Source organism: Talpa europaea (assembly GCF_964194135.1).
Source record: "Talpa europaea genome assembly, chromosome: 11".
Taxonomy (NCBI): Eukaryota; Metazoa; Chordata; class Mammalia; order Eulipotyphla; family Talpidae; genus Talpa; species Talpa europaea.
In genome coordinates, this window is record NC_140078.1 from 20,442,451 (window position 1) to 20,552,159 (window position 109,709).

The 109,709-nt window shown below is 44.6% G+C and overlaps 3 protein-coding genes and 1 pseudogene across 8 annotated transcripts; 1 reads left to right on the forward strand and 3 right to left on the reverse strand.

Moving 5' to 3' along the window:
- Nucleotides 1-655: 655 nt before the first annotated feature.
- Nucleotides 656-23,022, reverse strand: GGT7 (gamma-glutamyltransferase 7; the record flags this gene model as incomplete). Of its 4 annotated transcripts, none has more annotated exons than XM_084247555.1 (15): nt 656-819; nt 3,849-3,948; nt 5,075-5,212; nt 5,971-6,088; nt 6,208-6,357; nt 8,230-8,318; nt 8,484-8,611; nt 10,125-10,212; nt 12,262-12,458; nt 12,776-12,849; nt 13,057-13,124; nt 13,950-14,067; nt 15,565-15,716; nt 16,062-16,297; nt 22,854-23,022. In XM_084247555.1, the coding sequence occupies 15 exons, from the start codon at nt 23,020-23,022 to the stop codon at nt 656-658; spliced, it is 1,989 nt and encodes a 662-aa protein (XP_084103681.1). The 4 variants fall into 4 exon arrangements, with proteins under 4 accessions (XP_084103681.1, XP_084103680.1, XP_084103678.1 ...); XM_084247554.1 differs by having other exon boundaries at nt 13,938-14,067; XM_084247552.1 differs by having other exon boundaries at nt 13,950-14,124.
- Nucleotides 23,023-26,441: 3,419 nt separating this feature from the next.
- ACSS2 (acyl-CoA synthetase short chain family member 2) lies at nt 26,442-66,037 on the forward strand (the record flags this gene model as incomplete). Of its 2 annotated transcripts, XM_084248054.1 has the most annotated exons (19): nt 26,442-26,619; nt 32,097-32,292; nt 52,159-52,250; nt 52,452-52,555; nt 52,800-52,872; nt 53,150-53,225; nt 53,384-53,498; nt 54,243-54,281; nt 59,747-59,884; nt 60,784-60,954; nt 61,262-61,395; nt 61,587-61,719; nt 61,800-61,856; nt 62,041-62,121; nt 63,824-63,932; nt 64,540-64,608; nt 64,928-65,104; nt 65,695-65,769; nt 65,910-66,037. In XM_084248054.1, 19 exons carry the CDS (start codon nt 26,442-26,444, stop codon nt 66,035-66,037), a joined length of 2,145 nt encoding a protein of 714 aa, XP_084104180.1. The 2 variants fall into 2 exon arrangements, with proteins under 2 accessions (XP_084104180.1, XP_084104181.1); XM_084248055.1 differs by lacking the exon at nt 54,243-54,281.
- Nucleotides 55,970-59,693, reverse strand: LOC311179346 (heterogeneous nuclear ribonucleoprotein A1-like; annotated as a pseudogene). Its single transcript has 3 exons — nt 59,688-59,693; nt 56,824-57,056; nt 55,970-56,556 (listed from the first exon to the last, which is right to left on the reverse strand). The product of its transcript is annotated as a heterogeneous nuclear ribonucleoprotein A1-like (transcript).
- Nucleotides 66,038-67,574: 1,537 nt separating the features above from the next.
- On the reverse strand, nt 67,575-91,406 carry GSS (glutathione synthetase; the record flags this gene model as incomplete). The annotated part of the gene is made up of 12 exons (XM_084246666.1): nt 67,575-67,698; nt 68,658-68,847; nt 70,176-70,257; nt 70,679-70,873; nt 74,691-74,757; nt 75,859-75,936; nt 76,037-76,117; nt 80,978-81,094; nt 81,767-81,906; nt 82,209-82,284; nt 85,724-85,869; nt 91,278-91,406. The coding sequence occupies 12 exons, from the start codon at nt 91,404-91,406 to the stop codon at nt 67,575-67,577; spliced, it is 1,425 nt and encodes a 474-aa protein (XP_084102792.1).
- Between the last annotated feature and the right edge of the window lie 18,303 nt (nt 91,407-109,709).

Consider the following 109,709-nt stretch of genomic DNA (forward strand, 5'->3'; position numbering starts at 1 on the left):
CTGCAGGGACAGCCTGAACTGAGGTCTCCTCTCACTCCCATTTCCAATACAATCAAACATAAATGAAGCCAGAGCCATGGTTAAGCAATATTTTCTTTAATTCCCCTTTGCAAATGGAAGCCCCTGAGCTGGTCCCCACCCCCACCCCTACCCCACACCCTGGGGACCCACAGATGCAAGGTCCCGCCTCAACCTGGTGGGAGGAGAGGAGTACCTCCTCCCCAGGATGGTCCATTAAAAAAAAAATCCTAGTGATTTAAGAAATGAGGCAAGGGACAGGAGGAGAGAGCTGGAAGACAAGGCCCAGATGAGGCCAGAATGGAGATGTTGGGGCTGTGAGGACCCTCAAGAAGGGTTTGCAAGCACATCCCAAAGCTCAGGGCTAGCATGGCTGAGGGAAAGGAGACAGACAGACAGTCTGACTCCTCAAGGTCCTGCCTGACTGGTTGTGGACACTGACACTCACCACCACCACTACCACCACAGGCCCCGGATGGAGAATTTTCCAGTTACTCTGGGATAGGATTTGCTAAGCATCCCCTCTGGCCCCACACCTGGAGCATCCCTGGGGTCCCCCTGAGACCAAACCTGGGAGAAGGAGGGACTCTAGGAACATGCAAAGGGGGGAGCATAGCCCCCACCCCACCACGTTGCTCTACAGGATGGTGGCTCCAGCTGCATCTGGGCTCCGGGGGTCCTTCACACCAATGATGAAGTTGTTGGTTCTCCGACTGCCATGGACCCAGGATAAGACATCTACCTTCTCCACGTGGTGACCCCTGGCTTCCAGGAACTCAATCTCTTCCTCTGTGAACTCACCTGAAAACCATTCCATGACATACACACATTCAGAGTCTTCAGAGCACTGGCTCAGGAGTCTTACAGTCAGACCTGAGTCCTGGTCCTAGATTGGAACTTGGGCAAATTGCTTTAACTCTGAGGCTCCGTCTCCTCATGCCTAAAATGGGGATTTTCAAAAAACCTACTACATGAAGTTATTATAGAATTAAAGGAGATAATACAGGAAGCAGAGAGCTCAGTCTTGCATACAGTAAGTGATCAATAATATATAATCATTCTGACTATTGGAAAAGGGCTTTGGGATTTCCATTTCCACCTGCCGAGGCCAAGTTGGCATCATGACGTGCCAGGGTTACTGCACAGCCCACTCATTGGCCTTTCTGCTTCCCACCCTGCTTCCTTACAGTCTAGGCACACAGAGGCCTAAAGGAATTGTTTTAAAGCATTAGCAGACCAAGTCACTTTCCCTGTTCAAAACCCTCCAACAGTTCTGATGACTCTTAAAATAAAATCCAAAGTCCTTACCAAGGCTTCTAAGGTCCAACATCATCTGGGACCTTGCTACCTCTAGATTTCTCTCCTCATTTCTATTCTCACTGGCTTAACTCTGCTCTAGTCTCCTTGCTGTCCCTCAAATAGATTCAACATGCTCCTATGTAAGGCCTTTGCACTACTGTTCTCTCTTTCTTGAATGTTCTCTTCCTAGAAATTCACAAAACTGGCTCCCTTGCTTCATTCCAGTCTCCAAGGAGAAACTTCTTGACTACTATTTAAAATTTCAATAGTAGCATCTATTATTTTACTTACATTGTTTTCTTCCCAAGTACTCACTACTACCAATATTATTTACTGTGTCTCCCTCCACTAGATTATTAGCTTTTTGGAGACTGGGATGCTGTCTGGTTCACTACTGATTCCCAGTATCCAGCACAAGGTGAGGACACAGTAAATGTTGAGCAAGCATTTACTACAGAAACGCACAAATCCCCACACTCTGGTATAAGTTTAGGTCCTCATCTTCTTTTCCTCAGGTGATTATGCCAGCTGCTTCTTCTATCTCCCAGGTTTAATATCTCCCTTCAATCCACCTCCCCTACATAAAACAAATCAGGTCATATCCCTTCCTTACTCAACTGAATAAAATCTTAACATGGACCTCCATGGTAAGCCTCATAATCTTACTTCCCGTTGCTGTTCAACAAAGCTCTGGTCTTCTCCTTTCTCCAAATGGGAGGATTTGGGGTAGTTTTGAGATAAAGACACAACATTGAAGAGCACTGAGTCACTGAGTTGAAGATGTAGTCCCTGTGTGGTTTACTTTCAATCTTTTGAATAATAGCAAGGACTACGTTTCAGTCTGGTCTCTACTCTCCCTGGAAGGTTTCAGAGCCTTCTGTGTTAATACCGAACTAAAACCTAGAAGTATTTGATTTTTTTGGTTGTTGTTATTTATGATCTATTTATAGCAAATGAGGTTTTTCCATTTGTGATTATAATAAAAGATTTTTCAAAAATTTATGTTAAAAAAGGAAGTCCATTCCTAGACCCATTATGTGAAAAATGGTCTGGAGATGATTATGCCAATGTGGCAGAAAGTCATGAAGGTGCTAGATAAATTCTGAAGTTTGGAAAACAATGTCTCTAGTCTAGCTGGTGTTCTGGATGCTCTCTGAGCTATTCTTTTTGATTTTTTCCTAGGCTAGTCCCTGTCCAGAAAGTTCTTTACCTCCAAATGCCAATTTCCTGCTCTCACATCAAGGCCTGGTCAGTTGTCACCTCCTCCAACAAGCCTCCCAGAACTCTCAGGTGCAAGGCCCCACTTCTCATATCCCTGTTTTAGACTCAAGTGAGGGCTGATTGCTCTCTTGCCCTCCAGGTAATTTAGCATAGAGTTTCAAATTCCAAGGGACAAGAAGACACTATTGTAGTTGGGCAAAAATCATTTTCAATGACCTAGCCTCATCATCCATCAGTTGAGATCCAAAGAGTTACCAGCCCACTATAGGGTATGACTGCTAAGGATCTAGTTCTGTGACTTCTAAAAGACTTCAGTCTAGTGGTTAGCAAACACCATGCAGTAAAGAACTGAGTCTTTGTTATCAGCCAGTATATATTCTAGTCTCAATTCTGCCACCTGCTGAATTTATAATCACTTGATGTCAGTTTCTTTATCTGTAAAATGGGGATAATACTGAGCAGGCAAGGACCAAGTCTCATTCAGTCTTTGGACTGGCATAATATATTGTCTGTAGTAATTAAAAAAAAAAAACTCCTCAAAAGTATGCACACCTTCCCATTTACAAATTAAACTGTGTCCAAAATCAAACAGCTATCCCTCTTAGAGCAAAGTCCATCTTACTATAAAGTCCAACATCTGGCCCCTGACTGAATCTCTGATTTCATCTCTCCTTCAATCATCTTAATTTCCTTTCTATGGCTAAAACCTGCCAAGCTCACTCCTGCCCTGAGTTCTTATGTTTGTTCCCTTGGCCTGCTCTGCATGATTCTTTGCATGGTAGGCTCTTCTTGCTCTTCAGAATTCAGTTTAAATGTCACCAAATAGAAGTCTTTCCCAATCATGGAGGTGGTCCTACACATTCATCTTGCTTTAATGGTCTGTAGAGTATTAATTTTGCTCTCTCATATTTCCTTGATTATTTATTTTCTTGCCTACTTATGAATGCAGTATCCCCAGCACCTTCAATGATGCCTGGCATACAGTAGGTGTTCAATACAAACTGGTGGATGAATGGTTTGCAGAATGAACAACTGTATCTTATTTTACCAATGAGGAGACTGTGTGGAGAGGGAACAAGTAAGGCTGAGTGGGAATATGAATTTCTCAAGGTTACTCAGCCAGGAAATGGCAGGACTAGTTCCAATCCCCAAGACATTTCATTGTTCCAATAGGAGTTGGTTGGAAAAAATCCAAACTTTCATTGGCAGGGAGCTGGTGCTGGAAGAGGAGGGGACACCCTCAGAAAGAGCCCCTTTCTCCACCTGGCCCCATGCCCACCCCATGGGGTCTCTCTCTGCTCTGCACTCACTGTCCACCTGCAGGAGGTTGGACTGCAGGTCCGGGTGCAGGCGGCCACGGGCAAGGCTGTCACTCAGGTTCCGGTTCAAGGTCAGGACATTCAGCAGAACCTGCAGACAGCCAAGGGGCAGAAGTCAGGGCTGTCCTAAAAGTGGGGGTTCAGGACTAAACAGCTCTCACCCCAGATCAGTCTCCTTAATCTTTAGAATGCTTACATCAGGAATGTCATTTCAGCCTCAGAAGACAGAGAATTCAGTCTATGATGATCGATCCTTTTCACAGAGGGGAACCCAAGGGCCAGAGAAAGAGTGACTTATTCTAGAGTTTAGAGATTCAGGGAAGAGGCACCAATAACACCCAAGTCAACTTTAATCCAACCCACAGCTCTCTGCCAGGCCAGGCCAGGCCAGGGTTAACAGCTAGAGATGGTCAAGAGGACAATGTGGGTACTTTAGCTTAGTGGTTTGGCATATGGGTAGGTTCTAGAACCAAACTGCCTGCCCACGCTTACCAAATTGGACCTAATTTCTTAACTTTGCTGTATCTCAGTTTCCTCATCTATAAAATAGAAATAAAAATTCCTCCCGAAGTTGGGAAGGTTAATATGCAACACTGTGCCAGGCACTTAGTAAAAACTCCATAAATGTTAGCTATTGTTATCATCTCCATTTACTAAATGAAGAGACTGAGGTAGAGAGCAGTTAAATGAATTCCCCAACATCATATATAAGTAGAAACTGGGGGCACGGGGCTGGGTCCCAGGGATGTCTAATTCCAAAGCTCAGGTTAGTTAACCTACCACCTGCCTATTATGTGCCTAGAACATATACCAGGTGTTCAAGATATTTGTGAACTGCTATGAGGCATTTCAGAAAGTAGCAGGCCCTTTCTTTCACAATTAGACCCCAAAGAGCACTGCTTGTCTATTTCAGATCCTGAGTAGAAGCATGATGGAATTTGAGGGGGACAGAATCTAGGGGCCCAAACCCTGTATCACTTCTCAATTCTGCTGGCCCTGCAAACTGGGAATTCAGGGAACTTCAGGGCTCCATTTTTGCTAAGAACAGCGCAGCCCATGTTTCCAGTGCCCAAGATGGGCCTGACACATAGAAGCCTCAGCCCATCCTGGATGCATGAGTGAGGGATGAGAACAAGCCAGAGACATGGGAAACATCTACAGTCCAGGCCACAGCTTGGGTCAGAGCCACAAAAGGCCCATCACAGCGGAAACCTCACCTGGGTCAGGCCACTTAGACCCCGGGCAGCTCCATTGGCCCCCAGGGCGAGGTAGGTCCCACAGAGCCCCTCTGCTGGCCGGACCACAGTGGGGAGCAGGAAAGACAGTGGCCGCTTTCCCGGCTGCACCGAGTTCTCCTGTTGTTAGAGGATCAAGACCACAAGGGCAGTAAGAGGTGAGATAAGACAGCTCTTTTCCAACCTCTCTCCCTCCTCTGTATTTTACACAAGCCCACTTTTCATGGGAGACTGGTCCCTTTGCAGGCCGTATTTCACTGTCTGAAATGGATGGGGACTCTGGATAACTGCGGGGCAATGGTGGGCCCACTGAGCTTTGGGATTGCTATGGGGCTACCATGGGTGACAGAGGAGGGTACCAAGTCAAGAAAAATGGCTAAGGGGAAGAACAGGAAAATCTCCACCCTGGTTATCTCTCTCTCTTGTCCTGCTAAGGCCCCAGCTGGCAGGATCTTAGAGTGCTGGTCTTCAATGAGACCACTCCAACTAGCTAATTCCTATCTCTTTCCTCCTTGAGTCTTCCTTTGGTGCTCAACTATAGGGCTGAACCCATTAGATCATTATCACACAGTCATAGACCACCAGTCCTGGGAAGTGCCCAAATCAAAAACTGGGGGCCAATATACTCATCATATAAATGATGAAAGTGAAGGAGTAAGACTGTCCAGATCACACAGGAAGACAGTGACAAATATGTTTTTAGATTTCTTTGGATCCAACAGGCTCTAAGCCCCAGGAATGAAGAGGATATCTTGTACAGGCTCCTTTATCTTTATAATAGGAGTTTCTATAGAAAGCAGGGAGGGAGGGGCAACCATACTGCTGCACCTCCTACCTGGTCTCAGGCTCCCCAGAAGAGGAAGGAAGCAAGACCCTACCAGGCTGGGCGCAGAGTGGTTAGCAGTCCTATTGGGCCAGGAGAAGTCCAGCATCTGGCTGTTGAGCAGGATCCCGGAGGGGGTGATGAGGCCACTGCCAAAGGGCCGGTTCAGGGAGCTGGGGGCCGAGGTAGGGGCCAGGTGAGCCCTGAGCCCGTCCTCATCCCCACCCAGCCCCCATCTTCTTCCTGTTCCAAATGATTTCTTCTGCCAGGTTCTGAGTCTGAGCTGGCATACCTGACCATGGCCACAATGAAGTCATCAGGGCCCATGATCAGCACTTGGGCAGCCGTGGGAGCTCCATCTAGCTCATAGACAGGCAGGAGAGGGGCAGGGGCCGCTTGGGAGTCATTGATGTGGCCTCGGAGGTAGGCAGCCTCCACCTTGCTGAAAAGACAAGGGGTAGGAGATGAACACACAACAGGCTCCCATTACACCTGCTACATTTCCATCCTGTCTGTATTTGTGATTATTTGATTAAAATCTGTCTCCCTCACTGGTCAGTAAGGTCTGTGAGAGCAGAAGCTTACTCATTCCTAGCAAATAGGAAATAACCAGGAAATAGTTGTTGAACTGAAAGAATTTATTTATGAAGGTGTGATTCAGATTCTCTTCCAGAAGCAACTTTTAATTTATTTAATGTTTAAGAATCTTTTAGTTGCTTGACTTTACTCTTTCTTTAAAAGTATCCAGGGCATAGTGGATGTTCAAAAAGTCTTTGTCTTGAATGAATTAATTTAACCCAATGTTTGTAGTCTAAACTAAAGTTTTATTATGAGTTTAGTCAGGGGACGGTTTTGTATAGAAAGATCCCTATTTGCTATTAGGACCCTTTTTTTTAAAGGCCTGGGGAGACCTGGCACATAGCCAGCCCTCAAGAACTACTGGATAAATCAGTTGAATGAATTTAATAAGGTACGTATATTTCAGAGTCAGATTTGTATTGATATTGAAGCTGACATGCAATTCTCCAGACTTTTTTACATTCAACTGGGGTTTTCTTAATCACTGTTAGTTCAGTTATTCTAGCTGATTAGAGAATGATAAGTTACCAAGGATTACTGTAGACATTTATTTGGTTTTCAACTATAAAGACTGGTGGCGACACACAGCAGGTAGAGAGGACTTTGTTTCAAGTGGTTTGGGGAAGAGACAGAGGGCTCATCCTGGTGGATGTGAGCTAGTTGTTCTTATTTGCTGTTCTTTTGCTTTTTAGTCATAAGCTATTCATTTAGTTCCATCAGTCCCAATGTAATTCATAGAGGGATGAGTAAGACTGCAAATTTCATTAACTCTAAATGTAATTTACATTCTGTTTTTTCCCTTAGCCTTTAAATCAGTTATAGTAGCACGTAAATAATAACCGTTCTTACCCCTATTACCAAATAATAATATTTATTGAACACTTATGATATGCCAGACAACATGCTAAGTGCTTGGTATGATCTTGGTTAGTCCTCACTAGGACCTCACAAGATTGGTACCATCATTGTCAGCCTTCCTTGGAGAAACTGATGCCTTACAGAGTTTAAATGACTTGTTCAATGCTGCACAGCTAGTGAATGATGAAGCTGGGGTTTGAACTGAAGCAGTGTGACCAGAGTCTAGTCTTTCTACTATGTTATGCTGCTAGTCAAAATCCCCCCCCCAGTTCCAGTATTTGCCTTTGGACTCTTTATATTGTTATTAGGCTTTCTTTTTCCTCTCAAAAGGGGGAACAGGGCCTCCCCAGTGGCACAGTGGGTTGAACACCACACTGTGAAGCTGTCCGCAGCCTCTGCAGCGTTGGTTTGATTCCCGGCCAGCCAGGGAGAAACCCACATGGTGCGGCATACCTCTCCTGTCTCGCCCGCTGCTCCCCTCAGCAGTATCTTTGGTCCATCTGCCTGTTCTGCTCCCTGCTCTGTCTCTGGTGAATTCTCTCACCCTCCCATGCCTCTGACTGTACCCCAGTTCTTGTATAAATAAATAAATCTTTAAAAAAAATTGATAGTTCCTTTAAAAAAAGAAAAAGGGGGAACAGATGGGCCTACACGGCTTTAAAAAAAAGTTTAAGAGCCATACAGTAGACCAACTCATTGTACAGACAAGGAAATAGAGGTGCAGAAACAACCAGTGTCACACTGTAAGTTGGGATTGAATTGAAATTGATTTGGAACCTCAGGTCTTATTGCTCCAGTAGCTGCTTCTCACAGATCTTTTCCCCCAAACCCTTTTCCCCCAAATCTACAATCCCCAGGGTCCTGCCCTGGGACCCACCTGAGCATGTCATCCATGCTCTCAGTGATGGTAGAATCGTAGACAGGATCTCCCAGTCTGCTGGCCAGGGCTAACGCGATCTTTAGGGTCTGAAAACAAAGCAGGGATGTGCAAGAGGTTGCAGGTTCCTCCCATCACCCTTACCCAGGGTGATGTGGGTATGATCCCCATATGTGAGAAAACTTGGTAGTAGCCCATCCTCCCATTCCCAGTGTCCCCAGAACCCAGGGTAGGGAGGAGAGGGTCAGCCTTACCTCTGCCACCCAGTGAAGAGCCTGTTCCCGGGATACCAGGCTGGTGAGATTGAAGCCCTCGAGGATGTTGAGAGCACTGATGAGGGCAGGGCCCGTGTGCGGGGGTGGGGGACTGAGAACCAGGTGGCCTGAAAGGACAGGAAATGACCAGATGGCAGGGGAGGAGGGATCAAGGCATCTCCACATCTCACTATCACATAAACTGTGACTGTTGCATTGAACCCCTATCAGATAGGGAAATTGCATTCAGAGGCAAAGGGACCCACCCATGTTCACATGGCAAGCCAAGGGCAGGGTTAATATTCCAACACAGAATACTGGTCTTCAGTTTCTTCTTCCATATGAGGAAACCTAAACTCTAGAGGACTATGAGTCATACTGCAGGCCATTGGCAGAGCAGGGGCAGATATCCAGATTGTTGGCCTACTATGTGTCTTCTTTCAGCTTCTCCCACAGACCAGAATACTAGTCAGGGCCCTTGATGGTCCCACCCCTAAAACTTCTTGGGAACAGCAACCTCTTCCTATTTGAGGACCCTTTTATTAGATGTTTGGACTTCAAGAAAATAAAATTAATACCTGACATGCAATGCTAACATTTACTAATGAACTTAGTCAAACCTCACAATGGGTACTGTTATCATCCCCAGTTTACAGATGAGGAAACTGAGGCATGGAGAGGCAGTTGGCCCAAGGTTATGAGAGACAAGGGGAACCCAGAGTACTCAAGGTCCTGGCATTGCCAAGAGAACCTGGGCTGGGGAGGGGAAATAGAAAAGTAAACACACACTCAGTGTCCACTCTAATTAGGGCAACTTGCAGCATCATCTCATCAGATCCTCATGGGCACCCTGAGGTAAACGCTCTAATTATCTCCACTTTGGAAGAAAACCAAGGCTGAGTGTGGGAAGTGACTTGTTCAAGGAGAATGGCACAGCTGATCCTCAAACCAGGAAAATTCTGGCTCCAAAGCAATGTTCTTTCCTCTGTTTCATATACCACAACCTCTGGCACAGAAATCAGGTTGGAGATTTAGGTCTGTGAACCTGAATTCAAATACAGGCTTTCCTAGGACTTGGTATTATTTGGGGCCTCCTTATACAGAGGGGAACTTGAAAATCTCCTGAGGGACTCAGGAAACTATCACTTTTAATTCAACAAACATGGAACAAACCCATGTTGTAAACTTGGCTTTCTAGGTTCCTCACTGGCTTTGAGATGGGCCTTTTGGCATAATGAGGGGGAGGTCTATGAAACAAACCTATGTCTTGAAACGTTTGTGCTAGCCTGAAGCTTAGATGGACTTTGGTCATAAATTCTTCTTAGGGAACGCAAGGCTGGGGAGGCAGTAGCCATAAGACAGAGGCCAAATTGAGACATTCTTTGGTCAGAACCCCAATTTCCAGGCCTGTGCTTTGATCGGATCTCTCTCTCCATATCCTAAATACTTGGGGTAACTAATCCCATGACTACTTCAGAGGGTGGATTGGTTCTGGCTTGCTTCAAGAATTGGCTGCCCAGGCAGCTCATTGCATCAGATTCTCTCCTGTGAAATGGGGAGGAGTCTCAAGGTGAGAGGATGTGACCAGGGACTCAGAGGCTTCTCCTGAGTGGGGACCCTAGGAGTTGGGGGAGAGGTCACCTCTGTACACGCCACACACAGGCTTTTCCACAAGGACGCTGTAGTTGCTGAAGTCCTCCTCAGTTATGACACCCCCTGCGTGCTGAGCCTGGATGGGAGAGAATGACCCCCCACCACTATGAGCATGTGGGATTGAAACATTTGAATCATAGACATAGCAGATGTTTACAATTTCAGAGCTTTCTGAAATGCTTATCATGCTCTTTAGGGACCCCATCAGCCCTGGTTACCCCAGGAAAAAGGGGAGGGGAAATTCATTAACATTGAGTACCAAACTTCCTATGATGCTAGATGCATTCCAGGAATGAACTCCTAAGCTTGGTATTCAAGGCCTCTTGTGCTCTGGTCCATGCCTACCTCTTCTACCTCAAGTCTTGCTATTCCCAGCAAGCAATGCAGAGCACCCAAAGTAACCTGCAGTTGTTGAACTCATGACTCCATATCCTTGCGTGTACTACCTTCTCTGTCTATGAAAAGGGAAGATTTTCCACTTATAGCAGCACCTGCTTAGGAGATATCAAAATTGAATTCTACATTTCATTACAACCAACTGAAGCCATTTCAAAATCATTAACTCTGGATCAGCCTGGTGGAAATGACTCTCCCTGGACCAATAATGGACAAACCAATGGGCTTATCCCATTCTATCTAGCATGCTAAGTTTCAATCCTCTCCTTTTTAAGTACTTTTTAATATCTAAAACCTCTCACTTCTAGTCCACCCTCAGTGAACTACACATTGAATGTCTTGGCTGGTGTGTGTTCTTTTGTCTTTAAACTCTATTCTGAGTTTTGTTTTTTTTTAAGCTCCAGGGGTCTTTGCTAGTGTCTCCTTCATCCCTTTTCAACTTGTAAGAGGATACATGATCCCCATCTGGCTAATCAGAATATTTCTTTTCCACTCATAGTGATTGCTTTGAGAACAGCCATGAGGCCCATGATGGGGTGTTGAGACGTAACTTTGAGGGTCAGAACTGCTGGGATGAGAAATGCTCTTTCTCTGGAATGGGTGGCTGGTGAGGAATGGGTGTGGCAAGGGTCAGACAGAGAATGAATTCAAATAGAGGGAAATAGAGCGACAGACCAACACCAACCAACGTGGATAGAGCCCCTGGACCAGTAAAACAAGTCAGTACTCTGCTGGACCTTTTTAAAAAAAAAAACTAAAAAAAAAAAACAAAAAACTAAACTTTAACCAAATTTACTTTGGTTTGCCACTGGCTCTGCTTTAGAAGATCTGACTTTTTGGGTAACTCTGAAATTGCTACACATGCAGTTAAGTCCATTTGGATGGCTTCCTGCCTTTCTTCCTCCCTCCCTTTTTTGAAGGTTATATTTTAAAGGCACAGGTTTATTAGGAAAAGGAGAAAGAAAAAGAGAGGCACCTGCATGGTCACAGGTGGGCAGGAGAGCTGTTGCTCCTGTTTTGCGAAGGAAAAAGATTTGGATGGGTTTCTGTCACCACATCCACACCTCCAATGCCCAACACAAGATGTGGCACAGAGCAGGTACCCAGTGAATGCAGAATCAATGATGGACCTATTTCATTCCCATAACTGTATGGCAGAGATAGGTGTAATCACTGCCGTTGCACAGATAAAAGCAGCACTGAGATGGTCTGTGTAGCCTTAGCTTCAACATAATTTTCCATTAAGAGTTCTGAACTATTGACAACAGTTCCCAGAACCCACTCCTGCCTCAGACAAAGACTCTTTGGGATTGTTTGGGAACCCTTCTTCAAATCCTCCCAGTCATCAGTGCAAGGGTCATTTCAGTACCCAAAAAACCCAAGAGCTGTGTGGAATTGTGGGCTCAGGGAAGCCTGCAAGACTGATCCTTGGTTTCCACCAAGCGTGGGAAGGACAGGATAGGCCCCTGTGGGCACCAACCCAGAAGAGCCCAAAGTTACTTCTCTCAAGACATTTCCATAACTCAGGTTTCTATGTGCCACATCCTAGTCAATCCCTCCAGCACCGAATAATCACAGATATGCTTTCCGTCACCAAATAGTTTTTTCTATTCTAGAATTTCAAGAAAATGGGATTCCCATTAAATATACGCAGAAAGAAAGACAGGAAAAGAAGAGGACATCCCTGCAATCGAGTCCTTTCGTGCAGAGGGGCTCCCCACGTGCTTACCTCGGTCACCATTTCCAGCGTGAGGTTGCCTCCACCATAGAAGGCGGCAGGGCCAGAAGTGCCGAGAACATCTAGCACCGAGGCCAGGTCTGGCCGATGCAGCATTGAACCAGGTAGTGGTGGGCGGCCAGATGGCAGGAATGTCTCACGGAAGCGCTCAGACGCATTGGGTGGCAGCTGTTCAGCCAGGGCTTGAGCTGTGGGCAGGGAGAGGAAGCTGGGTTGGGGGGTGCCAGGACTGTACCAGATGGCTGAGGTGCACAGTAGGTGGTGGGGGGGGTGAGGGCTGAGACGCTAAGCACTTTGGTTCTCAAGGAGGCTGGGTGGGAGGACGGAGAATTAAAGGGTGGTGGTGGTGTATATGAGCCCCGCCTCCCTACCTTGGTGAGGGTGGGGGAGGCTTCAGGAGCAAACTGAAGAGAGGTGCTTTGTGGAATGGGCTCCAAATCTCAGGGGACCCCCTTCCCTCTCCATCAACCTCATGCCATTCCCTCCACCCCCAAGCCCCACTGACCTAGATCATGGGTCACGTTGAAGCCATCTTGGGCCACAGCTGCTGCGAAGGCCAGGACTTGGGACCATGGCAGCCTGGGGGGCCGGAGAGCAGGGGGTGGTGGAGGTCCTGGGGGGAGGAGGAGGGGTCCTGGGGGGAGGGGGGTTCCTGGGAAGGAGAGTCCTGGCAAGGGAAGGGGATATTAGGGGGGAAATTGGGAAGGGGAGAATCCAGGAAAGAAGGAGGCCACCCAAGGAGAGCTACAGGCAGGGGCCCTTGGTCCCCAAGGAGAAGATCTTTACCTGCCATAAAGCTGGTGAGCTTCATAAAGCCCCTTCACCATTCCAGGGACCCCCACCAAGAGCCCAGGCTGGGCGAGGCCGGCAGGCGAGGGAGAGAGGAGACCAGGTCACTGGAAGGGGGGGGCTGGGCTGAACTCCGCAGAGCCCCAAGCCAGGGATGAGGGGCTGGCACAGGGGAGAGACACAGGCCAAGTATCCCAGAGGAGGGACAAGCCCTCTCAGCAGGCATCCCTCCCATTTCCCTGATTTACTACCAGCAGGTGCAAAAAGGCTTCTATATATATCGTAACTGAGGGATTTATAAATTAATCAAACACTTTAAAGGGCCAGGACAAAACCAATTTAGATGGAAATCTGTCTGCATTAGATTATACCTACTCTTGTTGCTTAAAATAGTGGACAAAGTAAATACATTTAATCTTTTCATTATTATACCACCATTACCCTGAGCTGTGATGTCAAGGGTGTGTTTGGCATCTGCAACCATACTAAATATCTATTTTTCCAAGTTAGTCTGTTTCTTCCTTCACTTCTCTGGACATGAACAATGGAGAGTGGAACTTGCCTTCAGCAGTTCCTCTCTAATATTCCAATGTCAGGGGTCAGGAAAGTCCCAGTCAACAGGCTCAGAGTATAGCAACTTTGTGACATCTCAGGCTGCTCAACAGCCTTTTTATTCCTTCCTATATGCCAGATAGTCAAGGTCCCCAGAGATAAAGTGTTGTTGTTTGGCAACCATCAGATATTTTTGTTCATTATTTTATCGGGGGGCTTTCTCCCTCATAGCTTCATAGCTGCTCAACTCATTTCCTCAGCAAAATAATGTTTGGGTTAGCAGGAAGGGTGGTAAAAGGAGATACCCCTGGACCCTCTCTTCTAACCAGGGTCCCCACCTTGGTCTCCCAGGATCTCTGCAGTGCCTCTTCCCTGAGGGCCCCTGGTGCAGACTCTCGGAAATCAATTAGGTGGCTCTCATTTCTTCGAATGTCATGTATCAGCATCACGCCTCCACTGGGAGAGACACAGAAGGGGAAGGGTGACAAGATACCAATCCACTGAACAATGAACCTGCTGCCCCTCAGGCCCCAAAGGTGATGGATGAAGGCTCAGTCTGCCATCAGGAATCAGGTATGTGAGTTCCCGCCCCAGCAGGGATTCAGAGACTCAACCACCCAACAAGAGTAGGAAGTTAAATGGAGGTGGTTGCAGACCCTACAGCCTGTCACCGGAGACTTTAATCCCTGATTAGGGAAAACCCAGAGACTGGGAGAGCAGGATGTTCTGGCCCACCCCAGATCACAAGTGGACCCTTGCCAGCTTCCTGCACCTGCCTCCTTGGTATGTCCCCACTCCCTCTCTCAGGACTGAATTATGTAAGGACAGACTGCACAACCAAAAATGGGAATTTCTTTTTTTTTTTTTTTAATTTATACACGAACTGGGGCACAGGTCAGAGGCAGGGGAGGGTGAAAGAATTCACCAGAGACAGATTGGGGAGCAGAACAGGCAGACTGACCAAAATACACTGTTGAGGGGAGCAGCGGGCAAGACAGGGGAGGTCTGCTGTGCCAAGTAGGTAGCTCCCTGGCCGGTCGGGAATTGAACCCATGCTGCAGAGGCTGCGGACAGCTTCACAGAACTGCTTTCAACCCACTGCGCCACCAGGGAGGCCCCCCCACAAAAAAAGGGGAATTTCTTTGGCTGGTCTTGGGGACTGATCTCACAAGAGTCAGCTTGTCCCATTTTCTGTGACTTGTTTCTATCTGAGATGGGGGATGCATCTGAGATCATTGTCCTGCAGCCAAATTACAAAATGAGGAAAACAGGACAAATAAACAATAGGGAGTAGAAGGAACTATGGACAAGTAGACAGCACAGTCCCCATCATGAGAAGCAGCTTTTATTCAGCTCCTGACATATGCAGCCAATGTGGAAATGTGGGTGCAACGTTACCGAGTCTCCTGATGCTAGAAATCTGGGTGTTTATGAAAATTCTCAACTTTTTAACAACTGTATACACATTTTTAAAAATTTAAGTGTGTAAACTAAATCAGTGTGTGTGCTGGGTCTGACCCATTGGTGGTCAGTTTCAAATCTCTGTTTTAAGAGTTCTTAGCCTGGGGTGTGTTTTTAAGGCTAGAGGATCCATAGCTTTCATCGGACTCACAGGGATTGCCTCAGGGATTTGTAAATCCTAAAAGTTTAAGTATAGCTGTTTTAATGACAGCATATTCCCTGCTGTGCACCTTATTTTATAGTTGACAAAATCCTTTTCCCAGTTAAAAAAAGAAAAAAAAAAGCTTTCAAAAACACCTTCTGACTCCATTTAAGGAGAACAGGGTGAACTTGGGTGAAAAGAACCTGCAGGGAGTTGGGGCCCAGCTGCCCCTCTGTTCAAACTCGGACACTAGCCCCCCCACCCCTAACCCCGTGGCCCATGAAGCCTATTGATCAGGACACAGAATTAGGCCTGGAGGACCCGAATCTCTGCAGCTAGGAACTCCTTACCCGCCCAAACCAGAGCTGTGTGGAGCCACGATCCCCAAACATAGGGCTGCTGCCACAGCGGCGTCCACTGAAGATCCCTGTTTACTGAGCACCTCAATGCCCAGTGATGTGCAGCGGGCAGCATCAGTCACCACAGCACCCTGTTGGAAGATCTGGGTGGGGAATGGGACAAGTCAGGGCAATAGGAGACCTGTGTCCCCAAGGTACCTCCATTAACCCCAGAACCTCCACAGGGGTGAGGATGGGGGCTCTGCCCTCTATCCCCTTGTCTCCTCCATAACTCTTCCCTCACTACCTCAAGAGCCTTCTACTTGATCAGTCCTTGCTCTGTCTTCTTCATAGTCTGGAGCCCCTCCCCTTGGGACAGTCCTCTCTCAGATCACAGCCCTTTCTGTTTTTTTGTCTCCTGGCCCCTTCCCCCAATTCCCAGTCTCCTCAAGCACTGCCTCTCCCCCTTCTCTCCAGTTCCCTCCCTTCACCCTCCCTGCTCCCCTTACCTGGGGGTCCCCAAAGTAGATCTGCATGACTAGCGCCACAGTGACACCTGTGGCAAAGGTGAGGCAGGCTGTGACAATGACCGTGAGCCCGTCCTGGCGGCAGGAGCACTCAGCAGCTGCTGCAGAGAATGGGTCCTTGCGCGTCTCTCTCAAAGGCGACCCGTCCTGGCTGCCCATCTCGGAGGATGAGGAGGGCAGTCGCTGCAGCCGTGCTGACTTCAGGAAGGAGTCTGGGTCTGCGGGGCGGCCAGGGGATCGGTCTGGGTGCCTCCTTCCCAGTCCTGCCCGCCCTCCAGGCGGAGCTATTCTGCCGGTTGCCCATTCCCCGCCCCTGTCCCCAACCCCACTAGACAGCACAGCTCACCTTTCAGCACCTCTCAGATACACTCTAGGGAGAGTGGGGCTGGCTGGGAAGAGACAGGGACCGCCCAGCAAGGCAGCTGGGTTCCCTCCCCAGGGATAAATTACCCGGAACCTCAGGCCAGGGGCTGAGAACACTTCCTGGAGAGGTGGGGGAGTTGGGCCCTCCCAGGAAACAGGATCCTGCTCCAGCTGGGGCCCAGCCATCTGTGCAAGCAGGCTACCGAAACTGAGCAGACAAACCCTGGCTTCCAGTCTTGCTTCAGTTATCCATTCATTCATTCAACAAACATGGAGGGTCTGCTATGTGTCTAGCCTGGTAAGTGCTAGAAGCATGGGGAAAGGCACGGATACAGTTCCTGCCCTCATGGGGTTCACAGAGCAGTGAAAGGAGCAACAAAAACAAAAACAAACAAACAAAAGCAACAAGTAAGGGAGTATATAATGACAAGTTGTGGCAGGTCCTGGGAAGAAAAAGGATGAAATGAGAGGAAAATGGTATGCATAGGAAGCTGCTTAGCTGGAAAACTAGGCAAACCCTTTCAATTGAGAACTAAAGGATGAGAAGGAGCCATCTATATGTAGAGCCAGGCATGGGTGTGTAGAGTGTTCCAGAAAGAAGGAAGAGCAGGTGCAAAGACCCTTAGGTAGAAATGAGCTTCACACATTAGAAGAAAATAACCAAGGCCTGGGTGGCTCAACTACAAGGGGAAAGAGTGGTAGGCTGGAGGCTAGGCCAGAAACACTGGGCCTTGTGGAGGTTGTTCTAAGAGTCTGGGGAGGCCACTGCAGAGTTTTAAAGAAGAAGCCATCTGTTTTTGTGTTTTAATAAGATCCCTCTGGCTGCTATCTGAAAAAGGGGTATGAGGATGATAAGAGTAGAGGCAAGGGAGACCTGAAATGTATTTACTTGCTGGGTGATATGGAGAGGTCATTTCCAATCAAGACCCTCACTTTTCCCATTCTAATACAAGAGCTAGACCCTAGCTGGCAGGATGGTTACAAGGTTCCTTGCAGGTGTTCAAAGTTATTTCCATTCCTTTTCCATGATGGCCTTCTTCCACCCTATAATTCCCACCTGCAAGTAGTAGCCTTGAATTCTGGTCTGTAAATGGCCTAAAGGTCCTGGGTATTGGTGAACAGTGAAGAAATAGACTGGTACCTTGACCTCAATACCTTGCTGTACTTTTTAAAGTTTTTAAAAGTTCATTAATTCAGTAAATATTTTTTGAACACCTGTGGCTATGCATTAGGAGTATAGCCCCTTTAGAAACCTGTAGGATATTAGAAATTGACTACTATATTTTCTTGTTTAAAATACTAGCATGGCTCACTGATGCCAACATGATTTAAAAAAAAAAAATCCAGGCTCCCTGACATGACATGATAGTCAGGCCCTCAATAACCCACACCTCCCTCTTTTAATAAGAAAACACATATGTGCATATATAAGTAAAATTTTGAAGTATGCAAGAAAAATTTTAGAAAGTGTTTATGGTGGTAACTTTTTTTCCTTTTTTTTTTTTTTAGATTTATATATTTATGCATACAAGAGCTGGACTACAGGCCAGGGCGGGGGGTTGGGGGGGTGGGCAGTGAGAGGATTCACCAGAGACAGAGTAGGGAACAGAACAGGCAGATTGACTGAAGTACACTGCTGAGGGGAGCAGCGGGCGAGTCAGGAGAGGTCTGTTGCGCCATGTGGGTTGCTCCCTGGCTGACCAGGGGATCGAACTTGTGTTGTACTGGCTGCGGACAGCTTCATAGGTTGTGTTTTAACCCCTTGTGCCACCAGGGAGGCCCCTGGTGGTAACTTTTGAGAAAAAAATACTGAAGATGGCAATGAAATAAGATGAGAGAATTTTTTATTTGAATTTTTACTACTTACATATTTTTTTAAAAAAGATTTATTTATTTATTTATGCATACAAGAGCTGAGGTGCAGGGGGTGAGAGGATCCACCAAAGACAGAGTAGGAAGCAGAACAGGTGGATCCACTGAAATATACTGCTGAGGGGAGCAGTGGGCGAGACAGGAGAGGTCTGCTGCGCCGTGTGGGTCAGCTCCCCAGCCAGGAATAGAACTGATGCTGATGTGGCTGCGGATAGCTTCATAGTGCTGAAACTTAATCCCTTGAGCTACTAGGGAGGCCCACTACTTATTTATCTTTTTTTTTTTAAAGATTTATTTATTTATGTATACAAGAACTGGGGTACATATATATCTCTTAAAAAAATCAATACACATATTTTTAAATAAAAAGGGAAATTGTAGGGAGATAGGAATGGAGAAGAGACTTTCAAGTTTTCTTCAGTGTTGTTTTTTTTCCCTACCATGAACTGTTTTTTAATTTTTTATTTAATAAACCTGTCTTCTGGAAGCCTCCTTTGGATGATCATATTTTCATGTAACCCTCAGCACCAGCACCACAGAGTCTGTACATAAAACTGGAATTCATTCAATAGATATTAAACACCAACTATGGCCACAGAACTCTTCTTTGTCCCTAGATGTTTCAGAAGAAGTGCAGGAAATGGTCCTGAACTTACATTTATTGATGTTAACTATATATCAGGTACTTTACATGTATTCCCTCATTGAAGTGTTCCCATCATTTTAGGAGCTAGGCCTACTCCATTTTGCAGATGAGGAAATTGGGCTAAGAAAGGTGATACTGACTGATAAATTCATAAAATGAATAAAAGGCAGAATCAAATGTCTATGTATCTCAAAAATCTTTCCATTGCTCCACCTGGCATCAGAAGCCATTTCCACCCTTAAAAACCATTCTTACATTTTAATTCTAGTTGATAGTTCCAGGTATTTGTTCTTAAGTATGTTTTCTTCAATCAGATCTGTGAGGAGCCCAGAGGTGAAGGTGATATGACCCCATCAGAGTTGGCTCTATTCAAAACTTCTTATTCCATCAATCATTAAGTTAATCACTTATTCAACAAAAAAACACAGATCACCTACTGTGTAAGTGCTGGAGCAGTAATACCATTGGCTTTACTAATACATAAGAACAATAGGACACTGGGAAAAGGTTAGTTTGAGGCCAGAAGAAACAAGTCTTTTGGGGGAAAAGTTGATGTGTTGAATTGTGGCTAATCTGAATGGGTGAGATGGGTGGGACACCAAGTTGTCTGGAGGCATCTAGTTTTGATCTGCTCAGTCACCATTCTCCATTCAATTTTCTTTTAGAGAATGCCACTTCCCTTCTCTCATTCCTCAGCCCTCCATCCTGATCAGAGTAAGTATATGACCTAGGCCCAACAGGTCAAAACAAGCACCTCTATATAGCGATCAGTTAAGAGAGAAGCATATGACTGACACTAGGACCTTGAGACTAAACCTTTGGTCTTTTGCTAGAACTATTGGAGAGAAAAAGGCTTTTCTTCTGTCTAGATTGCAAAGGTAGTAAGATGTATGTCTACTGCTGCTGAGGGCATCTTTCCCCCCCAGGTGGGAAATGTTCTGAGGATAAAGTCTATAAAAAGGAAGGCAAAAGCAAAACAGAAGATGGAGAAAAGCAAGTTCCTTTTTGGGCACCGCAATCTAGCTATGCCTGAAGTCCTATACCCTTAAACTTTTCAGTCACATTACCCCCCAAAATTCTCTTTTTACATTAATTCCATTTTAGCTGAGTTTATAACAATGAAACTTGAACAGAGTTGCCTTGGCAAATCTAGAGTTCAAAAAGGAGATCTAACTGGAGACTGAGGTCATCCTGACTAGCTTTACTTCCTTAAGGGAAAAAATCACAAAGGCTTTTTGAATGAGAGAGCAACATGATTAGAAGTATAAGGGGTTGGATGGATTGGGGTTGGTGGGGAAAGAGACAGGAGGGAGGGAGAGTGGCCAGAAGCCTATGGGTAAGAGGGGAGAGTGGCTTAGTCTACAGTGATGATGAAAGGGATGGTGAGATGGAATTTAGAAGATACTTAGGAGCAGGACAGAGCATATGATCACCATTTGGAAATGAAAGAAAGGGAGGAGAATCAAGGGTAGTTCGTGGGCTTCTATCTTGGAGAGTGGAGGAATGACAGCATCAATAATTAAGAATAACAGTGGAGGAAAGAGCAGGCGTATGGGCAAGGAGATAGTGAATTCAGTATAGAACATGCTGAAAGTGAGGAACCTGTAGGACATCCAAAGGAAGCCTGCAGCTCAGAAGAGAGAAAAGAATTTCCTCAACCTTGGAGTGGTCACCATCTAGCATCATTTTCTACAGTACCCGCTGTGAGGTGCCTGACACTTGGTTCTGGAAGGTTAGAAGTTAGCTAGGCAAAACCAAAGCCCTGGATAAGAGGATGGGCAGTGCCACTAGGTGGCACCACCAACTTGAGAGCAGAGGCCATGTTAGCTAGCAGGCTGCTAGCCCTTGAGGCTTGGAAGCAGGGCTGGGAGACATGCATTGCAATGACTGCAGAGATACGATGGCAAGGTCCTCAGAACTTTAGTGCACACCCTTGGCATAAGGTGTAGGTCCCCAGAAGCTCAGAAGTTCAGGGTCTCTGTTGGATTTCTATACAAAGCCTCCCCAGGTTTGAGAATTCCCTTCCTTGAAATTCTTTATCTTAAGATGTTTCATTCATCTTTTTATTTTTTTTAAAGATTTATTTATTTATGCATACAAGAGCTGGGGCACAAGCCAGAGTGCAGGGAGGTGAGAGGATCCACCAGAGACAGAGTGGGGAACAGAACAGGAGGAATGACTGAAATACACTGCTGAGGGGAGCAGCGGGCAAGCCAGGAGAGGTCTGCAGCGCCATGTGAGCAGCTCCCAGGCCGGGGATCGAACCTGCGCTGCAATGGCTGCAGACAGCTCCATAGGTCCCACCCCAACCCTTTGTGCCACCAGGGAGGCCCCTCATTCATCTTTTCATTCAACAATTTTTATTGAGTGCTTATCACTGTGCTGGATGGTGAACAAAACAGGTATGAACCCATCCTCATGGGGCTTACAGACATGGAGTAATCATATGATTGCACAAATAAATATCACAGGTTTTGATAAATGCTAAGACATTTGTGGCGGGAAGGGCAGAAGAAAATATATCAGGGGTTCCCAATCTCTAGGTTGGGAGAGATAGGTATTCTCAATTGAGCCAAAAGAGAAAACTAAGGCACAGATCAGGGTAGGTGCACCCAGTGTCACAGTGAGTTGGGACAGTGCTGGGACCAGAAGCAGCATTCCTGACCCCTAAATAAAGAGACCTGGTTTCAGACTAGCATCCACCACCAGGATACATTTTCCCACTCTTCTCCCTTGACCTCCTGATTCCAGGCCCACTTGCTCTAGAAAATAAGTTTTGATCTGCAACCCTGACATTTAATGCCCATAAACCTTCACTGCCCGCCACCTTTAGGGGGTACAGTATAGTCAAGTTGTCAGGGGTGTTGTCAGGGCCAAATGACCAGAAGATTGTAGAAAGGGAGAGAATTTGGGGCTTTCAGGCTGAGAATAGCTACAGAAGGCCAGGCTAGAAAGGGGTGAACCAAAGAAGCAGGTTCTGCCAGGCTGGTAGGGTAGAGAGCTCAAGTGCTAGCATTGGGAGGAAGAGTGAAACAGAAGGATGCTCTAATGCCAGGAAGTGACGTTGAGGGAAAGGGATGCGGGATGGAGGATGAGGAATGGAGGGGAGGCTAGCTCTCGGCCACATGGATTGGGAGAGAACACTAGGGAAGAAATGCTTAGAGAGCTCTTGGCCCCCGGCATTACTGCAACCCCTGCCCACTTCTTTACTGCACCCACCCCTTGCAGTCCCTGCAGAAGGCTGGGGAGAACACAGTAACATTCTGGAGCCTGCTTGCTAGGGGGCAGGGTACCTAACTAACATCCTGGCCCAATCCATGGCTCTGGTAGGGGTGAGGTAATTCATAGGGCAGCAAAGGAGTGTCTAGTCCCCAAGGACTTTGAGAGGTCATGCAGTCCATCCCCCTGTTTCCTAAAACCCAGCACTTCCAGACATCATATTCTCTGCACCCCTCGCTGGACACGAAGAGATTCTGTTCCTCCCACCCACCGTCTCCTTCTCACAATCCCTGACTGGGGGCAAGTTCTTCTCAAGATCTAGCCTCTATCCATCCTGCTGCAGTCTCTGACTTGGCTTCTCCTATCCTATTCTCCATGACTTCAGAAAGGCCTCTTCTGAGTCAGCATAGCTGTTCCGTAGGCTCCCCTCCAACATTCCTTCTTTATAAATTGGTTTTTCCCAAGTGGTAATCTCAAGCCCTCCTACTGCAGTCCCTGGCTTCATTCTCACTTGTCGCACCCCAAGCCTCCAAGGCGGAGATGCACCCTAACTTTACCACCGAATTAACAGGGGCGAGGGAGAAGGGAGAGGCGCTGGAGGAAGGGGATGAATTAGGGAGACGGAGGAAGCAGGGGACATCCCAGGGGGCAGGGATAGGGACCGCGGGCCTCACCGGTGTCCGGGTCTCCCAAGAAGGCGTCCTCGTCCTTGCGGCCTCTGAGCGGGGCCGCGGGCGCCGGCTCGTCCTCCGGCAGCCGCGGGAAGCTGGTGATGCTCATGTAGTCCACCGGCGAGTAGGCGCCCAGGGCGCTCTCCTGGCTGGCCTCGTTCTCCGCCGCCATCCTCGCCCGCGCCCCCCAGCAGCGCAGCGCCTGCCGGAAATGGTGCGGCGGGGGCGGGGGGAGGGCGGGGCCTGAGCTCCTGGACCGCGGGGAAGGGGCGCCGCACCCCCGCCTTGGCCGGTGTGTGGTGTTGGCTCGCCCCGCTGCTTGCTCGGCGATGGCAGCCCGCGGTGGGCTCGCGGGTCCGTCCGCGAGAGGATGGAGAGCCCGGAGAGCAGGCCCGGGGCGCGCAGTGGCGCGGGTGGGAGAAGGTCTGGGGGAAGAGCGCGCTGCAAGCGCGACCTAGTGGCTTCGGTCACCTTTTGCAGCCCTGAGACCAAACACCTTCCCCCTTACATCTCGAGCTAACCTTCTCCTCCCACCCTTCCACTAACCGCAGATCTCTGCCTGACTTCAGATCCTGTCCCCGATCCCGAACCTCGGGCCCCAGAGCCCTACCTGGATTCTAAGATCCTTCTCCGATCTCAGACCCGTCTTTCGAGTTCGGATTCCACCTTCACCAGCAACCCTCTCCCAGCCCCGTTAAACCTGTGTTCATCTTCAGACTGCTTCTTCACTTGGAGACCCCTCCTTGGAAATCTTTCCTTGGGTGTCAGATCCCTCCCTGGGCTTCCCAAACTTCTCAGACTCTTTTCGATCACAACCCTTTCTGGGACCTTTGAGCACAGGACAGTGGGTCCAAACGAGTTTGTGTTAGAATCTTTAAAAAAAAAAAAAAAAGGTCTCCAGATTCCACTCTAGAGATCATGATGCAGTAGACTGGAACGGGATATCTGGAACTTGAATATTTACCATCAGTTTAAGAGTTTTTTATATGATCTGGAAAGACCACTTAGAAAAAAAAATAGTGGTGGTGGTATGGACGGGAGTGGGGTGGGGTGGGGGAATAAAAGGGCGGGGAGTGGGTCTATGTCGTCTAGTGTCTGTGATCTTGGGCAAGACTCAATCTCCTGGAGTATAAATTTCCTTATCTGTAAAATGGAGTAAGTAATATCCACCTCAGAGAGTTGTTGTGAGGATTAAATAACATGTGGAAAGTGCTTAGTGTGGGACTTGGCACCTGCTCAATAAATGCCATGATGATGATGATGATGATGATGATGATGATGATAATTAGTAGTTATTTCCATAATCCTGTGAATTCTCATTCAACCTCTTCTCACTACATACTACATCCAATCACACTACATGCTATTCCAATTCCAAGGATGGGGGAATCCTCTTACGAGGCTTCTTGTCCACACTTCCATTGCACAGTCCACAGGCAGAGGGAGGTGCATGGTCAAGCCCCTGGGAACACATTTCCTTTTTCCCCACCCCCAAGCTCAGAGATGACCTGGACCTAGTGAAAATCCACTGGGTGACCCAGCAGTTGTACTGTCACCTGTAGGCAGGAGGGGGCAGCAGTGTATTGGGTACAGTTCTAGGGCTTGGGAAAAGTCTGGGGAGAGGGATGTGCAATCAGACCAACAAACAATTCCACCGTGGGCCTAATCCAATACTTCTGGTTCACACATCTTACACTGTTTCCGGCTGGGTGCCGTCCTAACCCAGATCCTCATCTGAGAGGGCTGCCAGAGCTGGGGGGAGGGGAAGGAAAGATGAACATCTATATTTAAGAATGTTTCTATGGCATATGCCTTCCTTCCCAATGAGAGATTCTCCTTAGTAAGGTCTGTATATTCATTAGGCTTCAGTGAAATCTAATTCCCAGTAGGGTCTGACGCCACTAAATGTTGTCTGTGTCCCCTCAGTGGTGTCCATTCCCCCTCAGTGGAGTTTAAGTCCTCTTAGTAGTCCATGTCCCTTGGGTAAAGGGTAAAGTCTGTATCTTCTAGGAAGAAGTCCGTGTCCCCTCTGTAGGGTCGGTGACTTTCAATGCCATTCATGTTCTATTAGCAGGTTCCACAGCCCTTCAGTGAGTTCTGAGATCCCTCAGCAACATCTGTGCTTAAGGAGTGGAAGCCATATACCTTGCGGGAAGTACGTGCCCCTTCAGTGTAGTTAATGCCTGCTTGCTGAAGTATGTTTCCTCAGTGGGTCCATGTCCACTTAGGAGGCTTGTACCCCTTCAGGGAGCCCTGAGATCTTCCCCTCACGACTGGGTATGCCCTGAATCATCCATCACCAGTCTGACTATGAGGAAATTTGTTTTCCGTTAGGGTGTGGTGGGTTTGTGGTTAGCTCAGCAAAGAAAAGGGAGCAGGTGGGAAGGGAGGCTGGCCTACATGAGATCACAAGTCCTATGTAGGAAGGAGGCTGACCCTATCAGAGCTCAGAATTATTCTTGGAGTTAAATATTTAAAGATCCTTCCTACCTTGACAGCCATTCTGCCTTGTGGTGTGTGCAAGTTGGGAGATGGAGGGTGCTGCCTGGCTTCTTTCTGAATCGAAGGGGATAAAGAGAAGCTGGAGGTGATTGAGTCCACGTGTGGAGGTGAGCGGGGTCTCTTGGTGAAGTAAGGAGACTGGAAAGGAAAGATATGATTGATTGCTCCTATTTGCATTGACTTCGGTATTTTACAATCCCTATTTGAATCTGATGAGGCAGCAAAAGACCAGGAGTATGAGGACCTCCACTTGGCCCTATCTTGTTGGTTGTTTGCTCTGTGATCTTGCACAAGTTCCTGCCCTTCCCCGAGTTTACCATTCGTGCAATGAAAAAGTGATTTTATTAATAAAGACCCGTAGGCACCTCCTAGTCTTTACTTAATGAGTCTTGCACTGCAGATATGGATGGAAACTTCTAGAGACAGGAAGTATGAAGACATAACTTTAGCGTTGGGAGAAAATCTAGAGAGGACCCCAGAGTTAGCTGAGAGGGCAGTCCTGTCCCCAGGAGCTTCTTAAACATCCGGGGCAAGTTTTTCCTGAGGAAGAAGGGGAGAGGATTATTCAGACTTGGGGGACAGTTCCCAGGGGGAAAGGATGTCACCCGGAAAGAACCCGACTCCACTGGCTTTCCAAGTCGGTGGGTAAGAGGCTTGTACAGTCAGACCAAGGAGCGACTCTAACATGGGTCTAGCCCAATTCCTCTCGTTCTCACTTACTCTTTCCCGCTTGCGCCCCGCCCTAACCCCGGCTCCTCACTTGTCGCTCCGAGGTCCCACCCAGGTCTTTGCACAGCCCTGCCCCGTGTCCGTCACGCCCGGCACCGCCCCTTCTGCTTTTACTACACGGCCCCACCCCTTCCGCAAATAAGCCCCGCCCCTAACCCCCGGCAATGTCGACCAGGCCCTATCTGCGCCTTTGAAAACCCTGGCCCCGCCCCCATCGGGCGTGGCTCCGCCTCTCACGTTTACTCAAGTCGGCATAAGCTCCGCCTCCACCCTACAGACTCCTCCCCGAAGGCCCCGCCCCTCGACCGGCCTGTTTTTTACACCCCGCCTGGGCGGCTTCGCTGCTCGGAACTTGACAGGATGGGGCTTCCTGAGGAGCGTGGCCGGAGCGGCGGCGCCAGTGGGGCCCGAGTGGAGGCTACAGCCCGGAACCCGGCGCGGAGTTGGTCTCCACCGCCCGAGATCAGTCGTCTCGCGCACGTCTCCACGCTGCAGCGCTACCGGGAGCTGCACCGGCGCTCTGTGGAGGAGCCGCGGGGTGAGGCCGGGCCCGGGCGGGCCTGGGGGGTGTCAGTGAGGAAAGAAGTACGGTCTCCAGGGGCGTGAGGAACTGGGGCACTCTGTGTGGAAACCGAGGTTCCGTGAAGAGATCGGGGTCCTCTAGGGGAGTGGGGGTGTCCCTTGGGGAGTTAAGGGGTCTGTTAGGAGATGGGGGTTCTGTGAGGGAAGAACTGCGGTTCGATGGGGAGTGGGAGAAGGTGGCAGGAGGAGTTGGGGGTACTAAAGGAGAAGGAGTGGTCCGTGCGATGAGTGTTTCCTGGGAGATAGGAAGTTCCCTGGAAACTTGGGGGTTTCATGAGGAGATGGGGTTCGGTGCTGACAGCGAAAGTTTCACGGGAAGAGGAGGAGGGTTCCTAAGGTGAAAGGAGGGATTGTAAGGAGCTAGGGGGCGGCTTGAGGGAGGAGGGAGGAGCACCACGAGGAGAACTTTCTTGGCCGCTTTCTTACCGTCTCTTCCTCCAGACACCTTTCACCTGTAAATTAGGTTCCCCAGTTGAGCACTGACTTGTCTGGTTCCTAATCTAGGGTCCTGCAAGTTAGTGCAAGAGTGCTGGAAATCCCCAGTTACCCAATATAAAATGAAACGAGTCACTAAAATGCGAATTTTTAAAAAATTGGGCTGGGATTGTAAAACTTAGAAATTTCAGTAATGAATATATATGAGGAAAATGTCCCGCCCTTGCCTTCAGTCTGGGTAAGGGATCAAACTGGGCTGGGAGACTGCATGATGTTTATCAGTGGGACAAGCACGGGCCATGAATCAAACTCAGAGAAATCTAGATTTAGATTCTGGCACTACCCCTCATTTATTGTGCAGACTTAGGCAGATTTTTACATCTGTCTGAGATTCCTTTTCTTCACCTGTAAGATAGGGATAATGATATTTGTCTCATAGAATTATATGAGGACTAGAGTGGGTAATGAGTAAAGGCACTATAGAGTACCTGTTATGCAGTAGGCATTTAATAAATGAGGGTTAGTTTGCTAACAGTAAGGACAATGTGAATGAAGCAATTACTGAGTAATGCAAGACAGGATTGAATCAAGTGTAGTGTGGTTGGTTGCTGTAGGCAGTGGCCAAGTCTGAGTCCTCAAACCTCTTTTCACTTCTCTTTCCTTCTCGTTTTGTCCCATCATGAGTTCATCTGTTTCCAGGGGGGAGCTATTATTGCCACAATAACGCCTCAGTATTTAGCCCTGTATCTAGCATCTCACTTAGCCTCTGACCCCAAGTTTACAGATCTGTAGACCACTTTATACACATACTTTGTTATATTCAAAATGACTCTGATTGAGATATACCAATTTTCCCTTCCAAACTTGCTCTTCTCCCTAATTTTCCAGTAAGTCAATGGCACTATGCCAAACTGTAAATCTTTCGTCATCTTCTTTTCTAATTAAATCTATCATCTATAGATAGATGTAATAAGGTGAGGAATTGGTGTTCAGTGTGGGGTTCTGTAAAGAGATGGGGTTTTCTAGGGGAGTAGGGGTTCCCTTGGGAAGTTGAGGGGTCTGTGAGTAGATGGAGATTTTGTGAGAGAATAATTGATGCTCTTTGGGGAGATGGAAAAGGGACCACAGGAGGAGGAGGGGTCTATGCGAGGTTTCCCTAGGAACTAGGAGGTTTTATTTATTTTATGTAACTTATTTATTTATCGATTGAGTACTGTTTACTAAGCACAAATCCTGTTTGATATGGTGTTATTGTCCCCATTTTGTAGATGAGGAGACTGAAGCTTAGAGAGGTTAACTAATTTGCCTAAAGTCATAAAACTTACTGGTGCGTTGGGATTTGAGCCAAGGTAGTCTTGTCTGCAGAGCATAAGCTCCTATTAGCTTTACTGTTCCTCTTCCCTCACCCCCAAATGTTCCTCAAAAATCTCTCATATACCTTTTCCTTTCTCTTCTACAGACCCCTTTAACTCAAGCAAACAACCTCATAATTGTTCTTTCTCCCCTAGTTTCACCCACTTTCTTTCTCTAGATTTATTGAAACAAAGACTAATATTTAGGGAAATGCCACTTTCATATGTCACTTCGAAAACTTTTAATAGTTCCCCATTTCCTACATCCTGCCAAGCTTTTAAGTTCTCTGAATGATCTAGCCTCACCCTACCTCTCTGTCCTTATCTCCTGTTAGTCTCTACCACACCTCTCATTCTACACAGGTCATTCTTATGTATGTTTGTATAAATAAAAGTCCCGTTTCCACCTCCTGCTCTTTGCTGATATCCTTTAACTCCTCTATCCAGTCAAACCCCACCAATTCCTCAGAACATTTCCTGATTATTCTAGTCCGTGCTCACCTTTTTTCTCTTGTGAACTTTTTCAGTATTTAGAATACTTTGAAACAACCAGATTTCAATATCTCTACCCCCCCCAAAAGAAAAGCACCAAAAAAACTCCCCAAACTAAGTGATCACAGCATTCAGTTTTCTTCACTTCTTCTTGACGGACATAAAGGTGGTTCACAAGCAGTTTTACTTAACATATGTCTACTATTATAACTTAAAAGTATTTTTGATTCCAGCAATTCCACTCCTACATATTTACCCAAATGACACAGAAGCAGTAATTCCAAAGGGCACCTGCACCCCTATGTTTATAGCAGAACTATTTACAATAGCTAAGCTATGGAAACAACCCAAATGCCCAAACATAGATGACTGGATCAAGAAGATGTGGTACATATACACAATGTAATATTACTCAGCAATCAAAAAAGATAAACACATGCAGTTTGCAGCAACATGGATGGAGCTAGAAGGGATCACGCTCAGCGAAATAAGTCAGAAAGAAAAAGAAAAATACCAGATGGTCTCACTCATAGCAGGAATTTAGAAAACCTAAATAAGGGACCAGGAAAAAGACTAAGTAATACAAAGTAAAAATCAAAATCAACAAGCAACTATAAACCAGAGACACACTGGGGGGGGGGAGGGGCGGGGAGGGGTGCAATTGTGTGGGGAATATAACCAAAATGAGAATGCATACATTGTGCAAAAAATGAAAAATGATGTAAGAATTATATAAAAAAAATTTTCAAAAAAGCTAAAAAAAGTATTTTTGATCATACACACATACTCAGTGTAGTGGAAACAGCATGGATTTTATAGAGTCAAATTTGTTTTTATATTCTTGTTACTAGCTGCATAGTCCTTGAGAGAGTAGCCTATACTTCCTGAGCTTCATTTTGCTCACCTATAAAATTAAGATAATTAAAATATACTTAATAGGACCACATTATCATAAGGGTTAATGAGATTAGCCCAGTCCCTGGTATATTAGTGGCATTCACTAAAATACCAGTTTCCATTTGCTCTCTCTGTAATGGCTATTTAGGGTTTTTTTATGGAGTGCTTTGCAAATTTGCATATCATCCTTGTGCAGAGCTCATTCTAGCCTCTGTATTGTTCCAATACTTGCTGCCAAAGCAAGTACTCAATGGCCATTGAGAATTCTATTGTATTCTACTAGTAATACCAGTATTACTAGTTTTCATTTTTTTTAGACTTTTGGGCTGTTTTCAGTTTTACTATTATAAATATCATTACCATAAATATCTCACTTTTTTCCCTTTGGGATTATTTTCTTCTGGACTCCCAAACTTGAATTAGCAGATGAAAGGGTATTATAAAAATTTTATGCATCTTGTCAAGCCTTGCCTTGCTATTTTTTTTTTTTATAAAGATGGTTCTGTTTCTTTTCTTTTTTTCTTTTTTAAAATTTATTTATGCATACAACAGCTGGGGTACAGGCCAGAGATGTAGGAGGTGAAAGGATTCACCAGAGACAGAGTGGGGAACAGAACAGGCAGACTGACTGAAATACACTGCTGAGGGGAGCAGTGGGTAAGACAGAAGAGGTCTGCTGTGCCATGTGGTTTCTCCCTGGCAGGCCGGGGATTGAACTCATGCTGCAGAGGCTGCAGATTTCTTCATAGTGTGTTGCTTAACCCCATGCGCCACCAGGGAGGCCCCTGCCTTGCTATTCAGTAGGATTTCTTACAATGCCGTTACTATATAATGGCAAGTTGTAGATCATGTGATTTAACTTTCAATTACGTTCTATTTTGTACATTAAAAAACGTGTCACGTGTTAGTCTTATCTTTCCAGATCAGTTATATAAACTCTAAATTATGTAACCTTAAGCAAGTCTCTTTACCTCTATTTCTGAGTGTATCTCTCCCCTCTAACTCCTGAGAATTATCAAGACTATCCTAAATGCTCTGCAATTGCTTGTTTTACCTGTTCAGTGCAGGCAGATTCTTCAAGACTAAATCTGTTCGTGTCCCTCTCCTGCTTACAATCCTACAATGGCTTTTCATTGTTCTAGGATACATACCAACGTTCTTATCATGTCCAAGATTGCATGATCTGCTCAGTTTATGCATCAATTCCTATATTAATTACTGCTTTTCTTTCTCTTATTTTCAGTGCTTTCACTGCAGTGAGTTCTTAACATATTCCTTCCCATCCCCTATATTCTCCTTCCTGGTGGAGGAGTAGAGAAAAAAAATTCTATACATCTTTCAGATGTTAGCAAAAATGTCTTCCTCGGGGAAGTTCAAATCTTGACTTAGTAAATGTGTAATTTGGGCAAGTTATTTTGCCTCTCTGAGTTCTTATTTTCAAATCAATAAAATGAGAATGAAAATGATGCTTACCTTCTAGGATCGTGGTTAGGACTAAATGAGACAATATGTATAACAGCTTAAAGCCACTTTAGGCGCATAGCAGATAGTAGTAGGAGAAAGAAGATACTCAACTAAATAATTGTTGAAAGTGAATGAAAAAAAAATCAAGAGAAAGAGATTTTCTATAAGGGTCTGTGGGTAAAGGATTTCTTTCTTTTACTAATTTATTAAAAAATTTACTGAGGGTCTCCCTGGTAGCGGAGGGGCTAAAAGTCTCAGTGCTATCAAGCTATAGCCAGCCACTGTGGCTTAAGTTCCATCCCCAGTCAGGGAGCTAACCCACATGTCTTGCCTGCTGCTCCCCTCAGCAGTGTATTTCAGTCAATCTGCCTGTTCTGCTCCCCACTCTGTCTCTGGTGAATCCTCTTACTGCCCCCCCCACCTATGGTTTACACCCCAGTTCTTATATGCATAAATAAATAAAAATAAATCTTTTAAATAAATAAAATAAATAATTTATGGATTGTCTACAACATGCTAGGCATTATGATAGGCACTCAGTGGTTGTGATTTGAATAGATGGTACAAACTTAGTAGGATTAGTAGTTTTGAGGAATGAAGGAAGAAATTTGAGTCAAGATCCAGCCCATGGAAATACAGAGTGGTGGGTGATAAGAGATAAAGAGGAAAGACCAAAGTGGTGATGGGCACGAGAGTACAGGGTTAGGAAGTCATGCCTTGGTCCTAATAAACCATATGAGGATAAAAATATCTGAGAAGCTTAATGCTGTCTGAACTCCCCTTTCTGTTGCAGAGTTTTGGGGAGAAATTGCCAAGGAATTTTACTGGAAGACCCCATGCTCTGGTCCATTCCTCCAGTACAACTTTGATGTGACTAAAGGGAAAATCTTCATAGAGTGGATGAAAGGAGCAACTACCAACATCTGCTACAATATACTGGATCGAAATGTCCACGAGAAAAAACTTGGAGATAAAGTTGCTTTCTACTGGTAAAAACATCTATCTTATAGTCTGTGGCAAATAAGCTATCCCTTGTGTTTATATAGTGTATCATAGTTCACAAAATATTTTAAAATTTACTGATTCATTTATGTTTACAATAACCCACTAGAATAAGCAAAGCATCATTAACTTAATGAGTCAGGTAAGATAAAATATCCCAAGGAAGTTAGATGATTTCCTTAAAATCTCATAACTACTATAGGACAGAACTGGCATTCAAAGCCAAGTGTCCTGACTTAAAGTTTTGTGTTCTTAGATGCGGAGAGGGTAAATGGAAGAGAATAAGACTGAGAGGCTTTCTTTCTCATTCTTGCTTTGTGAGGAAAACACATTGAAATTTTCACTACTGACCCCGCTGGTATCCTTATTACCTTCTATTGAGCTATGTGCCAGACACTGTATTCAAGTACTTAGCAAATATTATCTCATTTGATGTTCACAACAGACAAGAATGCACTATTTATTTTCCTTATTTTACATATGAGAAAACTGAAATTCTGAGGTATTATGTGCTTATCTGAAGTCATACAGGTAGCAAGAAACAGGACTGAGATTCATACCCGGGTAGTATAATTCTGGAGCTACAATGACACTGTGCTATAACCCTCTCATTCCTTACATGAGCCTCTCAACAGCTTTCAAAATGTTTTCTTAGCTCCATTTTATAGAGGAAGAAATGAAGCAAAGAAGGGTTACATAATGAGTAGGTTTATAAGGTAACTTTTCTGTGCTTCATTTCTTCTTGTGTAAAATGGAGCTAAGAAAACTTAAGTTGTAGAGCGGGAATCAAACCCAAGTGTGTCGGACTCCTTGCTTATAATACTAGGCCATGCTGCCTCCCTAGTGGGAACTCCCTAAGATTCCGCTCTCTTAGCAACATAGCTTATAGGATGTATTACTATAATGAACCCAAAGAGGATCTTGAAGTCCAATAATTGGGGTGTTGCTTCTTTTTTAAGTAAGCCAATAGGAGCAGCTTGGATATTTCATGGAAGACTTTAACTCAGGCAAAAATTACCTAGTTCAACTTACTTAGTCCAAATTTGCTCACTTTGTGTGATCCATTAAGAAGAGCCCTAACGAGAGAGACAGGAAATTTAGGTTCTCATTCCAACTCTGCCAAAATGTCAGAGGCAAGGTATTTAACTCTCTGAGAGTCAGTTTCCTCTTCCATAAAATGGGAATAACAATTCCATTCTTATCTTTCTTATTAGTTTTATATGAGAATCAAATAAGATGATGTAAATGCATTCTTTTATTTGTTGTAAAGAAACTGCACAAATGTGAGTACATTGCCATTGCTCAATTTGGGGTCATTTTGCCACTGAAACTCAGTTTGTTATTCTGTTGAGGTTTTCTTTAGCTCCAGCCCTGGGGCTTTATGCTTGAGGTCCAGCTAACACTTGGGCCCAATTCCTAGGTTCCTTAGGGATCAGAAAACCTTTAAAGATCTGCGAAGGAGATGCTTCTGTCTGAATTTGTTCCCTGGTTTGAAATAATTAGGGGGCATGATGAAAGACAGAAAACACAGGCCAGAGTTTAACCACTGGATATTGCTCCAGAATCCTGAGGCCCTTCCTTCTAGTTCCCCTGCTATCAGCACCTGAACAGGCTTTAGAGGGTCTCGCTCTCCATTTGTAAAATGAGAGCAGACTAGATCAATGTTTTCCAGAGAATGTTCCAGGAACCACTAATTACTAGAGATATTAGCAGGGACTGAAACAAATGTATCTGGAAACACTACATAATAAATTGTCTCTGTGAGATTCCTACTGTATATTAGTTTAATCAAGACTAGTACTATATATTAGTTAATCAAGTTCTATAGTAAAGATATTGGGTTGTCAGAAAATTCGTGAGGCATTTTTGCTTGAAAAACAGAAAAAAACATGTCATGAATTTTCTGACAACCTAATACTTAACATAGAATTTCTTTAACGTAGGGTTTTCTAAATTTATTTGTACCCCAAACACTCTTCGGCATGGTATTAATATCACAAGAAAGTTTTCCATGGAATATCAATTTGGGAAACACTGTTAGATAATCTCTAAATTTACTTCAGTGCAAAACTCTATAACTCTGTAACAAAGTGTCTTCCTTCCATTTTTACACTGGTCACTCAACCAAGAATTTTTAAAGATATTGCATGCTCAGCCAGTCCTATGTTAGGTGAAATAATCCAAAAAGGAAATAGTGCTCTTACGAGAGAAAGGACTCTTGTTAGTCAGAATAGAACCATGTTAAGGAAGAGTTTGGCCTTTTACTTTTAAATTGACACATTATAAGTGTTCATGGAAAATAGTATTATTAGAATTTGAAGTGACTTTTTAGACTTCATCTTGGCCAACTTCCTTTACAGATGAGTAGATTAAAGGCCAGAGAAACTAAGTGATTTGCTTAAGGACTGTATACATGTTTAAAGACAGAACTGAGACTAAACTTTAGATATCTTTTTTCCTAATACTTTTTTCACTATATATTATTACTTCCTTATTATAGCAGTTCAACATTTTCTGTGACAGCAAAAGTTTAACTTAGTTTGCTTAAAAATAACAGATAAAATCTGTCATCTAGTTTAAGTGGTCCAGATTCTGGTCTCATGGAGTTTATATTCTCTTTGGAAAGGGCAAATAGGCCTATACAAAACAGTCAGAAAGAATCATGAGTCAAACTGCAAAGAACCACTTACAGAAATAGTTCAAAAAAGGGAGAAAAGATTGTAGGGTGGCAGTATAATGTAAAAATTAGAAGAATGGGTTTTGGTATCTAACCTAATTTGAGTCCTATATCTACCATTAACTAAGTAGGGTTTATGCAGGAAATAATTTATTCATTCAATAAATTTTTATTGAGAACTTAGTATGTATCAAACACTATTCTGAACAAATAGAGTTCCTGCTCTTGTTGGAGGTTATATTCCAATTTGAGGAGATGGTAAATAATAAACAGGCCAATAAATATATTTTGTTATAGTGCTAAATGTTAATACTTAAGGTAGTGTTAAGTGTACAGAAAATAGAGAGTAGCATAAGGGAAAAAAGAATGACATTGAAGATTGGGCATTAATAAGGGAAGAACTCCCTGATAAAGGTGACATTTGAACAGAGATCTGAAGGAAATGGAATGTGCCTTACATATAGTTGGGGTGGGAAATATTCAAGGTAGTTGGAAAAAACAAGTGCAAAGGCCCTGAGGTAGGAGTGTAATGCTCTGTTTCAGTGGAGTGTGCTTTAAGAGTGTTTGAAGGCTACCTAGAAATTTAGGGGAGCTGAAGCCTTGTGAGATATAAAAAGTGAGAGTAGAGGGAATGAGGTCAATGGGATACTAGATCATGCAGAACCTTGGAAGTCAATGTAGACTTTGGGTTTTATTCACCTTGAAAGGGGTAACCACTCAATAATCTTGGGCATAGATATGACAATCATTTCACAGATTTCAAATATGCCATTTGTGTTCAGAATAGATCATAAACAGGCGAGGATACAAGGAGACTATTTAAGAGGCTGTTTTAGAAATCCAGGTGAGCAACGGTGGTGATTTAGATTACGGTACAGCTAAGAGGTAGTTAGAAGTGGTCAAATCTGGATCTATTTTTGAGTGAAGAGCCCATGGAATGTGCTGACTTGGATTGGATTTGGGGAGAGAGGTGGGAAGGGGCAGGGGGAAACAAAGTCGATGAGATCCAGGTATGGAATATTTTGACTATTTCTGAATTCTTATGAAAAAAATTTATGCAGGGGAATGATGAGGTCACATCTGGGGTTAGGAAGATTTATCTGGATGCATATGGGAGTGAGAGTGTAAAGCCAGAGTGCTGGAAGTCTGTTGTTCAGGTTGGAAAGGTGAGACAAATCCATGATCTTCTGATAAAAAGATTGTCCAGATGACATGGAAGAGCCAGAGCCTTAGAATATATTGTCCTAGCATTCATGGTCAGGGATCCTGTTACTTATCTAGAACCATGTCCTGGAGTTCATTTCAGTGATATATGAGAGAGGGGCTTTTTTATCCAATGGCTTCACAACAGTGTGTAGACTGATTAAAATATAGTTGTAAGGAAAAACACTTATTTGAGAAAGAAGGTGGCCTCAGACCACTCTTCTCTCTGTGCCTTCATTTTGTGAGAGGTCGGAGATGCACGTGAATTATTCTGCAAGAACCCTTCTGTCTCTGATATTTCAGAATTCTATGATTGTTTCTGAAGAGGAAGTGGTTTGTAAAAGTTCTGTTGCAACCTGTGGTGACTCTGTGTTGACTCAGCAGGCAGTCTGGCTTCTGTTGAGATGGTTAGAAAAAAGGGAGAATTTTAAAAGGTTTAGGGTGAAGGCACTGAGGAAAGGACTCTGGTCCCCTTGCCTGGGGTCCCTATGGGCAGAGTAAACACTTCAGGGGAGTGTGGGATATGTAGGGAAATAACTGTTACTGGGAACAGTCTTCCTCTGCTTGAATCAGGTGGGCAGACCAGAGGACTGAAGGATTTTATGTTTAAAGTATCAATAGATGTATAATCTTCTCTCCCTTCTCCCTGAGCTTCATGACCTTTGATGCCTTAAAGAACCCCTCCCTAAAATGGTAAAAATGAGAGAGTTAGTCTAATGCTGTGTAAGTCACTAGTCACTTTTCTGAAAAAAGTGGGAGATAAATAATAACTGTATAATGATGATTGTTGTATGTTTATTATGCCATATACTAATATATTATTATATATACTAACATATATGATGATAAATGTATAGTAAATGGAAACTATCCAAAGGCCTAATACAGTGTCCTGAGCTCTATGTCAGCACCTGAGCTTTGTGTCGGGACTGACTCCTTATACCAATGTATTCAACAAATATTTAATGAGGAGAATGACTTTAGATAATGCCCTTTACTGAGCCTTTTTCCCCCCACCTTTAAACTGTTGTGGGTAAACAGGGTACTTGCTAAAGTTACTTCTGACACTGACCGTCAGAATTTCTGTCATAAATGTAGGGAATGCGTTGCCAAGGCAGCTGGGAGTGGGGCTGCCGGGAGAGGGGGGGGCCCTGTATTGTTGGCACATGGGTTCTTGTTTTGAAGTAGCCTCACATTTGCAAAGTAAATACAAAAGGCAGGGAGCTGAGGCTAAGCCTTCGCCTTTTCTTGGATTTGGTATGGTTGTAGAGAAAGACTGTTCCCAGCAACAGTTATTTCCCCAAACACCCTCTCTTAACTTAAGGTGTTCATTCTTACAGCAAGAGTGTTGCCCCTAGTTAAGGGGACCAGAAACCCTTCCTTAGCAACTTTACCCCAAAGAAATTGGGCATTGCTAATGATCCTGTATCTGACACCTTGAACCTCCATCTGAAAAATTAAGGCTGTGAGATCCAGTCCTTTGAGTCCTTTGGCTCACTTTTTTTTTTTTTTAAGATTTATTATTTATGCGTACAAGAGCTGGGGCAAAGGCCAGAGGTGCGGGGGGTGAGAGGATTCACCAGACAGAGTGGGGAACAGAACAGGTGGATCTACTGAAATACACTGCTGAGGGGAGCAGCGGGTGAGACAGGAGAGGTCTGCTGCACCTTGTGGGTTAGCTTCCTGGCCAGGGATTGAACTGGTGCTGCAGTGGCTGTGGATAGCTTCATAGAGCTGAGACTTAACCCCTTGCGCCACCAGAGGGGCCCTGTCGTTGTTTTTTAATCTAGGTATGGTTTATAGCACTTGACAGATGAGGAAGTTGAGGCTCAGAGAGCAGAAGTGACTTGGCCAGAGCCACACAGCAGTTGTAATTTGTTTTGGACAAAAGAATATGGTGTTGTAGACATTCTGCTTCTACTTACACAGCCTTAGCTTTTTTGACAATTTCTCATTTTGAGGTCTCAAAGAACTAACATTTAACTCATTCATTTCTCATACTTTCTTAGCTCATTCATCCATTTATTGTTAAACACTTAAAAAAAAATCCACTGAAGTGCCTCCCTGGTGGGGCAGGGGTTAGTCTCGGCACTATCAAGCTTTGCCAGTCACTGCAGCATGAGTTCATTTCCTAGCCAGGGAGCAACCCACATGGTACAGCAGACCTCTCCTGTCTTACCTGCTGCTCCCCTCAGTAGTGTACTTCAGTAGATCCACCTGTTCTGCTCCCCATTCTGTCTCTGGTGAATCCTCTTACCCCCCACACCTCTAGCCTAGACCCCAGTTCCTGTGTGCATAAATAAAACAAATCTTTAAAGAGAGAGAGAGAGAGAGAAATCTACTGAATATCTACTATATATAGCCTGTATATTACCTTGAGAATTGGTTTTGGGGGCAAGGAACAAGCAAGGGGACTAGTAAGGCAGCTGACAATAGTTTAGGCAGGTACTGAAAAGGGGTCATGAAAAGCGGTCAGATTTTGAAATATTTTGAAGCTTGAGCCAATAGGTTTTGCTAATAAACTTGATGTGGAATATAAAGGGATGGAGCCAAAGGGTGTTTTGTTTTTTTTTTTTTGTCTGAGCAACTGGAAAAATAGAATTTCTATTAGTTGAGATGAAGAAGAAGCAGAGTAGAAGCTTTGGGGAAGGATCAGGAATTTGTGTTTCGTATACAAAGTTATAAAGTTGTTCTTGTGACTAGTGCTAGGGAGTCAATGAAGAGTTTCAAAGGGGCTTTGGCATATCAGTGTTACATTTTGAAAAGATCACCTTCTTGATCATGTATATATTAACATAAACAAAAAGCCTAGCCTGAGGGTCTCCTGGCAGAAGTCCTAACCATGCTTCCTAACTTTTGGCAAGTGATAACATCTTTCTGAGCCTCAGTTTCCTGATTCAAATGGGGATAGCAAATTTTGTCCTGGATTGGGCAAGGATTGGCTGAGATGATGGATGAAAACACACACAAAAGATTTGTTGCTATGAGGTGGTGCTAATATTCACATATATTACAAATGTCCACTGACATTGTTAAGCAGACTGGTAGCGACATGTGACTTTTATGTCATTCCAAAGTGCCCTTCTTTCCTCTGATAAACGCTAAACCTCCTTATGCAAACTTGGCTCAAAGTCTCCCATTTCTAAGAAGTGTCTCATGATTTACAATACTTAGAGTTATTTCTTTTGTCATTCCTCTGGTGATTTCCTACTCATGCATTTTCTTGTTTTCCTTGATCACTATTTCCCAGGATCATTGTTAGGTGATAGATAGTTTAGATTACTCCAAATATTTTCAGTTTATGAAAGTAAGAACTAGCCTTTCTCTCACTTCAGTGATTTTTAAGCAGTTGGCACTAATTGTCAGGTGACACCTCTGGTAAAGATTGTTCATTTCCATAACTCTACAGCTTAGGACTTTATTTTTATTTTTTTTTAAAGATTTATTTTTTTATTTATACAAGAGCTGGGGTACAGGCCAGAGTCACGGAAGAGTGAGAGGATTCACCAGAGACAGAGCAGGGAGCAGAACAGGCAGACAGACCGAAAGCACCGCTGAGGGGAGCAGCAGGCGAGACAGGAGAGGTCTGCCCCACCATGTGGGATTCTCCCTGGCCGCCTGGGAATTGAGCCAGCGCCGTGGAGTCGGCGGACAGCTTCACAGCGCAGCGCTCCCCGGCTGTGCCACCAGGGAGGCCCTACAGCTTAGTACTTTAATAGGTAAAAAGTTTTGAACTGAACTTAGTTTACGAGTCTCTCTTGCCTTTTTTTTTTTTTTTTTTACCTACAAAGTAAAACTTAAACTAAGCACTTGGGACTCTACATATGAGTCCTCCCTGGTCTATATTATCAATCTTTGATTTTAAAGTCTTAAAACTCTTTAAGTTTATAGAAAAGTTGCAAGTTCAGCTCCTTATCAGTTATTAGGACCTAATTTAGGGGCAGACCAGCAAGAGGAACCAACATGTTTATGGCTTGGATTTTTAAAAATTGTCGCAAAACCTATGTGACCCTGGGAAGACCCTTCAGGTAATTCCACCTCAAAAGCTGAAGGCCAAATATGGACTTGGAACAAGCATGAAGTCTGGTGGGCAATCGTACCCTAGCAAAAGCCTTCTGGTTTTACTAGCTGGGAAATCATTGTTTCATTTTAGTAAAAGAAATAAGACCCTGAAGCTATTCGCCCAAGAACACATAATATAGGGCTGTCTTTGCAGGAAACATTTCTATAGCATATCAACATCTACATTTCTGAGGGGTTTTGACTAGAGGCCCATTTTTGAAAGCAGTATTTGTTTCTTTTGATCATGCAAGGACTGATCACAAAAATCTACAAAGAGCTGATGAGACTTAACAAAAACAAAGAAAATAATCCAACCAAAAAAGGGGCAGAAGAGCTAAAAAGAAACTTCTCCAAAGAGGTGCAGGGCCTCCCTGGTGGTGCAGCGGTTGAGCACTGGGTTGCAAAGCTCCCCGCAGCCTCTGCAACGCCGGTTCGATCCCCGGCCACCAGGCCAGAGTCCCATATGGCAGGAAGACCTCTCCTGCTGCCCACTGCTCCCCTCAGCAGTGTACTTTGCCAGTCAACCTGCTCTGCTCTGCTCTGCTCTCTACTCTGGCTCTGGTGAATTCTCTCCCCCTCCTGTGCTTCTGACTATACCCAGTGTTTGTATAAATAAATAAAATAAAATCTAAAAAAAAAGCATTTAAAAAAAAGGAGGAAATGCAAATGGCTAACAGACATATGAAAAATGTTCAACATCACTTGTAATCAGGGAAATGCAAATCTAAACTACTATGAGATACCATCTTACACCAGTGAGAATGGCACATATTAAAAAAACTAGCAACAACAAATGTTGGCGAGGATGTGGAGAAAAAGGAACTCTCCTGCACTGCTGGTGGGAGTGCAAACTGGTCCAACCACTATGGAGAGCTGTGTGGAGATTTCTTGACCTACTAAACATAGAGCTTCCATATGATCCAGCAATTCCACTCCTAGGTATTTACCCAAATGGCACAGAAACAGTAATTCCAAAGGGCACCTGCACCCCTATGTTTATAGCAGCACTGTTTACAATAGCTAAGCTTTGGAAACAACCCAAATGCCCAAAAATAGATGACTGGATCAAGAAGATGTGGTACATATACACCATGGAATATTACTCAGCAATCAAAAAAGATAAACACATGCAGTTTGCAGCAACATGGATGGAGCTAGAAGGGATCATGCTCAGTGAAATAAGCTAGAAAGAAAAAAATACCAGATGGTCTCACTCATAGCAGGAATTTAGAAAACCTAAATAAGGGACCAGGAAAAAGACTAATTAATACAAAGTAAAAATCAAAATCAACAAGCAACTATAAACCAGAGACACACTATGGGGAGGGGGAGAGGAACAGGGAGTGGAAGGACTAGGGTCAAAATAAGGGGGAGTGCAATTGTATGGGGAATATAACCAAAATGAAAATGCATATATTGTGCAAAAATGAAAAATGATGTAAGAATTATATAAAATAAAATATTTTTAAAAGCAAACATTGTTTAAAAACCAACAATGATGTAATATATAAATAAAACATAAATAAATAAAATTAAAAAATAAAAAATAAAAAAACAACAACAAATAAATGTATGAAAATCTATCCAAATGAGCCACCATACAAGCCTCTCTTTCTCTTTTTTAATAAGATTTATTTATTTATTCATATAAGAACTGGGGTGTAAGCCAGAGGTGTGGGAGGTGAGAGGATACCCCAGAGAGAGTGGGGATCAGAACAGGCAGATGTACCAAAATATACTGCTGAGGGGAGCAGCGGGCGAGCCAGGAGAGGTCTACTGTGCCATGTGGGCTGCTCCCTGGCAGGCTGGGGATCGAACTCGTGCTTTAGTGGCTGGCAGTAGCTTAATAGTGCTGTTTTTAACCCCTGCATCACCAGGAAGGCCCCTCTCTCTTGTTGAATTTTAGTTTCAGATACTCTTGAGAATGACTGTCTTCCTTATTTGAGGTGTTCTAAATTGCCATGTATATATTTTTAAAGATTTGCTTTTATTTATACATAGAAGAATTGGGGTGTAGGCCATAGGTGTGGGGTGGGGGTGGTGGTGAGAGGATTCACCAGAGACTGAGTGGGGAGCAGAACAGGTAGATCTACTGAAATACACTGCTGAGGGAACAGCAGGAGAGACATGAGAGGTCTGCTATGCCATGTGGATTAGCTCCCTGGCCAGGGATTGAATTCATGCCATAGTGGCTGGTGAGAGCTTGATAGTGCTGAGACTTTAACCCATGCACCACCAGGGAGGCCCCTAAACTGCCATATATTTAAATCAGAGAATCCTAAATGTAACATCTCAAACTGACAAAACTTTATTTGTATGGATAGCCAAGCTCTTGAGACAATCTACCAGCTTCTAGCAGCAGGCTATAAAAAAATTAATTTTAAGGATATTTACAGATATTTACCAGGCACTCTTCTAAGATAGAACAATAAATAAGATATACAAAAATATGAAATAAACAAGAGCAATAAACAAGAGAAATCTGATTCTTTCCTTATGGAGTTGGTAATCTAATGGGGGCAAAATTTTTGCTTGTGACCTGGAATTTTATTTAGGAAGGAAATGTTGGGGACAGTACGTTTTTCTTTATTTCTGGGGAGGGGGAAATGGAGAGAGGTGGGAGGAAAGGGAACAGGATGCGTGTCTTCAGGAGCAAATAGAGCTACAGGTGCTCCTGTGACACTTGGGCACTGCCAAGGACTGTGAAGATAGATGTGTGGGTTTCTCTTGCCTGAGGATTTGGATCTTTCAAGAAGTCTCAGGATAATGAAGAGATCCTGGTAGGAATGACCTTGACACAGGCTAGAGCGCGAAGTGGAAGGGATCCTTCTCCTCTGCTTCTCACAGTGTTCCTGGAGATTCTTAGGAGAGAGGCTTTTTCATGTTCATGTAGGTTTACTTCAAATTGGTGTCGTGGAACAAGCACTAGCCTACAAGTCAGAAGCCTGGGAACTAGTTACAGATTTGTTTGAATGTATGTTTTCAATTTTTTTCTTTTAATTTTATTTTTATATTCCCCATACAATTGCACCCCACTTATTTTGACCCCAACCCTCCTTTCCCCGCCCCCCCCCCCACCACAGTGTGTCTCTGGTTCGTAGTTGTTTGTTGATTTTGATATTTTCTTTCTTATAGTTATTCTTTTCCTGGTCCCTTATTTAAGTTTTCTAGATTCCTGCTATGAGTGAGACCATCCGGTATTTTTCTTTTTCTTTCTGGCTTCTTTTGCTGAGCATGATCCCTTCCAGCCCCATCCATGTTGCTGCAAATTGCATGTGTTTATCTTTTTTGAATGCTGAGTGATATTCCACTGTGTATGTGCACCACATCTTCTTGATCCAGTCATCTATTAAAAATATGGAATGCTTCACGAATTTGCATGTCATCCTTGCGCAGGGGCCATGCTAATCTTCTCTGTATGGTTCCAATTTTAGTATATGTGCTGCCAAAGCGAGCACTGTTTTCAATTTTCATAGATGACGACAGATATACTGAAACCTATCCTTTGTGAATTTTGACCCTATAGGTCTCAGGGTTCCTGTTCTTCACCTGGATTTTCTTCCATTTGCTAATTTTGGCTTTGGAAACAACATTCCCTCCCCTTTTGTTGGAGGCTGTGTCATTAGAAGGAGAGAACCCTGAACTAGAGACATCTAGATTCTAGCACTAACCACATGTGACTGTTAATATTTAAAATAATTAAAATTTAATAAAATTCAAAGTTCAGTGTTTCAGCCACATTTCAATTGTTCAATAGTTACGTGTGGCTAGCAGCTACCATATTGGACAGCACTACTTTGGAATAATGCTGCTACTGATATGCTCTGGAACCTCAAGGGCATAGTTTTCCATCTCTGTGCATTAGGTTTCTCATCTGTAAATAAAGGTGGTAAATATCAAAAGCCCTATCCTTCGCTGACATTGTTGGTGATTTGTGATTCAGTCTTTGGGGTGTGCCTCCTTCCAACTCCTCCTTCCGTCCTTCTCCATTCTCGTTGTTGCCTGGGCAGGAGTACCCAGAGGTAACATTAGCCTGCTAATTGGTCAAGTTATTTGTTTTGGTCAAGTTAATTGCTCCCACTCCCTGCTCCCTAGTGAAAGGGAAAGTGACTTGAGGGTATACTTACATCTCAGTGCCTCATATTTGTGTAATCCTTTATGGATCATAGAACTCCTTCACACTGTTTCTTCATTTTACAGAATCAAAGCAACTTGAAGTTGGGAGGGCCTTAAAGGCCACTTCAGACTTCAGTGAACATGAATCACATGGTGTGATAATGTGATTTATAATAAGAAATATATAATCTTAATCCCTGATTCTGGCACAAAATTCCTAAAGCTTGAAATTTCCTACATGATGAGAGCATGAAGTCATCTTTCATTATGTTAATGAGGTAGCTTTTAGAAACACTTAAGGATGGGACATGTTGCCAGAGGAGCCAACCCTGTGATAGAGAATTCAGTTTCATCTCCCCAACTTCCAAGGAGGTGAGAGGGGCCTGGTGGTTGGTGCAATTGCCAATTGTCAGTTACTTGATCTGTAATATATGTAATAAAGCCTCCAAGGAATGGGGCAGAAATCCAAAAGGATAGGTCTTGGAGAACTTCCAGGCTGACAGACTTGTAGGGTTGGGAGAGTAGCGTGCTTGGAGACGGCATAAGAGTTCCACTTCTTTCCCCATGCCTTACTCTATGTTTCTCTTCCAGCTGGCCATTCCTAAGTTATAGCCTTTCATAACAAACTAGTAATATACTAAGTAAAATGTTTCTCTGAGTTCTGTGAGCCAGTCTAGCAAATTAATTGAACCCAAGGAGGAGGTTGTGGGAACCTCCAATTTATAGCCAGTCATCAGTTGTTCAGAAGTACTGGGAACATCCTGGACTTGCAACTTGGTACCTGAAGTTTCAAAGACTTCAGGGAACCTCCTATCTGTGGCAGGCTGGTCAAAAACACAAATGATAACTTGGGTTTTTGACTGGTGTCTGAAGTGTTGGTGGTAGCGGGGTAGTCTTATAAGGTGGAACATTTAACCTGTGGAATCTGATGCTCTGGGTAGGTAGTGTCAGAATTGATTTGAATGGTAGGGCACCCAGTTGGAGTCTGGAGAATTGCTTGTTGGTGTGGGTAAACCCTTTCCTTACCCCACTGCCACCGGAATTGGTGACTAAAACACCTTTTATGGGCCTCCCTAGAGCAGGGGTTAAAGTCATAACACTATCAACCTATCACCAGTCGTTGCGGCATGAGTTCAATCCCCAGCCAGGGAACTAACCCCCATGGCACAGCAGACCTCTCCTGTCTTGCCCACTGCTCCCCTTAGCAGTGTATTTCAGTAAGCCTGCTTTTTTTGCTTCCCACTCTGTCTCTGGTGAATCCTCTCACCCCCCATACCTCTGGCCTACAACCTAGTTCTTGTATGCATTAAATAAATAAAAAATAAATCTTGGGAAAAAAACACCTTTCACATTGGTGCTTATAAAATGAAAATTCAAATGCCCCATTCCTTGGAGAATGATTTAGTAGGTGTGAGGGTTTCCCTGGTTCAAATTGAACAATTTGATATTACACCTATGTGGGGTGAGACCTTGGAATTTGTATTACTAACATTGATCATTTTGAGATACATTAGTCTTTCTTGGTGCCAACCACGTGGTGGAGTTTGCTCTTAAGTAGCCCTTCAAATCCAATACACATGATATCCAATCTACATGATATTTCCAGAGTTAGGAATCTTGAGTACTGTCCATCAGTTGAACAGCTCTGATAGTTACAAAGGCTTTCCTTATATTGAATTTTAATTGACCTACCTCTTTTATTTATAGTTATATAATACTAGTCTACTTCTTTCCCATAATAATCTTTCAGGTTCATTCATTCATTCGGGAAGTATTTATTGAGCACCTACTATATGCAAGGTTTTTGCAAGGCACCAGGTATTCCACTTTAAATGAAACCAACTTGGTCTCTTCCTTGAGGAAGCTCGTAGTTTAGTAGGGGAGATAGATAATTAGAAAAAAAAAAAGTAAGTAAATAACAAAAGAATTATAATTTGAGAAAATGCTATGAAAAAATAAACAGATGATTGTAATGAAGAATAACAGGCAGGGCGGTGATACTGAGGGTGATTAGGGAAAACAGTAGAAAAGTGATATTTATACCAAGATCTGAAACGTGAATATCAAACTAGTAGAAGAGTTGGGGAAAGATAGTAAAAGAACATGGCATGTTTCATGAGTCAGAAGGCTAATGTATTTTGGAACCTATCAAACAGAATGAGAGAACGGCACAAGATGATATTGGAGAGAATACAAGGCACAATATAAGTTTGGATTTTTTCCCTACATGCCCTGGAAGCCATTAAAGCATTTTAAGCAGGAGATGATACACTCTGGCTTATGTCTTTAATAGATGATCCTAGATGATGTATGTATTGGAAGGGGACAAGAGTTAACTGGGAGTCCAATTGGGGGCCATTGTGGTCAACCAGAGAAGAGATAAAGATGACTTGAACTTGAACTAGGGTGGAGGCAACAGAGGTACAAACACTTGAGACTTGCTATCATATCCTTAATGTCTTCTCTTCTCTGGGCTAAACAGCTCAGTGTAGCATTTTTCTCACAACAATAGGTTTGGTTCCTCTTCTCATTTGGGTGTTTCTCCTCTGGAGGGCCTAACCTATCAGTTCGAAGTTGTCCTTTGATGCATCTATGAAGGACCTAGTTTTTCCCACTTAATTAATCTTTTCCTCAATGCTTTCCTCCTATTCTGTTCCTCAGTTTTCTGCTAGTCTAGGTAACTGGGATCTCCTGTCTAATGACAATCTCTCTCATACGAAAAGGAGTGCCCAGTCTTCTAACATTAATCAATGATCAGTTTTTCAATGATTTGACCATGAGTCTTAAGTATTTACTGTGTCACCTGTGCTTGGAGGAGATATAGAAGACATGATCCCTGGCCTGTAAGAGGCCTGGGTATGGGCAACCTCAGTAATGGTAACTGAGAGATCACCAGGAAAGTGAGATAAAAGTATTGGGCGGGGGCCTCCCCGGTGGTGCAGCGGTTGAGCACTGGGTTGCGAAGCTGCCCGCGGCCTCTGCGGCGCCGGTTCAATCCCCGGCTGCTCCCCGGCCACCGGAGGAGGGTCCCACATGGCGCGCAGACCTCTCCTGCCACCCGCTGCTCCCCTCAGCAGTGTACTTTGGTCCTTCTGCCTGTTCTGCTCCCCACTCTGGCTCTGGTGAATTCTCTCACCCTCCCACGCTTCTGACTGTACCCAGTGCTTGTATAAACAAACAAACAAACAAACAAACAAATAAATAAATAAATAAAACATGCCTCTATAAAAAAAAATTAAAAAAAAAAGTATTGGGGATGAGGGGAGCAGTAGGGAAAGAACTTTCAGCTTTTGGGTAGGGAGGGAAAAAGAGAAACTAGGAGACTTTGGGAATGTGTTTATTTGGAGCTCCTGCAGCTGGGGCTGACAAGGAGTACTCTTTAATAGGGGATGGTCAAGGATGACCTCACTGAGAAGCAGGAATTTTAGCAGGAATTTAAAAAGAGGTAAAAAGTGATGTGGGTATTTGGAGGAAGAATACTCCAAGTAGAGGTCAAAAGTTCTGAAGTGTGCTAGTGTTTTTATCGAAGAGTTAGGAATACATGTAGCTGAAGCTGGGAGAGAGGGAGAAGAAGAGAGAACAGGCATATATTGAGGACAGAAAGGAAATGAAGGGCTAAATCATATAGTAGGCCATTGTGAGGATGTTGGCATTCACTCAAAATGAGAAGGGAAAATCTCAGCGCATTTTGAGGAGTGACATAATCTGATGGGGATTTTGGATTAAGAGGGTAGAAGTAGATGTTAAGAGAAGTAGTCTACTTTTAATTATATTTTCAATCAATAATGAGTTACAGTGAATTTGGGGGATGTAAGATGAGGTAATTGGAGAAGGCTCTCTGGAGGAAGAAAATGAAGTAGGACCTACTTACTGATTACCTTGTGTTGTTACATACCCATACAACCTTCCAGAGGAAGGGGAACAAGTATGGCCTTTAGCAAAAGTTCCTAATTGGTATTCTACCAGCTAAATCTCTCAATAGTTTTATCTGACTGCAGCATTTAAAACCTTTTCTATTCTTTTTTTTAAAACTTTGCAAAAGGTTTTTATTTTTGCTTCATCATCCATTCACTTTATATTTAAATTTGGATAGTATATAAAAAAAATCATTTGTCTGGACTCAACACACTCAATTCTATGGTTTCTTGGCCTATGTCTGTTCTGAATCATCAAACTTTGTCTAACCAAGGGTCCTGAGACCGTGAAAAATAATCAAAGTTGAGAGTCTTTGGAAAACTAAAAGCAAATTAATTTGAAAAGAAAAAACAGTCAGGAAAAGTGTACGATTGACTTTCGTAGGGTCCATAGCTAAGAACCCAAGCTGTTCTTGAGAACATCTGGTCTGTTTTGGATGGCTCGGATCCCATAACCCCTTGGCTTCTTTAGTTGTTCAATCAAAGGCAGTTCTTAAAAAAGCTGGCTGAAAAACCAATACCCAACCCCAGGGCATAAGGGACTGTGTTAGAGGTTTCTAGCCAGTCTCAATCTCTGAGTTTTGACTTCCTTCTCTGCCCCCTATGCCCCTCAGGGCAAGGCAGAGTTTTCCCTCCCCAAACCCTGGGGCTGAAAATCTAATCTACACAGGGGAGTAGGGCTAGTGTTTAGCAGATGTGATCAGATATGTGCTAATGTGGACATCAGCAGTCAGCTCAAGAGAACCCCAGAAGTATCAAGTTAGGCCCAAACCCACAGAAGACCTGTATAGTGCAGTTATACAAACTGTGCTTTTTTGGGGGGCAAAACTTGAGACTGCCTCTTCTAACTCTCACACCCATTTCTGGTTCTACACATATCACAGGCCTGATGCAGAATGCCCTCACAAAGGGAAAATAACAGCTTTAATTCACAAACTTTGTTGGTACTGACCTCAAATTCTTCCTCTGCTGTGGTCTGGGGGTGGAGCTAGACAGTGGGACAATCATTTATGAAGGCCTTAGTCAAAGAGCAGCTAGTGTTTATCACATGGATGCCTGCAGAGCCAAATTCTCAACTTGTGGGCTTAACAATAGAACCCAAAAGATAAGACACAGAAAACATACTGGACAAGATTAATCTGGAATGTGCAATCTTAAAACAATTGTGGAAGAAACCTATTCTGAGCAATTTCTCAGTCTGTTGCTCCTGGCCACGAGCATTTCTTATGGATCAGTAAAGACTTACACAATTACTTGTCAGCACTTAAAAATTCACAATCTTTGACAAAAGCAGATTCTAGGTCTTTGTTGAGAACTGAAAAAAAACTGTATATATTGAGCCCTATTTCCAAAGGGCAAAGTTGACAAGGAGCTAAGTTTAAGTACTACCTGCCTTCTTTTGTCTGAGCATGATTTCTCCTGTTTTCTAGTCCCTTCCCCTTTCTACTTCTCCCCCCAAACTAAAGCTGCCACTGAACTTGTGCAACTTTTTGTCTCTTTTGTAATTTTTCTTTCATATAGTACACTTTATTCATTGACATTAGCTGCATGGACCCTGCTGATTTTTGAGGTTGTAACATCAAGTGTTGAGAAAAGAAGCCTGGACCCAGAGTTGTGGTTCCTGTTCTGCCACAACCTGTCATGTGACCTCGAGCACAGCAGATACCCTTTTTGGATATCGTTGGAGTTAGGAGACTGAATTAGTTGTTCTTTGAAAAATTCTATCATCCTAGAGGGCTTGGGATCTTGCCCTAGGTTAGTATTCTCTCCTTCCCTCCCGACCAATCAGGGCCCCAACCTAGTATGTATGTCAGAGGAAGATGACACTGAAAGACGTGCCTGTATCAATAATGTATGACATAAGCCAAGAGCCAGGGAGAGGAATGTGCACTATGGGGTGTACGTGCGTGGGTGTAACTGAAAGTGCCTCTGTTAGGCTGTTCTTGTATAGGTTTGTATTTATCTGTTCCCGTGCATCTTCTCTGTACACAAACAGGCTCCATTCTAGTTCTTAGTGGTGATAACAATGGACAGGACAGATAAGGTGTCTGTTATCATGGAGCAATGAGAGACATAATATACAAATAAATAAAATACATGAGATAATTTAAAATAATGGGAAGTTCCAAAAAGAAAACAGAATGATTTGAATGGGTTTCTGCAGGGGCAAGCTGTGCACACAGGTGGCTACGTAAATGCAGTGCATGTGTTTGCAGATGGGCCCATGTTTGAGTCCTGGGTCCATATAAGTTATGCTTATTGGTGCCTATATGTGCAAATAGGCAGCTGGTATGCGTACAGTGTTTGTAAATTCATATATGTGCATCTTAGGGCACACAGGTGAGCTGGTATGTGGTTACACAAGTGGGGACATAGGTCAATGGTATATATCAGCATTTTGCCTTAACTGGGGATGTTTTGAAGTTTCTGTGCCTCTCATGAGTGGACCAGTCTCTATTTGCCAGCTTTTTCTCTTCTTGTTCCTTCCCACTTCAGCGAGCTCTCTGTGCTTGGCTCGTCTCAGCCCTAAGAAGGCTAAGCCAAGGAGAGGATAGTAACTGACGTATTGAGCCAGGAATTGGAAAGAGGTTGATAATCTTTTGCGTAACTTCGCTGCTAGTCCCTGCCCTTCACACTAGGAGGGGAAAGAGTCCTGACTTGAAATCAGAAGACCTGAGGATCTGTTCTTGGCTTTGCCACTCATTATTATGTGATCTTGGCCGAACTACATCATTCTGAGTTTCAGTTTCCTCCTTCACTAAGTATTCTGGGTACTTAGGAAGGCGAAGAAACACAATGACCTTTAGTAGTTAGGGAGGGTTACTCGGTGCTGGTGACTGGAGGAGGAGGGAAGGCATTCTTAGCTGGGACAATAGCATGATCAAAAGTTTGGAGGAGGGTCTGTGTGTAACGGAAGCAAGGAGCCCACTGAGAATAAAATTCAAACTTCTTACCATTTCCTACAAGGTCCTACTGTGTACCACTGGCTGCTGTGTACCGCTCATTCTAGCCCTTCTTCTTGCTCAGTGTGCTCCAGTTCTTTAAATAGGTCACACTCTCTACTGCCCCAGTGCTTTCCAAATTTCAGTGTTCTCTCTGCCCAAGATACTCTGCCCAAGAATTCATACAGTTGCCTACTTCCCATTACTCAGCTCTTAGCTGTCCCCAGGAGAGACCTCTGGTGTCTTATTTAAGTAGTTATTCTCTAGTATTTATCAATATTTAAAATATATGCATCCTTTGACCCAACAATTTCACATCTAGTAATTCATTCTACAGATATATTTGCAAGTGAATAAAATGACACGAACAGAGATATTCACTGAAGCATTTATTTATGAAATAAATCATGGCACAATAGAGGGGCAGTATAGAGATGACCAAGAAAATGAAACAGTACTCTAAGTCCTGATGGAGAATATTGGGGTATATTGTTAAATTTTTTAAAAAGCAAGATGATTGAGTTCTATATAAGTTCTATATTAAGGTTTGTGCAGCTTATTGAATGTTTATTATACTCAGTGCCTTATTTCTATATATGTGCACAGCACATAGTAGTTGTTGAATAAGTAAATAAACAAATGAAGGAATGACTGAAGGAAACTTGGTTGAAGTCTAATGTATCCCTGGTATGGAAGAAAAGGAGCCATCATCCCATTTTATCAACCTAAATGAGGTTCAGAGATGGACAGTACATTTTCCAGTAGCACACACTTGTGATTAAAGTATACTTTGATAGGCCAAAGTATCTAACCAGTCAGCTCAAGGTGTGGTAGCAGATGGCTCATCCTCACAGGACATTCCCAGGCTTTAGTGTTACTAAGTGGATTTTATGACTGTTCCTGTTTTGTTTTTGATTGCTTCTTTCTAATGTATGACAGGGAAGGCAATGAACCAGAGGAGACTGCCAAGATCACATACCAGGAGCTTCTGGTCCAAGTCTGTCGGTTCAGCAATGTTCTCCGAAAACAGGGTGAGTGTGGGAGAACAGGAAGAGGACTAGGGGCTCCAGCCTTGGAGTATCTGAGAACGGGGTAAAGTAGACAAAGAATGAAGGGAATTTCTGGTAGCAGGGGAACAGAAAAATTCAGCTGGATGGGAGGTAGCTGAAAGGGAGGAAGCAAGTGGCAGCAGGAAGGGTCCATGATCCATGGTCTGTGTTCTTTACTTGCAGGAATTCGGAAGGGTGACCGAGTTGCCATCTACATGCCCATGATCCCAGAGCTTGTGGTGGCCATGCTGGCATGTGCCCGCCTTGGGGCTCTGCACTCCATCGTGGTAGGAATTTGGGTTGAATAAAGGGCACTGGGGTAGGGCTCCAGAGAAGTAGATTGGGCCTGGATGATGGAGGATCTTAAGACTCAGACTAAGGAGTTTAAAATGTTTGTGTCATAGATACATATCAGTTATCTAGTTTCTTCTTGATTTGTGGTTTAGAGACCCTAAAAGTCATGAGTGATGCCTTTCCTTGTTCACTCAATCCCTATGTGTTCTCTTTCTTAGTCTTTCTTCCCTTCCATAGTTTGCAGGCTTCTCTGCAGAGTCTCTGTGTGAACGGATCCTGGATTCCAGCTGCAGCCTTCTTATTACTACAGGTGACTAATTCTCTTACCCTTTTTCCAGAAACCCCACACCCCAAGACTTGGTATCCAACCAATTAGTTGGTATTTAGGACTATTCAGCATAGAGAGTAGCCTACCCTTAATCTCTTAGTTCCACCTTAGCTGACTCTCTGTTAGCTCAAATCAGCTAGAAAAATCAGAATTAAGAGTCCCATTCAGGAAGGATTCGGAACATTTTTCTCACTAGAGAATCAAGGGACTAGGAGTATATTGCCTTTCTAAGGCCTAAAATGTCTGTTGTTCTCCAAAGATGCCTTCTACAGGGGTGAAAAGCTTGTGAACCTGAAGGATCTGGTTGATGAGGCCCTGGAGAAGTGTCAGGAAAAGTAAGTATGCTTGGCCAGTTGGTTTTTGCTCTAGGTTGACTGGGCCTTCCCCAGAACCAGGTTCTCTTCGTTCCTCCTAAACCATATGGGTGAGTATGTCCTGCTACATTTTCTTTTGAGCTACTCAGTCCAACACTGCATGCTTTTCTTTCCTCCAGGGATTTCCCAGTGAGATGCTGCATTGTGGTTAAGCACCTTGGGCGTGCTGAGCTGGGCTCAGGTGACCCTCCCAGTCAGTCCCCCCCAGTTAAGAGGCCATGCCCAGACATGCAGGTGAGTATATTACTGTTGTGCCCTTCTTTGGGTTTAAAATGGCTCTCTTCCTGCCCATGAAGTGCCTGAATCCTAGGAATTTCTCCTTTGGCAGGGCTGCTGGGCTGGGGGACTTTGACCTTGAATATAGGTAGGGAGTTCCTTGTACTTTGAGAATTTAGTATGAGAGATTGTGAGGGGGACTGTCATGCTGGTTAAGGTATCCTGAAGGGCACAAAGGACCCTCAGGACTTGGAGTTAGCTTGGAAATGGGCTGACTTGGGTGACTTTTTTGTAGTGACCTTGATGACTGGCCTGTGGCTTAGGTGGACTACTTGTGTGGTTCCTCTATGGAAGGACCAAGCTCTGGCCCTCAGTCCATGGCCACTGTTAACTCTGCACTCATTGTATCTGGTGGAAAAGCCCACTGGTGGCCTCTGGGTCTAAGGGGCATGAAGGATGAAGGCTCTAGGGTTGATGAGGACAGAGTGTTCCTAAGATTCTATGACTTGAGGGGCCCTGAGTGATCTTAGGGCTAAAGAGGTTGTAGCCTAACCTAGGGAGAGTGGAAACGCTAGTCAGCATTTGGGATTTTGAGTGTATAGGGACTGGCAGGAACAGGATCAAGAAAATGGAGGTTGGGAGGACCAGTGAGAGGGGAACCTGAGGGAAAGGAAGCAACCAGAGGTTTGGAGCACGCTGACCTTTCCCTCCTACTTCCTTACTTGGACCATCCTCACCACCCTTTTCGTGGGCTCTTAACAGGGTAAGCCGAAAGAGAAATCCAGGTGCATCCGACCCCAGGTATTCACCTCTGCACTGCCTTGGGCGCTGCTTCCCTGCGTGCTTGTCTGTATGTCCTGCTCTCTGCCTGTTTCACCCATGGAGGTGGCTGCCAGAGCTAATCCCTTTCCCCTTCACATTCTAAGTCTCTGTGAAGGGTCATGAAACCAAATGCCTGCTGCTCTCTCTGAACTTTATAGAGCATGGCTCCCGGAGAGGCTGCAGCAGACATCCCATTTCTCCCCTGAAGCTCAGGACCTTTGCAGAAGAGGCAACCAGGCCACCCGTCAGAAAGTTTTTACTCTACATTTAGCTGAGGCAGAGCTGGGAAAGATAGCAGGAAGGGAAGCGAGAGGTGGTACAGATCTTAACTTTGGGGATTCATCATCAAGTCGGGGAGTTGATGTGTATTACAAACAAAAACCTAGGCTTTATGTAGACAGGAGAGAAGTTTCCTAAATACATTTCTATACAACATTGGGATTTATAAACTGCACATAAACTCTGATGTAATTAAGTGCTACACTGAACAAAAGTCACATTGTAGGTGGTTCTGAGAATGGAGATTCCTGAGTGGGACTCAAAACAGATTAGCATCGAGGGGAGATAGGGCCTGGAGTCCAGAGATCATTTTTTAGTCGTATGATTTTGAATAAGTCACCTTTCGTCTCTGGGCTTCAGTTCTTTATCAGGAACGGAGAGGTGAAACATGTTTAAAAGGGACTGCTTCCTTTACTAAAATAATATATAAAGTCCACGACTCTGAGTTTTACCATCTTCATAGAGGTATGCTATAATATAGTCTGCTATAAGTTACCTCTTAGGCTAATGGTAAATAAAATCTCCTTTTTCTTAGAGACAGATCTGATTTCCAGGGGACACTGCTTTCCTTTCAAAACTGAGGAAGGGACCTAAACCTTTTCTCATGAAAGTGATAACAGACTAGTTGGGTTCAAATCCTGTCTGTGTAACCAGCTACTGTGTGAGCTTGGGCAAGTTACTTAAACTGTCTTGCTTCCGTTTTCCCCATCTGTAAAATAAGGATAATAACTTATCTATCTGATAGGCTTTGTCAGTATATTTAAGGGGTTTGGCATGATAGGTTTTGTCAGTATATTTAAGGGGTTTGGCACATAGTAACTACTCCATAAATATTAGCTTTTATTGCTTTTAACAGCAAATGGGCTGGCATTTCTATAGGGAGAAAAGAAGAGAAATAAACTATTATAATTTTTTTTTTAAGATACACATTCAGCTACAGGTTACAAGAGATTTGTGAACTCAGCCAAGTACAGTGGTAGCAAGGCCTCGCTGCTACAAAGATGTGTTTTAGACAATACTCAAGTGTTTTAGACAATACTCAAAGATGTGTTTTAGACAATACTCAAGTATGGGCATCATGATCAGACTACTACATTTAGCAAAGAACAGCATGGGTATAAAAATAATATCCACATTAAAACTCTTTGTTGGAATGCTTTACTTTCCACAGAAGAAAGTAAAATAACCTGTTATACAATTAGTCACACATACAGTCCTTGAGTTTTTGGCCTATACACTTGAGTATTGTCTAAAACACATCTTCTTTGTAGCAGCGAGGCCTTGCCACCACTGTACTTGGCTGAGTTCACAAATCTCTTATAACCTGTAGCTTCCCTGTCACTTCTTCAGCTCTCCTCCCCTGCTAAGCTTTGTTTCCTGGCAGTTAATTAAAACCTGCCACTCTCAGGGCCACGGCTGCTGTTGGAACCACCACAGCCACCTGGGTTTTGTAGTTTGGCAAAGTGTTGTTCTCTACCACCATAGGGGCCAGAGCTTCTGCCTCCAAGGTTTATTCCTTTCATGGTTCCAAAATTTGAAGATTGATTGTTGTAATTGCCAAAATCATTGTAGCTTCCACCATCGCCAGAATTGTTTCCATCATTACCAAATCCATTATTGCCATCCCCACTGCCACCATATCACCACCATCACGGCTGCCACCAAAGCCACCTCTACCTCCACAACCAAAGTTGTTATTCCCACCAAAATCACCCCCTCACAGTTTCCAGAACCACTTTGACCTCTTTGGATGGATGAAGCACTGGCCATAGGGCTTTCCTTACCTCATAGTTGTGACCGTTCACAGTATGTTATTTCTGAATGACAGTCCTGTCTACTGAATCATAATCATCAAAGGTCACAAAAGCAAAGCCTCTCTTCTTGCCCTTGCCTCAAGCAATCATGATTTCAGTCACTTTAGTTTTCCCACACAGCTCAAAGTAACCTCTCAGGTGATGTTCTTTGGTGTCTTCTTCTTTTTTTTATTTTTATATTTATTTATTTATTTATACAAGAACCGGGGTACAGGTCAGATTTGCGGGAGGGTGAGAGGATTCACCAGAGACAAAGCGGGGAACAGGACAGGCAGACTGACGAAATACACTACTGAGAGGAGCAGTAGGCGAGACAGGCAAGGTCTGCCGCCCCGCCACGTAGGACCCTCGCCCAGTAGGCTGGATCGAACCGGCGCTGCAGAGGCTGCAGACAGCTTCACAGCACTGCGCTCAACCACCTGTGCCACCAGGGGAGGCCCCGGTGTCTTCTTTAATGCCACCACCAACAATCTTTTTCACAATTAAGCAGGCACCAGGTCTTTGAGAATCTTCTCTTGACACAGCTGTCTTTGGTTCCATAACTCTTCCATCCACCTTATGTGGCCTTGCATTCATGGCTGCATCCAACTCCTCCACTGTGGCTAAGTGACAAACCCAAAGCCTCTGATTGCTGGGTGTTTGGGTCTCTCCTGACCACAGTCTGTGAGTGTTCCCATTGCTCAAAATGACCTCTCAGACTCTTTTGTCATTTGTTTCCAAGTTTAAACCTCCAAGGAGGCACTTCTACAGCTGTTCCTGCTCCTTGGGAGACTCTGACTCAGATATGATGGCAGAGGAAGAGGAGACTTTTATGATGCTTACTCAGTGGCACCCACAGGCAGAAAGAAACTATTGTAATTCTTAATACCTGTGACCCTCAGGTTATAGACACCTGTTTTTTGTTTGTTGGAGATGAAAGCAATTTGTTATCAAAAAACCAAACAGCAGAAAAATGACTTACAAAGTCCAGGTTTGTTGTTTTGAAAATGGCAGTCAGAGTAACAGAAATTGGCAGGGTTCCAAACCCCCTCATCCTTAAGCAATCTTCAAAGGAAGGCCTGGCAGTTTGCCGGTGCCCTTCTCAACCATATCACCTAGGAACTTCCTCACGTTCCTCTCAAAATTGGCAGCCTCCCTTCCTGAGCCTATCCTGGCCTGAGATCAAAGGCCAACTCCTGCATTTTTATTTCAGAAAATTCAAACCTTTTCCTGGTTCAGAGCTCTGGGTCCTCATAGGCACACACCTAATACGCAACTGATGTTTGCACCTCTAAATGAGCTCACCCTATTTCCTGGTGCTGGTTACAAGCTCCACACCTATAGTCTTCCGTCCCCCAACCTCCTTCTTTCCATGCACCCACAAAGGAAATGGTTTTACAAGATTAGAGCCCCCTCATTGCAGGGCCATAGTGTAATTCTGCCTTCACCTTTATATGTACCTAGTGTCTTTTCTATGACACTTCACGCCGGTAGAGTAGACCAGCAACATTTGCCCAAAGCAATATTGACACAGTTCTGTTTAAATACATTAGTGCCCCTATCTTAAGACACTCATCAGCAAGAAAAAAAAAAAATCCATGTGATACTGTATTTGTAGACCTATATATGGCTATACACTATCTTGTAGGTACCTTCTCTCTCATTTCTTTTTCTCCTTTTTATTTTTAATGGCACCACCCTAGGCCTGGGCTTGTCATTCTTATGATGCTTATATGCCAGAAACTTCAAATTCTCCAGAGTAAGGAACAGATTGTATAGAAAGAACAGAGTGGCTATAGGTCATTTTATAATTTATCAGTGTACGTGTCTAATATTTGGGGATTTTATAACCAGATATATAGTTGTATAATGACAGCAGGGTGTTTCTCTTACACTAGCATGCCTAGCCAGGGTAACTGAACACAAAAATGAAAATGAAAGGGCTTTGTCAGCTAAAGCAAAGCCCAAACAGTTCCCATTGTTATACCCTTAATCTCCCAGACATTCATCAGTCTTCCTCACAGCCCCCTCCAAATGACAATCCAAGACTTGTTGTTTTAGAAGGTAATACCTTTCTCCAAGCCCTGGAGACCATTACTGCAAGAATGATTATTATCCTTATTTTAAAAAGGGGTGACTCGAGGTAAAACGACTCGCTCAAGGTCATTTGTAGCTAGGAAGAAGCAGAGCTGGGATTAAAATCCAGTGTAATTTTTGGCCAAGTGCAGGGAATCACTTCACTCAGCAAAAAAATAGACTCAGAAAACTGATATTTAAATAGGTGATATAACCAGTTTTGAAAAATTTCAGGATGAAAGATCCAGAATTGCTGCTTGAAGGTACTTGAATAGAGAGGAAATCCTCTATTGGGAGAATTTGCTCACCTCGGTCCTTCTCCATCACTTTAAAGCAAAGTTTCCTGATGAGTGGGACCTCAAACAAATATCTTTGGGAAATGTCTGTAATACCAGTGGTATAAAGGCACGTAAGTTAGGATAGGAAAGGTCTGGGCATGCAAGAAAATGTGCTTGGACCAATAGCTGTTGACTTCTTTTGCTACTAACTAATAGGGTCAGGTGCTTTCCTCAGCTACAGGCTCTGACTAATTTTGCATTTCTGAATTGTGTGGTGTTCGTATCTCTGCTGAGAAGCTACTAGTCCCATAAGTACATATCTGTGTGTGCAGGCCAGTGTGTGCATATTTATCCAAAGAAAACTTACTGAGTGCCTTTTGAGTGCTAGGTATTTTGATAGGTGTTGGGGATCGAGGGGGCAAAAAAGACAGACATACCACTGCCCTCATAATAGTGTCCACTAGCTACTTGGGGAGACGTTAAACAAATCACTAAATAAAATCGCTGGAAATATGTGCTGTGTGGGAAAAAAATATGGTGCTGTGATTACAAATAATAGCAGGGGTGGGAGTGGGTATGGGGGTGGGAATCTACCAAATACTGTTCAGGGAAGGCCTTTCTAGGAAGGTGACATTTAAGATAAGAATTGAAGTATGAATAGGGGCCAATCTGATCAGATCACTGTAAGTTCAAATATTGAATCATTTTGCACACCTGAAACTATGTGTAACAATATAACATTTCTCAACTAAGAAAAAAAGAAGGGTCCAACCAAGGGACCTTCCTCAGCTTGAGACAAGCTGAGGTGTGGGAGCTCTGGAGTTGAGCTGGGGAAGGATGGCAGAGTGGGGGGAGAACCCAGGGAGCCTGCTGTTTTGTTTGTTTGCTCTGCCCATTTCATTCCTGTAGGACCCTCCTCCCTCCCAGCCTCCCCGGTGCCAGGTAGGGGTATCTCTTGCCTCCATCTTGAACTGTTTCCAGTGTTTCCTCACCCATTGCTATTTTCTGCCCCTGGCAGATCTCCTGGAACAAGGGGGTAGACCTGTGGTGGCATGAACTCATGAAAGAGGCAGAGGATGAGTGTGAGCCTGAATGGTGTGATGCTGAGGACCCACTCTTCATCCTGTACACCAGTGGCTCCACAGGGAAACCCAAGGCAAGTTGTGTGTGTATGTTTGCGCGTGCACTTGTGTGCTATAAATGGATGGGAAGTAGTTTCTAAGGAAACATTTAATAACATGAATTTTAATCCACAAATCTGAGTTTTGGAAATGTCATATTACCTTTTTGTAAATCATATGAATACATAGATCATCAACCACTCGGTGGTGAGGAACAGGGCGAGACAATTCAGATAGGGACTTTCATGGTGCCCCCCAAAAGAAGAAAAGAATCAGTCCTGTGGCTGACATTGATGTTCCTTGCCAGTGCTCACATGGTTTGGTCTAAGAGCTGCCCTATCAATTCAAGGCCTAGGGTAGGCACCAAGGTCCCTTTTAGGCTCCTCGATTTACATGCTACACTGTTAACATCTAGAAGCTCCCAGGACTGTGTGGGAGCCAGGATACTTAGGAAATCTCTTTGATTGACTTGAAAGATGTCACTACCTTCCACTCCGCCTGCCCCTAAATTCTCCTCTTCACATGCTTTTGAATATCCCTCACTTGGCTTTTAGAAACAGTTTTGGCCTCTCTTTTCCTAGGCATGGGGCATTGAGGGAGTCAGCAAAGAAGATTGTTTTTTTTCCTCCGCAGTCACTCTATCAACATGTAATCGTGTGTGCATAAATACACAACTGTTAGATGTGAGCGTACTAGAAGTGCTCACATCTGTGAGGGAATATGGGTGACTCAGAAATACCATCTTAGGGTGTGGGTATGAGTGAGCGACTGACTAACATGTATGTGGGATGTGAGATGGGGACATGGAGAAAAGGGGATGAAACAGAGATGGAGGCTATGAAAAGGGTGCCGGCAGGATCAGACTCCCTGAAGAGCATCTTCCTCTAGCTCTGCTCAGCACAAGACCCCAGCTTAGGGCCCATTCCTCTTCTAGGGAGTGGTACACACGGTTGGGGGCTACATGCTCTATGTGGCTACAACCTTCAAGTACGTGTTTGATTTCCACGCGGAGGATGTGTTCTGGTGCACAGCAGACATTGGATGGATCACTGGGCATTCCTACGTCACCTATGGACCACTGGCCAATGGTGCTACAAGTGTTTTGGTGAGAAGGGGGCTGGAACCCATGGGCACCTGGCCTACCTGGGGGAGGGACAAGATGATGCTGGGTGATCACCTCTTAAGGTAGTCACTTGGTCTAGAAGCAGGGGGACTTACACAATGATCTGCTTCCTGGAGAAAGAGTTCTAAGGGGGCTGTGTATCCTGACTGGGAAGGCTCCTTGACTTTTCTGATAAAGGAGTAAAGAGATTGGTTGGTCAGAGAAGGCAAAATACTGGCCCTGAGGGCATGGTAGGGGGGTAGAGGGACTATTTGGAAGGCCCAGGAATGACTGCTTGCACTGGGATCAGTTTGAGGGGATCCCCACATACCCAGACGTGAGTCGCCTGTGGAGCATCGTGGACAAGTACAAGGTGACCAAGTTCTATACAGCACCCACGGCTATCCGCATGCTCATGAAGTTTGGAGACGAGCCTGTCACCAAGTAAGACCCTTCCCTAGCTGCTGCCCTACAGGTGTCCCTCTGAGCTGGGTGCTGCCTTTGTGAACAGTCTTTTCCATTCCATTGTTCTACCTCTCTGGCTTGGGACAGGGGAGGGGATAGAAGAGCTTGGGCATGTCTTTCTGATTCCCAGCGGTGCTCAGTCTTCTTCCCCCTCCACTTCCCTGCCCAAGGCACAGCCGGGCATCCTTACAGGTGCTAGGCACAGTAGGTGAACCCATCAACCCCGAGGCCTGGCTGTGGTACCACCGGGTAGTAGGTGCCCAGCGCTGCCCCATCGTGGACACCTTCTGGCAGACAGAAACAGTAAGTCAGGGGTCAGAAGGTTGGGGCCCAGGGACAATTTGGGAAGACTGACTCTAATCCCTGATCTCTGATTTCCACAGGGTGGCCATATGCTAACTCCCCTCCCTGGTGCCACACCCATGAAGCCTGGTTCTGCTGTGAGTGAGACTCCCTTGGCTGGTCCTGGGCTGGGTCAGAGTAAGGTCTCAGGGAATTTTCCCTAACTAATGGGTGAGAGACTGGATTGATGTGAGGAATTTGGGGCTCCAGGGTATCCAGGTAGAGGTAGAGTTGAGTCAGAATTGTCTCACTCCTCTCCTTGCCTCTCTTGTTTCCTTCTAGACCTTCCCATTTTTTGGTGTAGCTCCTGCAATCCTGAATGAATCTGGGGAAGAGTTGGAAGGTGAAGCTGAAGGTTATCTGGTAAGGCCCTGATCTTTAGGGTCTTTGAGGAGGGGAAGCAAAGGGGCCACTAAGGACTACTTTTTGCTTCAGAGCTTAGAACCTGGTCTCTCCTGGTAGCTGCTTGTGGCTAAAGCTTCATGGTTGAAGGTTTAGCCTCTGCTGAGAAACCTTGGGGGGAGTCCTTCTGGATATGTTGCCTACATCTCTGTCTTTTGGCCTATGAAGATCCTAAGAGCCCTTTAGAATCTGCTCAAATATTATTCTTTTTTTTTTAGATTGATTGATTGATTGATTGATTGATTGATTGATTGATTGATTGATTTATACAAGCACTGGGTACAGTCAGAGGTGCAGGAGGGTGAGAGAATTCACCAGAGCCAGAGCGGAGAGTAGAACAGGCAGAGTGACGAAGTGCACTGCTGGGGGGAGCAGTGGACGGCAGGAGAGGTGCCATGTGGGACCCTCACCCGGTGGCCAGGGATCGAACCGGCGCTGCAGAGGCTGCGGGCAGCTTCGCAGCCCAGCCCTCAACCATTGCGCCACCCGGGGAGGCCCCTGCTCAAATATTCTTGATGGTACTTTTTTTGGGTCTAGAGACTTTGTCCCAACTCCTCCTTTGACAAACATTCTAGTGTGAAAGGAGGCTTCATAACATAATAGAAACTCATATAGACTATAAGTTATCTAAACCCTTTGAACCTAAACAGGGTTATATTAGTATCTTTATCTTCTGTGGTTATTGGATTGATTAAATAATACATGTGAAGGGTTTGGCACAGAACTTAACAGTGTGTGATAAATGTCAGCTATTGTAGTGATTATTGTATTGGGTATTGCAGGGAGACCATCAGCCCTACTCTCTCTACCCATCTTCAGTTTTACTAACAAGTTGGTCACAGGGCAGAACTTGAGTCCAGCCCTTTTGACTCTTAGCCTAGAATTCTGCCAATTCCATTATTCTGCTGCCACAGGATGTTATTAATTGGTGTGATAATTATTTCATCATGTGTGGGTCCCACTTTTTTATATGACTGTTTTCATTTGTATCAAACTGGACCTGGGGCCTCCCCGGTGGCGCAGCGGTTGAGCGCTGGGTTGCGAAGCTGCCCGCAGCCTCTACAGCGCCGGTTCAATCCCTGGCTTCTCCCCGGCCACCGGAGGAGGGTCCCACATGGCGCGCAGACCTCCCCTGCCGCCCGCTGCTCCCCTCAGCAGTGTACTTTGGTCCTTCTGCCTGCTCTGCTCCCCGCTCTGGCTCTGGTGAATTCTCTCACCCTCCCGTGCTTCTGACTGTACCCAGTGCTTGTATAAATAAATAAATAATAAATCTTTAAAAAAAAAAAAAAAACTGGACCTGCTTTCTTGAGGGATTACCAAAAAGGAGACTCAAATTTACTAAGTGATTATCACTGACAGAACACCGTGCTAGGCTATTTCCAGATACTACTAATATAATCCTCTACAATAACTTTCAGAGATAGAAGTTTTTTTTTTTTAATAGTTGAGGATTCTAAAGCTCAGAGAGGTAAAGTTCTCTACCCAAGACCACACAACTAGTAAATAGCAGAGTTGGGATTCCAAGCCCGAAATGTCTTACTTCCGAATTGTACTTTTCTCAGGAATGGCATTCACACCATTTCTCCTCAGAGGAAAAAGCTGTGACTATATTTAAGCCAGAGTGCATAGCAGATAACACCATTGTGCCTTCCTCTCTGTTTAGGTATTCAAGCAACCCTGGCCAGGGATCATGCGCACAGTCTACAGAAACCATGAACGCTTTGAGGCCACTTACTTTAAGAAGTTCCCTGGGTACTACGTGACAGGAGATGGTGAGCCTTGTCTAGCCCATCCCATATCTACCTCCAAGACTGTAGCTTCCCCTTTCATTTTCAGGAAGAGATGGTTAAGGAAGAAGAAAAACAAAAAAAAAAAAGTGTGCTCTATATGTCAATGTCTAGTGTCTAGAGAGAAGTACAGAGAAAGTCTATATATAAGAGCCGCAATGAGTATTGCAGGAAGGGTCTTAGCATGGTGCCATCAGGCATATCTGATGTATGAAATGAAACAAATATTTCCCACTGTTCCTGTGCTAAAAAGACATGTGGCATGTGGCAGTGTGTATTACTAGGTCATGTATGCCCCTCATGTTTGGAGCCTGTCCATCACCCAATTCATTCATCCATAAATATTTGTTGAGAACCTACTATATCTATGTACTGATCTAAGCATAGGGGATATTTCCATGTATAAAATAAGCAAAGTTTTGCTAACTGTTGTACAGGATAATGAATACCAGAAGGTGGACATCAGTGTGGCCACCTTGGAGCCTGGTTACCCTGAGGGCAAGAGTAGATTTGCTAGGAGGCTCAGTAGGCATGACAGTTGGTAGCGTGGGTCACGATCCTGCCTTATGTTGTGCATGTCTTCTCTTCCCAGGCTGCCGGCGGGACCAGGATGGCTATTACTGGATCACTGGCAGGATTGATGACATGCTGAATGTATCTGGTGAGGACCAAAGGTCACTTTCCCTTCACATTAGCCCCACTCTCCTAGCAACTCCCAACCAAAGCCTTCCAAGAGATCAAGACTGCCTTTGTTTAGACCGTGCTTGTGGTGCGGCCTTCAGTTGTGGGCTCAGGTTTAATAGCAATAACACTGGAATGTGCCTAGCAGAGCGGAACCGGGATGGTGAAACCACCGGAAGCATGTCACGTGAGGAAAAGAATGACCTGCCCATTTGACCAAGGACCGTGTGGCCACAGATGGAGCAGGGGCTGGGATAGAGGCTGAGAGCTCTCTCATGGCACTTCCTTTCCCTTGTTAGGGCACCTGTTGAGCACGGCCGAGGTGGAGTCGGCACTTGTGGAACATGATGCTGTTGCTGAAGCAGCCGTGGTCGGCCACCCACATCCTGTAAAGGGAGAATGTCTCTACTGCTTTGTCACCCTCTGCGATGGCCACGTCTTCAACACCACCCTCACCGAGGAGCTAAGGAAACAGAGTGAGGAGCTGCCCTAGGCAGGGACTGCAGGGTCTGTCCTGATAGCCCAGCTACCACAGTAGGTTGTTAGGGAGGAGCTAGAGCAAGCTTCTCCCCAAAGCACAAACAGATTCTAGGGGGCCTTAGGGGCTCCACTGCCCTCTTCCCACTCAGTATCCACTAATCGCACCTCTAGGATAATAATAGCTGACATTTATAGAATTCTTTCTCTGTGACACCAGTGAGCTAAATGCTTTAAATGAATTAATCCATTTAATCCCTATAATCACCCCCCAAGAAATAGATCCTATTGTTACCCTCATTCTAAAATGAAAAAAACTAAGGCTTATAGAAGTGAAAGCACCTGTCAAAGCTACACTGCTAGTAAAGTAGGATTTCAATTCTAGCAGGTTATTTCTAGAGCTTGAGTTTCCTAAAGAGAGATTAAGGTAAAATGAGATTGCAAAGGGATGGAGAGGCAGTAAGTCTAAGAATGACTGTGGGCAAGACCTTGAATTGGAAATAGGTTGGAAATAAAAGCACCTCTACCTTGGTTTTAGGGAATCTGGCTAAGAGCACTGAAGAAATGTTTAATGATTTCTCTCTTACAGTTAGAGAAAAGATTGGCCCCATCGCCACACCAGATTACATCCAGAATGCACCTGGCTTGCCTAAAACACGCTCAGGTATGTTCAGAGGTCTCAAGGGGTTGGTACTGGGATTGTCTGAGGGCCAGTGGTGGTGGAGTGGGTATGAATGGATGCCTTGGGCACCCTGGAGTGGGCCAGTGCTGTCAATCGGTAACCAGAGGCCTATGGTTTCTCAGGGAAAATCATGAGGAGGGTGCTTCGGAAGATCGCGCAGAATGACCACAACCTGGGGGACACATCTACTGTGGCTGACCCATCCGTCATCAGCCAGCTTTTTAGCCACCGTTGCCTGACCAGCCAGTGAACAAGACCCTGCCCTTTACCCAGGATTTCTCCTGCTTGGCTCCAAATTTAGCCCATTCTCCTTGCCCCATCCCAGAGCACTGAGGGCCAGTGCTGACCCATATCATCTCCCTGGACAAGATGACTAAGACCGAGGACCAGCTTTGCCCCTGGGTGGAAGCAACTTCCTGTGCCAGGCAGATGGGACAGGGCCCAAGTCAGCCTTAGGTTGCTGTGCCCCCAGGCTGCAAGGAGCCCTTGGAGCTCAGAACAGGGACCTGAAGGTCACATCCCCAACCTCAGATGAAGGTTCAGAGGGCAAGTGAGAGCTGAGCTGAAGTCAGAAAGTAGTCCTAATCCTACATCAGCTTTCTCAGGAAGCACTAGTACTCATCTTGGGCATGCACTTGCCCTTAGAAATGCCTGTTTATGAGTCCTGGAATAACTTTTTTTTTTTTAACACTTTGCTGCTTTTGTTCTGGGTCTGAATTCTCCTTTGTGCCAGATGGCAGTGCTGTCTGCCCATGTGCTCTAGGGGCTGTGCGGGCAGGCTCAGTCTCTAGAGGGTTTTCAGATCATCTGCTTCTTTGCAGTAGATGTGATTTGTTGCTAAGGCCAGAGGAGCTTATTTTCCTTGTCCTCCACACCCACCCTCCCCTTAATGGAGCCCTGCCCATGAGACACTCTCAGATGATACTCTTTGCTTGTCCTGGTCATGTTCAGAGCCTGTGTTGTAGGAATAAAGTCTGTGACCCCAAAAAGGTGGTGACTTATTTTCTCAGGTAGCTTACTGGTTATATACTTGCTAGCTGCTTTGATCTGTGTGTGAGGTGGGAAGGGGAGTGGTTTACCTCAGAAATACCCCAATATCCTACTTCCAAAACTTTTGTTTTAGGGAAAGCTGGGCAGGGCTTTACTAGGGGCCCTTTGACAAGCCCTGGAGCAGTGCAGGGAAGCAGTGAAGCCAGCTCACAACTGTGATGTCCCGTTATGTTGGTTTCCTCTTTGGGCTCTTGCTATGGACTCTCTGTCCTCCCTATGATCCTGTGAGACCATTTGTGGGTACCTAGGGTCCTACCCACATGGTCTGGGGCTAGGGGGACCCTGATTACAGTCCAGACAGCTCTCTGCTTCACAATACAACGTAAGTAGGCTGACTTATAGTTCCTCCTTCCCTAAGTCATAAACCAAGGACTCACAGCATCAGCAATGTAGTTTTATTTAAGGCAGAGGTGGGGGAAGGCTATGTCCCTCCTCTGACCTTAGTCCTATCCTAAGTCAGACATGGGAAACTGCTTAAAAGGCTGAGAGGAGGGTGTCAGGGTAATGAACCCTAATCTCAGAGCAACTTTCTTTTACTGTACTCATACCTTGATGATTTAGGGGCCTTTAGATCTCACCGAAGGGAAACAGCTTTTCTGGTCATCAGATGGGAGAGCTGGGAGAAAGCATCCAGTGTTTACAGGTCCTAAAAGAGATCAGCCCCCCCCCATGGTGGAAGGGCTAGGAGAGGAATAGATGGTCTCTTGAGTGAAGTCTGGGCCAGCCTGACTGTGCCCTCACATGGGGTACGGGTTGTCCAGCACTGCCACTCCGGCTGCCACGCCTCCATCAGCATGCTCAATGGCTTTAGTACGAAGCAGATGCCCCACATGTTTGTTCATCACATGTGTCTTTCCCTGCCTATAAAAATGGGAGGAGACACACAGTCTATCAAATGGCTTCAGCCCTCAAACCCCAGCTGAGCAGTACATGGGTAACTTACTACACCTGAGAAAGTAGTGGGATTTTAAAGTCAGATTTGGATTCTAGACCTAGAAATTACTAGGTCTGTATCTTTAAGCAAGTTACTGAGCCTTTCTAAATATCAGTTTCCTCAGTTTAAAATAGGTATAATCCCTTTCACTTTGCAAGATGACCATAAGGATTAAACAAAGCAGGAAAAGCTCTTAGCATGATGCCAGGCTCACATTTCATGTTTTGTAGCTGTAAATTTCCATCTCTACCTCTCTCTCAAGAGGGTTGTGGTGGGAAGTTGGCGGGGAGAGGGAGATAGGTGGATATGCTGAATGGTTAGAGGAGAAGACTGTAGAGAGAGCAGGCTCTGATGGGGAGCAGCGTAGAACATGGTATCTCTTCCTTGCCCTGACCTTGGAATGAGTATTTACGGGAAGTGATATGATGGACCAGGAGCCATTCCTTACAAATTCCCAGCTCTTTCTCTCTTTTTTCTTGATTCTTTAGTGCTCAAATCCAAACCAGAGGGCACTCGGTTTTTCAAGGCCATGAGTATCTTCTAGCTGGCCATCACACCTTTCCCCAGGATCCCCTACAGTCTGAGAGCTGGACATTTCTTCCTCCTTGTGGTCACCTGACCCAAGGTTGTCAGACCTTATTTTCACGTCCACATTGATACTACTTGGAATTTCCTTTATAGCTGGCAAAACACTTCTCATCTGGCCTTCATTTCATTGCCCTGAGAGGTAGGCAGGTCTGGGCCCTGGGTCTCATTTCCTAGCTAAGGAAGCAGATAGCACAGCGAGGGCCTGGGAGAGCTGAGACTGATTCCTGTCCCCACCCAGTTTCGCTTAGGCTGGCTTGCTTGGCTCTCTGGCAGGAGAAGCCCCTCCTGGCTGGCTTACCTGACGTAGACCCCGAAGATACCCAGTTCTGAGATGCACTGGACCACCCGAGCAGGGCTGCCAGGCCGTAGCAGGCAGTTCCTAAAAGGCTCAGGTTCGATCTTCTCCATGAGGATGTAGGAGGCCCTCTCCTCGTCGTCCTTCAGCCGCTCCAGGGCCTGCACCATCTCTTCCCCATACAGATTGTTACCTGCAATTCCACTGGCCAGTCACCTTGGGACCCCTGGCCCACCCACTCTATTTTGTGCCCCCACTTCAGCAGCCTCTCTTCTTGATGCCAGGACACAGCTGGCTCCCGGGGAGGGAACATCACCTCAACAGGAAAGCCCTTACTCACAAGTGAACACCCCCATCCACACCATCCTGCCCTGGTTTTCCACTTATCTGCCTATGGCTGTTCCTTCTCAGTCTCCCTGATGGGCTCCTGCCCCTCTCAAGTGTGGCATCCCCCAGGAATTGGGCCTCCGTCTTGCTGGATCCTCCATATACACACTTTTTCCCCAGGGAGATCTCTTCTAAGGCTCCATCTATATCCTATAAATCGTTAACTCCTAAATCTTTAGCTCAAGCTCCTTGGTCTAGACATCACATGAATATCCCATGCACCCCTACAATATGTCCAAGCAGAATATGTCAACATGTCCAAGCAGAACATCTCCTCCTGGATCTTCCTACTCACAATCAGGCGAAAGGCATTCCTGAGTCTTAACTCCTCCTCGGTTATCTGTTACCAATTCCACATTGTGATAGTCCCAGTCTGGGCTTCTCCATTGCTCTTCTGGAAAATGTACCAGCCTCCTCTATGGCCTCTCTGCTACCCATGTCTCCTCTAATTCTGGGACATGCTCTACCATGATGGACACATGGATCCTGGATCAATCATGTGTCCTTTCCCTCCCTAAAACTCACAAATGGCTTCCTACCACCTTAGGCTAAGATCATATTTCCTACATACAGGCAACAATGCCCTTCATAGTCAGGTCCCAAACCATCTCTTCCAGCCCAAATCCTTGCCATTTCCCATTCCCCACACTGCATTCCAGCCTCACCAGTTACTCGTTAACCCCAGACACACCATCCTTTCATGGACTCGTATTTTTGCTTGAGGTTGTTCCTTCTGTAAGAATGTTCTTCCCCCTTTTCTCACCTTTTTCACTCCTATCTATCCCTTAAGTGAAAATAAAAAATCATGTCCTCTGGTCTGTGAGGTAGATATGCTCCCTGCCCTCAAGGAGTTCAAACTAGGCAGGAAGACATTCAGACTCCGGATATACTGGCACCCCAGACATCTCAGAATAAATCCATCCAACTCTCCAGTGCTGTTTAGTGAAAACCCCCTGCATGCCACAGTACTTGGTCACAGGGTCTCCCTGGACCCTGTCCAGGGCCAGGGCCTATGTCAGTTCCGCTTGTATCTCCCACAGCCCAGCGTGGCGTCCATAGTGAGGGTTGCTTAGCACTGGTGATAGCCTGCTAGTCCCACTTCTAAAGCAGCCCTGCAAAGGGGCAACCACCTACCTCCGCCCTCTCTCTGAGGCTTTAGCACAAAGCGGCTAGGGGCGGCAAGGGCCTCCGTGATGGCTCGGTCGCCTTCTTCACCCTGAAAGAGGCAAGAAAGCAGGTATCAGGAGTCTTAGGCCAAAGAGGCAAGAGCTGAGGTCCTGTTTGTGCAAAGCAGCATCACAGGAAGAGCAGGAGAGGGAACAGCCATAAACCCTAACAAACCCACAAGCACAATGAGATCAAGCTTTCTCTGGCCAAGTGCAGGCATCTGCAGCAGGTGGCCTGGAAAGCAGATAGAGACATTCCCAATTTTTACTATCTGCCTCAACCCCTTCCCCTGGTTACATCCCCATCTCCATCTTTGCTGAGAAAGTTTACAATGGATTCCAGCCCCCACCCCACCCAGCCAGGTTCTTGGGATTCTAAAAGACCCAGTGCCGCTCCAGCCTCTCCAACACGTTGGGTTCCAGGTCCCTGCTACCGAGGCCCGTAATAGAAGAAAAGGGCTACCCACGTACCATGTCCAGTGAGTAAAGGCCAGCAAAGGTGGCACGAAGGCGGGCCACAGCCTCAGGCTGGTCAGGGAGCAATGCCTCCAGCATGCCCCTCCTGCTCAGCTCCTGCTGCACCTTCTTGGTCCCAGCTAGCTGGGTGGCAATGTCCGGGCACTTAACAGCACGTGACCTTTCAAGCAGCAGGCGTGCTTGCCAGTTCTGCAGCATGGAGAAAACAAAAGGAATTCTGCTTTACTTCATTTTGGCTGACTATAAGTCTTCGCTCAAAGTTTCCTTCTCTGAGCACCATCAGGTGCCTCATATTGTACTTTCTAGCCTCACATGATTATCTCCCAGGCTCGCTGCAACAGCTTTGTGAGGCAGGTGTGGCCCCTTTCAATCTGCAAGACTTCGCCATCAGGGAGTTCACCATCTAGTACCATACATAACTATCATCATGACAAAATATATAAGGGTGTAGGAAAATGGATGAGGAAGCTTGAAGAGGGTGGGGCACTGGTTTATGTACTCCAAATAAAATCCCACTGTACTCCAAATAAAATGCAAACTCTTGTCCATAGCCTACATTCCCACCGATCTGGCTCTGGCTCCTTCTAACCTCATTCCATGCTATCCTCTCCCTCACTCCCACATTCCAGCCATCCAAGCCTGTCAGTCCTCAAAACACAAACATCATTCCCACCTCAGTACTTTGCACTTGCTGCTTTTCCCTCTGCCTAGAGTTCTTTCCCTTTTGGCTTTTCCAGTGAATGGTTAGATGCTTCTCATTCTTGTTTCTGCTCCAAGTCACCTTCTCAAAGAAACCTTCCCTGACCACTCTATTCAGCGTAGGTTTTCTCATACTTCCTCCTTTTTATTATTATTATTATTTTTACTGGCACAGCCTTCTGTTTATTCATATTACTAAAATTGTAGTAGTAGAAATGAAAGCTACTTTAATGAAACTCAGGAGTGAGGTCATTAAATAGAACTAAATGCATCTTAAATATAAATATAGTGTATTTCCTGACTAGTATAAAGTAAGTACCTAATCCATCCGGAATTCTGATCTCAGAGAAAAAGGCCAGAGGCAATCACCAAGTAGGTGCTTCATGTTACTGGGTCCATTTTTACAACAGTGAGATCCTTTGGGAACCTTCCTTTGGTCTTTCTTTTATCAGAGATTTCTGCTGGTCCTTTTGTTGGTAATCCATTTATGTCTGCATTCTTACAGTTTCTTGAACCTTTGTTTTCATCATTGGATTCTTCTAAGAATTTTTTGGGGCCACATACAACCAAAACATGGGGGCATCAGAGGGTAAGTGTACAGCTCCAGGTGTAGACCCAGAGCAGAACTGGGCTGATGTGCAAGGACTGTGCACCATTGTCCCAGGCTTGAGCTCTTCAACCTGACCACCAAGTCCAAATGGAAATGTGCGCCCTTCCAGAAGGTGGGGTGTGCAGCTTAATACCCAGTTTTTCCACACTGTTGTTTCAAAGAATTTTCCCCAACTAGTAAAAAAATTTCAATTTTTATTTCCTTTTGGATACTCAAATCCCTGAACAGACTGTGAACTATGAAAGGACCAGACCCTTGCCGCCTGCTTCTTGTTGTATCCCCAGTGTCTAACACCCTACATGGCTCTCTGTAGATGCTCAATAATTGTTATTGTTGTTTAATGAGGTGAAATCTGAGTGGCATCCTTAGGACAGGAAGTCTGACATGTGACTCAGCACAGAAAAGATACTCAGTTAACAAAACATATGAACAAAGGCCTGCAGGTGGGTATCACGGTGTGAATGGTCTGGTATGCCAGGTGTGTAGGTTGTAAGAGGCGGGGAAACACCAAAAGGTCTGTCCTCGAGCTCTAGTCCTCCTTCTCAGGCACTGAAAGGACAGGCTGTCCTTGGCTCTGCACCATTTCAAACTGCCCAGAGCAGAATCAAGCCTATGCACATTATCCCTACTCCTCCCACACCCATTGTGTTATCCCTTATTGATATGATCAGCACCTTTGGTCTTCACCACTAATTCCACTCATTTAACTACTAGGTTGGTGTTCCGTGCAGAGTTACGCCATCTGATGCCTTGATACTAGAGAGAAACCTAAAGATGTGTCATTATGTTAGAAGCAGGGAAAGCAAAACTCAGAAATGAGCAGGGGCTTTCCTAGGGACACCAAGTAAATCACTGTTCCTTGCAGATTTATCTCCATGTTCTAAACCTGGACTGAGCTTCTCAATCCCCTAAAACTGTCCTCTTTATGCATGAATTTCCTTCCATTTTAGTTCAAATTCCTCTTTTTAAAGTTTTCTCTGGTCCCTTCTTTCAAATCCCTTGTCCTAGAACCTGCATCCATTTTCCAAATGTATAGGTCTTCTCTGCGTTAGCTCAGCAAGTTCCATCACACTAACTACAGCCCTGAGGAAAGGACCTTCTATGGAGCTGCCATCGTTGTGGATTTGCTCCCTATACAGGTGGGCCTTAGGGAAAATCCTATATTCAAAGGATTATTAATCTGGAAGGAGCACCCTAAATTTTCTAGTGCAGTCCCCTCAACTTACAGAAACTGGGCCCAGAAAAGGTCAGGAACAGGCCCATGATTATACAGGTAGAGCCCAAGGATGATGACCCGTAACCTACCACTCACGGTATTTCCTGACTTTACTTTCATCCAATTGAAACCAGGGCTTCTGAGCCTCTCCATACTGCGCATTTAGGGCCAAGGGAGAAGAATTACCTATCGCAAATACCACTGGACTGAAAGTCAGAAAGCCTAGAAATTCCTTGTGGGAATTTAGACAAGCCCCTGCAGCTCTCCAAACATTAGTTTCTCCATCTGTATGATGGGGATAATAATATGCCTCACAGAGTGGTTATAAGGATTAAATGAAATAATGGACATAGAACATAATTTTGAAACTACAAGGTAAAAAAGCAAGATCAAGTGAAAGCCTCATTTCTGTTATCATGAATGCGCAAGTGATAAAAACCTCTGATACGGCCTCCCCGGTGGCACAGCGGTTGAGCGCTGGGTTGTGAAGCTGCCCGCGGCCTCTGCGGCACTGGTTCGATCCCCGGCTGCTCCCCGGCCACAGGAGGAGGGTCCCACATGGCGCGCAGACCTCTCCTGCCGCCCGCTGCTCCCCTCAGCAGTGTGCTTCGGTCCTTCTGCCTGCTCTGCTCCCAGCTCTGGCTCTGGTGAATTCTCTCACCCTCCCGCGCTTCTGACTATACCCAGTGCTTGTACAAATAAATAAATAAATAAATAATAAATCTTTAAAAAACAAACAAACAAACAAACAAACAAAAAACCTCTGATACAGACAAGAGAGGTAAGGGTTGGCAGGAACCATTGTCAGTGGTATGCTGGAAATGGTTTGCATCAGCTGTCAAGAGCTGAGGGGACCCATCTCTTCCCAATTCTGGGTTCAAAGATGTCAAATTGGGGGCCTCCCTGGTGGCCTAGGGTTAAGTCTCAGCGCTATCACTCCCACAGCCTGAGTCTAGGCAGGAAGCTGACCAACATAGGGTGCAGCAGACCTCTCCTGTCTTGCCCGCTGCTCTTCTTAGGAGTGTATTTCAGTAAATCCACCTGCTCTGTTCCCCACTCTGTCTCTGGTGAATCCTCTCCCCCGCACCCTCCCCCCAATCCCCGGACCTCTGGCCTACACTCCAGTTCTTCTATGCAAAAATTGCAAAAATTAAAAAAAAATAAGATGTCAAATTAGTAGCCTAAAATTGGCTATGATGGGGCTATTTAGAAATCCACAAATGATACATACTGGGGCCCCCCCAAAAAGATGTTTGATAAACATTTACCAGCACAAGCCTAGAAACAGTGTGAAAGGCTGAATCACCATGACTGAATACAGTGTGCTTGTTTGTAAAGAATGAGAGGCATGGAATTCCCTAAGGAAGAACTGAAGCCAGGGCTCAGGGGCAAACCCACATTGTTGTGATGTCTGAACTGGGTCTCCAAGGAGTGATGGTGGGTCCCAGGGGGCAAGGAATGATTGAATAGAAAATACCAACCTGTAGACTGTACTGACTGGGCATATACCCATCCCGGAAGTAAACCACAGCAATTTCCTGGCCATCCCTGGAACACAGGATGGAGAAAGCTGCTGCGTTAAATTAAAACTGATGTGTTCAGTGGTTCAATCCATTTCAAAGTGTATCAAAATGAATTTGGCTTCTTTGAAAGTCAGTCCACAGGGGTAGTCTGAGGAGAGGTTTCATGGGAACTAATAAAGGAGATACCCACATTGCCACTCCTTCTACTAAAAACACAAAAGTGTACAGTAAAAAATGTTTTACAACATTCCACATCTAGGGAAATTAAAAAAAAAATTGGGGGCTCAAAATTATCAAGCAGCAGAATCATATTGCCAAATTTAGCAAAATACACTTGTATTTTACCTCCGTTAAAAAGCTGAAATCAGAAAGATTTTTTTAACAATGGTGGATATGAAGGTGGGAAGATACAAAATTATGAGTCTAATTAAAACACAGATTGGCTTTGGAACTTCTTTCCCTTTTCTTTGATTTATTTGATATTGTCTGGTTTATCTAGAAAGTTAACAACTTCATTTTCTTGTGATAAACACATTTTGAAAATAGTTAAGAGAGAAATTTCATGGAGTTTCTTAATTTTAAGAGTCACAAAGTTCCAGATCTAAAGAGTGTGTGAGCTGCAAGTAATGCTACCCAAACATGAGGTACTAAAGCCACCTGGTGGCGGTCCCTGGAAGGAAGCACAAGACCTACAGATCTAGGCCCCTTGATCTTGCTTGAGCCCAGAAGGCAGCACCTAGATCAATCACAGAATGAGCCGTGACTCATTCTGTTACCCCTTCCTCCCTGACTTCCCAGCCCTATGCCTAGATCTGACTTTACCTCTCACCAAGAAAGGCAAAAAAACATTTGGGAGGCCAGGGGCATATAAAAGTCAAGGTTATTTAAAAAACATTTTCCATAATGTCAGTAGTTCTGATACAACCCTTTAGATGCAGAACTTGGCTGGCCTTCTCTAAAATTTGCTGCAATGATGGGTATTTCAGAATTCTCTCCTAAAATTCAGCCAGAATGGAGCAAGCCATCACACCTCCCAGAAGAAATGACTGTTTAAGGGGAGTGGGAGGCAGAATTTCCCTAAACCAGTCCTCTGTTGGTTCCTTGGGGAATGCTCCTTGGAACTTACATAAACAGTTTCCGGTCTTGGTCCAAAGAGGCTTTTACAGAGACATCTTCAAACCTTCGCCGGATTACATGGATGTTCCTGGGAAAGATGGATATGGATCAGAGGGGATGGGTGCTCTGTTCTGAGTGATTTCCCCAATCCTAGAGGCACATCTGGAGGTCTTCCCTCCTTTACTTACTTGGCCAGTAGTTCATTCTCTATGGCACGCTGGTCAAATATGTTCCTTTCCTTTTCTTTAGCAATCAGTAGCACCAGAGCACTGGAGAAAGAGCACAGGTGGTCCAAGGCAGCTACAGAGCTTGTCCTAACTCCACCCTATCTTTTTAGGGAATGAGGACAGATTCCTAGAAAGCACTGTTCTCTCAACTCAGGACTGCCCCAAGCATAGACATCTGAGGCTATAGTACATTATTTTCTTAAAAGAGGAAACCTGGAACAAGTGGAGATGTCTCTGCTTTTCAGGATGTAAGTGAAATAGTACAGTCATATTAGTTTTCTGTGCACATTAAAATTTAGATTTAACGCCATCTCAAAAACCCAAGAGGGCTTTTTCTTAGAACTAAATATAATGATTCAAAAATCTTTTCTGTGAGAATAGTGAAGAATATTTTGTAAAAGAACAATGCTGAGGGGCCCCCCTGGTGGCACAAGGGGTTAAGATGCAGCACTATGAAGCTATCTGCAGCCACTGCAGCAAGAGTTCGATCCCCAGCCAGGAAGCTACCCACATGGCACAGCAGACCTCTCCAGAATCGCCCACTGCTCCCCTCAGCAGTGTATTTCAGTCAGTCTGCCTGTTCTGTTCCCCACTCTGTCTCTGGTGAATGCTCTCACCCTCCACACCTCTGGCCTATACCCCAGTTCTTTTTTTTTTTTTTAAAGATTGATTTATTTATGCAAGCACTGGATACAGTCAGAAGCACGGGAGGGTGAGAGCATTCACCAGAGCCAGAGCGGGGAACAGAACAGGCAGACTGATGAAATACACTGCTGAGGGGAGCAACAGGCGCAGCAGGAGAGGGCTGAGTGCCATGTGGGACCCTCACCAGCAGCCTGGGATAGAACCAGCGCTGCAGAGGCTGCAGGCAGCTTCGCAGCCCAGTGTTCAACCACTGCGCCACTAGGGGAGGCCCTGTACCCCAGTTCTTGTATACATAAATAAATCTTTTTTTAAAAAAAAAGAACAATGCTGAGGTTTGGAGGCTCGTGACCCTATTATTAGACTGTACAGAATCTTGCATGAAACATTAGAATAACTCAATAGAGTTATTCTACAGAAATCCTACAGAGTCAGCTATAAATAAGGCATCATCTCTCACCATTTGTGGTGGACACAGGGCAACCTTTGGTCCTACAATATTTATGTGAACCTGGGGGCCTACATGGCCTCTTCTTCTCTACTTATCCATGTTTCTTTTTTTTTTTTTTAAGATTTATTTATTTATTTATCTATCTATCTATCTATCTATTTATTTATTTATTTATACAAGCACTGAGTACAGTTCTAAAGCATGGGAGGGTGAGAGAATTCACCAGAGCCAGAGCGGGGAGCAGAACAGATAGATTGACAAAGAATTACACTGCTGAGAGGAGCAGCGGGCGCTGCAGGAGAGGTCTGTGCGCCATTTGGGACCCTCTCCCGTTGGCCTGGGATAGGACCGGCACTGCAGAGGCTGCGGCAGCTTCGCAGCCCAGCACTCAACCGCTGTGCCACCAGGGGAGGCCCTCCATGTGTTTCTTAAAGAAGCAGGAGCTCAAGGACTCAGGGGAAATTTAATGCTGAAGAACTATCTGTTTAGCTACCAATCAAGCTATTTTCAATTGTCAAAGGTAGGTTATTCTTCTAGCAGACTCTTGCAGGGTTGATGTTCAGCAGTACCTAATTCTAATTTTTCTGTAGCTATAAATGTTCTGTGCCTGTAACCTCTTGCTGAGACTCTTGATGCCCAGACTTTCACTTAGGATTCTAAGTATGTAGTTGGACACTTGTCTCTTTGTCTCTACTTCTCTTGACCTTAGTTGAACCACTTAGATTATACTCTGACCAACTCCTTTCCACTTAGCCAAAATATGGGGTTAGTACTCTCCCTACCCACTAGTACACCTCCCTGACATTTCTTGAGGTCAGACATGATTAAACTGAGCTTTGGCTTTGAATTGGGTACTATCTGAGAGACAAACCAAGCATGAAATTCTCACAAGACACCTTGCCCTGAGAGTCCCGAAGACCAATGACCTTGCTCTTCACTTTGCAGCCTGCTCTGCTCTGCTCATGTGTAGAAGGGTGGCACTTGGCCGAGGCTGACTCATCTCCAAGAAGAGATGAGGAGGAGGCTGGAGGCTGTAGGTCAAAGTGGAACTATATGCCCTGGTTAATTAAGTCAGCCTGTCCCTAAGCCAGACTCGGAAAACACATTCTACCTCCTCCTACCTTCAGTTCTCAGTAGCCTATTGAGAGCAGGACTAGGAAAGTTGTCAGCTAAGGGAGGTGAGGTGGCAGTAGCATGCTTGTTAGAAGTGAGGATTCTTGACTCGAGTTCTTACTCTGCCAGTGACTTGTGGTGCATCTCTGGGCAAGTCAGTTTCTCTCCTTGGGCCCTGACTTCCCCAACTAGAAAACAGAGTGTTAAACAGATCATAGTTCCCAATCTTTGACACCAAGAATTACCTTGTCTTATCCATACTTGTTCCAACCATAGATCCTGTATTTTGAGGTTTGTCTAAATGGCTAAAGTTGAAACCATAATTCATTTTCCATACTTTCTCTAAAAAAATTTTTAAAAGCATGATACTTCTGAATTATATATATATTATTGTAAACCAATGTTACCTCAATAAAATAAAGTTAAACACATTTTATAATATTAATTAAATTATTTAATTAAATAAAATTAAATTTAAAAAGCATGAGATAATCAATGAAAATTCTTTTGCTCTATAAATGTTCCAGCCTCAGTTTTGTTCAGTTTCTAGTATGGGACCATACTTCTTAGAGGCAGAACAGTGCAGTAGAGAGCATAACTGTTAGGGGCTGAGAGACAAGAATTCTAAACTTATTAGCTGTGTGACTTTGGGCCAGTTACTCTGAGTCTCTGAGTCCTCAATTTACTCCTCTGAAAAATAAACCTGGTACTTCTTAAATTGTAGCCAACATTACTATAATTATTGTTGAAAGTGCAACATAGTGAGCCTCATCAATTTTTTTTTAAATATTTTTTTTAATTTATATTTTTATTTATTTATGCATACAAGAGCTGGGGTGTAGGTCAGAGGTGCAGGGTGTAAGAGGATTCACCAGAAACGGAGTGGGGAGCAGAACAAGAAGATCTACTGAAATACACTGCTGAGGGGAGCAGCGGGCGAGACAGGAGAGGCCTGCTGCGCCATGTGGGTCAGCTCCCTGGCCAGGGATGGAACTCAGGCTGCAGTGGCTGGCAATAGCATAATAGTACTAAGTTTTTAAAACCTGCGCCACCAAGAAGGCCTCTCATTGAATTTTTTAAAGCATTTTTTTATAGCCATGGTATCATTTACTTCTCATCACCACCTTTTATTATTTTGAACTCCATTTAACAAATGTCAGGAAACTGACACTCAGAGAAAAGAAGTTCATGTGCTGGGTCAGCAGTAGTGCCTCTTATTTTCAGAACGAAGGGAGCCAGATCTGGCTCAGGCAGCCACAGTGCCCACCCACCTGAGTCTGTCTGCACACGTGAGCCTCCTCTCCATGATACTCACAGCCTGGCAGGAGAGTCTGTCTGTAGCACTTATCCATCAGCAGCTCCACAGTTGACCCATCACTTGGCTTCACACTCTTAAAATACAACCTAGCCAAGAGCTCTACATGACAGAATATTTCTCCGATGAGGATTTTTGAGTCTTAATAAGGCTTAGTAAGTCCAGAGAGGCTCTCTTAGAGGCAGTAAAGTGGACTCTGGGCTCTACCACTGACTCACCACTTGACCTATAGCAATTCACTTTATTTCTCTGAACTTCAGTTTCCATACTCATAAAATGCTGGAATAAACAGTCTCTACCTTCAAGGGTTTAAATATGAGGAAGCAATGAGACCCTGTATATAAAGCACTTAGCATAAAATGGGGCACTTCTAAGTGCTCATTAGGGTTAACTATTAGTGCTCTGTTAACAATGCAATAATTGTTAGTATAGGACCTCTTCATTATTCAGAAGTCACCAACCTAGCATCTTCACACATGTGGAACACAGTTGAGAAATAGGAAGGAAGCAAAAAAAATGCCTCTAAGCAATTAAAATAGACCCCATAAATTCCCTAAATCAAAGTTTATGCATTCACTCATCAAAGAGGCCCTCATATTCTTTGGACAGAATCATAACAAGCCAGAACATTTGCTTTCCCAAACCACAGCAAATTAGAAAGGAGGCATGGGGATGGGAGTGGAGAATTCCAAATTCAAGTACACTGACATCAGTAAGAAGAGGTGATAATAGGGAAATTGATGAGAACTGTGAAGAAAAAGGGCAAAAGCTTAAAGCCTAACATTTAGTGCCATTAGTACAGGCAAACAACTTCACATGCCTCTTTAGTAAGTTCTCTGCATTACATCAAAATGCAATCAATGAAAAGCATAATAATATCTCCAGTCAACAGGAAAAGATTATAGTCATCTCTTATTTAAGAAATAAGTCCAGGGGCCTCCCTGGTGGCACAAGGGGTTAAGTTTCAGCACTATTAAGCTTTCTGCAGCCACTACAGCGCGAGTTCAATCCCCAGCCAGGGAGCTGACCCACACGGCACAGACCTCTTCTGTCTGGCCCGCTGCTCCCCTCAGCAGTCTATCTTGGTAGATCCACCTGTTCTGCTGCCCACTCTTTCTCCAGTGAATCCTCTCACTCCCACCCCCAGCACCTCTGGCCTATACCCCAGCTCTTGTATGCATAAATAAAACAAATCTTGAAAAAAAAAAAGAATTCCAAAACTTCATTAAAATAATTTTGGCACTGAAAGTATAAGCTTCTGTTGTAGGAAAATTCCCTCAAATCCCTAACGATATCAGGCAGTGATCAGGCAAAGAAATTGCTAAACCCAGGAATGCTGAATCTAAAGTAGGATTCCGCTGTCACTTTGTCACCCACTTACTTGGCTGAGCCATAAAGCTCCCAGGCTTTGGCGATCCCCAGGGCCAGTCCCTTGCTGGGATCATTGGAAAGGATCTTGGCAGCTTCCTTGGTCTTATTCAGTACACTGAGAACATGTCTGTTGGAAGAGAGATGTCTGTTCAGTAATTGGGCAGACTTGGAAGACCCCTCTGACCATGAACTCACATATATATAGGAACATCATGTTGAGAATCAGCTGAGTATTAAAATGTATCTTACCATTACATTCCTGAAGAATCCACCTCAGGCTGGAATATGCTGGGGTGCCCTACCCTAGCCCCTGGTGAACATGTCCAGAGGAACCCTGAGGCCCTGTGTATCCATGCAAACCCCTCAATGAGCTGAAACCCTTTCCCTAAGCCCCAGATGCTATCTGGGATCCTGCTATAGGCCATATGCAATCACAGGAAGTGATTCCTGCAGTGTCACAGGCAGCCCCTGCATCCATCTCTGCCTTGGATTCTGACCTTTTTTCAGACCTTCCCACAAGTCAAGTTCCTTCTCTCTTCAGGGATCTTGTAAATACTATTCCCTGTGCCCAGGATACTCAATTCATAAAATGATGGGGCAGTACTAGATGAGCTATGTCAATCCTTCTGCCCCTGACATGCCAAGACCTAACTGTTCTGTGGTATAAGGTGTTAGAAGCATAAGACCCAGGACCTAGAAGGTGAGAGTTGAAGATTCCTGCCCCTCCCTGACCACCGGGATTGTAGATTTATTAGGTTGTCACCTCAATGGTGTGCCCAGGGCTGCCCAAGAGACCCACCGGTGCACAGCTGGGGTCCGGGATGCCAGGCCCCCAAAGCTGGCAGAGATAGTGTTGATTTCAATCTGTTTCAGGGCTGAGGAGCCATCAGCGTTGCACTGGAACATGTAGTCTGAGCGATTCAGACCCAGGAACACAGTCTGTGGGGAAAACTGAAGGTTGAGGACATTTGCCCAGGAGCTGGCTCTGAGGGCCTAGCCACAGAGCAAGACATACCAAGAACTCTACAGAGAGATCAGGGGCTGTGCTATACTCCCAAAGCCGGTGGAAACATTCTGTGGGTAACCTCACAATTGGTCGCTGAAGTACAAACCCCGTGGGGAATGATGAGAGGCAGATTCCCATGCATTCAGGGCCTGTTTATCGGAACTTCTGATAAAGAGCAACAAAACCGAGGTGGAAGGGGCAGGTCCTAGACTGGGGTAACATGGGGAATGGTTACCTGAGCAATGCCCTCTTTCAGAACTTGCTTATGGATGTCAAAGAGACGAGCGGTAAAGTCGTCCTTTTTGATGGTGCTGGAGGAAGAAACAGAACATTTTCTAGGTTATGTGGGACCTTAAAGGTCAAAGAGTTACACCCCTCTACATTGATTGCTAAATCCTTTCTGACTCTAGTGGCCCAAACTTGAATAACCACACTTGAATACCACACAAACCAGTAAAAAACAGTGGTTGAGGATGTGAGCTCCAGAGCTAGTGACCTGGGTTCAAATCCTAGCTCTACCATTCACTACTAGGCAAACTCAGAGAGTCATTTCACCTCTGTGTTTCAGCTTGCTCATTTTTAAAATGAAGAGAAGAATATATCGTTGAGTCATGGTGAGAAGTAAATGAGGCATTACATGTACAGAACTGAAAACAGTATTGGCCCCACGAAGAACTCAAACATGACATGTGATGTAATCATTCTATACTTGAGTAGTGCTGATGGTGGCAAGCCTTCCTGTTCCCCCAACATTCACTCCCTATAGCTTTCTCACATGCTGGGACCTCTCAGGATTGTCTTCTCCATTTTTTCCATGGTAGCCCTTGGAGATTAGGAGATAGTAGTCATGCCCTGTGCCTCAGTAAGGTTTTTCTGACTCAGGATAACTATCCTATTTTTCTCTTCAACCAGTCCTCAAATGACATGATTTCCTCAGGGAAACCCTCCATGTCTGGGTCAGATTCCCTTGCACCGTGGTCCTCTACTTTATAGCAATGATTGCACGACCCTCTACCCTCTCCTCCCTTATTTTTCCTTGTGTGAGGATCAGAGTTGGCTTTCGGCTCTTCTATTTGACTATGAACTGCATGAGGCCGGGGACCATGGCTGTGCTGGCTCATCATCATGGCCCAGCATGCTGCTGTGACAAGTGATATGAAATAGGGGCCCATTCTGTCTGGCTTTCAGGAACCTCAGGAACAGGTACTCATGGGTGACTAATGCCACACTATTACCTTTCAAGATTTTAGGGCAATCTCTGTGTGCTTGCTCAAGTCTGACTTGCAGGCTGATCTTGTTATAGGACCCCACTGAGTCCGAGGAGTTCAGACCTGCCCCCAAGTTCCAGTTTCCCAGACAGTTCTCTTGTGGGGTTTCCCAATCCTTTGTGAAGGAAGAAAGTTCTCAGAATGGCTTCAGCCCCCCTAGGAAAGTTGAGACACATTTCCCTTCTTCTGAAGAGATACTTCTCTATTATTCTAGCATATGTGCTTGTGGGGTGCTTCTTTCCTACCAGAGTGTGTGCATTTTAGAGTAGAGGAAATCAGGGAAGTCAGAGGTTGCAGAAATGGCCGCAAGGAAGGTTTCTCACATAATCGCATTATTAAGGTAAAGGTCCTAAGTCAGGCTGCTCCTATTTCACAATACAAAAGCCAGGCATGCCTCAGGAAAGATCTGGGGGAGGAAGGTGGCAGTACTGTTTACACATTCATGACTCATTAGGTTTTTAGCTCCAAGTCAATGGTTTCCAAACCTCTTACTATCCTGATCCCTTCTCATATCCACCCTCAACTCAATGTGAATTTTTAAAAAAGATTTTGTCTGAAGCAAAACCAGATAATTATAAATCAGAGACTTACTGCAGGGGAGGAGGTGGGAGAGGGATCAGAGGGAGAGAGGGAGAAGCACAGGGGACTGAGGTGATGGTGCACAGGTGCATTGGGGAAGGAAACTCTATGGGGACTACACCTGAGGGGGGAGAAGCAAATATTGTTTAAAAATGAACAATGATGTAAAAAAAATTAATAATAAAAAAGGATGTAAAATGGAAAAAAAAGAAATGAATTGTTTTCTTTTGGGAAAAAAATCACACATGCATTTGTATATGTGCAATCTCTTTCTCACATACATACATTTACATATATGTATACACATGTATTTATTTAATTCTAATATAAAAATTTAACTCTAAAATAAAGCAAAGAAAATGAAAACTAAAGTAATAAAATAAAACAAAAACATTTCCCATGTTCCTAGGAGCTGCGGCAAAGAAAGATCAAGGGAGAAGAGACAGTGGAGGGATGGTGTGGTGGTGGCAGTCATTTCAGGGACTCTGTCCTCATGCCAGGTGGCCCACCACATCCCACCTAGACCAGAGAGGCCTAGGTGACAAGAAAGGGTTTTTGTTTAAGAAACATGAAATCCGATTTTAAATCCAGTGCCCTCTATTTTCTCTAAAACTAGGTTGACCTTCCCTAATCCCAAAGGGAAATTTCAGTCTTCAAAGGGAGTTACTGATGGGAGAAGCTATTTGCACATCATATATCCAACAAGGGGTTAATTTGCAAAAGATATAAAGAACTCATACAACATAAAAACAACCCAATCAAAAAAAATGGGTAAAAGAACTGAATAGATACTTCTGAAAATCACTTATTGTTAGAGAAATGGAAATCAAAATCACAATGAGATATCACCTCACATCTGTGAGAAGAGCCTATATCAAAAACACTAGAAAGGACAAGTATTGGTGATGTGGAGAAAAAGGGACTCTCAATAACTTTTGGTGGAATTGCAAGTGGATGCAGTCTCTATGGAAAATGGTATGGAGAGTATTTAAAAAACTGAAAACAGAAATATGATAGGATCTGGCAAAAGCACTCCTAGGTATTTATCTGAAGAATATAAAAACAAGAATTTTAAAAGATATATGTACCTCTATGTTCACAGCAGCATTATTCACAATAGCCAAGACATGGAATTAACTTAAACATCCACTGACTGATGACTAGATAAGGAATTAATGACTGGACAAGAAACCCAGCTATTGAAAAAGATAAAATCTTGCCTTTGGCTACAACATGAATGGAATTTGAGGTGATTATGTTAAGTGAAATAAGTCAGAAAGTAAAGAACAATTACCAGATGGTTCTACTCACAGGTAGGCTGTAAATAACCAAGCAAACTACAAGATACAACAAAAAAATAATTCTTAGACTATGAAAAATTCGGTGGTTATCAGAAGGAAAGGGGAAAGGAGGTATTTCAATGGGCAGAAAGGGTCAGTTTGATAGCATGATGACCCTAGAACTCTGGTGGTGGACGAGGGAAGCTTATACATATATTGAGTTGTGAAGCTATGCTAAAATTATATAGCTTTGTAAATGAACAGTAAATTAATGAAATTTGATTTAAAGAACAAAGCAAAAACAAAGCAGGGGTCACAGATCACAGAATCATGGAATGTCAAGAGACATTAGATTTAGGCCAATCGCCCTATTTCACAGATGAAGATATTTAAAGCTCAAAGAAAAGAAAGGGGCTGTGTTTAAAGCCATATAAGTAAATGGTAGAGCAAGGATTAGAAGCCAGTTCTCCTAACTTCTATTCTAGTATTTATTTTTCTTGGAGGGCAGACCCTGTTTCCCCCACTGACTCAGCTGCTAGACCAACTACTCCTGGTTCCCCATTTTTTTAGTCTCTTGGTTCTAGTAGCAACTGGTCCCCTCCCCCAGCCCTGCTGCATAGTACCTGGAAAGAGTTTGCTCCAGAAAGGCAGAATTCTGGCTGACAGCATCCACTAGCAGGTTGAAGTCCATCTGCACAGCATAGGCCTGCTCCAGCAGGGCACTGGGAACCAGTGAGGGGAAGAGCGTGAATGGGGCATAGCTCACCACCTGGTGAGGAAAGAGAGGGACAGACACCTAAGTTGGGTTGTTTTCCTGGAAAATAGTGGTTACCTCTGGGAAGGGAGAGAGAACAGGATGAGGAAGGGATACCAAGAGAAGTTCTAGATTCTAATGTTTTGTCTCTTTACATTAAAGACAAAAAGATCAAACTGGAAAAAACAATAAAATTTTAAAAATTACTTGATGGTTCAAATTTTTAAAAATTAAAGTTAAAAACAAAACCCCCCCAAAAAACATTGAGCACTTACTGTGTGCAAGGCACTGCTTTAAATACTTTGCATGAGTTGATCATGCAAAGGAAGAAACTATTATTATCTATACTTAATAAATAGATAAGGGAACTGAGTCTTAGAGAAGTTAAATAACATGTCCAAAATTATATAAGGTTGGGGCCTCCCTGGCGGCGCAAGGGGTTAAGATGCAACCTATGAAGCTATCCGCTACTATAGCGGATAGCTATCAGCTATCGTGGCTACCGCAGCACGAGTTCGATCCCCAGCCAGGGAGTTAACCCACATGGCACAGCAGACCTCTCCTGACTCCCCCGCTGCTCCCCTCAGCAGTGTATTTCAGTCAATCAGCCTGTTCTGGTCCCCGCTCTGTCTCTGGTGAATCCTCTCACCCCCCACAACTCTGGTCTGTACCCTAATTCATGTATGCATGAACAAATACATTTTTTTTAAAAATTACACAAAGTTGTCAAATGGGAGCTGAACCAGGATGGTTATTTAACAATACACACACATACACACTGAGCTCCTAGCCAGCAGGTATCCATGCCCAGACCCCTCCCCACACCAGGAACTTACACCCTTTAGTACTTTTGCCTTCTCAATGGGGAAGAGTGAACTCTGGCCCCCAGAGTGGAAGTAAGGAGTTTTCCCTCAGTGTTGGAGATGGTGACCAGGTTGCCATGCCTGGAGTTCAGCCATGTTCTGAGTTCTTTATATTTGGAGAGGGCCTGGAAACCCAAAAAGTATCTAGAACATTGTTTCTAGAATAGATAACGCATTTTGAGATTCCCAACAGCCAGTGAACTAGAACTTGGGTGAGAGGGCATGATCATGTGACTTGTTTTATAAAGCATTCCTAAGTTCAACCTGAGTTAACACCAGTTTGCCATTATGGTAGTACAAGTTTGGTGTTAGAAGTTGGCACTTATGTATTTATTTTTAAAAATAAATACAATTTTGAATAGATGATATAAACACATGATACATAATTCAAAAGAGATAGAAGTATACATAGTGAAAAGTATGTCTCATTCCCACCCTTGCCCCAATGACCCAGTACGCCTCCCTAGAGGCAAATGGTGTACTAGTATCTCACATAATCTAGCATCTTTATACTAATATAACTATGTACATACATATTTTCTTTTTCTTACACACATAGAATCATATTACACATAGATTGTTTCATCTTTGTCTGTTTTAATATTTCAGAGGTATGTCCATGTGTGCTCAGATTTAATGGCTGTATAGTATTCTATTTTTGAATATACCAAATTTGTTGAATCTACGCTTATATTATGAACACTTAGGTGTTTTCTTTTCACCTCCCGGGTTATTGTCAACTCTTATGAATATCCTAGAATACACATACTAGGTATTTGGAATTTATGAAGTCATAAATTATAAATTTCTAAACGTGGAAAAGCCAGGTAATTACAGTAAATCCATTTAAATTTTGATAGGTAATTCCCAAATCGCCATTCTCAGCATCTATTTTAAGACAAAACTGAGGAAGGGTATTTGCAAGAGTAAGGATCACTCCCCCTCCATCATCCCTACCCTCACCCCCTCACCCCAGCTTGAAGCCTTTATGAGTTAGACTGGGAATTACTGGAGATTATGTAAGGCATGATCTCATACTGAGTTCAGGTTTAATGATTACAGGGGCATTTCCTTGGCTATAAAACCCAGAATGCTGCCTCTTTCAACAAGTCTCATCTGGTCTGAAAATGCACAAAGAATTTTTCTGCTATGTCTTCCCTCTGCCTCTGTCCCCAGGACCTAGGATGTCCACTTCTATTTGGGATTGATCATATACAGATGTTCCCCACTGTCCATAGACTAATGGCTGAAACACAAGGTCTTTTCACTTTTGATTGAGACACAGACACAGGGTAATATTCTTCAACCATAAGAAAAATTATAGCATATGCATAACAATAAACAATCTGTTTCACAGTCAGGGAGATGAAAAACTCCATCAGAGTGACGGGGAGAAGAAAAACTCTCATCTTATCTGAAGAGGGGCAAACCAGAACTCTACTCAAACTGCTGCCACATAGGAAACCACTTTTCTAGTTTCCAGCTGATCTGATTTTTCTTTTCTCTTTTTTTTAAGATTTATTTTTTATTTATACAATAGTTGGGGTACAGGCCATAGGTGCAGGAGGATGAGAGGATTCACCAGAGACAGAGTGGGGGGCAGAACAGGCAGAGAGACCAAAAGCACCGCTGAGGGGAGCAGCGGGTGCAACAGGAGAGGTCTGCTGCGCCATGTGGGAATCTCCTTGGCCGGCCGGGAATTGAACCCACACTGTAGAGGCTGCAGACAGCTTCACAGTACTGTGCTCAACCCACTGCGCCACTGGGGAGGCCCTCTTTTTTGTCTTTTTTTTTTTTTATTTTAAAGATTTTTATTTATTTATGCATACAAGAACTGGGGTATGGGCCAGAAGTGTGTGTGGGGTATGTGTGAGAGGATTCACCAGAGATGGAGTGGGGAACAGAACAAGCAGACTGACTGAAATACACTGCTGAGGGGAACAGTGGGCAAGAAAGGAGAGGTCTGCTGGGCCATGTGGGTAGGTGGGGGATCCAACTTGTGCTGTAGAGACTGTGAATAGCTTCACAGTGCTGTGCTTAACCTCTTATGCCACCAGGGAGGCCCTGACCTGATTTTTCAAGACAAACTGGGTATCTAGATGTTTTTTAATTTCATGATTAAAAAAAGTTGGTTTTGATATTTTAAAGATATTCTGGTGAAAAAGCAACAAAATACTTTCCTCTGTGGGTAGAACAGTGACAGCAAAAGGAGATTTGGTTTATACTGGATACCCTTTTGAATTCTGTATCCTGTTCCTGTATTTTAAAAATGAATTAACTCCCTAAACACTGCAGAAGCCAGCTATTCAGTCTGCACAGGCTGGTTTGTAGGCACAACAGACAGGATGAAGTTCATGCTCTTCTTCCACCCAGTAGCCAAAGCCTTTGCCTGCCTTTGGATTGCCTTCTCTACCACTATGAGCACTTACATGCCCTGAATTCAGAGTGTTCTTTTGAACATATCTTGCATTTTCTTACTGTGGGGCTTCTGTTATGCTGGTCCTTTCTGTTATTTGCCTTTTTAAGATCTAATTCAAAATACCACTAATGAATTACATTCAGATGTCCTATACAGCATCCTGGGAGATGCAGTAAAACATGGAGTCCAGAGCACCAAATCAGGAGGCAAATTCCTTGGATTTGAATTCTGGCTTCATTGATTACACCACCATTTAAATGATCTCAAGCAAGTTACTTAACATCTCTTGACCTTGGTTTCCTTATCTCTATAGTGGTGAGGAATTAAATGAGTTAGTGATTCCAAAGTGTTTAGAGTAGTGTCTGGCACACAGCAAATACTTAATAAATGACAGTTAATATTGTGCAGCAGGCTGCCTATGTTTCCTCATAGATGTGATATTATTTAATTTTATCTTGTGTACATTTTCAAACTGGAGCACAATTTCTAGAGGATAGATCTCTGACTGAATCACCTGTGTCCTCAATGCCTAGAATGCTCTAGCATAGATCAGGCAGACAGTAAAGATATGAAATTAAACTGCACACACACACACACACACATTCATACACTTTTTTTTTTTCCCCTCTGGACTGGGAATCTCATGGAGTTAAATAATCAATTCATGTTAAGTATTTAAAACAGTGTCCTGTTCACAGGGAACTTGGGAAAGAATACAAATTCTGGATTGGGAATCTCTTTTCTAGGCTCCACCAACTTTCAGCAATTATGAGTACTAGACATTAATACAAAATTATCTCCTGTTGATTAAGAGAAGAAACAAAATCTGGGAGCAGTAAATGCTTTATCCTGCACTCAGACAAGCAGTTCACAAACTCTAAAGTCCACAAATCAAGCAACCATATTTCCACAGCGAGAGGCAGACCTTCCAGTGTCTGCCTCAGGTGACGGCCATTCTCATTACTCAGGCATCAGCACACACTTACCCCTTTGGACTCTCCACCAGCCCCTTAACTAGATTCTGGGCACACAGAGACAACAGAATGTGACTTGACTAAAAAAAAAAAAAAGTTGGTGGCAGCTCTTTTGTTATCAATACGGATGCTCATAAAGCATACTATTAAAAAAAAAAAAGTAAGGTACACAAGAGTTTGTCCAGTAAGCTTCTTTGTAAAAAGTAAGGAAGGGAAGCAGGAATATACACATTATTTTTTTATTGGCAAGAATAAATAAGAGTGCCTTCAGGACAGGAGAACTGAGTGGCTAGGGAACATGGAAGGGAGTTAAACCACAAACTCTTAAGCCCTTTGAATTTTGAACCATGAAAATGTCTTACCTGGTCACAAAATTTAAAAGGTGGGTTTTTTGTTTGTTTTTGTAAAGGGTAAGATTTTTAAGAGATGTGGCTTGGACTCAGCAGCTCTAATTTTATGTATCAACCCTAGACAAATGCCCAAACAAGGCCTGCATATAGATGTTCCCTGTAAGGCTATCTGTAGTCTAAAAATATCAGAAACCACCTAAATAGATACTAGTAGAGGAAAGTTAAACTGTGACACATCAACACCTGGCATATTTTGCATCTGAATTAAGTTGATCCTAATGAAGGAGCTGAAAAGAGCTCTAGGACAGATGTTAAATAAAAAAACTAAAAACATATCACAAAATAATGTGTGATTCAATTTTTTTTAAAAAACTATGTATATAGTGTATGTGAATGCACAGAGAATGACCTAGAAGGATATACAACCAATTCTAGAGAAGGTAATGTGATTAGGGAAGTCTTAAAAAAACAACAGCTCACTAGGCAAAGTGCTTCATTCATGTGAATCATCTTCTCATTCTCTTACCAACTCAAAGGTAGGTCCCAATATTATCCTTTCTTTTATATTTGAAGAAAATGCAGTTGAGAGATGTTAAGTAATTTGCCTAAATCACACTTCAAATCCCAGATTTAAAATTGACTACTCTAGCATGTTGCTTTTTTACATATGTCTAGTTCTTGAGAAAAATTAAATAAAGCAAAAGAGATGAGGTCTCTGAGCCAAAGGAACTACCTCTAGCCTGGCAGGGGCCAGACAGTGTTCAGTGTGACCCTGAGCAATGTAGTCAGAGTTGTGTGTAGCAGGGCAGAGGCTTACATCTGAGGAGTTGGGCTTCTGTGAGGTCCTCAGCAATACGCCCTCAGCCAGGGCTCGGTCTACGGCCTGCCGTGCCAGCTCCTCCAGCAGTTGCTCATCCTGTAATAGATTCTCCCAGACAGTAGCCATCCCAACCTGCAATAGAAGAGGGGAGGACTTGGTGACAGATGGCTTGGGCTCAGCAATCACCTCCAACATGCAGGATTCTAACCTGTTTAAGAGGGAACAGTGTGGTACAGGGGCATGAACACTAACTAGTACCAGCTCTTAACAACTTTCATGTGCACAAAACAGAAAGCCTCGCAAAGCATTTCCATTGCCACACTCTCCTTTGATTCCTAATACAGTTCTGGCATTATTCTCACAATAAGGAGGAGGAAGCTCAGAGAGGTAAAATGACTCTTCCAGGCAATGATTATTAAACCTGGACTTGAACCCAAGTTCTGGGTTCTCAGTCCAATGTTTTTCATTGAGAAAGAGGCACTAGTGCCATATGTGATTGGGGAAGTTCCTTCCTCTCCCAAAGCTGCAGATTCTCTATCTGTGAAAGAAGGAGGATGGGGTTGACCAGTAGTTTCCAAACCTGGCTAAATATTCTGGAGAGCTTGGGAGAGAATACAGGTTTCTGGGTCCCACCCAGAGATTCTGATTCAAGAGATCTGAGGAAGAGAAAGGGACTGAAGCTCTGTATTTTTAACAAGTTTTCCTGGATTATTAATTTTCTTTCTTGCTCTAACAATCCATGCCAACAGATCGCAAATAAATTATGTAGCATGGATGGGGATAGGGAAAGAGCCTTTTGTGGAATACCATGAAATGCAGATAAGGTGTATCCCTCCCAAGCAGACTTACTAGCAGGAAATGATTACATTTCATGTATGTATGGATAAATATCATCACAGCACCAAAAGAGAAACTATATTTGAGAATCACATTAAGCAGGATAGAAATAAGTGAAACCCAGATGTCATATATAACAGAGTCCCACTGGCTGTCCAGAAACACACATCCTGATACTAATTCAATTTGTAGTAGGCCCCAGGAATTTAAAATCTAAATTAAAAACCTGGAAACACCAGTCATTAATTCTGTTCTGCCCTACTATCATTTGATTTTAGGAACAGAACAAGGCTACCTGGCTCAGTTGTGCCAGGAATAACCTCCATCACATTCAGCCCCATTCTCCTTTCCCGTAACAGAATTATTGTTAGAATAATTATGAAAGCCAGCTGGCCGCATCACAATGCTTTGAAAGAATGAAGATATGATGGAAAGAAGGTCCTGACAACATTCCCTGTTGGGTGATAGATGAGGGCAGTGATAGTAGAGGACAAAGCTCTGGAACCATTCAGACTGGAATTTGAGCCAATAATATTACTTCCTTTATAAATAAGATTGTGGTATGAATTAAATGAGAAAAATCTGTGTGAAGTTGCATAGCCGTGCTTGGAGGTCTATACTTAGGAGCTTCTTTTTTTGGCTGTACCCACTTCACTTATATACAGGTCACAGAGCAACCTGGTGGCAGAACCAGGACTAGAACCTGTGCCTCTGGCTAAGCTTCCATCTTGCCACAGTTCTCAGATTCCAACATCTCTACCTATTATCAGGCTTGCTTAGTTGGTAAACACTGATTGGCACTTAATGCCAAGCCCTTGACATTGTCTATTGGGGATAGACATAAAAGGTAAGACATAAAAATAATCACTGTGAAAGTGTTAAATGTGCTCTTTGTCCCTCTCATTCTACTGCCTCAACTCTTCATGTGGCTTTATTTCTATTTTGCTGATGACACTCAAATCTAGACCTTCACGATAGTGCGTTCCTGACCCTCATTCTAGAATATCCGACTGCTTACTGGGAATCTCAGTACAACCACTATTTATTGTTGCCACCCCCACAAATCTGTTCCTCTTCTGATAAACCCCACCCCGGGGATCTAAGCTTTGCTGTTACTTCTCTACACCCTATTCTCCCTATATCCTGTGGATTCTATCAAAACATATAGTGCAGCACTTTGAATTCCTAGATTTCTCTCCATCTCACTGTTAGGCGCCTCACTTTTCCATCATCTTCACCATCATCTCTTCCCTGGGCACCACACAGATGCAGAGCGAGGGCTCTTCGGGGACCAGGATACACTAGCCCGTCTCCCTGTTCTGGGCCTTGGCACTTGCTGTTCTCTCGTAAAACCCACCCCTCCAGACAGGCGTTTTGGACTGCGTTTCAGAAGCCCTCCCTGTTCTTCCCCATCTGGGGCTTTTACAGCCCATTCCTCTACTCTGTACCGTAGGAACCGTGTTTGTCTTACTCACTTCTCTAACTCCAGCTCCTGCTACTCAATGGTAAATGCATGAATGATGAATGAATGAATGACAGGGGCCAGAGTTTCAAAAGCCTTAAAACGCCCACAAGGAAATCGGTTGGACTTTACTCTGTGGGCGAGGTCAGTGCCTGTGAGGGCCTGGTCTCCTGTCCGCGCCTGCCTCCGCGAGCCCGCTGGCTCCCACCCTGCACAAAGCTTGGTCCTAATTGCTCCCCCCACTTTTTTTTTTTTTTAAATTCCAGTTTCATTGGCACGGTGTCCCCGCCACCGGTCCGATCTGAAGTTAGAGGAGCTAGAAAATCCAGGATCCACACGTATCATCCCAGCCCCCTCACTAGTTTCCTGGTCTCTACCACAGGTAGGAGCTCAACATCTCCCAGCCTCTGAGGTGCCAAGAATCGGCCAGACCCCCTCCGCGATAGCCTTCCTCCCGAGGAAACGTGACCCTCAACGGCCGCCGTTGCCGCGCCTCAACCTACTGGGTCGTTGTCCGGCCGCGCACGGTGCTCAAGCCCCTCGCGCCGCTACTCGCTACTCCAGGGGGCGGGGCCTCGATGCGGCGCAGGGCGCCTGCGCGGGCCGCCCCAGACAGGCTTAAAGAGCCGGGCGGGGCGGGGCCAGTGCTGGTGCCCCTGGACGGCGGCCGGGAAGGCCCAGTCCGTGTGAGGGCAACTTTGCTTTAGGGCTGCGCGGGCTAGATCCAGGCGGGCTGGACTTTGAGAAGGAGGGGAGGAGTCAGGCTGGGTCGGCAGGGAGCTGCGGGTTTGTTTAGCTCGTAAGGCGCCAGAGCTGGTGACGTCCAATGTAAGATGGGGAAACTGATGCCCAGAACGGGACTGTCATACCTTGGGGGCACACGGGTGATGGGGGTAGGTGTGGTGATCGAGGCTCCCGGAGGGCTGGAGACCCGCGCAGGGTCCCAGAGCCGCTGCTGGAACCAGGCTTCTGTTCGCCACTCAGCGGGGTCTCAGAAAATCTCACCTGATGCGGAACGGCTGCGGGAGAAGCTTGGCGGCCGAGGGACAGCGTTTTCATTTTTCGAGCAATTTTTAAGTTAGGGACGTTTGAGGAGGATCCAGGTTTTTCCAGAATGTCTAAGAATATCTAATAACACTTGCATGATGATCTGGGGCAGTTTTTTATTTTATTATTATTATCTTTTTTAATGCAGGTGTACCACCTCATCCCTTGGCGCACCCCTCCCCCCTCACTGGTACCCAAGCTTTATCAGTTCCTTTCTGGGCTGTGATAGTCTTCGCAATCTGAAGCACCTGGTATTTATCTGTGCAGGCTTTGAGGAGTTAACTGTGAATATGACACAGCCCCTGCTTTCTCCTCTGATTGAGAAGTTAGACAGGTAAACCTTTTCTGGGGAAGGGGCTCGTGTCTTAAAAGATGGGTAGGAATTGTAGGTAGTGAAGAAAGTAGGGGTGGAGGTTAGAGGCAGAAATAGGGGTAGTGTTCCAAGCAGCAGGTAAAGAAACAGCAAATGAACGACAAATAATCGAGTGCGGCTAGACTTGTTTCAGAGACGATTCAGAGTGTGGTGTACTACTACTCAGCATGACCTGGGATTTAGAGCAGGCTGTTAGGAGTTCAGTCTCGGAGAGGGAACCTTAGGTGCCAGGCTAAGGAGTTTGGCGTTGTGCATTGGGGAGCTAAGAGTTTTAAGCAGCAAAGAGACATGGTTTTGTGTGTTAGGTGCTGGTTACAGTGTTGCACGTGATTTAGAAGTGGGGTAACAGTACTGGGAGGCAGGTTGGAGGGAATTAACATGTGAGATGATGCTGGTGCCTCAGCAGTAATTGAGGAGATGGGGAGAAGGGGAGAGATTAGAGGGAGAGCTGTGATTAATTATAAATCAGTGGCCCAACCCAGGGCCCAGGAGACTTTCAACTCCTTAAACATTCTGTCTACCGGACAGCCAGGGGTTTCCTATCTTGTTGAGGGAAGGAAATGGATAAGGGCCTGATTATTTCCATAGTATCCTTCTTTTGTCTGCTTTTGTACCTGAGATAGAGTCTGAAGCAAAAGTTACTATAATGGACCCCGGGTGGCAGGGAAAATTCCACCGTGTTAATCAGGAACAAAGGAAGCTATTTTTCTGTGCAGGTTCCCCTCTCCAAGATGGGTGCCAAATGATGTCTGTAAGGTGTTCATTGATGAGATTTGGGGAGCATCCCAGACCTTAACAGCCCTTTGATTGAGTCCTCTCACATGTGGCAGGTAAGGTGTCTTTATTCCCATTTTGTGGATGTGGCAGCTAAACCTGAGAAGTTATGTAACTTATTCAAGGGAACCCCATTTATGGTGGGACTGACTGGGAGTGAGGGACTCTTGACCAAGGGTTTTTTCCTGAGAGGTTTTGTCCTTCCTGCTCCCTCTGTCAGGATGCTTTGGTTTTCTTTTTCATTAAAAAAAATTTTTTTTTTTTACATTTTAAAAGGACAGGCTTATTAGGAAAAGGAGAAAAAGAGAAGTACCTGCTTAGTCACAGGCAGGCAGGAGGGCTGCCAGGATGCTTTGGTTTTTAATCTTGACATGACTGACTCCTTGTCCTTCAGATATTTGCTCCTCAGGTATCATTCCCTCGCTATCAGTCTGTATCACATGTATTCTGAGTATTTTCTTGATAGAAGTTATTAGCACCTGAAATTATTAACTTTGTTATTTCCCTCCACTAGCACGAGAGCTTCATGAAAACAGTTATATGCTCCCCACTTTATCCCCATCCCCTGGAATGAGGGGCATAGTCGATGCTCAGTAATATTTGCTGAATGATGGAAATTGGCTGGGGAGGGAGGAGGGTAAACCAGCATTAGGTGAAAGCATGTTTCATAAATTACCTCATTCAACACTCAGGCCTTTCAGGGTAGGTACTACATCTCCATTGGGTAGGTAAGAAAACATGCTAAGTGAGGTCATGTCATTGGCTTCTTGCTTTTGAGGTCACAGACTTCTTTGAGACTCTTCATTGGACACAGCTTTTCACATATCATATGGAGGAATTCACTGACCTCCTTGGACCCTAATCAGGGCCCAATTCCTAAACCCAACTTTAGGGAACTTGCCAAAGCTCTCTCTGGCCCCAGGCTTTTGCTGGTTCCTCATTCTGGCAAGGATAGAGTCTATTTAGTGGACTAAGTGAGCCTGCTAAAGATTCTGGAACAGCGAGAGATCATGATTCACTGAGCCTTTGATGTCTCTGACCTGGGTTCAAATCCTGATTCTACAAACTAGCAATGGGACTATGGGCAGATCTTTTGATCTCTTTGAATGCCACCTCTCTCTCTCTCTTTCAAAATGGAACCTGTTTTTTCCCTTAACAATGGCTAATCTTTATTGCTCTGCAAACTAAGTGCCAGAAACTTGGCTAATGCCTTTACAGTTATCTCACTTTATGCCACAAACCTGTGAGCTTAGTACTGTTATTATCTTTGTTTTATAGCTGGGGACTTGGAAGCTTGAAAAGGTATCCCTACTTGCTAAAGTCCATGCAGATTTGTACTGTTAACCAATGTACTCCCACACATGCACCATAGGAGGTGCCATGAGCTCAGGCTTCCTGAATCTGACTTTTGAATCCATTGCATTCTCTGTTTGTGGGTTTTGTGGAAATATTGTAGGTCTGAATTTGGCAAAAAAAAGACAAAGCCTGCACTACAATGTGAATGGAGGTCAATCCCTTAATTCTGTGCCTTGTCCATCAATCTCTGAGGGCCTCTCTCAAGCCTGGACTAGGCCTCTTGATAGGGACATCTCTTGGTGGCAGAGTCTGCATCACACAGTCTCCATTTGTGTACATGACTGTTGTCTGTTTTTAGCAATGACATCACTCTGCTTGGTATTGTTGTTTACGAGGCTGTCTCCCTACCTGGCAGGGGGCCACTGCTTGGGCAGTCAGAATGGAATTCCTGTGTCTTCCAGTCCCAAGCACTGGACCCCGCAGTGCTGCTCCGGAAATGCCTGTGGAATCAGAGCGGGGACTCTCCCAGGTGTTGGGGATTTACTGTTTGCCAGGCCTATCCCCGATGCTTTATATGTGTTTTCTCATTTACACCCCCAAGATAATCCTGGGAGAAGTTACTGTCCCTATTTCACTGAGAACAGACAGACTCATTAGGCTTTACTTGTGGCGATAGATGACCAGGACTGACTGTAGGGCCTGTGGTCTCACTGTGCATTATGGACTCTTGGACGTTGTGGGGGGACACACATTCCTTGGCCCCTAGGGTCCTCAAAGACCTTCTGTAAGCAACTCTCATTTTACCCATGAACAGACAGAAGCCAGAAAGGAGAAATGACTTAATTACAGCTCCTCTTTGCCACTTTCTATTGTACTTAACCACAGTCACGTGCTTTTGGGCAGGATAAGATGTGATTTTATTCACTGTTACACCACCCAGATAGCCTGACACTCGGTAAATACTATAAATTTTATTTATTATGGAAACATTGAGAAAGGTGTAAAGATTAGGATAACACCCATATACCCAGCATTCTGTCATAGCTGAAGCCCTCTCCACATCTGTACTCCCCCAGAGGCAGAGACTCTCGTGAGTTTGGAGTTTTCCTATGCAGTTTTTTATTGAGAAATAAGACGTCGTATACCATAAAATTTAATCTTTTCAAGTGTACGATTCCGTGTTTTTTAGTGTAACACAAAAACGTGACTCCGTCAGCACAGTCTAATTCCAGAGCATTTCATCATCCCCGAAAGAATACCCATTAGCAATCATTCCCCCATTCTTGCCTCCCTTCAGCCCCTACCCACCACTAGTCTGCTTGCTGTCACTATGTATTTGCCTCTTGTAGACTTTTCATATAAATGGACTCCTATATGTGGTTTTTTCTTTCACTTAGACTGGTGTTTTCAAGGTTCACTCATGTTGTAGTGTGCACCAGTACTCCATTCCTTAGTGTTCCATTGTGGGAATACATCACATTTTGCTCACCCATCAGCTGATAGTGAGTTGGGTAGTTTCACCCTTTGCTATTATGAGTAATATTGCCATGGGCATTCATATACAAGTATTTATGTGGACTTGCTAGGTCACATGGTAACGCATGTTTAACTTCTCAGGAACTGCCAGACTATTTTCCAAAGTGGCTGTACTATTTCACATTCTCAACATCAGTATATGAGACTTTGTTTTTACACCCTTACCAACACATGTCTATTTGTTGTTTTGTTTTTTTTCATTTATGCATCCAAGAACTGGGTTATAGGCCAGAGGTGCAGTGGGTGAGAGGATTCACCAGACAGAGTGGGGAGCAGAACAGGCAGATCTACTGAAATACACTGCTGAGGGGAGCAGTGGGTGAAACAGGAGAGGTCTGCTGTGCCATGTGGGTCACCTCCCTGGTCGGGGATCGAACTCCTGTCACAGTAGCTGCTGATAGCTTGATAGTGCTGAGACTTTAATCCTGGCGCCACCAGGGAGGCCCAGTGCTTGTCTATTTGATTATCAGTATACTAGTGGGTATGAAGTGGTATCACATTGTGGTTTCAATTTGTATTTCCCTAATGATGTTGAATGTGTTTTCATGAATTCATTGGCCATTGGAATATATATTTTTTCTGAAATTTTAAAAGGACAATTTTATTAGGTAAAGGAGAAAGAAAAAGAGGTGGGCAAGATTGTTGCCAGCCATTGCTATATCTTCTTTAGAGAAATGCTGCCTCAAATCTTTGGCTTTAAATTGGATTATTTGTCTGTTGTTGAGTTGTAAGAATCCTTCATGTGTTCTGGATACCAAACCGTTGTCTTATATATGACTTGCAAATAGTTTCTTCCATTTTGTGGTAGGACTTTTTGGATTCTTTGAAGCACAAATGTTTTTAATTTTAATGAAGCCCAATTAATTATTTTTCATTTGGTTGCTTATGCTTTGTTAGTTTTATAAGAAGTCATAGGCCTAATCTAAATCATAAAGGTTTATACCTATGTCTTCTAAGAATTTTATAGCTTTTGCTCTTACATTTAAATCTGATTCATTTTGAGTTAGTGTTTATATGAGAGCCTATGTATTTTTCATCCTTTTACTGTGTTTTTTTTTCCTAAATGATATCTGATACTGTGTTCCCTATTTTTTGGACTGTATGTAAATTGTAAATATTGTATATATTTTTATGCAACTGGATTTTTTCATTCAGTCTTATGTTCAGGAGAGTTATCAAGTTGGTAATGGTAACTAGTTCACTTGTTTTCACTGCTCTAGAGGTTTCATTGCATTAAAATATCATATTTTAGGGCCTCCCCGGTGGCGCAGCGGTTGAGCGCTGGGTTGCGAAGCTGCCCGCAGCCTCTGCAGCGCTGGTTCGATTCCCGGCTGCTCCCCGGCCACCAGAGGAGGGTCCCACATGGTGTGCAGACCTCTCCTGCCGCCCGCTGCTCCCCTCAGCAGTGTACTTCGGTCCTTCTGCCTGCTCTGCTCCCCGCTCTGGCTCTGGTGAATTCTCTCACCCTCCCGCGCTTCTGACTGTACCCAGTGCATGTATAAACGAAACAAACGAACAAACAAACAAATAAATAAATAAAACATGCCTCTATAAAAAAAGAAAAAAAATTAAAAAAAATATCATATTTTATTTATCTTTTCTCCTGTGAATTTATCTTTTCTCCTTTTCTCCTGGTTGTCTCTGCTATCTTGCTATTACAAATGGTAAACTGTCTAAAATGTGCTTCCTTATGTAGTATGTTGAAGTTCATGAACTCATTCAGATTTACTGGGCACTACAAAATTTCTCTAAGTGGTTTTCAATTTTCTGCTCCTGCCAGCAGTGTTAGAATTGCTGTTGTTTTATATCCTCGCCAAGACTCAGTAGTGTCAGACAATTTTTTTTGTTTCTGCTAATAGTAGTTGTGAAATGATATCTCATTGTGATTTCCCAAATGAATAGCATAGTTTTTCAGTAAATATTTGCATAATTGGATAGATGGATACATGAAAGCAGAACAGATGAGTCTCTTTGATGAGACGTGAATCCTTTTCTCTGCCTGTGGCTGGAGGATGGCAGGGCTCTGCCCCTAGACTGTGATGGCCTTTTGTAGGGAGATCCTGGGACTAGTTATTAGTTGTGCATCTGACAGCTCTAAAAGAAGGAGAAGGCAATTATGGTTTTGAAAGCAGTTGATGGGCGCCTTTCCCCAGGGAGAGCTCAGCCCTTCCATCTCCCTGAGCTTTTACCAAGAAAAAAGGGGATTGGAGAAAGAGAAGCCAGAGGAATTGTGTACAGATGAGAATAGGGGGCCCCATCATTCTAGGTGACCTTATGGCCCCTGTATTTTTGGGGTATGTACTTTCCTTGTTTTACTGAGTTGATGGTGATGATAATGATGAAAGTAATGATTGTATATTGAACACTGTGTGTGAGGCACTGTGCTTTTTTTTATATGATTATTTCACCTAATTCTGTATGAAGTAGGTGTTGTTATTCCTGCTTTACAGATCAGGAACAGAGGATCAAAAGACTGAGTGTTTGCACTCAAGCAGTTTGACTCCAGACTGCTTAAGCACTGTCCTTGTATTGTTGGCCCAGCTTGTGAACACAGAAGGGCAAAGAAAGGAAATAACTTGCTTAGACTAGGGTGGGAGAGAAATACAAGTCATGATATCTATTGGGCTGGGCATGGGGCAGACAGCAGGGGCACAGGGAGATGCCCCTGGGGAAGATGTTCTTGAGAGGCAGGTGCCCAGTGGACACGGCTCACTCAGCAGGCACTCTTGGGAACCTTTTCTGTATCAAGTCCTGTGCTGGCTGCTAAACCTGCAGAGTGGGAGCTTCCTATTCCCAGGTCTCAAGAAAGACCAAGTCTTGTTGGGGAGACAGATGAAAATAAACAAACTTACCAATAAATATTATAAACTTAAAAATTGGGACACGTGATACCAAAGAGAAAGATACCATTTATAGAAGGGACCTACTAGAGCAGTTAAAGGAGGCCTCTTTGAGGAGGTGGTAGTAAGGTAGAGCTAAGACTTGAAGAACAAGAAATAGGTAGCCATGCCCTAGTTTGAGGAAGGAGTATCCCAGGTAGAGGGAATAGCAGAGGCAAAGTTCCTGAGGCAGAAAGGAGCTTGGTGGTGTGTAAACCCTCAGATGGAAGGTCAGTCTATCTAGAGGGGAATCTTGAGAAGGTGGAGCTGCCTGATATGAGTCTGGGGAGTCTGGGGAGTGGGAAGGGCCAGGCCATGGATTAGTGGATGGTTCTATAGGCAGATGCTCCATGAACATACACAGGTAATAAAATTGTGTAGAATGTAATACACACACACACACACACACACGCGCGCAATATAAAAAACTGAATAAGCTCCGGGCGATTGACTCAGTGTTAATATAGGGTATCTCTTTGTTAGGATTGCATTGGAATATATAATTGTCTCAATAAAATTTTCAATTAGAAATGAAATATAAGGGCCTCCCTGGTGGCGCAGTGGTTGAGCGCTGGGTTGCGAAGCTGCCCGCAGCTTCTGCTGCGCTGGTTCGATGCCCGCCTGCTCCCCGGCCCCCCGAGGAGGGTCCCACATGGCGCACAGACCTCTCCTGCCGCCCGCTGCTCCCCTCAGCAGTGTACTTCGGTCCTTCTGCCTGCTCTGCTCCCTGCTCTGGCTCTGGTGAGTTCTCTCACCCTCCCACGCTTCTGACTGTACCCAGTGCTTATATAAATAAACAAATAAATATTTTTAAAAAAAAGAAATGAAATATAAGACTCAGAGTATTAGATAGAACAATAAAGATATTTGTAAGAACAGTATTTTCAGCCCATAGAAAAAATCCTTAGGGCTGTGCTTAAGGAGGCCCTCTTGTCCTTAAATTCACGAGGCCCAGCTTCACAGAGAGATGGGCAGTTAATGCCTGAGACATAAAGAGCAGCATCACCTCAATATATTGACTACCTCAGTACACGCAGGGTGGATTCACTGGCTGGATTTCCAAGCTTAACTCTTTGAGTGCTCTCTGATCTTTGCCTCTTGACCTGACCGTCCGTGACCACAAGGGCAAGAGTAGAATCACAAACCACCACCCTCCCACTTCACCTTTAATTGATCTTTTGGGAAAGACAAACATGCTTCCCTCATTTCCACTCCCCCAGGTTGAGCTAAGTGCCCCTCTCCTGGGAGGCCCTCTGTCAACTGTTATTAACCACTGGTGCCACTGAGCCAGATGGGGTCCTAAACTTAGGTGCCAGCTCAGTACTAGTTCCAGTCTGGGGGGCTTCAGAGAGTTTGTTGTACTCAATTAAATGGGAAGCTGACCTGGGCTAGGGCAACCCTATTCTGATCCTGAGAGGGAGAATCTAGGCTTTGGGGTAGGGTAGCTGTGGTCTTAAAAGATCCTGGGACTTTTCTCCCATGGTATGGCCATGTATGGCTCTTCCAGAATGTTGACTTCCTGGGCACTGTGTCAAAATCCATAGTGGCAGAACTAAGACTTCCCCACCACACTGTCCTCCAACACGTAGCTACAGTTCACACATTCACCTGGTTGACTTCTGATAGTGGCCTATGCACTTGGGTTCATTTGTTTCAGCAACATTATAAGGCAGGTACTCTGCAGAGAAGGAACCCACCCAAGCCTTGGGGAGGATAAATAACTTGTTCATGGTCACTTAGATTGTAAATGACAGCAGGGATTTGAAGAGCAGTGTTAAGTGCACAACTCAGGCTCAATCTAGTCCCTGCAGCTATAGAGCTGAAAAAGAAACATTGCCTATTTGTAAGAAGCTAATGATAACCTCAGCAGACATTTACAGTGTTTCTGTATGTTAAGTATAGGCTAAACTCTTTATATACTTATTTCATTGACTCAGCACAACAACCCAATGGAATAAGATTAAGCCTATTTTATGATAGAAATTGAAGTTCTGCAGGGAAAAGAGTTCCAGACCACATAGGGCTAAGGGGATGAAGCTGTTAGTCTGACTCTAGAGCGAATACTGTTAGACCCTCTTTGACCATCTTTTCCCCAGACCTTCTATTTTTGACTTGCTCCCACTTCCCTCGTTTGGCCCTCCCAGGCCCCTCTCTGCCACTGTTTCTACTCTCCCCTTACCTCAGCTCCCTTGGCCAGCCCATATCCATTGCCCCCATACCTTTCATTCATATTCTGAGCATAGTTGGAGCCTAGGGTTGCGCTATCAGGGTGGTGACCCATAGAGGGACACTTTCGCTTGTTGCTTTCAGCCCTTCCTATCCCACCCCATTGCCTGGCATGGGGAGTTTTAGAGGGGCCCACCACCCAGTCTTCTTGCCTACCTGTGGTGCTGGAATGTGTGTAGCTGTGTAGTACAGAGGACAAAGCCAGCAGGATGCCCATACCTGGCAGGGAGGCCAGCAGCGAAGGGGTGGGAGCAGCACTGGGCCTCTCAAGGTTGAGTGATTCTGGAAGCTAATATGAGCAGCAGCAACTGCTGGCATTATCTGGGCTCTAAGAATAGTTTGCGCTGAAGAGTTGAGGGCTGAGCCCAGAAGCAGGAACCTGTTTCCACCCCCCACCCTCACCCCACCCCTCTGCTGTGTGGCCTGGAAACTGGGAAGCCTCCTCTGGCCGACCGTTTGCTCTGGACGCTGTCTTATCAGCTATTGGGCTGCAGAAAAGGAAGATGAACCAGGGATTTGGAGCTGAGTTCCCTCACACTGGCAGAATAGGGCTTGCTTTTTCAAGGATCATGTTGGAAGTGACCTACTCAGTTATCAAACACTTGAGAAATAGGTGACATAGCCATCTTCAAACATACAAAAATTTAGATGGGTATTCAAGGGGAAAAAAATCAGTCTTCTCCCTTCCTGAGCCCTTTCTGGTAAAGGCAACCACACTCACCAGCTTCTGGTTACTATCTTCCAAGGGTAGGTTTTCCATGGGAAAGCAGACAGACACACAGCTCTTCTTGCTCCATTTTTGCATGTGTAAGAATAGACCCCATACTTTCTTCTCTCCCTCTCCTGTCTGTCTGTCTGTCTCTCTCTCTCTCTGTGTCTCTCTCTCTTTCTCTCTCCACATAATGATACATCTTGGAAATGCTAACAGTAATTTATTGTCTCCATTAAGTGCCAGACACCAGTGCCTGTTTCAGTTTATATAAGGCTCATCACAACCCTATGTGTTGGGTACTTTCTCTGAATCTCTATTGTTAAGAGGTTAAGTAATTTTCTAAGATTTCATAGCTGCAAACTGGCAGAGCCAGCAGTCAATCCCAGGCAATCTAGCTTTAAATAAGGTGTTCTTCAGCAACTCTGTACTACCTCTCACACTTGAGTCGTATTACACAGCATGCCCCCGCGCTCTTCCTAAGGGCAGACATAAGAAATGTATCAGCATTTGCCATGGCCAGGCTCAGGCTGGGATACAGTGGAGAAGAAGAAAAGACCAAGTATCTGCCCTCATGGATCTGGCATCCCGGCACCTCTGTCACCTGAGGCAGGAGAAAGGCAACCCAGCCCACATCACATCCATTCACATGCTCACCTAGAGACCTGCTGTTCACGCCCACACGCCTTCTCTCATCCGCACAACCTCCTAGGTGGACTGAAAACATAAACAAATCTTTTAAAGTAAAATTATTTGCAAAAGATTGTATTGTTGGAGTGATAGGGTGGATTTAAGTATTTGAGGTTTGTTTATCTCATGTCTCATCAGATTCTGTAAATTTCCAGTTTTGTAAATAGCTAAGTTTTGAAGGAGTATGTGATTTTAAATGATATGAAATATTTGTTTTGACCATTCTCGAGTGTTTGTTATTACCCAAATGTCTAGTTTTCCAAGCCTGGTTTTCTAATTTTTTGTAAAGAAAATTGGTGGTGTTCTCTTTGGAAAATGTTAAAGAAATGCGGTTGTTCATGTGTTAGTGCCTTGACCGGAGAGGTTTGCTACCTTTTATTGAAGTTTTACATAGTATTTTAAAGTGAATGTGGTAATGGAGAATTCAGTTATTAGGGCTGAAGTTTTTGTTTGTTTGCTTGATTTTCCTTGCAGCCGCAGAACTATAGGTGGGAATATGGGCATCCACAGAGGTAGACATTTATGAGATCACCATGTGGCCCTCATGAGCCTCATCCTCTGCCCCCTGGGATCCATTTCAGCAGAGTTGGTGGGGGTGTCTCTAATCCAGGGCCCAACCATTGTTTGAAGTTGGGAACAATTGAAGGGCAAGGGAACTATAGTTAGATCCACAGCTGCTATCACCTGTCCCAGCCCTGGGCACCGCGCCCAAACACTGTCTACATGGGGGCACTTTACCAGTGAGGGCCCACTGGGGATGGAAGGTTAGCCCAGCTCAGCTCAAGAGAGACTGAGTCAGAGGCCAACACAGGGAGGGTAGAGAATACAGGGTGACACAGAAACACTAAGACTCTTGAAAGTTACGAGACTCTACCAAATTCCAAAAATGGTGAGACTGATTGGGGTTGGGGGGCAACACAAAGTTTTTGAGACAACGAGGGCCTATGACAAAGGTTGAACTCAAGGATGTAGCCAATCAGAGACCCTGACCACGTCAGTCCAGGACTAGTCTTTTTTTTTTTTTTTTTTAAAGATTTATTTATTTCTGTATACAAGAGCTGGGGTGCAGGCCAGAGATGTGGGGCAAGGAGAGGACTCACCAGAGATAGAGTGGGGAGCAGAACAGGTGGATGTACTGAAATACACTGCTGAGGGCAGCAGCTGGTGAGAGAGGAGAGGTCTTCTGCGCCATATGGGTTGCTCCCCGTCTGGAGATCGAACTTGCGCTGCAGTGGCTGCCGATAGCATCATAGCGCTGAGACTTTACCCTTTGCACCACCGGGAGGCCCCAGCACTGTCTTTTTGTCTGGCCTTCTGTCTCAAGGGGGGCTGCATACATGCACATTTCACCCTGGTCAGCCACATCCCAGATTCTTCAGGGGCAACCTCAGGTATTTTGGGGCATACTCTGGGAGGTCCCTGGGGTCTAGTTGTATCTTTAATTCACTACATGACCTTGGGAAAGGACCTGCCCTCCCTCTCTGTGCCTCAGTTTCCCTCACTGTTCAGTGGGACAGTTGGCTTACATGAGCACTCCAGGGCCCGTTCATTCTTGGATGCCCCTTGTGTGTCTCACCTCCCTCCCTCTTGCTGCAGCTGAGGCCATAGTCCCCTCCTTTGTTTGCCCTTTGTGAGGATGGGGGACAGCTGGTCCCTAGTAACCTTTCAGCCATAAATCCATGCTGAGGCGTCTCTCCTCCGGATAAACAGCCTTGATGCCTTTTGGCTGCCCTCATCCTATTTTCTGCTGGAAGCATCAGAGCTGGGGCCCACTCAAGCCCTCTGCAGCTGCCCAGGGCCCCAGGAGGGGCAAACGTCGGACAAAAGGGCCCAACCACCCCCAGGGTGCCAGGGTGGAGGGCCCCTCTTTGGGCCTCACCACCTCGAATTTGGACCACTCTGGAAGCCTCCTCCTAAGTAAGTCTTCCTGCCACCGGTCTCGCCCCTTCAGTCCATCCTCCACACAGCTGCCGCAGGGATCTTATGAACACATAAATCTCACCACACTGTCAAATGCCCTTACTCAGAGCTCTTTGATGAAAAAAATAAATAAAAATAAAAATGCCTTTGATGGCTCCCCAGCTCCTGCAGGATAAAGCACCAAGTCCTAATCTGGCTTTTGAAGCCCTTCACAGTTCAGGCCCAACTGTTCTGTCCAGTCTCCCCTTCCTTTATGCCCCACGGCCCAACCATAGCCTGTGTGGCTCCTCTTGCCTTAGAGTTTGGGTTCGTGCTCCCCAGCCCCTCTGTCTTCAGTGCCTCTCTCTGTCCTGTGCCCTCCTCTTTCACCTGGCTGGACACAGACAGGCTCCTCATTGCTCTCCCTGTGGCATCTCATGCCCCTTCTAGTCCATTCTCAATGTGGCAGCCAGAGTGAGCATAATTAATTCAGACCATGTAATCTCCTGCCCTAAGAGCTTTTACACTGTACTTGCAGTAAAGTCCAGAGTTCCTGCCACAGTGTATTTCACTCTTGGTGGTCTGGCCCCTGCCTACCTGTCTAACCTCACCTTGTCAAGCTGCCCTAGCATTGTGACAGGGCATCAAACAAACCAAGCTCTTTCTGCCTCATGCCTTACTTTTTTGTTTTTACTATTCCTTCTGCTTGGAATATTCTTTCCCTGGCTCTTCCTCTGGCTGGCTTTTTTCATCCTTCACATCTTACCTTAAAATTAACCCATTCAGAGAGGCCCTCCCTGCCAAACCTGGAGTGCACCCCAGTCTCCTCCACAGCAACGGTCTGTTAGTTCCTTCATAGCGTGTACAACAGTTTTTAGTTACCTCAAAAACCATATTTACTTGTTTATTTACTGCTGCTCTATGAGGTAAGGGACCTTGTCATGTCCCTCTCCTTGCCAGTCTGGGTGTCAATCTTGCTTTCATCCTTCAGAATCCTCCATTCTGACATCTTTGTATGCCTTTCCTTTCCCGGATAATGAATGTCTTTCTCCCTTACTGGACACAGAATAGAAGCTGTCAGATGCACGTTGAGTTGAATGCATGTGTTTCTCTTAGCTGGGGTAGCATTTTAGCAAAGTTCTGCAATGTCTTTATTCAAAGAAGGACTTCCGGGCACTGAGTGTATTGGTAGCAGATATATTTTAGGCTAGGATTGTTTTCAAATTACATCTTTTCTGCTTATCTCCCCTTGTTTGCTTTCCCCAGTATTATTCCCCACTGACATCTTGGGGATGTCAGAGGGACTGTGCCCCTTTGGGCTTTTGCCCTGTCAGCTCACTGCTCTTGGAAATTGCTCCAGAACAGTCCCTGCTCAGAAGCTGCTTCCCAGTTTGGCTATGGTGGGCTCCAGTACTCTTAGCATCTAGTGATCTGAGGCCTCTGATGGAGAGGAGTTGGGATTAACCTAGGCCCTGGTACCTAGCTTGGCTCCAGGCCCCCATATCATAAATTTTCCAGTCATGGTTTTTGGCCACTTTACCTGCTACCCTGGGCCCTGCTTCCCTCCAGTTCTGTTCCTAGCCCGAGGTTCAGTGGCTCTCTATGGGGGATATAGATGGGTATGGGCAGGCTGAATTTCAGTCTTTGGGGGAAGTGATAGGGTTTTCTAGAGCCACCTGGATCTGAGGGCCTAGGGGAGCTGAGGCCCTAAAAGCACCCCAAGACTCAGCCCTTCCAGCCCTGTCAGTACTTTAAGTCCCTGGAAGATTTTGGTTGCTTCAGTGATTTCAGGAGCAAGTTCCTCCAGCCAGGAGGATGGGCACACTGCAGGCCAGGCTGCAGGTGACCTGGCTGCCACCTTTGGGTGCTGATAAAATTTACTTTTACCTTTCCTGGTGTTAATGTCTGGGATAGGAAGCTCACCTTGGGGGTGGGATTCTGGAGTCTGACCTTGGTCTCCCTCTGTCCCCAGCAGGGGCTCAGTGACCTCAGCTTAGGTGAGGCTCTGGACAAGATGACTTCCTTCTGATTCCTAATACCCTGGGGCGGGGAGGGGGAGAGGCTTCTTTAATGGAGAAATGTAAAAGATACAGGAAAATATAGAGACTAATAACAAACCATTGATTATATTCTGTCATATTTGCTTCAAGTCTCCTGCTGCCAGGATTCTGGTCCTTTGGGGACCAGAATATGTGACCCTATACTCATAATATTGGCAAGAAGAGAGACTTAGGGTTGTCTACACAGGCTACTCAGTGGGTGAGTTACTTGGGATGAAAGGGTGGTTATCAAGAAAAAGCTTTCAGACATTCTAACATTCTGGAATCTAGATTCATAAAGTTGAAGCAGATCTTAGGAGTTACCAAGTCCAAAGCCTCAAGGCCTGTGCAACTTCTACATGGCTCTTCCTGGCTGTTGGCTGGCTCACTTCCTTCTGAGGAAGCCTCTCCTGTTCCTGACTGGCTCTGAGAGTAAAATGTCCTGTTTTGCTTCCTGTAACTACCTCATTGCTTTGCTCTTGAAGTTACACATATCACATAGGTAGCTCTGCTCCAGAACAGCTTTTTGGGTGTTTAAAGACGGTACCTTTGTTCTTTGGGATTATAACTCTTGTTGCATCTCTCAGGTATGTGTTGCTTTGCTCACCTTGCCAGGAAGGTGGGCCTTGAGTAGTAGAAGCTACAGGGCAGTTCTAGACGCA